Raw genomic sequence first — 144,179 nt, 5'->3', positions numbered from 1 at the left:
AAGAAGACAATAAAGTCCCTGAAAACAGAAGAAGAAGTATGGAGATAATTATATAAACAAGGAACGGAGAAGGAAGACTGAAGTCAGTAGGAAAATCAAAATACATGAATGGAAAAGACACTTTTTGGAATTATTGGGAGGTTGTGAGGAAAAATGCTGCAAAATAAATAAAGGAACCACAACGGCGGAAGAAATGTGGAGAGGTTCGGAAATAACAGAAGATGAAATAGGATGACAGATTGAAAGACTGAAAAGAGAAAAAGCACCTGGAGGGGATGGATAAGGGATTTTCCAGAATTAAAATTAGAAAACAACAAAATATTCTGCAGAGCTTGTGTGAAAACCGTAAGCCCACTATTTTTTTTTTATCTATTTTCCTTTGTTAATCCTGTATATGTACGTTGTTTTAGATTCAAAGTGATAAAAAATATAACGTGACGCAACATGTCAGAACGACTCTTCATGTAGAAAGGAAGAAAATGTTTCAAGTTTCTAAAATTAAACAGCAGACCATACATGAATCTGTTGCATCTACTTCCACAAAAGATGAGCAGTTTCAGTTTAATTTCGATTTATGTAAAATGATGATCCAGTCCGATGTACCTTTAAAAAAATTGGAGAAAGGCCCTCTTCAAGAATTCCTTGAAAAACACTGCAATCGACATATTCCGGTTGAAAGTACTCTCAGAAAAAATTATGTAGGCCCAGTGTTTCAGCAAGTTTACAACAAAATTAAACATCGCATTGGAGATAATTATTTATGGTTCGCTGTCGATGAAACAACCGATAGTTGTGGAAGATACGTGGCAAGTTTAATTGTTGGAATCTTAAATGAAAATTTCCCTAGTCGAGGGTATGTAGTAAGTTTGAAAATGTTAGATAAAACAAATGGCAATACGATTACCAAATTTGTAAATGACAGTCTTACGTCACTATTTTTGCCAAATAAAATTTTATTGATAATCTCGGATGCAGCTCGTTATATGTTGAAAGCAGGGAATAATCTAAAAATATTGTACCAAAATTTAATTCACTCTACTTGCATTGTCCACGGTTTAAACAGAGTGGCTGAAGGAATACGTTTGCAGTTTCCTACTGTTAATAAATTAGTGGCAAATGGTAAAAAGATTTTTGTTAAAGCCCCACTAAGAGTGCAACATTTTAAGGAAAAATTTCCAAACATACCATTGCCCCCAGAGCCGATTATAACGAAGGAGGGAACATGGTTACAGGCCACATTTTATTATGACAAATATATCGAAGAATTTGAGGAAGTAGTTACGGAGTTTAACGAAGATTCTTCTCAATCGATTAAAGATTGCATAAATATTTTGGAAAACAAAGATTTGCGACAAGATCTAGCTTTTCTAAGAAGCAATTATCAATTCGTATGTGAGGTAATAGAAAAGTTAGGAAAACCCAACATGTTGTTGGTAGATGCCATAAACTTAGTGAAAGAATTTAAACAAGAAGGAAACGCAGTAAGGGGTGATATTGGTACTAGAATATCTCAAAAACTTGACGAAGTGTTAAATAAAAATGCAGGTTTCGGTGTTCTTTCCGACGTTGCTCGTGTTTTACAAGGCCAGAAGGTGGAAAATTTGGAGTTAGATTCAACATTCGTTGCAAAATTCAAATTTGCGCCAACAACGAGTGTGGATGTTGAACGCACATTCTCCAATTTTAAACACATTTTAAATGATCGGCGAAAAAATTTTACAGTGGAGAACTTGGAACATATTACAATCATAAATTGTTTTAAAGAAAACTGAAGTACGTGTGTAAAATATAAAGTCTAGGATTATTGTAATAATATTTTATCCAAAGTTCTAAGAAGTGTTCTTTGATTTGTAATATGATTATGTTTTTAATGCTTTTTTGCTTAAAATAAAACTTTTTTACTGAAAATGTTGTGCTTATTTAAGCGCTTATTCTTAATTTTTGTGCTTATAAATCCGCTCTCTAGGAATGAGACAGGGATGCCCACTCAGCCCAGCATTGTTTGCAGTTTATGGATGAAATGTTCAGAAAAGCACAGACAGGAGGGGTGGTAGTGGGCAAAGAGAAAGTGTGGTCGTTGGCGTACGCAGATGATTTGGTGAATGTGGCAAATAAAAGAAAAGAAATGAAAACAATGATTAAAAGTTTCGAGAAGTAGGTACGTACAAAAAAAGGAACTGGAAGTGAATGTGGAAAAAACAAAAATGGTAGTGTTTGGGAAGAAAGTAAGAAAGGAGAAGGAAAACTGGGAATGGAGAGGGAAGAATATTGAACAAATTCCAGTATCCAAGTACATCAAAGAGCAATAACTCAGATAGAGCACATATTCAAGAAATGGTCCGAAAAGCGGACAAAGTGATAGGAATAGTATGGGGAATAGGAGAGAGAAAATTTGGATATGATTATAAGAGAAGAATGATGATGTTTGATAGTTTGATCAAAAGTGTATTTATGTAAGGAGCTGAGATTTGGGGATGGAGGGAATATGACGAAATAGAGAGAGTGCAAGAAAAATACTTAAAAAAATGGACATGGGATTGGAAAAGTATACGCCGGGGTGTATAGTGAGAGAAGAAACAAAAAGGGAGAAAATGAGAGTGGAAGCGGGTAAAAGGCCGGTTGGATTTGAAGAGAAGTTTAGTGAGAGAGGTGATTGTAAAATAATGCAAGAATGTTGGAAAGAAATAAGAAAGGAAGGGAGAAAACATGTTTGGAACGAAAGAGACAAGTATTATGAAGGAAAGGAATATGCATGTGAAAAAATAGAGAGAATGAGAGAAATGGGAAGGATGAGTATGAAAAAGAACTGAGTGTAAGAGATAAGGATATAGATAAGCAAGAACGCAGATCGAGAATATCGTAGTCTAGATATAATGCAGAGGATAGAAAAATAGTAAAGGATGAAGTACCAAAGTACACAGAGAGAGAAGAATTGCTAAACGAGGATGGAAGTGGACTGGACTGGACGAAAGAAGTACGGAAGATAAGGGAACTAAGGCAAGGGGTGGGCAAGCAGAAAGAATAGAACGATTATTAAGACCCACCACTAACCCGAAAATGACCGGCATTCAGGCAAGACTTCTATCATTACGGGTACTAAGACCAAGTAATGATATGCATTGATTAGATTAACAAAGCAACTTTCGAGATTCTAGAATTACAGCATACAAATTAGTGTGCTATTATTCTCTAATCTCACCCCATCCCCAAAAGTCTAGCGTACCTACCGATCATTTATCCGCGCATCACTTGGAAAGTGACCTACACTACTCTGACCTACTGGTGCTAATCTAATCTGACTGACTGTTCGAGAAACTTACGAACAATATGACATGTTCCTAACAAAACAGCTTTTTGAATTTTGACAATTACACTGGTCAACAAAATTCAATTTTTTCTCTCTAACTTTGACATAATTGTAATGTTTTCGTTTAATTTGTCTCTGTGTTTGTAACAAAGGGCATAAACCTTAAAACTTAGCTCAATTAAAAAGAAAAATGCATATTTGATGTTAAAAACAAAAAATCAGGTAAAACAATTTAATTTTTGTATCTTTAATGGCAAAAAGTTATGTATTAACAAAACCACAACTATAATTAAGAAAAAACAACGATTGTAGTTTAAAAAACGAAAAAAACAAAAGAAACAGCTAAGACCGACGTTTTTTCGGTTGCCTCCTATAGATTTCATTGGTGATCTCTTGCTTGATGGTTCCGCAGTATTCTGCGAGCATTTAGGTGTTCCATCGATTTTGGTAACGTTTTTCTATCGACAAAATGCCCAGATGGAAGCGTTCTCCATGTCCATCACTCACGTCGTCATAATTTTTGGGAAAAAAAATCAAGATCCGAATACATAAAATGCACTTTTAAGAATATGTTAATTTTAAATTTTTTATATGATGATAACATGTTTTCTACTTACTAAACGTAGTTTTCTTATTGTTTTCCAAGAAGTTTGTAGCAATTTGATCACAAAAAAATACACCTTATAGAAAGTTTCCTATTACTTAATAGTACGATTTTTGTATTTTTCAAAGGATAATATTTTAAGATTACTTTTAAATAAGAGCTAAGTTTTGGTTTAGCCGTTTATAATATCATTTAAAATTGTTAATTAAATTATAATTGGCTGCTATAATAAAAGTTAGAGCTTCATCATTCAAATGCAAAGACTTTAAATTCTCAACTAACGAATTTGGGACTACACCTACATTAGAGATAACTAAGGGTAGAATTGAATTTTTTTTAAGATTCAACATGGATTTCATTTTTGTCGATAATTGTAGATATTTTGAAATCTTGGTGTGATATGTTTGAATAATGTTGTTTGTGTTAGGAATAACAATGTCAATGAGAATGGCTTCGTTCGTGTGTTTTTTGATAAGTATGATGTCTGGTCTGTTAGCTGTAATGTTTAAGTTTCTAAGTATTGTGCTATCCCAGTATAATTTGTTTTTGTTATTTTCAAGGAACGGAGATGGAGTGTAAGTGTAATAGGGTGTCGTATCTTCGATTAAGTTCATAAGTGTTGCTAATTCTTTGTGAATGATTTTGGCGGCGTTGTCGTGTCTAGCTTTGTAGTCAGTTTGTGCCAGGATGCTGCAGGAGGAGATTATGTGCTGGATCGTTTCAGGTTTTGCTTTGCAGAGGCGACAGCAGTCGTTTCTTATATTCGGATCTTTGATGATGTATTTTCTGTAATTCTTGGTATTGATTACTTGGCCTTGAATAGCAAACACAAATCCTTCTGTTTCGGCATACAAACTTGATTTTTTTAACCAAATCAATGACATCTTCTTATTGACATGAGTTTCTTCTAAGTCTTTGTAGAATTTTCCATGTAGTTGTTTTTGTTTTAGCCCACTTATTATTTTCTCTATTGTGTGGGGGGTGTGGATTTCTTCGGTTTTCGACAGATTTAAGGGTGTGTGGTTCAAATCTGCTCTTGTGATGTTTTTTTTTTTTTTTCAAGAAATACTTCTTCAGATCTGAGATTTTTCTCTGATATAAGTTTTCTAGGTTCTGGAAACCCCTTCTTCCATTCTGTCTTGGTAATGAGAATCTTTCAATGGACGATTTTGGATGATGCCTTCTATACTGTGTGAAGATTTTCCTTGTTGCGATGTTTAAATTTTCAAGATCAGTTTTGGACCATTTAATGACTCCAAAAGAATATGTTAGCAATGAAACGCAGAATGTATTTACTGCTTTCATCAAATTTTTTCCATTTAACTGTGTCTTCAATATTAATTTTAATCTCGCTAGGTATTGATCTTTCAACTGTGTTTTCGTTTTGGTATGATTGATGTGGGAGGATTGACAGAAACCCAGATATTTGTATGTATCATTTCGTTCTTGGGCTTCGATTATTTCGTTATTCTGGGTTATATGTGGTATTTGGTGTTGCACGCCTTTTCTGATTGCTTGGGTCTTATATTTCTCAATACCAAAACACATACCAATATCACCGGAAAACTGTTCACTCAGATTTAATAGGTTTGTTAACTGATTTTGCGTACTTGCATATATTTTTATGTTATCCATATACAGCAAGTGACTTATTCTGTATTTTCTTTGTTTGTTAATTCTTATATTGAACCCATAATTGCAGCTGTTCAGGATATCGGAGAGGGGATTTATTGCTCTGGCTAAGAGAATCGCCTTGAAAAATTCCTCTTCGGATCATTATTGGATCTGACTGAATTGTTTGTTCATTTAAGGTTATTTGGAGGGTGGTCTTCCAAAATTCCATGGAACATTTGAGAAAAGTGCAGATTTTAGTATCAACTTTGTATAATTCCAGAATTTTGCATAGCCAGGAATGAGGGACAGAATCGTAAGCTTTCTTATAATCAATAAAAGCAGTATATATGTTTCGGTTTTCTTTTCTAGCTTGTTCACAGATGATGGAATCTATGATTAATTGCTCTTTGCAACCAAAGGATCCTTTAATACATCCTTTCTGTTCTTCATTAATGATGTCAGAGTTAAAACAGTGTTGATAGATTTTTTGTGTAATGCATGAGGTTAATATTTTATAGATTGTCGGTAAACATGTGATAGGTCTGTATTTTGATGGATTTTTTGTGTCGTTATCTTTAGGTTTTAGGTATGTTACACCATGACATAAGAATGTTGGAATTTAATTTTTTTTATCCAAAAATTATGGATTTTGTCTGGTCCTGGTGATTTCCAGTTGTGTGTCTTATTGATGGTATTTATTAATTCGGCAAGTGTTATCTGATGATCATTCATTGGTGTAACTGTGGATAGTTTATGGGATATATGAGTAATCCATTTGGCAGATTGGTTAAATTCAAATTCTTGAGACCAAAGTTTTCACCAAAATATTGTTACATCCTGTGAACTTGGAAGTTCACCGGATAATTGAGTTTTGCTTGAATTAGTTAAATGTTGATAGAGTAGTTTTTCGTTGTTTTAAAATTTATTGTTATGAATTTTTCTGAGATGTGATTGTTTGTATCTTGTAAGTCTTTTGCTATATAAGGAAAGCTTTTGTAATAGGGTATCTTTAATTTGGGATAGTGTGTTGTACTCATCGGAATCAGTTTGATGAAAATTATTGTTGGTCAGTATCGAATGCATACATGTCATGATATGTGGTGTTTTAACTCCTCTAAGGTACTGTGTTATTTGACCTAGTTGTTTTCTAGTGTTATTAATTTTATAATTGAACCGTGTTTCCCAATGAGGGGTGGAAGGTATACGATTGGTGTTTGTATTTATTATGTTATCTTTACATGTGTTAATTTGAATACAAGTTAAAGCTGCACAGTAGATAATTGTATGAAGTTTTTCAAAAGAAATACAGTTTGTGAGATATTTTGGTAAAATGAATTATTTCATTTTACCAAATGATTTTATCATTATTTCTACAATTGCCAGAAACTTTTTAGAATAACACTGGCGGGGAAGTGAATGTCTATCATTTGGTTTTAATTTAGAGCATGTTTCGAAAGTTAATTTAAATTGGTCTTCAATTTCATTTTGGAAATTAATGTGAAATTTAAAATTGTTGTTTACAGTTTTGATTAATGTGTCTTCGGTGTTGTAGTACGTGTTTTGTAGATTATCTGGGATGTTAATTTGGTTTTGGATTGTTCTTGATAAATTGTTATTAATATTATTATTATTATATAAAACTGGAATAATTATTTTATTTATTTTATGACTTATTTGCATTATGTAGATTAAGTTAATTTGTACCCGTACTAGGAATCTTGTTAAGCCTCTAAGGCAAATAATAAATTAATGCTACTACTACTACATACTACTACGACTATATTGATCTCTGTAACTGCGTAACCTGTAGAATAATCAATAGAGAGCGGATTTATAAGCACAAAAAAATTAAAAATAAGCGCTTAAATAAGCACAACATTTTCAATAAAAAAGTTTTATTTTAAGCAAAAAACCATCAAATAAGCGTAACACTTTCATTAAAAAAGTTTTATTTTAAGCAAAAAAGCATTAAAAACATAATCATATTACAAATCAAAGAGCACTTCTTAGAACTTTGGATAAAATACTATTACAATAATCCTAGACTTTATATTTTACACACGTATTTCAGTTTTCTTTAAAACAATTTATGATTGTAATATGTTCCAAGTTGTCCACTGTAAAATTTTTTCGCCGATCATTTAAAATGTGTTTAAAATTGGAGAATGTGCGTTCAACATCCACACTCGTTGTTGGCGCAAATTTGAATTTTACAACTAATGTTGAATCTAACTCCAAATTTTCCACCTTCTGGCCTTGTAAAACACGAGCAACGTCGGAAAGAACACCGAAACCTGCATTTTTATTTAACACTTCGTCAAGTTTTTGAAACACTCTAGTACCAATATCACCCCTTCCTGCGTTTGCTTGTTGTTTAAATTCTTTCACTAAGTTTATGGCATCTACCAACAACATGTTGGGTTTTTCTAACTTTTCTATTACCTCACATACGAATTGATAATTGCTTCTTAGAAAAGCTAAATCTTGTCGCAAATCTATGTTTTCCAAAATATTTATGCAATCTTTAATCGATTGAGAAGAATCTTCGCTAAACTCCGTAACTACTTCCTCAAATTCTTTGATATATTTGTCATAATAAAATGTGGCCTGTAACCATGTTCCCCACCTCGTTATAATCGGCTCCGGGGGCAGTGGTATGTTTGGAAATTTTTCCTTGAAATGTTGCACTCTTAGTGGGGCTTTAACAAAAATCTTTTTACCATTTGCCACTAATTTATTAACAGTAGGAAACTGCAAGCGTATTCCTTCAGCCACTCTGTTTAAACCGTGGGCAATGCAAGTAGAGTGAATTAAATTGGGGTACAATATTTTTATATTATTCCCTGCTTTCAACATATAACGAGCTGCATCCGAGATCATCAATAAAATTTTATTGGCAAAAATAGTGACGTAAGACTGTCATTTACAAATCTGGTAATCGTATTGCCATTTGTTTTATCTAACATTTTCAAACTTACTACATACCCTCGACTAGGGAAATTTCATTTAAGATTTCAACAATTAAACTTGCCACGTATCTTCCACAACTATCGGTTGTTTCATCGACAGCGAACCATAAATAATTATCTCCAATGCGATGTTTAATTTCGTTGTAAACTTGCTGAAACACTGGGCCTATATAATTTTTTCGGAGACTACTTTCAACCGGAATATGTCGATTGCAGTGTTTTTCAAGGAATTCTTGAAGAGGGCCTTTCTCCAATTTTTTTAAAGGTACATTGGACTGGATCATCATTTTACATAAATTGAAATTAAACTGAAACTGCTCATCTTTTGTGGAAGTAGATGCAACAGATTCATGTATGGTCTGCTGTTTAATTTTAGAAACTTCAAACAGTTTCTTCCTTTCTACACGAAGAGTCGTTCTGACATGTTGCGTCACGTTATATTTTTTATCACTTTGAATCTAAAACAACGTACATATACGGGATTAACAAAGGAAAATAGATAAAAAAAAAAATAGTGGGCTTACGGTTTTCACACAAGCTCTGCAGAATATTTTGTTGTTTTCTAATTTTAATTCTAGAAAATCCCTTATCCACTCATCCGGCGTCGATTTTACTTTCGGTATTCTTTTAAAATATTAGTAATATAACCAAAAAGAACTCAACATGTAACAAGGGAGAACCACGTATAACACTGTACTATGACAGATGCGATAGACTGATGGTTGTGAAATAAACGGTTCATTTACTTAAAAGTTTCCATTAGAAAAATTTTAAGGTAGGTAGTTGGGTACAATAATCCTTTTTTCTAGAAAATCTTCAACGGTCTTGCCGCAAAATGCCGAAAAAGAACATCTGGTTAAAAGCTTTAATTCATTATCAACGGAAGTAAGGTTTTAAAGTCATAAAATCTATGGAGTATTTTTCCAATCCTATAATAAAATTTTATTACCCAAACGACCGGAACCTATTCACAGAAAGGGTCTTGAGTAAGTGTACTTCAATGGTCAAGTCCAGGTAAAATGCATACGATACGATACGGCTAACTAACAAGTATTTGTCATCCCGACAAGGCCGACATTTGAACAAAATATGCATTAAAACTCATTTAATAATCAATTGGTAGACCTGTACTTTAACAAATCTCGATTAAAATTTCTATTTTTTTTTTATATCTCAAATGCATAAAAAATCCGCAAACCTTGATCTTCTACGTAATGAAGTAACTGGGCACTCTGCGACCACAAGGTAATTGCACCCAAAATTTCCACTTTTCGGCCAAATTACCCGACATCTCCAGTAGAATTTCCCCACATCCGTTTTCCTTTACCACAATCATGTGGGTGCGAATGGACTCATTTGTATTAAAAATACAGATAAATCCATCGTATAAAAGTGAATGAATCAAACTTCTCTACATTCATGACCATCACAATATGTTTTAACACAGCTTCATAAACGGAAGTGTCAAAACTTCGACGAATTAAAACTGCCGCAAATTTCCTTGAAACAATCACTTGCCGGAACTGCAAAGAAAAATGAACAATAAAATAATATTTATTTCAGAAAAAGTTGAAAGGCCCTTGATTTAAAGCGTTTATAGAAAAATATTTTAAAAATGTTATACCGGATGAACGTACGCTGAGAAAAAACAATATGTACTTAAACTTTTATATTTTAATTTGATTAACATTACACATTTGGCACACCGATTAAATAGAGTTATTGAGGAAATTAGGCAACAATTTGCGACTGCTAATTTAATGAGTAATGTTAAAAAAATGTTTGTAAAGTCACCTTTGTGAATGCAAATATATATAGAAAAGTTGCCAAATACTGCACTGCCACCTGACCCCGTTATTACCCAATCAAGTAGTGGATTAAACGCGGAACATTTCGAACAAATAAAAAATTTAGTGTGTGATTTATGAATCCGTGTTGAGTTTTAAAATCAAAATTCTATAACATTTTACAATTTAAGTTTGTAATTATTGCAGAAACCAAATGCTGTGAAAATATTTTGAAATTATTGGAAGTATGGTAAATCGTTAACCAAAATTTGTCCGTCTTGTTGCATTTTGCCAAATATTTAAGTGTTCTACAAATTTATACGTGTTTTTGGGGAAAAAAAAAGAAACGAAAAATTAAAAACATTTCAAAAGTGAACTTTAACTTGAAAACTCGAAAAAAGACAAAACTAAACCACCGAAAAATTGAAAAAGTAAAAAGAATTAATAAACGAAACATGAAAAAAATTCAAGCTCTGAAAAATAGAAAAAAATTAAATTGAAAACCAGAAAAATTACAATTGAGATGGGGTGGGTGGGCGGGGTTTATATTTTGGCTTTTTTTCTTAATTTACATAATATTCTTTGAACAACACGATACTCAAAAACATGTTCTTAATTTCTTGTAAAGAAATAAGTATTTTGCAGTTAAGCTCCGCCCCCTTGGTTCACGGCGAATAAAAAAAATCATCACATTCGAGACAGGGCGGGTGGGCGGGCTTACACTTTGCCTTTATGTTTAAATATGTGTAGACTTCGTTTCACAACATTAAACTTAAAATATGCTTAAAATGGAAAATGCGTATAAGGAAATATCGATTTTACAATTAGGCTCCGCCTCATAATTGCAAAATCGATATTTCCTTACACAAATTTAAACATGTTTTAAGTTACTTGTTGTGAAAAGATGACTACCACATTAAGAAAAAAAAAAAGGCAAAATAGAATAATGAAGCTGCTCTGATTGAGATTGTAGCAGAAAATCCCATTCCATTCATGTTTTTGGATTTGCACATACAGGTCACTCAAAAAAATTAATGAGTGCGTGAGTATATTTTATTTATTTAATCAGGAACTACAGGACCGAATGCTTTGAAATATTGGAGATGTTTTAAAGTTATCATAGGCATGTTAAATTTTTGATCAAAACATATTTTCCTATCCCCCCTTAAAAAATTGATCACGCAAAAATTTTTCCGAAAAAATACTATCGTAAATGTGCATTGTGCAAAGTATGGTGAGTCTATAATTGTGATTTAACACTGCATAAATATTTTTTAGATTTGCTTATACGGGGTGTGTGAAAATAATTAATGACTGAGTCACTTTATTTTACTGATTAAATCAAGAATTGCCAAACTGAATACTTTGAAATCTTGAGTAAACTGATTGATTAAAAATAATGATACGGTAAGAATTATAATAATAAGATTCAGAATATTTTGTTCAATGAATCTTATGAATCCTTTTAATCATCTGTTTTGGGGCGATAAACTCATTCAAATCAAACAAATGTTTACGTGACATTCTTCCGATGTAATGTATTCCCGTCGATAATGTGCTGTAAATAAATTTTTTGCACTCATAATTTTTTTTTTTTGATGACCTTGGCGCATTCAACAGCGTGCGGGACATCGAACATCACGCACAGATGTGTTTTGCTATCACGTCGTTGTTTATAAATAAAGCTGGGTGGTCTAAATTTATTCATCCTAGCCACCCTCATTGTTTTTTTAAGAATATGAAACATTTTCAGACGACCCATTGTTGTTTTTTTAAGAATGTGAACCCTTCTCGGGCCCCCAACTGTCTTTTTTTTAAGATTATGAAACCTTCTCGGGGGCTTCAAATGTCTTGTTTTTAAGAAAGTGAAACCTTCTCAGAGGCCCTATTGTTTTTATTAAGACTATAAAACCTTCTCAAGGGGCCCATTGCTGTTTTTTAAGAATGTGAAACCTTGTCGGGCCCCCAACTATCTTTGTTTTAAGATCGTAAAACCTTCTCGGGGGCTTCAAATGTCTTGTTTTTAAAAAAGTGAAACCTTCTCAAGTTCTCAGGGACCCTATTGTTTTTATTAAGAATATGAAACCTTCTCAGGGGACCCATTGTTGTTTTTTTAAGAATGTGAAACTTTCTCGGGCCCCAACTGTCTTTTTTTTAAGAATGTGAAACCTTCTCAGGGGCTCTATTGTTTTTATTAAGAATATGAAACCTTCTCAGGCGACCCATTGTTGCTTTTTTAAGAATGTGAAACCTTCTTGGGCCCCCAACTGTCTTTTTTTTAAGAAAGTGAAATCTTCTTCGGGGCCCCGTTGTTTTTTAACAATGTGAAACCTTCTCAGAGGCTCACTTGTTGTTTTTTTAAGAATGTGAAACCTTCTCAGGGGCTCCATTGTTTCTTTTTAAGAAAATGAAACCTTCTCAGGGGCTCCATTGTTTTTTTTTTAAGAATTTGAAATCTTCTCAGGGGCTCCATTGTTTCTTTTTTAAGAAAGTGAAACCTTCTCAGGGGACCCATTGTTATTTCTTTAAAAATGTGAAACCTTCTCGGGCCCCCAACTGTCTTTTTTTAAGAATATGAAACCTTCTCAGGGGCTCCATTGCTTTTTTTTATGAATGTGAAACCTTCTCAGGGGAGCCATTGTTTTTTTTTTAAGAATGTGAAACTTTCTCGGGGCCCAACTGTCTTTTTTTTAAGAATATGAAACCTTCTTGGGTCCCCAACTGTCTTTTTTTAAGAAAGTGAAACCTTCTCCGGGGCCCCGTTGTTTTTTTTAAGAATGTGAAACCTTCTCAGAGGCTCCATTGTTGTTTTTTTAAGAATGCGAAACCTTCTCGGGCCCCAACTGTCTTTTTTTTAAGTATATGAAACCTTCTCAGGGGCGCCATTGTTTTTTTTTTAAGAATGTGAAACCTTCTCAGGGGACCCATTGTTTTTTTTTTAAGAATGTGAAACCTTCTAAGGCGACCCATTGTTGCTTTTTTAAGAATGTGAAACCTTCTCAGTTGCTCCATTGTTATTTTTTAAGAATGTGAAACCTTCTCAGGGGCTCCATTGTTTCTTTTTTAAGAAAGTGAAACCTTCTCAGGGGACCCATTGTTGTTTTTTTAAGAATGTGAAACCTTCTCCGGGGCCCCGTTGTTTTTTTTTAAGAATGTGAAACCTTCTCAGAGGCTCCATTGTTGTTTTTTTAAGAATGTGAAACCTTCTCGGGCCCCCAACTGTCTTTTTTTTAAGTATATGAAACCTTCTCAGGGGCGCCATTGTTTTTTTTTTAAGAATGTGAAACCTTTTCGGGCCCCCAACTGTCTTTTTTTTAAGTATATGAAATCTTCTCAAGGGCGCCATTGTTTTTTTTTAAGAATGTGAAACCTTCTCAGGGAACCCATTGTTTTTTTTTTAAGAATGTGAAACCTTCTAAGGCGACCCATTGTTGCTTTTTTAAGAATGTGAAACCTTCTCAGTTGCTCCATTGTTATTTTTTAAGAATGTGAAACCTTCTTAGGGGCTCCATTGTTTCTTTTTTAAGAAAGTGAAACCTTCTCAGGGACTCCATTGTTTTTTTTAAGAAAGTGAAACCTTCTCAGGGGCTCCATTGTTTCTTTTTTAAGAAAGTGAAACCTTCTCAGGGGACCCATTGTTGTTTTTTTAAGAATGTGAAACCTTCTCGGGCCCCCAACTGTCTTTTTTTTAAGGTAGTGAAACCTTCTCAGGGGCTCCATTGTTTCTATTTTAAAAAAGTGAAACTTTCTCAGGGGCTCCATTGTTTTTTTTTTTGAGAACGTGAAATCTTCTCAGGGGCTCCATTGTTTTTTTTTTTAAATTTGAAACCTTCTCAGAGGTCCCATTATTTTTTTTTAATGTGAAACCTTCTCGGGGGCTTCAAATGTCTTGTTTTTAAGAAAGTGAAACCTTCTCAGGGGCCCTATTGTTTTTATTAAGAATGTGAAACCTTCTCGGGCCCCCAACTGTCGTTTTTTTAAGAATATGAAACCTTCCCAAGGGCTCCATTGTTTCTTTTTAAAAAAGTATAACCTTCTCAGGGGCTTCATTGTTTCTTTTTTTAAAAAGTAAAACCTTCTCAGGGGCTCCATTGTTTTTTTTTTGAGAACGTGAAACCTTCTCAGGGGCTCCATTGTTTCTTTTTTAAGAATTTGAAACCTTCTCAGGGGTCCCATTATTTTTTTTTAATGTGAAACCTTCTCGGGGTCTTCAAATGTCTTGTTTTTAAAAAGGTGGAATCTTCTCTGGGTCTCAAAAGTCTTTTTTTTAAGAAAGTAAAACCTTCTCAGAGGCTCCATTGTTTTTTTTTTTTTAAATGTGAAACTTTCTCAGGGGACCCATTGTTTTTTTTTAAGAATGTGAAACTTTCTCGGGTCCCCAAATATCATTTTTTTTAAATTGTGAAACCTTCTCGAGGGCTTCAAATGTCTTGTTTTTAAGAAAGTGAAACCTTCTCAGGGACCCTATTGTTTTTATTAAGAATATGAAACCTTCTCAGCCGACTCATTGTTGCTTTTTTAAAAATGTGAAACCTTCTCGGGCCGCCAACTATCTTTTTTTTAAGATTGTGAAACCTCCAGGGCTTCAAATGTCTTGTTTTTAAGAAAGTGAAACCTTCTCAGGGGTCCTATTGTTTTTATTAAGAATATGAAACCTTCTCAAGGGACCCATTGTTGTTTTTTTAAGAATGTGAAACCTTCTCGGGCCCCCAACTGTCTTTTTTCTAGGAATATGAAACCTTCCCAAGGACTCCATTGTTTCTTTTAAAAAAGTAAAACCTTCTCAGAGGCTCCATTGTTTCTTTTTTTAAGAAGTAAAACCTTCTCAGGGGCTCCATTGTTTTTTTTGAGAACGTGAAACCTTCTCAGGGGCTCCATTGTTTCTTTTTTGAGAATTTGAAACCTTCTCAGGGGCCCCATTATTTTTTTTTAATGTGAAACCTTCTCGGGGATTTCAAATGTCTTGTTTTTAAAAAGGTGAAATCTTTTCTGGGTCCCAACTATCTTTTTTTTAAGAAAGTAAAACCTTCTCAGAGGCTCCATTGTTTTTTTTTTAAGAATGTGAAACCTTCTCGGGGGTCCCAACTGCCTTTTTTTAAAGAAGGTGCCACCTTATTAGGGGCTTCACGGGGCGTCAAGTGTTTTTTTAAGAGGGTAAAACCTTTTTTTTCTTACACTGTGACTAGTACTTTCTATATTATTTTTACTGCATTGAGTTTACCAGAAAAAAGTAAAATTTCGCTAAATTAAATTTTCTAATTTTTGAAAAAGCAAGATTTGTGGGACTGTACTTCAGGAAAATTGTGTCGAAATAACTTTCAACCATTTTTTTCCCGGGTTGCCGAAGCACATCTGCATAAAACTGCGAAAATTTTCCCGGAAACAGTAAAAACCCAGAAAATGAAGGAAAATCATAGACCCTACCATATCTAGCAGGGTTATCAAAGGTTAGATATTTTTGTATACGTAAATGTTACACCAGACTTAGATCATCAACCACTGTAAACAAAAAGTAAACAAAAATTAAAGGCAATTGCGAAAATAAACCCACCAGGAAAATAACGTGTTTCACATTTAAGCCATTGAGCCAAAAATTTTGGCAGCTTCGACGCTCTCCACAGAAGGCGGCCACGGAGGAACGGTATTAAAAAAAAATAAGAAATAATTAAGAAAAAAGAATTGTTCGCAGTCATAACAAAAAATTCACAAAAAAAGAAAATTTAAACTGGTAAAAAAACTCCATACAAAGGGAGCACAAAATCGATTTATTCTTCGCTCTGACTACCTTGATCGTCACACTAAAATATCGATTCGCCTGGAATCTGCAACCTTAGTCGGATAGCTGCCACATTCCTTGCTTGAATGTAATGCGAACGATATGCGACATTGTTTGCTTGTGTAATGAAGCAAATTTTTATGTTTAGTCTTGATCTAATCTTTTTCCAAATTAAATAACAATTTGTAAGTAAAACAAGGAACACAAATCATTTTGAAAACTTAGCCCCACCAGGGGAATTCCTTGTTGCTTTTTTGTAACACTGACGTTTAAACGCTTACTAATTTAGTAAACAAACTTCACAGGAAGTGTGGTTAAATTATGTATAAATTGTAAGACAAGTCCCCGAGTTTCCTAATTGTAATTCCGCGTTCTTCGCTGTGTGATTCCCTCACAAATTCAGACATCATGTACCATTCGTTGTTGATAGTGATATTAATCGCCATAACCTGTCCGGTGAGTAGCAAATGCGTCTCTAAGTACATATCCATCTAAGTCTCTTTCTCTTCAGTCACAGCTAGTTAGCGTAAAACACAGATGCAAGTATTTGTGCAACAACTACACCGGCAAATATCCAACAGAAACTATCAAAACCTTGCTGTCGGAAAAGAAACACGAATGGTTCAATATTAAGGGAAAACTGATCGAACCGGCGAAAAAAACCGTGCCTGCAAGACAAAATGAAGTTCTCATGAGGGCACACTATGTTGCTCCAAGTCGTGAAGAAAATTTGTGCCGTTCGAAAGTTATAACCAGGACTCCAACGCACCAACCAGAACACAACTTAACAATAGTAAATGTGCCAAAAGTCTTCGAACAACAGGTCGTCTTCGAAATTTGTGTGTAAGTAGTCGTGTTTATTTATTTCTGTGTCGGTAATTCAAAATAGCATACGGTGATTAATTTGGGTGCAATTTTCAGGAAGGAAAACGAGCAATGTTCCAAATCTGGAATTTTCGATTTTAACACGCATTGCAAACAGCTCTACCAACACTTACAATTTTTAGTTCTGGACAACGACGGAAAGCTCAAATATAAACCGCTTCTTGTGCCTAGTGCATGTGTTTGTGTTTACAACAGAAATCATTTTAGTAATAAAAAAAAAAATTGAAACGATAAAAAGCTTTTTATTTTTGTAGTCTTTGACATAAGAAGATTCTAACTCTTAAAAAAAACAATGGCCCAGGCGATTTAAAAAAAAAAAAAAGAAATATAGTCAAAGTAATTGCAGGCTGGTATGCGACGAATTTTCCATATACTAGAATTTTTATCTTTTGAGTATAGTACTTTTCAATTTTTTTTTTTGGAAGATTTTTGGGAATTGTGCCATTTTCCTCTGTAATTTAAAAATTTATAACAAACTACTTCTGGTTCGAAAGAAAGAATTTTCTATACGCTACCGCTTTTTTCAAACCAATTTTTGGAAATTTTTTGAAAATTTTAGCCCTTTAAATTATTTTTTTTGGAAAATTTTTGGAAATTATTTCCCCATTTTTCTTCGTTAATTAAAAGAATACATATAGCAAATATCACATTAGATTCATAATATACGAGGAATGCTTCCTATTATTGCAATTTTTTCTTTTGAATAGAATTTGTTTCCACATTTTTTGGAAATTTTTTGGAAATTATTTTTTCCTTTCGTCTGTTATTTTAAGAAATATAGCCAAAGTAATTACAGGCTAGTATGCCACGAATTTTCCATGTACGATAATTTTTATCTTTTGCGTATAGCGCTTTTCAATCTTTTTTTTGGAAGATTTTTGGAAATTGTGCCATTTTCCTCTGTAATTTAAAAATTTATAACAAACTACTTCTGGTTCGAAAGAAAGAATTTTCTATACACTACCGCTTTTTTCAAGCCAATTTTTGGAATTTTTTTGAAAATTTTAGCCCTTTCAACTTTTTTTTTTGGAAAATTTTTGGAAATAATGCAATCTTTCTTCTTTTAATTAAAGATACATATATAGCAAATATTACTTCTGGTACGAAAGGAAGACGTTGCTATACCTTAGCGCTTTTGTCTTTTGAATGGGATCTGTTCTAATATATTTTTGGAAACTTTTTGAATATTATTTTTCCATTTTCCTTTGTTAATTGAAGGAATATGCAAATGTCACCAGATTCGTAATTTACAATGAATTCTTTGTAAAATAGAGCTTTTTTCGTTTGAATAGGATCTGTTTTCACATTTTTTGGAAAATTTTTGGAAATTATTTCCCCATTTTTCTTCGTTAGTTAAAAGAATACATATAGCAAATATCACATTAAATTCATAATATACGAAGAATTCTTCCTATTATTGCAATTTTTTCTTTTGAATAGAATTTGTTTCCACATTTTTTTGGAAATTTTTTGGAAATTATTTTTTTCCTTTCGTCTGTTATTTTAAGGAATATAGCCAAACTAATTACAGGCTAGTATGCCACGAATTTTCCATGTACGATAATTTTTATCTTTTGCGTATAGCGCTTTTCAATCTTTTTTTTGGAATATTTTTGGAAATTGTGCCATTTTCCTCTGTAATTTAAAAATTTATAACAAACTACTTCTGGTTCGAAAGATAGAATTTTCTATACACTACCGCTTTTTTCAAGCCAATTTTTGGAAATTTTTTGAAAATTTTAGCCCTTTCAACTTTTTTTTTTGGAAAATTTTTGGAAATAATGCAATCTTTCTTCTTTTAATTAAAGATACATATATAGCAAATATTACTTCTGGTACGAAAGGAAGACGTTGCTATACCTTAGCGCTTTTGTCTTTTGAATGGGATCTGTTCTAATATATTTTTGGAAACTTTTTGAATATTATTTTTCCATTTTCCTTTGTTAATTGAAGGAATATGCAAATGTCACCAGATTCGTAATTTACAATGAATTCTTTGTAAAATAGAGCTTTTTTCGTTTGAATAGGATCTGTTTTCACATTTTTTGGAAAATTTTTGGAAATTATTTCCCCATTTTTCTTCGTTAATTAAAAGAATACATATAGCAAATATCACATTAAATTCATAATATACGAAGAATTCTTCCTATTATTGCAATTTTTTCTTTTGAATAGAATTTGTTTCCACATTTTTTGGAAATTTTTTGGAAATTATTTTTTTCCTTTCGTCTGTTATTTTAAGAAATATAGCCAAAGTAATTACAGGCTAATATGCCACGAATTTTCCATGTACGATAATTTTTATCTTTTGCGTATAGCGCTTTTCAATCTTTTTTTTGGAAGATTTTTGGAAATTGTGCCATTTTCCTCTGTAAGTTAAAAATTTATAACAAACTACTTCTGGTTCGAAAGAAAGAATTTTCTATACACTACCGCTTTTTTCAAGCCAATTTTTGGAAATTTTTTGAAAATTTTAGCCCTTTCAACTTTTTTTTTTGGAAAATTTTTGGAAATAATGCAATCTTTCTTCTTTTAAATAAAAAAAACATATATAGCAAATATTACTTCTGGTACGAAAGGAAGACGTTGCTATACCTTAGCGCTTTTGTCTTTTGAATGGGATCTGTTCTAATATATTTTTGGAAACTTTTTGAATATTATTTTTCCATTTTCCTTTGTTAATTGAAGGAATATGCAAATGTCACCAGATTCGTAATTTACAATGAATTCTTTGTAAAATAGAGCTTTTTCCGTTTGAATAGGATTTGTTTTCACATTTTTTGGAAAATTTTTGGAAATTATTTCCCCATTTTTCTTCGTTAATTAAAAGAATACATATAGCAAATATCACATTAAATTCATAATATACGAAGAATTCTTCCTATTATTGCAATTTTTTCTTTTGAATAGAATTTGTTTCCACATTTTTTGGAAATTTTTTGGAAATTATTTTTTTCCTTTCGTCTGTTATTTTAAGAAATATAGCCAAACTAATTACAGGCTAGTATGCCACGAATTTTCCATGTACGATAATTTTTATCTTTTGCGTATAGCGCTTTTCAATCTTTTTTTTGGAAGATTTTTGGAAATTGTGCCATTTTCCTCTGTAATTTAAAAATTTATAACAAACTACTTCTGGTTCGAAAGAAAGAATTTTCTATACACTACCGCTTTTTTCAAGCCAATTTTTGGAAATTTTTTGAAAATTTTAGCCCTTTCAACTTTTTTTTTTGGAAAATTTTTGGAAATAATGCAATCTTTCTTCTTTTAATTAAAGATACATATATAGCAAATATTACTTCTGGTACGAAAGGAAGACGTTGCTATACCTTAGCGCTTTTGTCTTTTGAATGGGATCTGTTCTAATATATTTTTGGAAACTTTTTAAATATTATTTTTCCATTTTCCTTTGTTAATTGAAGGAATATGCAAATGTCACAGATTCGTAATTTACAATGAATTCTTTGTAAAATAGAGCTTTTTCCGTTTGAATAGGATTTGTTTTCAAATTTTTTGGAAAATTTTTGGAAATTATTTCCCCATTTTTCTTCGTTAATTAAAAGAATACATATAGCAAATATCACATTAAATTCATAATATACGAAGAATTCTTCCTATTATTGCAATTTTTTCTTTTGAATAGAATTTGTTTCCACATTTTTTGGAAATTTTTTGGAAATTATTTTTTTCCTTTCGTCTGTTATTTTAAGAAATATAGCCAAAGTAATTACAGGCTAATATGCCACGAATTTTCCATGTACGATAATTTTTATCTTTTGCGTATAGCGCTTTTCAATCTTTTTTTTGGAAGATTTTTGGAAATTGTGCCATTTTCCTCTGTAATTTAAAAATTTATAACAAACTACTTCTGGTTCGAAAGATAGAATTTTCTATACACTACCGCTTTTTTCAAGCCAATTTTTGGAAATTTTTTGAAAATTTTAGCCCTTTCAACTTTTTTTTTTTGGAAAATTTTTGGAAATAATGCAATCTTTCTTCTTTTAATTAAAGATACATATATAGCAAATATTACTTCTGGTACGAAAGGAAGACGTTGCTATACCTTAGCGCTTTTGTCTTTTGAATGGGATCTGTTCTAATATATTTTTGGAAACTTTTTGAATATTATTTTTCCATTTTCCTTTGTTAATTGAAGGAATATGCAAATGTCACCAGATTCGTAATTTACAATGAATTCTTTGTAAAATAGAGCTTTTTTCGTTTGAATAGGATCTGTTTTCACATTTTTTGGAAAATTTTTGGAAATTATTTCCCCATTTTTCTTCGTTAATTAAAAGAATACATATAGCAAATATCACATTAGATACATAATCTACGAAGAATTCTTCCTATTATTGCTATTTTTCTTTTGAATAGAATTTGTTTCCACATTTTTTGGAAATTTTTTGGAAATTATTTTTTTCCTTTCGTCTGTTATTTTAAGAAATATAGGCAAACTAATTACAGGCTCCTAGTATGCGATGAATTTTTCATATACTAGAGTTTTTATCTCTTGCATATAGCCCTTTCCATTTTTTTTTGCAAGATTTTTGGAAATTGTGCCATTTCCTTCTATTATTTAAAGAGATATGGCAAACATTACTGCAAATCCGATATTTATACATTACGTAAAAAATTGTTTTCTTCATGTTTGTAATATACGACGAATTCTCCATATGCTAGCACTTTTTTGTGAAATTTTTGGAAAATAATTTTCCCATTTTTCTTCGTTAGTTAAAAGAATACATATAGCAAATATCACATTAGATTCATAATCTACGAAGAATTCTTCCTATTATTGCTATTTTTCTTTTGAATAGAATTTGTTTCCACATTTTTTGGAAAATTTTTGGAAATTATTTCTTTTCTTTCGTCTGTTATTTTAAGAAATATAGGCAAAGTGATTACAGACTCCTAGTATGCGACGAATTTTTCATATAATGGAACTTTTATCTTTTGAGTACAGCCCTTTTCAATTTTTTTTTTGCAAAATTTTTGGGAATTTTCCTCTAATATTATATAATATGCGCCGAATTCTCCATATGCTAGCACTTTTTTGTAAAATTTTTCGAAAATATTTTCCCATTTTATTTGGAGAAATATCACAAAAGTTGTTTCATTTTTCCGTAAGATAGCGCTTTAGTCTATTTTGATTATTTTTTTGAAAAATTTTGGAAATTATGCCATTTTCCTCGGTAATTTAAAAATTGGTAGCAAACATTACTTCTACTTCGAAGAAAGAATTTTCTTTACACTAGCGCTTTTTTCAAACAAATATTTGGAAACTTTTTGGAAATTATTTTTCCGCTTTCGTTTATTAGTTGAAGGGATATAGCAAATGTCACTCCAGATTTGTAATCTAGGTCGAATTCTCCATAATATAGCGCCTTTTCTGTTTAAATAGGGCTTGTTTTTACATTTTTCGGAAAATTTTTGGAAATTATTTTCTTTTATCTGTTACTTGAAGAAATACAGCCAAAGTAATTAGATCAATTATTGTTTAGGTTTTTTTTCTTTTCTTTGTACTATATTTCCGTTGGGTGAGTCGTGTTTATTTATTTCTGTGTCGGTAATTCAAAATAGCATACGGTGATTAATTTGGGTGCAATTTTCAGGAAGGAAAACGAGCAATGTTCCAAATCTGGAATTTTCGATTTTAACACGCATTGCAAACAGCTCTACCAACACTTACAATTTTTAGTTCTGGACAACGACGGAAAGCTCAAATATAAACCGCTTCTTGTGCCTAGTGCATGTGTTTGTGTTTACAACAGAAATCATTTTGGTAATAAAAAAAAAAATTGAAACGATAAAAAGCTTTTTATTTTTGTAGTCTTTGACATAAGAAGATTCTAACTCTTAAAAAAAACAATGGCCCAGGAGATTTAAAAAAAAAAACAAACACAAGGGACACCTAAGAATTTTTCGTGACTCTTTCAGTTAAAAAAAGATTTTTTAATGACCTCTTTTACAAGTGAAAACAACCTTACATAAAAAACGTCACTCTCGTATATCTGTTCCCTCTTATCACTGCTACAAGTTATGTCTTCAAATTCTTTCAAAAAGCGGAAGTCGATATTTATGAAGTACCGATGATAAGAATAAGAAAGCCATTTCAAGTTTCTCCGACGCTTTCGACTCCAACCCGTGATAGGTTTCTTAAACAGGTACTTAGTCATGTGATAATTCCATAAGTCACATAAGGTAATTACGAAAGCCATTATTTAATTGTATTGATTGTCTAAAAGTATTATGTAAGTCGGAAAAGGCTTGCGCCACTTTTCCAGGAAAATATATTCCAAACACAAATCGTGAAACTAATAATAATTAGTGCAATTAAAACCGCAAATGAAAGTACTCGATCTTTCAACGTTTGCGTAACAAGTGTCAAGTTCAATGCTATTATGAAGCTAGAACGAACTTTAAAAGACTATCTCGAAGAATACGAGTTTTAGAAAAGTATGCTACTTTCAGGTAATTAAAGAAGTGCTGATATTTACTGATGATAGCGAGGAATTAAAGCCCAATGTAAACCTGTTGCTTCCAACATCTCCGTGATCTGAATTTACATTTCGCGAAGGCGCGTGATAAAATCTCGGCGCGGCCTAAAAAGCTGAAATTAATTGTAAACTTAATAACGAGTAAATGAAATACAAGACTTAATAAAGTAGGAAAAAAAATTGCTAAATTACGTTTTCATTACAGTACAAACAGACGGAGTTTAATTTGAGGCGTTCTCTTCCAAAAATTCTTACGGCTTGAATTCTAAGTCCGAAATGCAGTCTTTTTCAATCATTGGAAAATAATTTCTAAATTGAAGAGCAGATTCTTTACCTGTTGTAGATTTGAGTGGATTAGAAAAATGGCTACAGTTTGTTTGACCACAAATTTTAAATATTCTGCCTCTGTTTACTCAATTGTGTTTTAAGATATTTTGTTTCTGTAAGCGCAATGGATTTTTTAATACAATTTCTACTAATGTACCTTTTTGAAAATTTAAAATTGATTCATAAATAGCGAAAATAGATAATCTCATACTCATCACAATTTTACAGCGTAGTAGATTTTTTTTGACAAGAAAATCTAAAAAAAGAGCTTTTTTAGTTTTTAATTTTTGTCATTTCAATTTTTCGTTTCCTCAATTTTTCAAGTTCTCGATTTTTATTTTTCATTTTTCATTTTCTCGGTTTTATGTCACAAATTTTCAGTTCGTCTATTTTTCAATTTTTAAATTTTTCACTTTGCAGTTTTTGGATTTCCAGTCTTCCGATTTTCCAATTTCTTTAATTTTCAATATTTCTATTTCATAATACATATGTATTTCTTTTTTTTTCACTTTTTCGATTCTAAAAATTTTTCAAGTTTTCATTTTGTAATTTTTCGTTTTTTATTTTTGATTTTTCAATTTTACAATTTTTCATTTGTTCAATTTTTCAAATTTTCAGGCTTTGAATTTTCAGTTCGTCCATTTTTCAATTTTTAAATTTTTCACTTTGCAGCTTTTGGATTTGCAGTCTTCCGATTTTCCAATTTCTTTAATTTTCAATATTTCTATTTCATAATACATATTTCTGTTTTTTTTGATTTTTCACGTTTTCGATTCTAAGATTTTTCAAGTTTTCATTTTGTAATTTTTCGTTTTTTATTTTTGATTTTTCAATTTTACAATTTGTCGACTTCAATTTTTCGGTTTGCATCAGTTTTTCAATTTGGCAATCTTTCAATATTACAATTTTTCATTTTTCGATTTTTCAGTTTCTCAATTTTTAATTTTTACCTTTTCCAATTTTTTGTTTCCGATTTTAATTTTTCATTTTCCCGATTTTTTAATTTTCACTTCTTCGATTTTATATCACAATTTTTTTTTTTTCATTTATTTTAATTTTTGTTGTTTCTTTCGATTTTACCATTTTTCGTTTAATCAGTTGGTCAAATTTTCAGGTTTTTTCAATTTTTCTTCAAATTTTCAAGTTTGATTTTCACTTTTTACATTTTTCAAGTTATTATTATACACTTTCTCGTTTTTTTTATTTTTGATTTTTCAATTTTACAATTTGTCGACTTCCAAATTTTCCAATTTTTCAATATTACAATTTCTCATTTTTCCATTTTTCACATTTTCGATTTTTAAATTTTCCCTTTTTCAATTTTTCGTCCCCTAAATTTTTCAACTCCCTGATTTTTATTTTGCATTTTCCAGTTTTTTTATTTTTCATTTTCTGGATTTTATATCACAATTTTTTGTTTTTTCATGTCCTTAATTTTTGTTGTTTCTTTAGATTTTCCAATTTTTCATTTATTCAATTTTCAAAAATTCAGGCCAATCGATCCCAATTCGTCGATTTTCCAATTTTTAAATTTTTCAGTTTGCAGTTTTTGGGTTTCCACCCGTTTTTACTTTTTGGATTTTCAATTTTTCGTTAAACTTTAGATTTTTCAAATTTTCGGCAGTTTTATACTTCGATTTCTCAATTTTTTTTTCAACTTTCCGATGTTTTTATTTTTCTATTTTAAAATTTTTCATTTTTTTTATTTCTCGATTTATCGAATTCAGATGTTTGGATGTTTTGATTGTTCAGTTTCTCAATTTCTCAATTTTTTTTCCATTTCTGGATGTTTCGATTTTTCAGTTATTCGATTTTTCAATTTTTTTAAATTCTGAAGTTTCGACTTATTGATTTTTCAGTTTTTCGATTTTTAAGTTTTAGATTTTTGAATTTTTCTTTTTTGTTTTTTGATGTTTGGATTTCTCCATTTTTCAGTTTTGCGATATTTCAATTGTTGAATGTTTTAAATTTTAGATTTTTCGATTTCTGGATTTTCCAATTTTTCAAATTTTGACGTTGCTAAATTTTCAATTTTCTAATTTTCTAAATTTTCAAGTTTTGACGTTTCTGAATTTTCAGTTTTCCGATTTCTCAATGAATCTATTTTTGATTTGGCCATTTTCGACTTGTCAAGGTTTCGATTTTTCAGTTTTTCAGTTCCTCAATTTTTTGATTTTTCAGGCTCCAGATTTTTCAATTTTTCGATTCTTTAGGTTTGCAATTTTTCGGTTTTTCGATTTCCCAATTTTTCAATTTTTTAGTTTTCCAATTTTTCGATATTTCGTTCAATTTTGTGAGTTTTCTCAGTTTTTCGATTCTTCAATTGTAAGGTTTTAACCTTCTCGGGGGCGCCAAATAATTGTTTTTTTTTTTTAGAATGTGAAACTTTCTCGAGGGTCCCTTTTCAATAATGTAAAACCTCATCTGTGGCTCTCCAAATGTATTTTTTTTTAATCTTAAACCTTCTCGGGGTTTTTTTCAATTTTTCTTCAAATTTTCAAGTTTGATTTTCACTTTTTACATTTTTCAAGTTTTTATTATACTTACACTTTTTCGTTTTTTATTTTTGATTTTTCAATTTTACAGTTTGTCGATTTCCAAATTTTCCAATTTTTCAATATTACAATTTCTCATTTCTCCATTTTTCACATTTTCGATTTTTAAAATTTCCCTTTTTCAATTTTTCGTCCCCTAAATTTTTCAACTCCCCGATTTTTATTTTTCATTTTCTCGATTTTATATCACAATTTTTTGTTTTTTCATTCCTTAATTTTTGTTGTTCCTTTCGATTTTCCAATTTTTCATTTATTCAGTTTTCAAATTTTCAGACCAATCGATTCCAATTCGTCGATGAAATTTTAAAATTTTTCAGTTTGCAGTTTTAGGGTTTCCATCCCTTTTTACTTTTTGGATTTTCAATTTCACGTTAAACTTTGGATTTTTCAAATTTTCGACAGTGTTATACTTCGATTTCTCAATTTTTTGTTTTAATTTTTCTTTTTTAAAATTTTTCATTTTTTTTTATTTCTGGATTTATCGAATTCAGGTGTTTGGATGTTTTGATTGTTCAGTTTCTCAATTTATCAATTTCTCAATTTCTTTCTATTTCGCGATGTTTCGATTTTTCAGTTATCCGATTTTTCAATTTTTTTAAATTCTGGAGTTTCGACTTGTCGATTTTTCAGTAATAGATTTTCGAATTTTTCTTTTTTGATTCTTTGATTTCTCCGTTTTTCAATTTTGCGATATTTCAGCTGTTCGATGTTTTAAATTTCAGATTTTCGATTTCTGGATTTTCTTGATTTTTCAATATTTCTATTTTCCAATTTTTCAAATTTTAACGTTGCTAAATTTTCAGTTTTCCGATTTTTCAATTAATATTTTTTTTTTTTGATTTTCCCGTTTCTCGAATTCGCAGTTCCAATTTTTCAGTTCTTCAATTCTTCGATTTTTGGATTTTTCAATTTTCCAATTTTTTAAATTTTCAAGTTTTGACGTTTCTGAATTTTCAGTTTTCCGATTTCTCAATTAATCTATTTTTTTATTTTCCCATTTCTCGACATCCCAAAGTTTCGATTTTTCAGTTTTTCAGTTCCTCAATTTTTCGATTTTTCAGGGTCCAGATTTTTCAATTTTTCGATTCTTTATTTTTGGAATTTTTCGGTTTTTGGATTTCCCAATTTTTCAATTTTTTAATTTCCCAGTTTTAAGAGGTTTCGTTCAATTTTGTGAGTTTCCTCAGTTTTTCGATTCTTCAATTTTAAGGTTTAACACTTTCTCGGGGGCGCCAAATAATTGTTTTTTTTTTAGAATGTGAAACCTCCTCGAAGGCCCAAACTTTCTTTTTCAATAAGGTAAAACCTCCTCTGAGGTTCTAAATGTATTTTTTTTTAATGTAAAACCTTCTCGGGTGTCCCAAATGTTAATTTTTTAATGTAAAACCGTCTCGGGGGTCCCAATTGTCTTTTTCAATAATGTTAAACCTTCTCGGGGGTCTCAAATGTTTTCTTTTTAATGTAAAATCTTCTCGGGGGCGCCAAATTAATCGTTTTGTTTAGAATGTGAAACCTTCTCGGGGGCCCCAACTGTTTTTTTTTTAATAATGTCAAAACCTTCTTGAGGGCCCCAAAATGTATTTTTTTAATAATGTATAACCTTTTTCTGAACTTTCTGGATTTTCTATATTTTCTGGATTTCCTGGATTTTTGAATTTTTTGAGTTTTTTTGGATTTTTTAATTATTTTGGATTCTTTGGATTCTTCGGATTCTTTGGATTCTTTGGATTCTTTGAATTCTTCGGATTCTTCAGATTCTTCAGTTTCTTCAGATTCTTCAGATTCTTCAGATTCTTCAGATTCTTCAGATTCTTCAGATTCTTCAGATTCTTCAGATTCTTCAGATTCTTCAGATTCTTCAGATTCTTCATATTCTTCAGATTCTTCAGATTCTCCAGATTCTCCAGATTCTCCAGATTCTCCAGATTCTCCAGATTCTTCAGATTCTTCAGATTCTTCAGATTCTTCAGATTCTTCAGATTCTTCAGATCCTTCAGATTCTTCAGATCCTTCAGATCCTTCAGATCCTTCAGATCCTTCAGATCCTTCAGATCCTTCAGATCCTTCAGATCCTTCAGATCCTTCAGATCCTTCAGATTCTTCATATTCTTCGGATCCTTAAGATCCTTCAGATCCTTCAGATTCTTCATATTCTTCGGATCCTTCGGATCCTTCGGATTCTTCAGATTCTTCGGATTCTTCGGATTCTTCGGATTCTTCGGATTCTTCGGATTCTTCGGATTCTTCGGATTCTTCGGATTCTTCGGATTCTTCGGATTCTTCGGATTCTTCGGATTCTTCGGATTCTTCGGATTCTTCGGATTCTTCGGATTCTTCGGATTTTCGGATTCTTAGGATTTTCGGATTCTTTAGATTCTTTAGATTCTTTAGATTTTTTAGATTCTTTAGATTCTTTAAATGATTCATTAGATTCTTTGGATTCTTTGGGCTTTTTCTAGTTTTCGAATTTTCTGGACTTTTCGGATTCTTCGAATTCTTCGAATTCTTCGAATTCTTCGGTTGCTTGGGATTCTTCGAATTCTTCGCACTTCTTGGAATTTTTGAACTGTGAATTTTTTGGATCATAGTTTATCATGAAAATTCCGATACGACATTGCCACGTTATTCCAATTTTCTTGACTTTTTTAGAAATAATATTATTAATATAAACTTTAATATGCAGGCTGTTTATTAGCAATTCTAAACGTTACAAATTTCAGATATTGATATTTCGGTTTTCAAATAGATTACCCTCTATTTTATTACTGCAATTTAGTCTATTTTTTTATTATTACTTATTACTTACTTTATTGACGGAAAAACATCCTTAAATAATACAAAGAAAAAATAATAAAATCACATGAGAATGTTACAATATTTTTAAAATAAGATTTGCCTTAACTTAGTTTGAAACTTTTGTTCCTTAGATTCCTTAGATTCTTTAGATTCTTTAGATTCTTTAGATTCCTTAAATTCTTTAGATTCTTTAGATTCTTTAGATTCTTTAGATTCTTTAGATTCTTTAGATTCTTTAGATTCTTTAGATTCTTTAGATTCTTTAGATTCTTTAGATTCTTTAGATTCTTTAGATTCTTTAGATTCTTTAGATTCTTTAGATTCTTTAGATTCTTTAGATTCTTTAGATTCTTTAGATTCTTTAGATTCTTTAGATTCTTTAGATTCTTTAGATTCTTTAGATTCTTTAGATTCTTTAGATTCTTTAGATTCTTTAGATTCTTTAGATTCTTTAGATTCTTTAGATTCTTTAGATTCTTTAGATTCTTTAGATTCTTTAGATTCTTTAGATTCTTTAGATTCTTTAGATTCTTTAGATTCTTTAGATTCTTTAGATTCTTTAGATTCTTTAGATTTTTTAGATTCTTTAGATTCTTTAGATTCTTTAGATTCTTTAGATTCTTTAGATTCTTTAGATTCTTTAGATTCTTTAGATTCTTTAGATTCTTTAGATTCTTTAGATTCTTTAGATTCTTTAGATTCTTTAGATTCTTTAGATTCTTTAGATTCTTTAGATTCTTTAGATTCTTTAGATTCTTTAGATTCTTTAGATTCTTTAGATTCTTTAGATTCTTTAGATTCTTTAGATTCTTTAGATTCTTTAGATTCTTTAGATTCTTTAGATTCTTTAGATTCTTTAGATTCTTTAGATTCTTTAGATTCTTTAGATTCTTTAGATTCTTTAGATTCTTTAGATTCTTTAGATTCTTTAGATTCTTTAGATTCTTTAGATTCTTTAGATTCTTTAGATTCTTTAGATTCTTTAGATTCTTTAGATTCTTTAGATTCTTTAGATTCTTTAGATTCTTTAGATTCTTTAGATTCTTTAGATTCTTTAGATTCTTTAGATTCTTTAGATTCTTTAGATTCTTTAGATTCTTTAGATTCTTTAGATTCTTTAGATTCTTTAGATTCTTTAGATTCTTTAGATTCTTTAGATCCTTTAGATACTTTAGATTCTTTAGATCCTTTAGGTACTTTAGATCCTTTAGATCCTTTAGATCCTTTAGATACTTTAGATCCTTTAGATCCTTTAGATCCTTTAGATCCTTTAGATCCTTTAGATCCTATAGATCCTTTAGATCCTTTAGATACTTTAGATCCTTTAGATCCTTTAGATCCTTTAGATCCTTTAGATCCTTTAGATCCTTTAGATCCTTTAGATCCTTTAGATCCTTTAGATCCTTTGGGCTTTTCCCAGTTTTCGAATTTTCCGGACTTTTCGGATTCTTCGGACTTTTTGGACTTTTTGAACTCTGAGATTTTTGGATCATAGTTTATTATGAAAATTCCGATACGACACTGCCACGTTATTCCAATTTTTTTGACTTTTTTAGAAATAATATTATTAATATAAACTTTAATATGCAGGGTGTTTATTAGCAATTCTAAACGTTACAAATTTCAGATATTGATATTTCGGTTTTCAAATAGATTACCCTCTATTTTATTACTGCAGTTTAGTCTATTTTTTGTTCCTTAGATTCCTTAGATTCTTTAGATTCTTTAGATTCTTTAGATTCTTTAGATGCCTTAAATTCTTTAGATTCTTTAAATCTTTTAGATCCTTTAGATCCTTTAGATACTTTAGATCCTTTAGATCCTTTAGATCCATTAGATCCTTTAGATCCTTTAGATCCTTTAGATCCTTTAGATCCTTTAGATCCTTTAGATCCTTTAGATCCTTTAGATCCTTTAGATCCTTTAGATCCTTTAGATCCTTTAGATCCTTTAGATCCTTTAGATCCTTTAGATCCTTTAGATCCTTTAGATACTTTAGATACTTTAGATACTTTAGATCCTTTAGATCCTTTAGATCCTTTAGATCCTTTAGATCCTTTAGATCCTTTAGATCCTTTAGATCCTATAGATCCTTTAGATCCTTTAGATCCTTTAGATCCTTTAGATCCTTTAGATCCTTTAGATCCTTTAGATCCTTTAGATCCTTTAGATCCTTTATATCCTTTAGATCCTTTAGATTCTTTAGATTCTTTGGGCTTTTGCCAGTTTTCGAATTTTCCGGACTTTTCGGATTCTTCGGACTTTTTGGACTTTTTGAACTCTGAGATTTTTGGATCATAGTTTATTATGAAAATTCCGATACGACACTGCCACGTTATTCCAATTTTCTTGACTTTTTTAGAAATAATATTATTAATATAAACTTTAATATGCGGAGTGTTTATGAACAATTCTAAACGTTACAATTTTCAGATATTGATTTTCAGTTTTTCAAATAGATTACCCTCTATTTTATTACTGCAGTTTAGTCTATTTTTCGTTCTTTCTTTCAAAAATCTGTAAAAATATGTATATAGGATGTGAAACCTTCTCGGGAGTCCCAACAATTTTTTTTTTAATAATGTCAAACCTTCTCGGGGGTCCCAAATGTATTTTTTTTAATAATGTATAACTTTTTCGGGGTCTCCAAATGTATGTTTCTAAGAATGTGAAACCTTCCCGGAGGTCCCAAGTGTCTTTTTTAATAATGTAAAACCTTCTCTGGGGCGCCAAATAAATGTTTTTTTAGTATTTTGGATTTTTTGTATTATTATTTGGCTTTTTTTGTGTTGGATCTTTTGAATTTTTTGCGCTTTTTAGACAATTTGGAGTAAAATAGGATTTCTTTGACTTTTTATTTTTTTGGTTTTTTAAATTCTTTGGGTTTTTTTTTGGATTTTCTTAATTTTTTTTTTGACAGTTTCATTGTTGACTTTTTGCGTTACGTGGATTGCGTGGGATTGTTTGTATTTTTTAATTTTTTTGGATCATTTGATGTTTTTTTTCTTGTTTTTTTGGGATTTTCTGGATTTTCTGAATTTTATGAACTTTCTGGATTTCCTGAATTTTTGAATTTTTTGAGTTTTTTGGATTTTTTTAATTCTTTGGATTCTTTGGATTCATTTTCCTAGTTTTCGAATTTTCCAGACTTTTCGGATTCTGCGAATTCTTCGAATTCTTCGGATTCTGCGAATTCTTTGAATTCTTCGGATTCTTCGAATTCTTCGGATTCTGCGAATTCTTCGAATTCTTCGGATTCTTCGGATTCTTCGGACTTTTTGGACTTTTTGAACTCTGGATTTTTTGGATCATAGTTTATTACGAAAATTCCGATACGACATTTCAGTTTTTCAAATAGATTACCCTCTATTTTATTACTGCAGTTTCGTCTATTTTATGTTCTTTCTTTCAAAAATCTGTAAAAATATGTACATATATAGGATGTGAAACCTGTCCGAACAGTTTTTTTTTTTTAATAATGTCAAACCATCTTGGGGGTCCCAAATGTATTTTTTTAATAATGTATAATCTTCTCGGGGGCGCCAACTAAATGTTTTTAGAATGTGAAACCTCATCGAGAGTCCCAATTGTCTTTTTCAATAATGTAGAACCTTCTCAGGGGCCCCAAATGTATTTTTTTAACAATGTGAAACCTTGTCGGAGGTCCCAATTGTCTTTTTTAAAAATGTAAAACCTTCTCGGGGGCTCCCAATGTATTTTTTTAAGAATGTAGAACCTTCTCGAGGGTACCAACTTATTTCTTGGAAATGTAAAACCTTCTCGGGGGGCTCAAGTATATTTTTTAAGAATGTGAAACCTTCTCGGGGGTCCCATCCGTCTTTTTTAAAAATGTAAAACCTTCTCGGGTGCCCCAAATGTATTTTTTCAAGAATGTGAAACCTTCTCGAGGTCCCTAATTTGTCAATTTTTCATTCAATTTTCCATTTTTCAGTTTCTTGTTTTTTTTTCTCAAATTTTGAATTTTTCTACTTGAAGATGTTTCGATTTTCCGCTTTTTTATTTTTTCCTTTATCGATTTTCCGATCTTTCAATTTTTTAATTTTTCGATTTCTAGAAATTCTGAGCTTTCATTTTTTTAATTTTTGCATTTTTCGATTTTATGTATTTTGATTTTGGATTTAACAGATTCAAAAATTGTTTTGAAAGTACGTAGAACCTCCCTCGCCACGGAAGCACAATGTGTTTAACAAGTGTAATTTCTTATATAAATTATACGAGTTGATTCTGCATTTTTTTTTTTATTTCGGTTTATCCATTTTCGATTTTTCGATTTTTCTTTTCTTCAGTTTTTCGATTTCAAATTTTTCTTCTTAGTTTTTCAATTTTTTTGCGTTTTTAAATTTTGAATTTTTCCCTTTTATGATTTTTCACTGTTTAGATTTCACGAGTTTTCATTTCTAATTTTTTAATTTTCACTGTGTGGATTTTTAAATTATAAGATTTTTCAAATCTTCGATTTTATAGAATTTCGAATAATCAATTTTTCAATTTTTTCAGTTTTTAGATTTTTCCATTGGAAGGTTTCTGATTTTTAATTTTCCAATTTATCAATTTTCTGACCTTTCAATGTTTTATTTTTTCGATCTGTAGATATTCTGATTTTTAATTTATTTAATGTTTCAATTTTTCGATATTTCAGATTTTGACTTTTGAAAAACCAGATTTAAAAATTGCCGAATTTCTATGGAACTTCCTTGTGGTAGGCATGGAGAGACAAATTTTGGTTAACGATGGATGAGGCTAATTTTTGAGTTTTCTACTTTAAATTTAATTCACGTGTCTGGTTTTTCAACTTTCGAATTTTTCAATTTTTTTTTTAATCGTAGTTTTTGTTTTTTCAGTTTTATTGGATTTACCGTTTCTCGACTTTTAATTTTTTGACTATTCAAGTATTCGATTTCCAATTTTTTGAGTTTTTTATTTTAAATTTTTCAATTTTTCGATTTGCAAATTTTCAATTTGGAGAAATTTAAATTTTTTGTTTCCTCAGTTTTATGATATTTCAATTCCTCGATTTTTGTTTTCTTCAATGTTTTTTTTTAATAATGTATAATAACCTTCTCGGGGGCCCCAAATAAATAGTTTTGTCTAAACAAAACACATTCTAAAATGTGAAACCGTCTCGGGGGTCCCAACTGGTTTTTTTTAATAATGTCAAATCTTCTCGAGGGCCCTAAATATATTTTTTTTAATAATGTATAACCTTATCGGGGTCGCCAAATGTATGTTTCTAGGAATGTGAAACCTTCTCAGGTGCGCCAAAAAATGTTTTTTTAATATTTTGGATTTTTTGTATTATTGTTTTTTTTATGTGTTGGATCTTTTGAATTTTTTGCACTTTTTGGACAGTTTGAAGTAAAATAGGATTTCTTTGACTTTTCAATTTTTTGGTTTTTTAATTCTTTGATTTTTTTGGATTTCCTTAATTTTTTTTGACAGTTTCGATTTTTTTCATTGTTGACTTTTTGAGTTACGAGGATTTCGTGGGATTTTTTGTATTTTTTAATTTTTCTGGATCTTTCGATGTTTTTTTTTCTTGTTTTTTCGGGATTTTCTGGATTTTCTGGACTTTCTGCATTTTCTAGATTTTCTGGATTTTCTGCACTTTCTGGATTATCTATATTTTCTGGATTTCCTGGATTTTTGGATTTTTTGAGATTTTGGATTTTTTTAATACTCTGGATTCTTTGGATTCTTTGGTTTCTGTGGATTATTTAGATTCTTTGGATTCTTTGGATTCTTTGGGATTTTCTTTCTTTCAAAAACCTGTAAAAATATGTATATACGATGTGAAACCTTCTCGGGGGCGCCAAATAAATCGTTTTGTTTAGAATGTGAAACCTCCTCGAGAGTCCCAACTGTCTTTTTCAATAATGTTGAACCTTCTCAGGCGCCCCAAATATATTTTTCTACGAATATGAAACCTTGTCGGAGGTCCCAATTGTCTTTTTTAAAAATGTAAAACCTTCTCGGGGGCTCCCAATGTATTTTTTTAAGAATGTGGAACCTTACTTACTTACTTACTTACTTACTTTATTGACGGAAAAACATCCTTAAACAATACAAAGAAAAAATAATAAAATCACATGAGAATGTTACAATATTTTTAAAATAAGATTTGCCTTAACTTGGTTTGAAATTTAGGAAATGTATCTGAATAAAAATCAATTCTGCTATAAATAGAATTACAAGTAAATAATATATTATTAAGTGGTGAAAACAACAAATAATTCGTAAAATTAAATTTAATGTAGAACAAGGGAGCTTGTCTAACATTGAACTGAGGAACATAGAAGTTAATAGAATTCAGAATGTCAGAATCGCACATATTGTTTAGAAGTTTATACATAAAACAAATTTTGTGAAAATCACGACGTACACTTAATAAAGACAAACCCAAATAAGATTTACTAAGACTAATAGAATGAGAGACCTTAAGTGGTAATTTGAACAAAATAGATTTGACAAACTTATTTTGAATGCGTTCAATTCTATTCTTATGTATCTGATATATAGGATCCCACAGTATGCACCCATATTCCAAGACTGAACGGACCAATGATGAATATAATACTAGAGAAGTACGAATATCATTAAAATCATGACAGTATCTCTTTATACACCCTAATACTTTATTAGCTTTTGAAACAATATATTCACAATGCAGGACAAAGGATAATTTGCTGTCTAAAATGATACCAAGGTCTTTTACGGAAGAAACAACTTTTAAGGAATTATTGTCAATAGCATAACACGGAATTGATGCCAGAATTTTACGACTAAAACATATTACTTGACATTTGCTATAATTTAATTTCATTAAGTTATCCTTACACCACAATGAGAGAGAATCTAAGTCGCTTTGCAGTAAAAACATATCGTTACTATCCCTAATAGTTTTAAATATTTTTAAGTCATCAGCGAACAGGCTAAAATTACATTTGAGTATATTAGACACATCATTTATATAAATTGAAAAGAGCAAAGGCCCGAGAATTGACCCTTGTGGGACCCCAGAGGTAATAATCTGTGAAGACGAGAAGCAATTTTTGAATTTCACAATCTGGGATCGATTATCAAGGTAACTAGTAAACCATAGAAGTAGATGACCAGAGACACCATAAGCGCTAAGTTTATTTATTAATATTTTATGACTAATTTTGTCAAAGGCCTTGCTGAGGTCAGTATACACCTTCTCGAGGGTACCAACTTATTTTTTGGAAATGTAAAACCTTCTCGGGAGGAATATTTTTCTAAGAATGTGAAACCTTTTCTGGGGTGACAAATGTTTTTTTTGTATAATATGAAACCTTCTCGGGGGTTCCAATTTTTTTTGGCAGTTTCGATTTTTTTCATTGTTGACTTTTTGAGTTACGTGGATTTCGTGGAATTTTTTTGTATTTTTTAATTTTTTTTTATTTTCATGTTTTTTTTCTTGTTTTTTTTTTTGGGGGTTTTCTTAATTTTCTGGATTTTCTGAACTTTCTGGATTTTCTGAACTTTCTGGATTTTCTATATTTTATTTTGGATTCTTTAGATTCTTTAGATTCTTTAGATTCTTTAGATTCTTTAGATTCTTTAGATTCTTTAGATTCTTTAGATTCTTTAGATTCTTTAGATTCTTTAGATTCTTTAGATTCTTTAGATTCTTTAGATTCTTTAGATTCTTTAGATTCTTTAGATTCTTTAGATTCTTTAGATTCTTTAGATTCTTTAGATTCTTTAGATTCTTTAGATTCTTTAGATTCTTTAGATTCTTTAGATTCTTTAGATTCTTTAGATTCTTTAGATTCTTTAGATTCTTTAGATTCTTTAGATTCCTTAGATTCCTTAGATTCCTTAGATTCCTTAGATTCCTTAGATTCCTTAGATTGCTTAGATTCCTTAGATTCCTTAGATTCCTTAGATTCCTTAGATTCCTTAGATTCCTTAGATTCCTTAGATTCCTTAGATTCCTTAGATTCCTTAGATTCTTTAGATTCCTTAGATTCTTTAGATTCCTTAGATTCTTTAGATTCTTTAGATTCTTTAGATTCTTTAGATTCTTTAGATTCTTTAGATTCTTTAGATTCTTTAGATTCTTTAGATTCTTTAGATTCTTTAGATTCTTTAGATTCTTTAGATTCTTTAGATTCTTTAGATTCTTTAGATTCTTTAGATTCTTTAGATTCTTTAGATTCTTTAGATTCTTTAGATTCTTTAGATTCTTTAGATTCTTTAGATTCTTTAGATTCTTTAGATTCTTTAGATTCTTTAGATTCTTTAGATTCTTTAGATTCTTTAGATTCTTTAGATTCTTTAGATTCTTTAGATTCTTTAGATTCTTTAGATTCTTTAGATTCTTTAGATTCTTTAGATTCTTTAGATTCTTTAGATTCTTTAGATTCTTTAGATTCTTTAGATTCTTTAGATTCTTTAGATTCTTTAGATTCTTTAGATTCTTTAGATTCTTTAGATTCTTTAGATTCTTTAGATTCTTTAGATTCTTTAGATTCTTTAGATTCTTTAGATTCTTTAGATTCTTTAGATTCTTTAGATTCTTTAGATTCTTTAGATTCTTTAGATTCTTTGGATTGTTTGGGCTTTTTCCAGTTTTCGAATTTTCCGGACTTTTCGGATTCTTCGAATTCTTCGAATTTTTCGAATTCTTCGGATGCTTCGTTTTCTTCGGATTCTTCGGACTTTTTGGACTTTTTGAACTCTGGACTTTTTGGATCATAATTTATTATGAAAATTCCGATACGACATTGCCGCGTTATTCCAATTTTCTTGAATTTTTTAGAAATAATATTAGTAATATAAACTTTGATATGCAGAGTGTTTATGAACAATAATTTTAAACGTTACAATATTCAGATTTTGATATTTCAGTTTTTCAAATAGATTACCCTCTATTTTATTACTGCAGTTTCGTCTATTTTTTGTTCTTTCTTTCAAAAATCTGTAAAAATATGTATATAGGATGTGAAATCTTCTCAGATGTTCCAACAGTTTTTTTTTTTTAGTAATGTCAAACCTTCTCGGGGGTCCCAAATGTACTTTTTTAATAATGTATAATCTTCTCGGAAGCGCCAAAAAAATGTTTTTTTTTAGAATGTGAAACCTCCTCGGGAATCCCAACTGTCTTTTTCAATAATGTAAAAATTTCTCGGGGGCCCCAAATGTATTTTTCTATGAAAGTCAAACCATCTCGGAGGTCGCAGCTGTCTTTTTTAGTAATATAAAACCTTCTCTAGGGCCCCAAATATATTTCTTTTTTAATGTAAAACCGTCTTGGGGGTCCCAACTGTCTTTTTTAATAACGTAAAACCTTCTCGGGCCGCCAAATAAATCGTTTTGTTTAGAATGTGAAACCTTCTCGGGGGTCACAACTTTTTTTTTAATATTGTCAAACCTTCTCCAGGGCCCCAAATGTATTTTTTCAATAATGTATAACCCTCTCGGGGGCGCCAAATAGATGTTTTTTTTTAGAATGTAAAATTTCTCGGGAGTCCCAACTGTCTTTTTGAATAATGTAAAACCTTCTCTGGGGCCCCAAATAAATCGTTTTGTCTAAACAAAACACGTTCTAAAATGTGAAACCTTCTCGGGGGTCCCAACTGGTTTTTTTTAATAATGTCAAACCTTCTCGAGGGCCCCAAATGTATTTTTTTTAATAATGTATAACCTTCTCGGGGGCCCCAAATGTATGTTTCTAAGAATATGAAACTTTCTCGAAGGACCCAAGTGTCTTTTTTAATAATGTAAAACCTTCTCTGGCGCGCCAAAAAATGTTTTTTTAATATTTTGGATTTTTTGTATTATTTGGCTTTTTTTTATGTGTTGGATATTTTGAATTTTTTGCACTTTTTGGACAATTTGGAGTAAAATAGGATTTCTTTGACCTTTTAATTTTTTGGTTTTTTAAATTCTTTGATTTTTTTGGATTTCCTTAATTTTTTTTGACAGTTTCGATTTTTTTCATTGTTGACTTTTTCAGTTACGTGGATTTCGTGGGATTTTTTGTATTCTTTAATTTTTCTGGATCTTTCGATGTTTTTTTTTTGTTTTTTCGGGATTTTCTGGATTTTCTGGACTTTCTGCATTTTCTAGGTTTTCTGGATTTTCTGAACTTTCTGGATTTTCTATATTTTCTGGATTTCCTGGATTTTTGGATTTTTTGAGATTTTGGATTTTTTTAATACTCTGGATTCTTTGGATTCTTTGGATTCTGTGGATTATTTAGATTCTTTGGATTCTTCGGATTCTTCGGACCTTTTGGACTTTTTGAACTCTGAATTTTTTGGATCATAGTTTATTATGAAAATTCCGATACGACACTGCCACGTTATTCCAATTTTTTTGACTTTTTTAGAAATAATATTATTAATATAAACTTTAATATGCGGAGTGTTTATGAACAATAATTCTAAACGTTACAATTTTTAGATTTTTTATTTCAGTTTTTCAAAAAGATTACCCTCTATTTTATTACTGCAGTTCCGTATATTTTTTGTTCTTTCTTTCAAAAATCTGCAAAAATATGTATATAGGATGTGAAACCTTCTCGGGGGTCCCAAATGTATTTTTTTAACAATGTATAATTTTCTCGGGAGCGCCAAATAAATGGTTTTTTTATAATGTGAAACCTCCTCGAGAGTCCCAACTGTCTTTTTCAATAATGTAGAACCTTCTCAGGGGCCCCAAATGTATTTTTCTAACAATGTGAAACCTTTTCGGAGGTCTCAATTGTCTTTTTTAAAAATGTAAAACCTTCCCGGGGGCTCCCAATGTATTTTTTTATTAATGTGGAACCTTCTCGAAGATACCAACTTATTTTTTGGAAATGTAAAACCTTCTCGGGGGGCTCAAGTATATTTTTTAAGAATGTGAAACCTTCTCGAGGTCCCTAGGTTGTCTTTTTTAAAATGTAAAACCTTCTAGGGGGCTCTAAATGTATTTTTTTTTAAGAATGTGACCTCTTCTCAGATCTCCCAATTATCTTTTATAATTATATATTACATTTTTAATTATAATTTCTATTTTTATAATTAAAATCATAACTTTCTGTTACTTTTTTCGATATTTTAAAACATATGCCCTTTTGCTTATAAAATAATTGTTTATTTTTTTTAATTAAAAAGTAGAACCTGGAATTAAAAATTTGCATCAAAAAGTCGTAAACAACTCATCTGTCCCTTTATGCCGCAAAATTCTTCGAACAAATTTCTTACTTTTACCGTCCACTGTTGCCCCACATACGGAAATGGCATGCAACAGAGCTTGTTCAAATTATTGTCCGTCCTGCCTTTATAATAACAACTTTGCTAAAAGTATGCAAATAACACAAATACGTGTCCAGAAAATTACAGCTTTTGCATCCGCAGGTTGTCACTTTGCACTTTCTACGGCTCATCCAAACAAAATTTTACTTTTTACTTAAAGAGCGTCTGGAGCACTGCTATTAAAACGAGATTTAAACCAGATTACGTTTGCGATTATTACATATTTTCGACGTTGCGTGTTTTCTAAGCGAATTACTCTTGTGTCCTGCGGAAACTTCCTAGTGCTTAAGGCACAACTCACTTTTGGGAAAGTCCGGACGGAAGGAAGAGTGAAAGAAAATAAGAATCGGACGAAAATACAAAAAATGTAAATGTTGTTCTGAACGAATTTTAGGGGTGCTGGTGCTAAGTGGGGATCTTAATATATCTATAAAAGAAGTGGGTCATCAACAGTGCAATTGCTTGAAGTGAGAGTGAAGAGTTGACTTTACGGTGAACGGCTGCGGTGTCTTCAGTAAACAAGAGTGTGTGTGTGTGTGACCTGGACCTAGACTTTGCCATTATGAAGGTAAGCGGAACTGTCGGATGGTGCTAGAGTGCTAGACATTTTGGCAAAAATTTTTCGATAGTACTTAAGGTGTTGAGAAATTTTCTACGCAAGAATTTACAAAAATGGGCACGGAACCGGCTTCTGAGAGAAATTGGAGTCAGCGCTACCTCGTGTGTTGGGTCAATTATTCTTCCTTTGTCTCCATTTTAAACAATTTTTGAAATAGCAAAATTCGGCGTTAAATTTTAACCGAAAATACGAAAGTGAAAGACCATAATTTGACACAAATAAAAATCAGATGCTGTCGAATTAAGCTAGATGTTCCGTTATGATTTCAACGCTCACCGGAAATCTCTCCTGAGGATTCTTTTATTTTGGTAATTGAGTTGTCAGTGTCGGTGTTAATTAATGTTTTGGAGTAATAAGCGAGTGGCTGCGAACTTTGGACAGAATGTAATCAATTAACTGAAAGTTTGTGTTTTTTTTAAATATTATTGTTTAAGAAACTTTTAGACTGTGAGTCTGAATGAAGGTTTCGGTTTTATGTTCACGATTTATGAACAGGTATGTTGTGTTTTTGCCAATATGAAAAGCGAATTTGTGGGTTTCTCTAAAAAATTTCTGGCAATGTTGGAGAAATTAATCTTGGTGCGTTTTCTTAAAACTTTAGATATTTTATTTCGTTCGTTTTTTGTTCGGTTCGTACAGTTGGTATTAATTACAAATGAAAATAATATTTCAACGCTTCTCATTTTTTAAAATCGCTAATTTTTATTGGACTTATTACTACATCTTCCAATGAAGTTACGTATTTTGATTGTTTAATAAGAGTTTTTTTCATGATTTTATTTTTTTAAGACTTTTAAACCTTGTCATTCTTGTTCTTGAAAAATAACCTCAAAACTAATAGAAAGGAGTCATTTTGCCTTAATTTTTACACAAAAATAAAAAGAATAATTTAAATTTCATTTTCTCAAATTAAACACTAAATTTTTGGATTTCTATACCTTTATTTATTTATTTATTTTTTAAATATAATTTGTGTTCGTCCTACTACATACTTTTGGTATATTTGCTCAAACTTTTTAAAAATGAAATTTTTTTTGGTCTTTTTTTAATAAAAAATTTTCAGGAGATATAAATACATTTTTTTTAACTCGTGATCTCAACAAGGGAACTTAATATCTTCAAAAAATGTTAATATTTTGAGAAAATTTGACACAATAATCGAGAACTAGAAGATAAATGAAAAGTTGCATCTGAAGTTTTGTGTTTAATTGTGATGAACATTTTCTCTAGATATTGAAGAAAAAAATTCAAGATCTTTAGAAGAATGTCGTGCAACAAGTCGATTTGATTTGAAGGTCATCTCAAAAAATTGAAGATTAAAATATATTCTCATAATCCTCAAAACATCATAATTTTTTTAATTTTTTTAATTTTTTTGATTTGCAACTTTCCAATTTTATAGAATTTCGAATCATCAATTTTTCAATTTTTAATTCAGTTTTCCATATTTCAGTTTCTCGTTTTTTTATTTTCTCAAATTTAGGATTTTTCTACTTGAAAGTGTTTCCATTTTCCGCTTTTTTATTTTTTCCTTGATCGTTTTTCCGATGTTTCAATTTTTTAATTTTTCGATTTCTAGAAATTCCGAGGTTTAATTTTTTTTATTTTTCCATTTTTCGATTTTACGGATTTTGATTTTTGATTTAACAGATTCAAAAATTGTTTTGAAAGTACGTAGAACCTCCCTCGCCACGGAAGCACAATATGTGTAATAATTGCAATTTCTTATATAAATTATAAGAGTTGATTCAGCATTTTTTTTAGATATTTCAGTTTATCGATTTTCGATTTTTCGATTTCAAATTTTTCTTCTTAGTTTTTCAATTTTTTTGAGTTTTTAAAATTTTGAATTTTTCCCTTTTATGATTTTTCAGTGTGTAGATTTCACGAGTTTTCATTTCCAATTTTTTTATTTTCACTTTGTGGATTTTTAAATTATAAGACTTTTCAAATCGTCGATTTTATAGAATTTCGAATAATCAATTTTTCAATTTTTAATTCAGTTTTCCATTTTTCAGTTTCTCGTTTTTTTTTATTTTCTCAAATTTAGGATTTTTCTACTTGAAAGTGTTTCCATTTTCCGCTTTTTTAATTTTTTCTATTTTTTAATCTGTGGTTTTTTAAATTTTAAATTTTCCAATTACCCCATTTTTCAATTTTTCGTCGTTTTATCCTAGATATTTTAATTTTTCGATTTTTCAGCTTCTGGGATTTTGATTTTTCGGCTTTTCGTTTCTTCAGTGTTCTGATTTGCAATTCTATTGCATTTTCAATTTTAAATTTAAATTTTTCAAGTTTTCGATTTTTGGTTTTTCGATTTTTGTCATTTTTTTCGGTTTGCACCTTTTAGAGTTCTCAATTTTTCGATTTGCAATTTTTCACTTTGTAGAAATTTTAATTTTTTGTTTTTTCACTTTTACGATATTTCAATTTCTCGATTTTTGTTTTCTTCAATTTTTCGACATAAAATTTTTCGAGCTTTAAATTTTAATTTTTGAAATTTTTCAATTTTTAATTTCTCAAATTTGGGGTTTAAAATTTCGTATTTTTCAATTTTTAATGTTTTGCTGTTAGAATTGTAAAATTCTACTTTTTCAATTTTTTAAATTTTCGATATTTTAATTTCTCGATTTTTAGTTTTTCATTTGTTGGTTTCTTCAGTTTTTCGGTTTCTGATATTTTTAGGTTTAAAATTTAATTTATACAATTTTTCCAGTTGATCAACTTTTCGGTTTCAAAATTTTGAATTTTTCAATGTCTCGATTTTTCACTGTTTGGATTTGCTGACTTTTTTCCAGTTTTTTTACTTTTACGATATTTCAATTTCTCGAATTTAGCTTTCTTCAATTATTCCATATGAGATTTTTCGAGCTTTAAATTTTAATTTTTTAAATTTTTCAGTTTTTTAATTGCTCAAATTTGGGGATTAAAATTTCGTATTTTTCAAGTTTTAATTTTTTGCTGTTAGAATCGTAAAATTCTTCTTTTTCACTTTTTTAATTTTTCGATATTTTAATTTCTCGATTTTTGGTTTTTCAATTGTTAGTTTCTTCAGTTTTTTGATTTCCGATTTTTTGAGTTTTCAATTTTAATTTATTCGATTTTTCCAGTTGCTCAACTTTTGGGTTTCAAAATTTTTAATTTTTCAATGTTTCAATTTTTCACTGTTTGGATTTGCTGACTTTTTTCCAGTTTTCCAATTTTCACATTCTCTCTTTTTTATTTTTTCAATTTTTCGATTTTTTTATTTGGGGATATTTCCCTTTTCCGCTTTTTTAAATTTTTCCATTTTTTAATCTGTGGTTTTTTAAATTTTATATTTTCCGATTATCCCATTTTTCAATTTTTCGATCGTTTTATTCCTAGATATTTTAATTTTTCGATTTTTCGATATTTTAATTTCTCGATTTTTAGTTTTTCATTTTTTGGTTTCTTCAGTTTTTCGATTTCTGATTTTTTAAGTTTTCAATTTTAATTTATTCAATTTTTTTAGTTGCTCGACTTTTGGGTTTCAAAATTTTGAATTTTTCAATGTTTCGATTTTTCACTGTTTGGATTTGCTGACTTTTTCCAGTTTTTCAATTTTCACATTCTCTCTTTTTTTCTTTTTTCAATTTTTCGATTTTTTTATTTGGGGATATTTCCCTTTTCCGCTTTTTTAAATTTTTTCATTTTTCAATCTGTGGTTTTTTAAATTTTAAATTTTCCAATTATCAAATTTTTCAATTTTACGATTCTTCAGTTTTTATTCCTAGATATTTTAATTTTTCGATTTTTCAGCTTCTGGGATTTTGATTTTTCGGCTTTTCGTTTCTTCAGTGTTCTGATTTGCAATTCTATACATTTTCAATTTTAAATTTAAATTTTTCAAGTTTTCGATTTTTGATTTTTCGATTTTTGTCAATTTTTTTCGGTTTGCACCTTTTTGAGTTCTCAATTTTTCGATTTGCAATTTTTCACTTTGTAGAAATTTTAATTTTTTGTCTTTTCACTTTTGCAATATTTCAATTTCTCGATTTTTGCTTTCTTCAATTTTTCGATATAAAATTTTTCGAGCTTTAACTTTTAAGTTTTTAAATTTTTCAGTTTTTTAATTGCTCAAATTTGGGGTTTAAAATTTCGTATTTTTCAATTTTTAATTTTTTGCTGTTAGAAATGTAAAACTCTTCTTTTTCAACTTTTTAATTTTTCGATTTTTAGTTTTTCATTTTTTGGTTTCTTCAGTTTTTCGATTTCTGGTTTTTTGAGTTTTCAATGGGTTTCAAAATATTGAATTTTTCAATGTTTCGATTTTTCACTGTTTGGATTTGCTGACTTTTTCCAATTTTACAATTTTCACATTCTCTCTTTTTTTCTTTTTTCAATTTTTCGATTTTTTATTTGGCGATATTTCCATTTTCCGGTTTTTTAATTTTTTCCATTTTTCAATCTGTATTCTGATTTGCAATTCTATGCATTTCCAATTTTAAATTTAAATTTTTCAAGTTTTCGATTTTTGATTTTTCGATTTGTCATTTTTTCGGTTTCAGCCTTTTAGAGTTCTCAATTTTTCGATTTGCAATTTTTCAGTTTGTAGAAATTTTAATTTTTTGTTTTTTCACTTTTACGATATTTCAATTTTTCGATTTTTGCTTCCTTCAATCTTTCGATATAAAGTTTTTCGAAATTTAAATTTTAAGTTTTTACATTTTTCAGTTTTTTAATTGCTCAAATTTGGGGTTTAAAATTTTGTATTTTTCAATTTTTAATTTTTTGCTGTTAGAATTGTAAAAGTCTTCTTTTTCAACTTTTTAATTTTTCGATATTTTAAGTTCTCGATTTTTGGTTTTTCATTTTTTGGTTTCTTCAGTTTTTCGATTTCCGATTTTTTGAGTTTTCAGTTTTAATTTATTCGATTTTTCCAGTTGCTCAACTTTTGGGTTTCAAAATTTTGAATTTTTCAATGTTTCGATTTGCTGACTTTTTTCTAGTTTTTCAAGTTTTACATTCTCTCTTTTTTTTCTTTTTAAATTTTTCGATCGTTTTATTCCTAGATATTTTAATTTCTCGATTTTTCACCTTCTGGGATTTTGATTTTTCGGCTTTTCGTTTCTTCAGTGTTCTGATTTGCATTTCTATGCATTTTCAATTTTAAATTTAAATTTTTCAAGTTTTCGATTTTTGATTTTTCGATTTGTCATTTTTTTCGGTTTCCACCTTTTAGGGTTCTCAGTTTTTCGATTTGCAATTCTTCACTTTGTAGAAATTTTAATTTTTTGTTTTTTCACTTTTACAATATTTCAATTTCTTGATTTTTGCTTTCTTCAATTTTTCGATATAAAATTTTTCGAGCTTTAAATTTAATTTTTTTTAATTTTTCAGTTTTTTAATTGCTCAAATTTGGGGTTTAAAATTTCGTATTTTTCAATTTTTTATTTTTTGCTGTTAGAATTGTAAAATTCTACTTTTTCAATTTCTTAATTTTTCGATATTTTAATTTCTCGATTTTTAGTTTTCCATGTTTTGGTTTCTTCAGTTTTTCGATTTCCGATTTTTTGAGTTTTCAATTTTAATTTATTCAATTTTTCCAGTTGCTTAACTTTTGGGTTTCAAAATTTTGAATTTTTCAATATTTCGATATTTCACTGTTTGGATTTGCTGACTTTTTTCCAGTTTTTCAATTTTCACATTCTTTCTTTTTTTCTTTTTTCAATTTTTCGATTTTTTTATTTGAGGATATTTCCATTTTCCGCTTTTTTAATATTTTCCATTTTTCAATCTGTGGTTTTTTAAATTTTAATTTTTCCGATTATCCCATTTTTCAATTTTTCGGTTTTTTAGTTTTTATTCCTAGATATTTTAATTTTTCGATTTTTCAGCTTCTGGGATTTTGATTTTTCGGCTTTGCGTTTCTTCAGTGTTCTGATTTGCATTTCTATGCATTTTCAATTTTAAATTTAAATTTTTCAAGTTTTCGATTTTTGATTTTTCGTTTTGTCATTTTTTTCGGTTTCCACTTGTTAGAGTTCTCAATTTTTCGATTTGCAATTCTTCACTTTGTAGAAATTTTAATTTCTTGTTTTTTCACTTTTACAATATTTCAATTTCTCGATTTTTCTTTCTTCGATGTAAAATTTTTCGAGCTTCAAATTTAATTTTTTTAAATTTTTCAGTTTTTTAATTGCTCAAATTTCGGGTTTAAAATTTCGTATTTTTCAATTTTTTATTTTTTACTGTTAGAATTGTAAAATTCATCTTTCTCATTTTTCAATTTTTCCATTATTCAGATTTTGATTTTTGAATTATCAGATTTAAAAATTGACCCAAAATTCTATAACTGATAAAATGAAATATCGATTTTTCAATTTTTCGATTTGCAATTTTTCAACTTTTTTGTTTCTTTCACTTTTACGATATTTTGATATAAAATCCTCAATCTTCTGCAGCACCAAAATCCTCAAATCATCAGAACACCATAATCCTCTAAACCTCAAAAAAGACGCTAGATGCCAATAATTAGTATTAATAATAGGTTGAAAAACCATGAGAACTAAAAAAATTTCAAAAATAAGATCATCTTGTAGTATTCCGTTTGCCTAGTTTTTTTAATCAAACCTTTAACTCTCTAACTCTCCGGAAAATTCCAAAACTTTTTCATAACACTAACACAATTTGCACTCTCCCATCTTGTTTTTTTCTTGTTTTTAAAATTTAGCTACATTAAATACAAAACGACTTCATTAAAAAATTGACAGCTGACATAAATATTTCGAATTCTTTCTTATCTCTATTAGTTTTTTTTTACAACACTCGTAGAGTAAATAGACAAACCTATAAACTTCTAAATTCCTTACTTGCTATTTTTAAATTTTTATTTAAAATAATAGTCTGTCTTACGTTCCACACCTGGTCCTAAAAACCCCAAAAACCCCCAAAACCACCCTCATTGTACAAATTTACACACAAAACACTCTCCAAACCCAGATCCATTAAGCAGCTCGCGCCGAAATGTAGACCAGAAGTGTTTGCAGAACATCATAATTCCGAATTTAAATGAATTATGAAACTATTCCCGCAGATATAAATACAAACGCAAACGGAATTTCTTGCGCGAGCTTTATTCAACTGATGAATAATTATCAAACAAATTATTTGCCGAGCGAATACCACTCATCCCGGGAATCTGAATCATTTAAATAGTTAATAAATTAGAGCTAACGAGGTAAATCCGGAATAAAGTTCATTCATTTAGCAAATAAACTAAGATCCAGGTCGACCGAACGCGATTATTCAAAGTTGGCACTGCCGAATTGCCGCGATTCGGACTAAGATAAATCAGTGCTGCCAATTGTGGCCACTTCTGACTCCGAACGTTTTCGATCGATGAGGAAAACTTGCGGGACAACAGCTCTATTAATTAAACTTGTCTCCGCAACTGTTACCGTATTTTTCAATTTCCTTGACATGCGAAAACGAGGGTCAAAGTTGATGTGGGACCCTTGAATCGAGGGTCTCGCCCTATTCATCTTTCATCACGCTGTAATGTATGCGACGAAACGAAATTCCTCCGAATTTTGGTTACTTTAACGGAATAATAATGGATTTTATGAGGGAGAGAAATCAAAACATGCGCCACTTCGAAATTCAGATACATCGGTAGAAAGTAAAAGGGCGCAGCTTAACATTGACATTGCGCTTAATGTAAACAGTGCAGAATCGCTGGAAAAGGTTCATGGTCAGTGATCTTTCTTCCGTATGGTGAAAGTTGACGTATAAAAAACAAAACTTAACATGACATATAAACCTGAAAAGTAATTTCTTGGATCAATTTTATGGTTGGCGGTTTCGACGATGCGCTGTTTGAAGACGGGGGGCGATATTGCTGGTAATTTTGACGGTAAATGAGCGTGTTTTGAAATTTTCAGAATTGGATATAAATATGAGGATAAAGACTTTGTGCATTAACACATTTCTCTTTATTGCCTGGTTAATTTGAGGGCTATTTGTTTTAAGACCACTAAAACTTTCCTTTTACAAGTAAAATTTTATGGCTGTCGTAAATTTGTCCAGTTTTGAAAGTATTATTATTCTTAATTAAGGTATCAGAAAAATATTGTTGAAAAATGTACAACAGTGAAAATACTTATTGTGCCTATCCTTTTTACCCGCTTGAAGTAGAAGCTGCCAAAAAGTGAAGATTAAATTCTTGTTAATTGAAAGCCACCAACAACCTCTTAGGACTATGGTAATGACTAATGAGAATTACAGTCCAAGTGCTTGCCTGCAAGGTACAAAGGTTGCATGAATCAGATATGCAACAACACGCTACATTTTCGGAATTAGCATGACGAACTCTAAACCCCAGAATTTTTTGAGATATTTTTGGCAACTTTTTCAATTTCAAAATTTTTCAGCAATGAAAATTTCGTCCAATTTTCGACAATTTCAAAATTTAACTAAAGACTTTTTCTTATAGATTTCGACCTCCAGAACTTACTTTCAGCCTCAGTTCTTATATGGTTCCTTACCATTTTCACAAACAAAAAACCAGGCAAATCGTAATTTTTTAAAACTTTATTTTGTTTTTAAATATTTAAGTACGAAAGAATCTCGGGTGTCGCACACACACATAGTGTTCTGAATTCCCATCGTTTTGTTTTTGAAAGAGTTTTAAAAAATCTTCTTGGCATCTAGGGTCTTTTTTAAGAATAATTTTCGAGGACCCGCTGATGTTTTGATTTTGAAACAGTTTGAAAGATTTTGATTTAGTGTCTTTTTTAATAATATAAAAAAATATTAGGCACTCTTTGTGTCTTTTTATTTTTGAAAATATTTGAAAAACCTCTAAGACCCCTGTTATCTTTTTTAAGACTTTGAAAGAATTCAGGGCGCTTTTTTTTAGTGTCCGAAAATCTTAGGAGTCCTTGTATTTTGTTTTTGAAAAATTTGAAAAATTTGTTAAATTCCTGTTGTTTTGTTTTTGAAAGAGTTTCAAAGCTAGCAATTTAGTGTCGCTTTATTGTACAATTAAAATTTATTAAATGCAAGTCTATGCATTTTTTTAAAGACTATAAAATTATCTTTGCTGACCCTTTTGTTATTAAATTTAAAAGAATTGAGAACTCTAGTTTTTTTCAAAGTTTGAAATAATGTTAGAACACCCTAGTTTTATCAGACATGCAAAACATTCTTAGGGGTTTCTAGTGCCTTTTTTTTAAGAAGTGAAAGAACCTTTGAAGTTGACGGTTAGAGAATTATGGTGTTCTGATGACTTGAGGATTATGGTGTTCTGAAGATTTGAGGATCATTGTGTTTTGAGGATTTAAGGATCATGGTGTTTTGAGGATTTAAGGATCATGGTGTTTTGAGGACCATGGTGTTCTTAGGTTTTGAGTATCATGGTGTTCTTATAGATTTGAGGATTATGGTGTTCTGAGGATCTGGAGATTATGGTGTTTTGAGGGTATAAGAATTACGGTGTTTTGAGGATGATTTGAGGATTAGGCTGTTTTGAAGATTTGAAGATTTTAATGTTCTGATGATTTGAGGATTATGATGCTCTGAGATTTTAAGGATTATAGTGTTCTGAGGATCTTAGGATCATGGTGTGCTGGGATTTGAGCAATTGATGATTATGGTGATCTGAGGATTTGAGGATCCTGTTGTTCTGAGGATTTGAGGATTTTGTTGTTCTGAAAAATTGAGGATTATGATGTTCTGGGATTTTGAGGATTATAGTGTTCTGAAGATTAGAGGATTATGATATGTTCTGAGGATCATGGTATTTTGAGGGTTTGAGGATCATGATGTTCTTAGGTTTTAAATATAATGATGTTCTGTGGATTTGAAGATTATGATGTTTTGAAGATTTGAGGATTTTAATGTTCTGAGGATTGGAGGACTATGGTGTTCTGAGGATTTGAGGATCATGGTGTTTTGAGAATTTGAGGATCATGGTGTTTTGAGGGTTTGAGGATCATGGTGTTCTAAGGTTTTGAGTATTATGGTGTTCTTGTGGATTTGAGCATTATGGTGTTCTGAAGACCTGAGGATTATGGTGTTCTGAGGATCTGAGGATTATGGTGTTTTGAGGACAGGTGAATTACGGTGTTTTGAGGATTTGAGGATTAGGATGTTTTGAAGATTTGAGGATTTTAATGTACTGATGATTTGGGGATAATGATGTTCTGAGGATATGAGGATTAGGGTCTTCTGAGGTTTTCAGGATTATAGTGTTCTGAGGATCTTAGAATCATGGTGTGCTGAGGATTTGAGGAATTGTTGATCATGGTGTTCTGAGGATTTGAGGACTCTGTACTGAGAATTTGAGGATTATGATGTTCTGAAGATTTGAGGATTATGGTGTTCTGAGGATCTGGGGATTATGGTGTTTTGAGGGTATAAGAATTACGGTGTTTTGAGGATTATCTGAGGATTAGGCTGTTTTGAAGATTTGAAGATTTTAAAGTTCTGATGATTTGAGGATTATGATGCTCTGAGGTTTTAAGGATTATAGTGTTCTGAGGATCTTAGGATCATGGTGTGCTGGGGATTTGAGCAATTGATGATTATGGTGATCTGAGGATTTGTGGATCCTGTTGTTCTGAGGATTTGGGGATTCTGTTGTTCTGAGAAATTGAGGATTATGATGTTCTGTGATTTTGAGGATTATAGTGTTCTGAAGATCAGAGGATTATGATGTTCTGAGGATCATGGTGTTTTGAGGGTTTGAGGACCATGGTGTTCTTAGGTTTTGAGTATCATGGTGTTCTTGTAGATTTGAGGATTATGGTGTTCTGAGGATCTGAGGATTATGGTGTTCTGAGGATCTGGGGATTATGGTGTTTTGAAGGTATAAGAATTACGGTGTTTTGAGGATGATTTGAGGATTAGGCTGTTTTGAAGATTTGAAGATTTCAATGTTCTGATGATTTGAGGATTATGATGCTCTGAGGTTTTAAGGATTATAGTGTTCTGAGGATCTTAGGATCATGGTGTGCTGGGGATTTGAGCAATTGATGATTATGGTGATCTGAGGATTTGAGGATCCTGTTGTTCTGAGGATTTGAGGATTCTGTTGTACTGAGAAATTGAGGATTATGATGTTCTGGGATTTTGAGGATTATAGTGGTCTGAAGATCATAGGATTATGATGTTCTGAGGATCATAGTATTTTGAGGGTTTGAGGATCATGATGTTCTTAGGTTTTAAATATTATGGTGTTCTGTGGATTTGAAGATTATGATGTTTTGAAGATTTGAGGATGTTAATGTTTTGAGGATTTGAGGATCATGGTGTTTTGAGGATCTGAGGATCATGGTGTTCTGAGGATTTGAGGATCATGGTGTTTTGAGAGTATAAGGATCATGGTGTTCTAAGGTTTTGAGTATTATGATGTTCTGGTGGATTTGAGGATTATGGTGTTCTGAGGAGCTGAGGATTATGGTGTTCTGAGAATCTGAGGATTATGGTGTTTTGAGGACATGTGAATTACGGTGTTTTGAGAATTTGAGGATTAGGGTGTTTTGAAGATTTGGGGATTATGGTGTTCTGAGGATATGAGGATTAGGGTCTTCTGAGGTTTTGAGGATTATAGTGTTCTGAGAATCTTAGAATCATGGTGTGCTGAGGATTTGAGGAATGGGTGATTATGGTTTTCTGAGGATTTGAGGACTCTGTTCTGAGAATTTGAGGATTATGATGTCTTGAGATTTTGAGGATTATGGTGTTTTGAGAATCTGAGTATTATATGATACTCTGAGGATATGAGGATTATGATGTTCTGAGGTTTTAAGTATTATGGTGTTCTTGTGAATTTGAGGATTATGGTGTTTTGAGGACATATGAATTACGGTGTTTTGAGGATTTGAGGATTAGAGTGTTCTGATGATTTGGGTATTATGGTGGTCTGAGAATATGAGGATTATGGTCTTCTGAGGTTTTGAAGATTATAGTGTTCGGAGGATCTTAGAATCATGGTGTGCTGAGGATTTGAGGAGTTGATAATTATGATGTGCTGAGGATTTGAGGATTCTGTTGTTCTGAAAACTTGAGGATTATGATGTTCTGAGGATCATGGTGTTTTGAGGGTTTGAGGATCATGGTGTTCTAAGGTTTTAAGTATTATGGTATTCTGTGGATTTAAGGATTATAGTGTTGTGAGGATCTGAGGATGATGTTGTTTTGAGGGTATGATAATTACGGTGTTTTGAGGATTTTAATGTTCTAAGGATTTGAGGATTATGGTGTTCTGAGGATTTGAGGATTATGGTGTTCTGAGGTTTTGAGGATTATAGTGTTCTGAGGATCTTAGGATCATGGTGTGCTGAGGATTTGAGGAGTAATGATCATGGTGTTCTGAAGATTTGAGGATTATGATGTTCTGAGATTTTGAAGATTATAATGTTTTGAGAATAATAGTGTTTTGAGCATATGTGAATTATGGTGTCTTGAGGATTTAAGGATTCTGTTGTTCTGAGAATTTGAGGATTATGGTATTCTGAGAGTTTGAGAATATGAGGATTATGATGTTTTTAGGTTTTGAGGATCTGAGGATCATAGTCAATTGAGGCTCTGACGATTTGAAAATCATGGTGTTTTGAAGATTTAAGATTCATGGTGTTCTGAGGATTTGAGGATTTTGTTGTTCTGAGGATTTAAGAATTATGGTATTCTGAGATTTTGACGATTATAGTGTTCTGAGGATCTGAGGATTGTGGTGCTCTGAGGATATGAGGATTACGATGTTCTGTGAATTTGATGATCATGGTGTTCTGAGGTTTTGAGGATGATGGTGTTCTGAAGATTTATGAATTGTCTTTTTTTTAACTATAAAAGAACATTGGGAACCTGTTAAGTTTTATTTTTACAAGAATTGGAAAATAATCTAGGGGGTTCTGTTTTTAAATGGTTTGAAAGAATTTTAGGGCACTTTAGTCTTTCTTAGCTTACACAGGGCGATTAAAAATGACTCTCAAGAATTATAAAAAAAAATGTTAGAAAATTGCTCAACTAAATTTTTGAAAATGTTAAACTTCAAAGTTGAAGAGTTAACTTCGTAATTTTGATATATGTTTTAATGTGAATTTAATCAATAGTCTAAAATGTCGATAAAAATTGTAAAAAAAATCTGGCAACAGTAAAATTAATTCGTAAATCGAAATGAATGAAATTATGATCAAATTATAATAACTAATTATTATTTAATTGTCTATTAGAATAGAACTACAAAGTTAAATCTTCAACTTTGAAGTTTAACATTTTCAAAAGTTTGATCAACGGATTTTTTAACCATTTTTTTTTCGAATTTTTCGGAGCCTTAGCAAGGTACCATCGAACTTATTGGTCATTTTTTGATCACCCTGTATAAATTTGTAGAAAATCTTGTTCTCAATTGAATAATAATTTTTCTTTGAGTTTTCGTTTATTATGTTAAAATTTCTCAAAATATTAATGTTTTTGAAGCGATTAAGTTTTTTGTTTCAAAGAGTTGTATTACGTAGTGTGAAAATTCTATTTCAAAAAACCACCAAAAATTTTCGGGTGTTTTCTTTTTGTAATATCCCAGTAAGTAAAATTTTTATTTTATCGAGCAGACATTTTTTTTTCTACATTTTAAGCTTCGTATTTTTAAGACAACAAATTCTGAGAAATAAACCCAGAAGTATCATTGAATATGAACACAAAATTAACTTAAAAAAAATAATTTAAAAGTACAGAAATGCAGAAATGTATGTTTTATTTGTAATTTATTAAGTTTAAGGTATTGAGATTTTTGTATGAAAATTACGAACAAAATAATCTGCTCACAGTTTTGAGGTTATTATTTCTCAAGAACGGAAATGTTTAAATTTAAAAAACCATGTTTTGAGTGAAATTGAACAACTAAACAAAATAAAAAAGTCTCCATGAACATTAGTAGGAGTGGGTGCTAAAATTATAGTTTTATATTGATATTAAGGACATTTAGAAGAAGAAACCGACATTTTGGGAAGAAAGCAGAAATTAAAGAGAAAACATTAAAAAAATTTTTCAGTTTCAAACTAAACTAGAAGACAAAGTACCAAGATGTTTTAACATTGATCTTCACATTTTTGAATGACTTTCAAACCAAAAAGTCAAAACCAAAAATATTTTGACCTTTCTTCCAAAGATCTTTTTTTAACTTTAATATAACTTCTACAAAAATTTATTGTCAATTTCGCAAAATACTCTTATTAATCTTTTTTGAGGGTATGAAGTTTCTTTGTTTAAAAAGCTTTTAAAATTAGCACGACGAAATCTAAATTCCAGAATTTTTTGGCAACTTTTCAAAAGCAAAATTTTAAAAATTTCGTCCAGTTTTCGACAATTTCAACTAAATGAACAAAATTGAACTAAACATTTTTTCTTATAGATTCCAATCTCCAGAAGTCATTTCTTCGAAAGCTCCTTACCATTTTTCTAGAATGGCAACTGAAATATTGCAAATTTTAGGATTTAAAAAAAAAAATTACAAACCGAATATTTTGTAGTCTTGAAACAGTAGCATAATCACGCTATGTTTTTGGAATTGGCATGTCGAAGTTCCTAAAAAGTTCTGTAATTTTTTAGGAATTTTTTAGTAAATTTTTCAAAAGTTAACTTTTTCAAAATGAAAATTTTGGACAATTTTCCAAATTTAACTAAGGCCGGGAGTACAAAAAGTACGCTTTTAGAATCAACAGGACGAAATCTAAATCCTAGAATTTTTTGGGAATTTTTCGGCTACTTTTCAAAAATAAAAGTTATTCTATTCACCTAAAAATTTCGGCCAATTTTTTGAAAATTTTATTCTTATAAATTTTGACCTCTTCAAGTTAGTTTCTGCTTCATTCCTTCCATAATTCCGTACATTTATCCAGAACCGCCCACTGAAATATTGCAATTTTTTGGATTAAAAAAATAAATGTTTTTGGGAACCAATTTTTTTTAATATTGCACCGGGAGAGTAAACAGACCATTTTTGTGCAATCAGCACGACGAAATCATTGGGAATTTTTTGGCAACTTATTCCAAATTTTAATTTTTCAATACTCACCATTATAAAGATTTTTTTTATATTTTTGAAATTCAAATCTTGTAGATTTCGACTTCCAGAAGTTGCTTTCGATCCTAGTTCTTCGATGAACTCCTACCATTACTTCAAAATCGCTAAATTAAAAATATGAAAAAAACTAGAATTTTTTGAAAAATTAAATTTCAAACCGAATATTTTTTAAATCAGCCCGTCCAAATGAACCTATATGTATACCAGAATTTTTGGGATTTTTTCGGTAACCTTTTCAAAATTAAAGTTTTTCATCTATGAAAAGTTTGGCGAATTTTCTACAATTTTCGAAATTTAGCCAAAAACTTTTTCTTATAGATTTTGACCTAAAAAATTGGTTTCGGAATCATGTCTTCCATAGCTCCTACGATTTTTCCAAATCGCCCTCTTGCAAATTTTTGGATTTAAAAAAAATATATTTTCAAACTGAATAATTTTAAATCTTCCACCGGAAGCATAATTAGACTGTTTTTAGAATCAGCACGACAAAATCTAAATCCTAGAATTTTTTGGAATTTTTCGGCAACTTTCCAAAATAAAAAGTTTTTTGGCCTATAAAAATTTCGGCCAATTTTCGACAATTTTTTAAATTCAACCAAAGACTTATTCTCATAAATTTCTTATATTTTTGGAATCAGCCATCGAAATCGGTTTACCAGAATTTTTGAAAATTTTTCGGCCACTTTTTTAAAATCAAAATTTTTCTCCTATGAAAATAATAATAATATATAGTAATAAAATCTTATTATATAATTTGGACTTTTTATGGAACAATATTTATGACAATAACTCAAATCGGATTCATAGATCACAAGTATTACAAAATTTAAATGGTTGCTAGAGAAATTCTGGTTATTGTTCTATCAGCTACACGAAACGGGGGACCTATTTTTATAATCTAGATGTCAAGAAACATCTAAAAAACATGAAAGTATTTGAATCTCCAGAACACTTTTTTTTCATCTATATATAGCTTAGTAGACTTTACATCATTAAAATCATAAAACACATTGACCTGACCTGACCTGACTCGATTTAACCTGACCTGACATGACTTTTTCAAATAATATAACTGAAGAACGCCTAGAATAGTGACCTGTATGTAGATTCTAACTATAGCCAAAATCTTTACAATAAAAGTGGTGTTATTACTAATCAGTTAATCACAGAGATACTTTGTACTTGTTTATTTCTGTTGTTTTACCCAAAACTTTATCCTCTTTGGTCCCAAATCTCTCCCTATGTTCCAATTACTTAAAAAGTTTTGATAGTTTCGCTCATTTCCTGTCCCTTTTTTCAACTTTCCCTTGTACAGCAAGCCATTGTTCCTTCCTTTGCCTCTTCATCTACTTTAAACACTTACGTATACCTCGCACTCAACCCCTCGAACACGAAAAATGACACACATCCCAGAGATCCGATATTTGTCCCCGGCCCGAAATATCGCATTTCCGAGTAGGTTTTACTGCAGAAAATAGCTTCGTCAAGCAAAAAAAACGCGCATAATAAAGACATCTCATAAATTATTCCCATTCTTTTTTCAGGTAGCAGTTCTGCTGGCCTACGCAGTTCTCACAACAAGAAGAGTCACATGTGCCGCGATCCACGCTCCCTTAGACGTAATTTCATTAGAAGATATTACGGAAACTGACAGAAGACATTTAGAATACTTAAACAGCTATTACAACTACCCCTCAAGGTCTAAGAGATCGGGGGATGACGCGCTCAATCATTTAAAAGCATCGATAGGTCAAGGCATTAAATCTAAATTAGGGTTGCTAGCTAAGGGTTCGGCTTCAGCAAGCGGCAGCTTCAGCAAAGGAAGCAAAAGTTACCACCACCATGACGTGCATCCAGACGTAAGTACACAAAGTGCGGTTTTCTTTAAAGTGTTTTCATAAACAGAGAAATGTTCGAGCTCTTGTCGGATAGCGTAATCGATTCGAGTCGGTTTTATTATTTCCAAGTTTATTGTATTAGTTCTGCTGCAATTGACGATATATGAGGGTGTAACTCTTGAGAACTGTTTGAGTTTCTTAAGCTCGTTTCAAACTTATGTTCTATTGGTTTTTAAGCGACGTGGCTGCAGAGTTCTTGGTTATATTTTTCAGTTTCAATTTTTCAGGCGCTCGATTGTTGTAGACTCACTTGGGAAACAATCTGTTATTTGTTGGTGGACATGATCTCGTTTTGTCTAGACTAGATTTTCAAGTAAAATTCAGAAAAAAAATTCTCAAGTAATATATAGAAATAAAATTTCGTTCCTGAGTTTTATCGATCTCACAAATGTTTTTATGTAAATATTTAATCTTTTAACCAAAAATATGAAGTAGATTACAATCTGCGGTTGCGGTAATTCGTTTCATGTTCTTAAAACCGCTAAAATTAACACTTAAGTTAATTAGGTGAAGGAAATTTCCTTACAAGACAATACTAAAGAGTGAGAATTAGACGCTTTATCGTTGCAAATAGAGTTAAAAATTACCATCATTGTTCTAAATCGCATTAAAACGATCTCTGCATTTACGATTTGAACAACAATGCACTCGACAATTTTACTATAATTTTTACTTCCGGAGCATAAGCGGGCGACTGACTACTTTTATGTTTTCTCCAGGTTTCATGACCCCTACCCTCCAAAATTTATATTAGTAAATGTTATTTAAGTTGACTTATGAATGCGTGCTGAATTTTTATCCAAGATACCGAGATTCTTGGAAAAAAATTAAATTGTACAATTTTTCGAATCTTCAATTTTTTGAGTTTTCGATCTTTGGAATTCTCGATTTTTCAAGTTTAGATTTCTCGATATTTCAGTTCTGAGATTTTTCAGTTTTACGGTTTTTCAATTCTTCAATTTTTCGATTTTTTTAATATATCAATTTTTGGCGTTTCCATATTTTCGATTTTTTGATTTTTCGACTTTTCGATTTCTCGTTTTCTCGACTTTTCGAATTTTCGATATTCAGATTTTGAATTCTTCAATATTTCTTTTTTTCAATCTTTCTATTTTTCAGGTAATTGATTTTTCAACTTTAAGAGATTTTTCCGTTCCGAGATTTTTCAGTTTTTCCATGTTTCCGTTTTGAGATTTTTGAGTCTTTTGATTTTTAAATTTTTAAATTTTTTAATTCCTCGATTTTCAAACCTTTTCAATATTTCGATTACTCAGTTTTTAGATATTTCATTTTTGGGATTTTTCCATTTTTCAATTTCTCGATTTTTGTATTTTTCTATATTTTCAATTTTTCGACTTCTCGACTTTTAGACTTTTAGATTTTTCGAATTTTCGATATTTTGATTTTCCCATTTATCAGTTTTTCAATTTTTCAATGTTGCGGTTCCTCGATTTTTCGATTTTCAGACTTTCGATTCTTAAATTTTTCGATTTTTTAATTATTGCTCCATTTTCAATTTTTCATTTACTCAATTTTTCGATGTTTCATTTTTAGGATTTTTCAATTTTTTGTTTCTTTAATTTCTCGATTTTTTGAATTTTCGATTTCTCGATTTCTCTATTTTCCAATATTTCAGTTTTAGGATTTTTCAATTTTCCGATTCCTCAATTTTTTCACTTTGAAATTTTTCGATTTCTCAATATTTCAAATTTTTTGCATTATTATATTTTCGATTTTTCGATTAAATTATTTTTAGACTTTTTAATTCCTCCATTTTTCGACTTCTCGGCTTTTCGACTTTTTTCGATATATATTTTGATTTTCCCATTTTTCGATTTATCACGATCTTTTGATTTTTCGATGTCTCAGTTTTTGAAATTTTCGATGCTTCGATTTTTCGATTTTCCAGGTTTTTGATGTTTCTATTGTTCAATTTTTCGAATTCCCAATGTTTATACAATCCAATTTTTCAATTTCTCGATTTTTCAATTTTTTGTTTTTAAATGTTACGTTTTTCGATTTTTCAATTCTTTGATTTGATTTGATTTTGCGCTTTCTCGATTTCTCAATTTTTTAATTTTTAATTTTTTAATTTTTTGAGTTTTCGATTTTTCGATTTCTCATTTTTGCTTTTTAAAATTATTTACTTTTCAATGTTTTTATTTTTCACTGTCTCGATTTTACTTTTTTTCATTTCTCAGTTTTTGGATTTTTAATTTTTCGTTTTTTCGGCTTTTCAGTTTTTTTTTTTACTAAATGTTTGATGCTTTTTTTCAGTTTTTCTATGTTTCTATGGTTTTCAATTTTGAATTTGCAAATTTTTTAACTTTCATATTTTTCAATTTTTAGAAATATCAATATTTCGATTTTTAATTTTTCGCTTTTTAGTTTCTCGATTTTTACTTTTTTCAATTTTTTTTCGACTTTTCGACTTTTTTCGATATATATTTTGATTTTTCCATTTTTCGATTTATCACGATCTTTTGATTTTTCGATGTCTCAGTTTTTGAAATTTTCGATGCTTCGATTTTTCGATTTTCCAGGTTTTTGATGTTTCTGTTGTTCAATTTTTGGAATTCCCAATTTTTGTACAATCCAATTTTTCAATTTCTCGATTTAAATGTTACATTTTTCGATTTTTCAAATTCTCGAACTTACGATTTTTAATTTTTTAATACATATTTCAATTTTCCGATTTTTCGGTTTTTCAATGTTTAAAGTTCTTCCATTTTTCAAGTTTTCAAGTTTTCGATTTCTCAGCCTTTCAAAACCCCAATTTTGGAAATTTTTTCGATTCATGGATTTTTCATTTTTTAAAATTTTAATTCTAGATTTTTCAATTTCTCGATTTTCTGTTTTTCAGTGTTTCAGTTTATCCATGTTTCAGTCTCGGGATTTTGCAGTTTTTTCAATTTTAAACTTTTGGATTTTTCCATTCCTCGACTTTCCAATTTTCTATTTCTTTGTTATCTATAATTGGATTACTCAAGTCGATATTTCATTTTTGGGATTTTTCAATATTTTGTATCTTCAATTTCTCGATTTTTGTATTTTTCGATTTCCCCATTTTTCGATATTTCAGTTTTACGATTTTTAAATTTTTCGATTTTTTAATTGTCTCTATTTTCAATTTTATTCAATTACTCAATTTGTCGCTATTTCATTTTTGGGATTTTTCAATTTTTTGTTTCTTCAATTTCTCGATTTATTAAATTTTATGACAAAGTTTCAGTTTTAGAATTTTTCAATTTTTCGATTCTTCAATATTTTGGATTTTAAAATTTTTCGATTTTTCAATATTTCAGTTTTTGGCATTTCTATATATTCGATTTTTTTCAATTCAATTTCAATTTCGCGATTTTTCGACTTCTCGACTTTTCGACTTTTTTCGATATTTTGATTTTCCCTTTTCTAATTTTGAATTCTTCCATATTTCCTTTTTTCAATTTTTCGATTTTTCAATTTTAAGAGATTTTCAATTTCTCGATTTTCAAATTTTTCAATATTTCAGTTTTTTCATGGTTCAGTTTTGGGATTTTTGTGTTTTTTTATTTTAAAATTTTTCGATTTTTCAATATTTCAATTTTTGGCATTTCTATATGAATTTTCGATTTTTCGATTAAATGATTTTTCGACTTTTAGCTCTCTCGAGTTTTTGACTTCTCGACTTTTTTCGATATTTTGATTTTCCCATTTCTTGATTTTTCGATTATTTCATTTTTCATTTTTAAAAGATTTTTTAATTTCTCGATTTTTCAATATTTCAGTTTACCATGTTTTAATTTTGGAATTTTTCGGTTTTTTAAATTTTACATTTTTCAATTTTTCAGTTTTAAAATTTTCCAATTCTTCAGTTTCACCAATTTTTTCGATTCCTCGATTTATCGAAATTTCGAAGTTTTTTAAATAAAAATGTTTAAATTTTTCAAATATTAATTGTTCGATTATCAGTTATCAGTTTTTTCACTTCTCGATTTCTCGATGTTTTCATTTTTTGAATAAAAATATTTTCGATTTTTCGATTTTCCACTTTTTTGATGTTTCGATTTTTGAGTTTTTCGAATTCCCAATTTTTCTTCAATCTAGTTTTCCATTACTCGATTTTTCAATTTCTCAGTTCTAAAATTTTTAGATTTTTCAATTTTTGGATTTTTTAAATTTTAGATTTTTCTGTTCCCCGATTTCTCATTCTTTAGATTTTTCAGTTCTTCGATTTTTTCATTTTTTTCGTTTTTTAAATGTTACATTTTTCGTTATTTTAAATTTTCGATCTTACGATTTTTTAACTTTCTAATATTTCAATTTTTCGATTTTTCCATTTTTCTTTTTTTCTGCTTCTCGGTTTTTGAATATTTAAATTTTTTTCATTTCTCGATTTGTCAAGTTTTCGATTTCTCAACTTTTCAACATTTCAAAAAATTTTTTCGATTCATGGATTTTTCAATTTTCCAATATTTTAATTCTAGATTTTTCAATTTCTCGATTTTTCTATTTTTCAATGTTTCAGTCTCGGGATTTTGCAGTTTTTTCAGTTTTAAACTTTTGGATTTTTTAATTCCTCGACTTTCCAATTTTCTATTTCTTTGTTATTTATAACTGGATTACTCAAGTTTTCGATATTTCATTTTGGGGTATTTCAACTTTTCGATTCTTCAGTTTCTCGATTTTTGTATCTTTCGATTTCCCCATTTTCCGATATTTCAGTTTTATGATTTTTAAATTTTTCGATTTTTTAATTGTTTCTCTATTATTAATTTTATTCAATTACTCAATTTTTCGCTATTTCATTTTTGGGATTTTTCAATTTTTTGTTTCTTCAATTTCTCGATTTTTTAAATTTTCGATTTCTCGATTTCTCTATTTTCTGATATTTCAGTTTTAGGATTTTTAAATTTTTCGATTCTTCAATTTTTGGATTTTTAAATTTTTCGATTTTTCAATCTTTCAGTTTTTCCATTTTTCAGTTTTGGGATTTTTGTGTTTTTAGATTTTCAAATTTTTCGATTTTTCAATTCCTCGATTTTCAAATCTTTCAGATTTTCTATTTTCAATATTCTTCAATTTTTTTATTTTAAAATTTTTTGATTTTTCAATATTTCAGTTTTTGGCATTTCTGTATGTATTTTCAATTTTTCGATTAAAGATTTTTCGACTTTTAGCTTTCTCGATTTTTTGATTTCTCGACTTTTCGACTTTTTTCGATATTTTGATTCTCCCATTTATTGATTCTTCGATTATTTCATTTTCATTTTAAAAAAATTTTTCGATTTCTCGATTTTTCAATATTTCAATAATTCAGTTTTTCCATGTTTCAATTTTGGAATTTTTCAGTTTTTTGAATTTTGCATTTTTCAATTTTTCAGTTTTCAGTTTTTAAATTTTTCAACTCTTCAGTTTTATTAATTTTTTCGATTCCTCGATTTATCGAAATTTCGATATTTTTTAAATTAAAATGTTTCAATTTTTCAAATATTAATTAAATTTTTCGATTGTCAGTTATCAGTTTTTTGACTTTTCGATTTCTCGATGTTTTCATTTTTTCGGTTTCTCAATTTTTGTTTTCCAGTTTTTTGATGTTTCGATTTTTCAGTTTTTCGAATTCCCAATTTTTCTTCAATCTAGTTTTGGAATTTTTCAATTACTCGATTTTTCAATTTCTCGGTTCTAAAATTTTAAGATAAGATAAGATAAGATAAGATAAATTTTATATTTTTAGATTTTTTGTTCCCCGATTTGTCATTCTTTAGATTTTTCAGTTCTTCGATTTTTTAATTTTTTTCGTTTTTTAAATGTTACATTTTTCGATTTTTCAAATTTTCGATCTTTTTTTTTAATAATTCAATTTTCGATTTTTCTGTTTCTCTGATTCTCGGTTTTTGAATGTTTAAATTTTTTCCATTTCTCGATTTTTCAAGTTTTCGATTTCTCAGCTTTTCAACACTTCAATTTTGGAAATTTTTTTGATTTCTAGATTTTCCAATTTTTCAATATTTTAATTTTAGATTTTTCGGTTTGTCGATTTCTTAGTTTTTCGGTTTTTCGATTTTTCGACTTTTCGACTTTTTGATTTTTTTTCGATTTCAATTACTAAAATTTCGATTTTTCGATACTCGATTCGATTATTATTATTATTATCATTATATTTCAAATTTTCGGGTTTCCGATTTCTCAGATCTTCGTTTTTTCGATTACCTGATTCATCGAATTTTCGATTTTTCAATTTTTCGGTTCTTTGGCTTCTCGGTTTTTCAATGTTTAAAATTTTTCGATTTCTCGATTTTTCAAGTTTTCGATTTTTCAGCTTGTCAACACCCCAATTTTGAGAATTCTTTTCAATTTCTGGATTTTACAATTTTTCAATATTTTAATTTTAGATATTTTTGGATTTTTCGATTTTTCGACTTTTCAGATTTTTGATTTTTCAAATTTTCAATTGCCGAAACTTCGATTTTTCGATATTCAATTTGTTTTAATTTCGATTTTTCATTTTCAAATTTCGATTTTTTTATTTTTCGTTTTTTCGGTTGAAATGTTCGGTTTTGCGATTTCTCGGATTTTCGTTTTGCCGATTACTTGATACGTCGAATTTTCGATTTTTCGATATTCGAATTTTCCTCTTCGATCACTCGTTTTTTCAATTTTTCCGTTCTTCGATTATTCAAAATTTCGATTTTTCGACCTTTTACTTTTTGATATTTTGAATTTTCAATTTTTAAATTTTTCATGTTTCAGTTTTTCGATTTCCACATTATTTTACGTCGAAATCTTGAAAAATGAAAAAGAGTAAAAACGAATCATCGAAAAATTAAAACACTAAAAAATAAAAAAATTAAAATAGGAAACTTAAGAAATCGAAAAGCCGAAAAAATGAAAAAGTAAAAATTGAAAAATTTAAAATGAAGAAATTGAGAATTCGAAAAAGAGCTGAATCAAAACATCGAAAAATGGAAAAACTGAGAAATCTAAATACAAAAAAATCTAAAAATCGAAAAACGAAATATTAAAAAAGCAAAAATCGAGAAACTGAAAACTCGGAAAATCCAGAAATCGAAAAAGTGCAGAACTGTAGAATTGAAAAATCTAAGTCATGAAATTTAAGAATTAAAAATTGAGAAATCAAAAAATGGAATATTAAAAAAAAACGAAAAATCAGAATACATATTTAGAAATCGAAAAACCAAGATATTAAAACATTGAAAAACGGATAAACAGAAAAATTTTAAATTTAATAACCAGCTAATTGAAAAATGGAAAAATTAAAAAAGTGGAAAATTCAAACACATTTCATATCTATAAATAGAGAAATCTAAAAATAGAAAAAAATTAAAAATCGAAACATTGAAAATTGAAATATTTCTAAAACTGAAAAATATGAAAGTTAAAAAATTTACAAACTGAAAATTGAAAAGCATAAACACCTAAAGAAACTGAAAAAAGCATTAAACATTTAGTAAAAAAAAACTGAAAAGCTAAGAAAATGAAAAATTGAAATTCCAAAAATTGAAAAATGAAAAAAAGTAAAATCAAGACAGTGAAAAATAAAAATATTGAAAAGTAAATAATTTTAAAATGGCCAAAATGAGAAATCGAAAAACCGAAAAGTCGAAAAATTTTAAAATTGAAAAATATAGAAATTAAAATATCTAGGAACTGAAAAATTAAAAAAGAAACGTTGTAAAATCTAAGTAATGAAACACTGAAAAAATTTAATACAGAAAAATTGGTCAACTGAAAAATCAAAGAATTAGGGAAACCAAAAATTGAAAAATCGAAAAATTGAAAATTGAGAACCTGAAAAAACTAAAAATTAAAAAATTAGAAAAATTGCAAAATCGAAATATGAAAAACCAAGAAACTGGAAAATGGAAAAATTTTCCAATTTTTTAATTTCCCCAGTTTTCAATTTTTGATTCGAAGTTTCACTTTTTCTACGTTTCTATTTACTTTCCGATTTTTCATTTTTCGAATATTCAATTTTTCAGTTTTTACATTCATCGGTTTTTAGACTTTTCAATTTTTATGTTTTTCCACCTCTTAGTTTTACGATTCCATTCTTCAGTTTTTCTATTTTTTCCATTACCGAACTTTCAGTTTTTCGATATTCCAATTTTTGATTTATCAGAGCTGTTATTTTTTGGGTTTCACGCTTTATAAAGTTAAAAAACAAAAATTACAAAATCGAATTTTTAATTTTTGAAAGTAACAGTATTTATTGGGCTTTACTTTTATTTTCTATTTTTGTATTTTTTGTTAATTAAAATTGCACTTTACTTTGTTCAATTTCTCGAAATCGCCTCTCTATACCTCCACACTACCCCTAAATTGAAAAAATGTGTGTGCATTACCGATAAAGCCACTCCACGCCAGGATTTTCCTGGCAAAACCCTCCAATAATCTCCCCATTGTTCATCTAGTTTCCACTCCGCCTCCGTTCAATGTACTCTAACATTTTACACAAAATCGAATTTACTTCAATCATTTCTACATGATTTCGAGCACGCATTCTTCGCATTAACGAGACAAGAATACCAGCAGAATTTAATTTTGTCAAGATGGAAAAAAAATTATGGCCGCTGCTGAACCGTAAAAAAACACCCATTAAAATTTCTGATTAGCCCAATATCTATAAAAGGAAATTATAACGTCCTAAATTGAGAGACTTTTTCAGCCGCAGTAAAGTTTAACGATAGACATCGGCAACTGGAAGGTGGGAAAATTGTATTTTCGCGGTTAATGATACGAAAACGTCGACTTGGTGTGGATTTGATGTGTGTTTGACAAACAGGGAAACTGAGTGGGAGGCGACAAATTGATAGACAAGATAAACACGAAGAGATAATAGATGGTTGGATGGATGTGTAATAATCTTGTATCTAGAAAAAATAGAGAAATAGGTAAATTTTGGTCTTCAAATCACTTCCAAAGGCAGTTCAATAACGATTTAAAGAAGAGGGAAAAAATATGATGCAGATAACCTCGATGATTTTTTGGAATTAAAAAAGTTGTACAAAGAGCTTCAGTTTAAACCCAATACTGGGTCGCTCGATTTTTTTCATTCAGATTTTTTTTAACTGTGTCTTAGACGATTATTATCATTAAAAGCAGTATTCATATGACGAGTATAAACACATTCTTAGTTTTCGACGAGAAATATATACAGGGTGTTTAAAAAATGTGGGCCCAAACTTGTTTAACACCGAAGAAAAAAGATCAAACTTTTTTTCTAATCTAGTTCTTTCTCATTCTGCAGATTTTGGAATTAATTATTTACCCGTATTTTTAAGATGATTTGTGATTTTTTCATTCAATACCTTTCCAGTGTTTGACTTTGATGCGAAAATAAGTGAGTCATTGGAAAATTTACTTAAATATTTACTAACCGAAAAGGCTTTTTTTCTTCTTGTTTAATATTCCAATTCCAGACATTTGAACAAAGAACCAAAAAAAAAGAATCTTATGCTGAATTTTTCCAAAATTTTGCCTCGGAACCTATTTTTTGGGAATTTTTAGGAAACTTTTTCAAAATTTTTCTATATTCGCCTTTATGAAAATTTCGACAGTCGTTCAATCATCTTAGAAATTTAGTTACAGACATCTTCTTGTAGATTTCGATCTTCAAAAGGCTTCATTTTTTCGATAACACCTACCATTTTCCAAAATCGACAACTGAAATGTGCCAATTTTTAAGATTTTTTGAAATTTTTGACGATTTTCAAAATTTAGTTAAAGACATTTTCTTGTAAATTTTGACCTCTAGAAGTCACTTCCGGCCTCATTTCTTCGATAAATCCTACCATTTTTCCAAAATCGCCAATTCAAATGTGTCAGTTTTTTGTATTTTTTGAAAAAAATTTATTTCAAGGCGTATATTTCTAAAATCGTGCTCTGGGACCGTAAAGACGCTATATTTTTCAAATCAGAACGTCGAAATCTATATCCTAGAATTTTTTTGGTATTTTCAGTTCAACTTTTCTAAACGTTTCATTTTTCAATACTCTATTTTGAAATTTTCGACTGTCATTGAATTTTTGTCCTAGACACCGAAATCTTCGGAAAAAATCAAAACTGCAATTTTTCGTTCCTGTACTTTTCGAGTTTTCAACTTTTTGGCTTTTCGATGTCCAGGTTTTAGATTTTTCATTTTTCGGATTTCTCAGTTTCTCGATTTTCAATTTTTCAATTTTTTGTTTTTAGATTCTCTATTTTCCGATGTCACTTTTATGATTTTTCAATTTATCGATTCTTCAATTTTTCGAATTCTCAATATTTCAGAGTTTGGCGTTTCTATATTTCCGATTTTTCGATTAATTTATTTTTCGATTTTTTGATTATTCCACCGATTTCTCGATTTTTCGACTTCTGAACTTTTAGACCTTTAGATTTTTCGATTCCTCTATATTATGATTTTCTCATTGCTCCATTTTTCAATGATTCCGTTTCTCGACTTCTCGATTTTTCGATTTTCAGATTTACAATTTGTCAATTTGGTTTATTCAATTTTCCGTTTTTGCACGTTTTTGATTTTTTTGTTTTTAGAGATTTTTCGACTTTTCGATTTCTCGAAAAATGTTTCAATTGTTCGATATCTCAGTTTTTCCATGTTCGGGATTTTTCTGTTTTTCGATTCTTCAATTTTTCTCCAATTTATTAATTTTTCAATTTCTCAACCTTACGATCTCACAATTTTCCAATTTTTCAATTTTACGATTTATCGATTAATCATTTTTCGATATTTAATTTTTGGGGTGTTTCAATTTTTTCCTTTTCTTTAAATTTGTGATATTTTAGTTTTTTGATTTGTTAAATTTTGGATTTTTCAATTTACCTCGATTTTTTCTTTGTATAGTTTTTCGATTTTTCTTGAAGATTCTTGATAAATTTTATCATTTTTCGAGAATCGTCCATTCAAATGTGCCAGTCTTTAGGATTTTTTGAAAAATTTGAATTCCTAACCAGAAATTTCTGAAATCGTCCTCTGGAGCATAAACAAGCTATATTTTTCCGAATCATTTTTTGGGAATTTTTAGTTCAACTTTTCCAAACGCTGCATTTTGATATATTGGATTTTTGATGTTAAGGTTTTTCGATTTTTCAAGTTTAGATTTCTCAATTTTTGGATATTTCATTCTATAATTTTTAAATTTTTGGGATTTTCAGTTCCTCGATTTTCCAGTTTTTCAAATTCTCTATTTTCATTTCTTCGATTACTCAATTTTTAGATTTTTCATTTTTAGGATTTCTCAGTTTTTCAATTCCTCAATTTTTGGTTTTTTTATTTTTAGATTCTCTATTTTCCGATGTCAGTTTTGCGATTTTTCAATTTATCGGTTCTTCAATTTTTCGAATTCTCGATATTTCAGTTTCGACTTTTCACGTTTTTGATTTTTCAATTTTTAAAGATTTTCGACTTTTCGATTAATTGATTTTTCGATTATCTGATTATTCTGCCGATTTCTCGATTTTTCGACTTCTGCACTTTCCGAAGTTTAGATTTTTCGACTTTTTGATATTTTGATATTATCATTTCTCGATTTCTCGATTTTTGGATTTTCAAATTTTCAATTCGTCAATTTTTCGATTTTTCGGGTTTTTGATTTTTCAATTTTTAGAGATTTTTCGACTTTCTAATTTCTCCATTTTTCAATGTTTCGGTTTCTCGACTTCTAGATTTTTCGATTTTTCAATTTTCAGATTTACAATTTTTCAATTCAACGTTTTTGACTTTTCAATTTTTAAAGATTTTCAACTTTTCAATTTGTCGATTTTTCAATTTTTCGATATCTCAGTTTTTGCAAGTTTGGGACTTTTCTGTTCTCCGATTCTTCAATTTTTCTCCACTTTATTAATTTTTCGATTTTTCAATTTTACGATTTATCGATTAATTATTTTTTATTTAATTTTTTCCTTTTCTTTAAATTTGTGATATTTTCATTTTTTGATTTGTTAAACTTTGGATTTTTCAATTTCTCGATTTTTTCTTTCTATAGTTTTCCAGTTTTCTGATTTTTCAGTTTTGTGAAATTTGCGACTTTTTTCGAAACTTAGTTAAAGACCTTTTCTCGTATATTTCGACCTCTACAAGTTATTTTGGGCCTCATTTCTTCGATAAATCTTTCCATATTTCCAAAATCGTCAATTGAAACATGCCAATCTTTAGGATTGTTTGAAAAATTTTAATTCCTAACCAGAATTTTTTGGGAATTTTCAGTTGGACTTTATCAAACGCTCCATTCTGAAATTTTCGACTGAAAATCAAAATTGTGCAGTTTTTAGTTTTCTCAATTTTTCGAATTTTCAATTTTTTGACTTTTCGATGATTTTCAATTTCACTATTTTCAATTTTTCGATATTTTATTTTTGGGATTTTCCGGTTCTGGATTCTTCAGTTGCTCGATTTTTTGTTTATAGATTCTCTATTTTCCGATATTTCAGTTTTACAATTTTTCAACTTATCAATTTGTGTATTTTCGATTTTTTGAATAATTGATTTTTCGATTTACGACTTCTGCACTTTCCAACGTTTAAAATTTTCGATTTTTCGATATTCTGATTTTCTCATTTCTCGATTTCTCGATTTTTGGATTTTCAGATTTTTAAATCTTCAAATTTTCGAGGTCTCACATTTTTCAATTTTTAGAGATTTTACGACTTTCTCGATTTTTCAGATTTACAATTTTTCAATTTTGTTTATCCAATTTTTCGATTTTTCACGTTTTTGATTTTTTAATTTTTAGAGATTTTTCGACTTTTCGATTTATCGATTTTTCAATTTTTCGATATCTCAATTTTTCCATGTTTCAGTTTTGGAATTTTTCTGTTTTTCGATTTTTCAATTTTTCTCCTATTTGTAAATTTTTCGATTCTGCTACTTTACGATTTCCCAATTTTTCAATTTTTCGATTTATTGATCAATTATTTTTCGATCTTTAAACTTTGAGATTTTTCAATTTTCCTTTTGATATTTCAATTTTTTGATTTGTTAAATTTTGGATTTTTCAAATTCTCGATTTTTTCTTTCTTTAATTTCTCAGTTTTTCGATTTTTCAGTTTTATCAATTTTTCGACCATTTTCGAAATTTAGTTAAACACATTTTCTTGAAGTTGCTTTAGGCCGTATGTCTTCCATTAATCTTTCCATTTTTCCAGAATCGTCAATTGAAATGATCCAATTTTGAGGATTTTTTGAAAAATTTAGAATTCAAACCGGAAATTTATAAAATTTTGCCTTGAGACCACAAACACGTTATATTTTTAACACGTTATATTTTTCAAATCAGCACATCGAGATCTATATCCCAGAATTTTTTGGGAATTTTCAGTTCAACTTTTCCAAACTTTCCATTTTTTTATAGTTTCCCATCTTGAAATTTTGATTTTTTGCATTTTTGACGTTTAGATTTTTCTATTTTTCGATATTTTGATTTTTCTAAATCTCTGTTTTTCCATGTTTAAGTTTTGGGTTTTTCTGTTTTTCGATTCTTCAATTTTTCTCCGATCTATCAATTTTTCGATTTTGCAAATTTACGATTTCCGAATTTTTCAATTTTTCGATTTATTGATTAATCATTTTTCGATCTTTAATTTTTGGGATTTTTCAATTTTCTTTCTGATATTTTAATTTTTTGATTCGTTAAATTTTAGATTTTCTAATTTCTCGATTTTTTCTTTCTTTGATTTTTGCGTTTTTCGATTTTTCAGTTTTATTAATTTTACGACTTTTTTCAAAATTTAGTTAAAGACATTTTCTTGAAGATTTCGACCTCCAGAAGTTACTTTGGGTCGTATGTCTTCCATAAATCTTTCCATTTTTCCAGAATCGTCAATTGAAATGATCCAATTTTTATGATTTTTTGAAAAATTTAGATTCCAAACCGGAAATTCTAAAATCTTTTTCCATATTTCTTCAGTTTTGGGATTTTTCAGTTTCTCGATTCTTCAATTTTTCAATTTTTCAGTTTATTACTTTTTCAATTTTTAGAGATTTTTCGACTTTCTAATTTCTCGATCCTTCAATATTTCGGCTTCTCGACTTCTAGATTTTTCGAATTTTCGATTTTCAGATTTATATTTCTTCAATTTTGCTTTTTCAATTTTCCGATTTTTCACGTTTTTTATTTTTCAATTTTTAGAGATTTTTCGATATCCCTATTCTTCCACATTTCTTCAGTTTTGGGATTTTTCAGTTTCTCGATTCTTCAATTTTTCGACTTTTCAGTTTATTACTTTTTGAATTTTTAAAGATTTTTCTACTTTCTGATTTCTAGAGTTTTCAATATTTCGGCTTCTCGAATTCTACATATTTAGAATTTTCGATTTTCAAATATATAATTCTTCAATTTTGTTTTTTCAATTTTCCGATTTTTCACGTTTTTTATTTTTCAATTTTTAGAAAATTTTCGATATCCCAGTTTTTTCATGTTTCTTCAGTTTTGGGATTTATCAGTTTTTCGATTTTTCAATTAATTATTATTTGTTAAATTTTTGATTTTTTTATTTCTCGACTTTTTCTTTCTTTAATTTTTCAGTTAATCCATTTTTCAGTTTTATCAATTTTTCGACAATTTTCGAAATTTTCTGATAGATTTAGACCCCTAGAACTTACCTTCAGTCTCATTTCTTCGATAAATTTTTCCATTTTTCCGAAATCGTCAATTGAAATGAACCAATTTATAGGATTTTTTGAAAAATTTGAATTCCAACCCGGAAATTTGTAAAACCTTGCTCTGGACCATAAGACCATAAACACTAGGGTGATTAAAAAAAAAATAATAATTTTTTTTTTCGTGCAAAGAGGTTCAAAAGTTTCTTTTCAACGTAAAAAAATACCAGTTAAAATTTGAGCTCTTAATATTAATATTAAGACCGTCCGCATCGCGTTTTTCTATTTCCCATAAGAATAACATGGGAAAATTTTTGTTTGCACCTTCTGATTTTTATTGCTAGCCCGTCGTGTGTCGTGAAAAAAATTCAATCACATATTTTTACAGAGAATTGAACGCTCTACAAAAAGTGTCTCCTATGATTGTGCGAGAAACCTGATAGTTGAAGAGTTATTTTAGGCTAAAGTTAAATTTATCCAAATTTTGACGTTTTTGATGCATTACAATAAATTTGATGGTCTTATTGGAATAAATCACCACAAAAATTTATACACATTTTAAATTTAGTTTTTTAAACAGTAATTGTTTATAATTTTATGCTATAATAAGGCCAGTAAAACTCTTTCCGAACATTTTCAGCATCAGTGGGTTAAAAAATCATAGTCAGGTTTCTCGCAAAATCATAGGAGACACTTTTTGTAGAGCGTTCAGTTCTCTATAAAAATATGTGATTGAATTTTTTTCATGACACACGACGGGCTAGCAATAAAAATCAGAAGGTGCAAACAAAAATTTTCCCATGTTATTCTTATGGGAAATAGAAAAACGCGATGCGGACGGTCTTAATATTAATATTAAGAGCTCAACTTTTAACTGGTATTTTTTTACGTTGAAAAGAAACTTTTGAACCTCTTTGACACGAAAAAAAAAAATTTTTTTTTTTTTTTGAATCACCCTAATAAACACCCTATATTTTTCGAATCAGCACGTCGAGATCTATATCCTATAATTTTTTGGGAATTTTCAGCTCAACTTTTCCAAACCATTTCATTTTTCAATTTCTCAATTTTTTTGAAATTTTCGACTATTTTTCGAAATTTAGTTAATGACATTTTCTTGTATAGTCAGACCTCCAGAAATTATTTTAAGCCTCATTTCTTCGATAAATCCTACCATTGCTCCAGAATCGTCAATTGAATTGTCCCAATTTTCAGAGTTTTTTGAAAAAATTTAATTTCAACACGGTTTAAATTCTTACAATCATGATTAAATTAAGGTTAATTCTAATGTGATCAAGGAAGCTCTGAATGAATATAAAATTTATTTATTTATTTAATATTATTTTTAACCACAGCTGCTACTAATCTACTTATCCTTGAAAATTTCTACGAATTCTACTTAAAAAAAATTATAAATTCGCCGCCGGCGCCGTCTAAATCGTCTCCATTTGTTTATTCCAGTACGACCACCACCACAAATTCGACCTCTGGTCCCTGAAGAAATCGATCCTCAACACTCTCCTGCAGGCGGTGAAGGCCATCAAAGGCGGAGTGATAGCCATAAAAGGGCAGCTGATAAAAGGAAGCGGTTACCTCATATCTGCAAAGGGCAAGTTAATAAGTTCCAAGGGAGAAGCCATAACCAAACTGGGCAAGAACATCGCCACTTCCGCCGTCTTGAGTCCGACCCACGGACATTCTGAAGGTATTATTTCTTCCGGTTTTAATTTAAAACTACGTGCAACAGTCCGTCTCTTATCACCAGTGACGCAACACTGTGGTGGTGGAATTCAACTAGTGATAATGTATCTGGTGCAGCGGTCGGATTTACATAAACCTCCAGGAACAACGAAACGCAACCGCGAGGAAATTGGCATTTTGCTCTAATCATAATCATTTAATGCAATGTGTCGAAACTGGCGCTTTAAATAAGCAAATGGTGATAGTTGGAGGAAGTTGCTGCATTGTTTACATATTTCACACTAGAGTGGAGTTCCTTTTATATATGGTTATATAAAATTTAAACTTTTTCCTGAATTTAAAATCAATTTGAATAGAATTGTATGAAGTCAATTTGTTTCGAAAAACATAGACAATAGCTGGTCCAGGTACCAAAGTCCCCCATAACAGATTCATGCGAATACAATAACGTACGAAATGACTTAATTCGCAACGTAAATGATCCTCCGAAGTTAATTCGAATGGGTTTTAACGAGAAAACCGTGTTAAACCGGGATAAGTGCGTTTATTTTAGAGAAGTCTCCTGGGAAAGGCCCACGCGGTTAAAATCACAAAGATGTGCGACAATAAAACAGCAATATTCACTCCCAATCGATACAGGAATGGAATACCCAACAGCTGATGTTCAATTCAAACGTGTTCAAAACACTTTACTAACTTGACAGTCAGGAGATAAAATCCATTGGAAAAGTTGTAATCCACGCTTGCGTTTTGTCGGGGTTTTCGTGAAATGAACAAATCGTGTTTAAAGATTCACTTCTTCGTTCTGTTTCAGGTTGTAACGTCTTTGACTTATTGAAGTTGTCATTTTCTTTTCATTTTTTGTTTCATTATTTCACCGAAGTTTCTGTTTCTATTTAAAAATCGTTTCTTGTTTATCTTTGCATTTTTTTATTTTCACTGTTATACTTTTCAGTTTCTTCTTTTCAAAAAAACATTCAGCCAAAAGATTCTAACTCCGCGATCCTCTAATCAAATCCCTGAAATTTCTTCAGTTAGACTCAACATTTTGTTCGAATCTTTTTCGTTTTCTTTTCTACATTCGTAGTTTTTTCTTACCACTGATCCTTTCTTTTTTCTTCTTTTTTCTTCCCATTTCTAGATCTTTTCTGTATGCCCACTCTTCTTCTAACATTATCATTTTTTATCTCATTATTTCATCGAAGTTTGAAACTTCCAGAAATTATTCCCTACCAACAATCTCCTTAATAATATTCCACCATCTAAATTGTGGTACTTTTGGTATCGCTACTAACTCTGAAATCTTATAAAATATTTTTGAACGACCTTCGTTTTTCATTTTTTTTCACCTGACAAATTTCTCTTCACTCACTCTTTTATTCAAAATTGTTTCTTCTTCTCCTTTATGTCTTTTTTTTATTTTCACAGTTATACTTTTCAGTTTCTTCTTTTCAAAAAAACATTCAGCCAAAAGATTCTAACTCCTCGATCCCCTACTCAAACCCCTGAAATTTCTTCATCTAGACTCAACATTTTGTTCGAATCTTCTTTATTTTCTTTTCTACAATCTTAGTTTTTTCTTACCACTGATCTTCTTTTTCTTCTCTAGTCTTCCCCTTTCTAGATTCTCCTTTTACGCCCACTGTTCTTCTATCATTATTAATTTTTATCTCATTAATACACCGAAGTTTCTATTCTAAATTATTCCAGAAATTTCCAGAAATTGTTGCCTACTAACAATCTTTTTAACAACATTTTTTCGTATCATTTCTAATTTTAAAATTTTTTAAAATATTTTTGATCTTCCTTATCTCTCGATTTTTTTTCAACTGACTGGTCTCCCTTCAATCTCTCTTCTATTTAAAAATCATTTCTTCATTATCTTTATGTCTTTTTTTTTATTTTCACAAATATACTTTTTAGTTTCTTTTTTTCAAAGATACATTTAGCCAAAAAATTCTAAATCCTCGACCCTCTACTCAAACCATTGAAATTTCTTCATCTAGACTCAACATTTTGTTCGAATCTTCTTTATTTTTTTTTTCTACATTCTTAGTTTTTTCTTACCACCGATCCTCTCCTTTTTCTTCTTTCTTCTTACCCTTTCTAGATTCTCCTTTTATGCCCACTGTTCTTCTATCATTATCAATTTTTATCTCATTATTTCACTGTAGTTTCTATTCTAAATTATTCCAGAAACTTCCAGAAATTGTTCCCTACTAACAATCTTTTTAACAACATTTTTTCGTATCATTTCTAATTTTAAAATTTTTAAAAATATTTTTGATCTTCCTTACCTCTCGATTTTTTTTTCAACTGACCGGTCTCCCTCCAATCTCTCTTCTATTTAAAAATCATTTCTTCATTATCTTTGTCTTTTTTTTATTTTCACAAATATACTTTTTAGTTTCTTTTTTTCAAAGATACATTTAGCCAAAAAATTCTAAATCCTCGACCCTCTACTCAAACCTCTGAAATTTCTTCATCTAGACTCAACATTTTGTTCGAATCTTCTTTATTTTCTTTTCTACATTCTTAGTTTTTTCTTACCACTGATCCTCTCCATTTTCTTCTTTCTTCTTCCCCTTTCTAAATTTTCCTTTTATGCCCTCTGTTCTTCTATCATTATCAATTTTTATCTCATTATTTCACTGAAATTTCTGTTCTAAATTCCTCCAGGAACTGTCAGAAATTCTTCTGTACCAACAATCTCTTTAATAACATTCCACCATCTAAATTGTGATACTTTTCACATTATAACCATTTCTGAAAAATCTTTTGAAATGTTTTTGATCTTCCTTCTTTCTCGATTTTTTTTCTCTCAATTGACTGGTCTCCCTTCACTCTCTATTCTATTAAAAAATCGTTTCTTCTTTATCTTTGTATTTTTTATTTTCCAGTTATACTTTTCAGTTTCTTCTTTTCAAAAACATACAACCAAAAAATTCTAAATCTTCGACCCTCTAATCAAACCCCTGAAACTTTTTCAAATAGACCCAACATTTTGTTCGAATTTTCTGTGTTTTCTTTTCTGCATTCGTAGATTTTTCTTTCCACTGATCATTCCCTTTTTCTTCCTTCTTCTTCCCCTTTCTAGATGTTTCCATTGTGTCCACTGTTCTTCTATCATTATCATTTTTTCTCTAATTATTTCACTGAAATTTCTGTTCTAAATTCTTCCAGAAACTGTCAGAACTTATTCCCTACTAACAGTCTTTTTAATAACATCCCAACATCTAAATTGTGATACTTTTCGCATTATTGCTAATTCTGGAATCGTTTAAAATATTTTTGATCTACACTCTTTCTTGATTTTTTCTCAATTGACTAATCTCCCTTGACTTCTATTTAAAAATCGTTTCTTCTTTTTTTCATGTCTTTTTATTTTATTTTCGCAGTTATACTTTTCAGTTTCTTCTCTTCAAAAAAAAAAAAACATTCAGACAAAAAATTCTAAATCCTCGACCTCTGTCAAACCCCCGAAATTTTTTCAGTTAGACTCAACATTTTTTTCGAATCTTCTTTGTTTTCTTTTGTATGTACCTTCGTAGTTTTTTCTTTCCACCGATCCTTTCATTTTTCATCATTCTTCTTCCCATTTCTAGATCTTTCCTGTATGCCCACCCTTCTTGTATCATTATCGTTTTTTATATCATTATTTCACTGAAGTCTCATCTAAATTCTTCCAGAAACTTCCAGAAATTGTTCCCTAAACAGTCTTTTTAATAACATCCCAAGATCTAAATTGTAATACTTTTCGCATCATTACTAATTCTGGAATCGTTTAAAATATTTTTGATCTTCCCTCTTTCTAGATTTTTTCTCAATTGACTAATCTCCCTTCATTTCTATTTAAAAATCGTTTGTTCTTTTTCTTTATGTCATTTTATTTTATTTTCGCAGTTACACTTTTCAGTTTCTTCTTTTCAAAAAAAAAACATTCAGACAAAAAATTCTAAATCCTCGACCTCTAATCAAACCCCCGAAATTTTTTCAGTTAGACTCAACATATTTTTCGAATCTTCTTTGTTTTCTTTTCTACATTCGTAGTTTTTTCTTTCCGCCGATCCTTTCATTTTTCTTCTTTCTTCTTCCCATTTCTAGACGTTTCCTGTATGCCCACCTTTCTTCTATCATTATCATTTCTTATCTCATTATTTCACTGGAGTCTCTTCTAAATTCTTCCAGAAACTTCCAGAAATTGTTCCCTACTGACAGTCTTTTTAATAACATCCCAGCATCTAAATTGTGATACTTTTCGCATTATTACTAATTCTGGAATCGTTTAAAATATTTTTGATCTTCCCTCTTTCTTGATTTTTTCTCAATTGACTAATCTCCCTTCACTTCTATTTAAAAATCGTTTCTTCTTTTTCTTTATGTCTTTTTATTTTATTTTCGCAGTTGCACTTTTCAGTTTCTTCTTTTCAAAAAAAAACATTCAGAAAAAAAATTTTAAATCCTCGACCTATAATCAAACCCCCGAAATTTTTTCAGTTAGACTCAACAATTTTTTCGAATCTTTATTGTTTTCTTTTCTACGTTCATAGTTTTTTCTTTCCATTGATCCTTTCATTTTTCTTCTTTCTCCTTCCCATTTCTAGATCTTTCCTGTATGCCCACCTTTCTTCTATCATTATCATTTTTTATCTCATTATTTCACTGGAGTCTCTTCTAAATTCTTCCAGAAACTTCCAGAAATTGTTCCCTACTAACAGTCTTTTAATAACATCCCAACATCTAAATTGTGATACTTTTCGCATCATTACTAATTCTGGAATCGTTTAAAATATTTTTGATCTTCCCTCTTTCTTGTTTTTTTTTCTCAATTGACTAATCTCCGGTCACTTCTATTTAAAAATCGTTTGTTCTTTTTCTTTATGTCATTTTATTTTATTTTCGCAGTTACACTTTTCAGTTTCTTCTTTTCAAAAAAAAAAACATTCAGACAAAAAATTCTAAATCCTCGGCCTCTAATCAAACCCCCGAAATTTTTTCAGTTAGACTCAACATTTTTTTCGAATCTTCTTTGTTTTCTTTTCTACATTCGTAGTTTTTTCTTTCCACTGATCCTTTCATTTTTCTTCTTTCTTCTTCCCATTTCTAGATATTTCCTGTATGCCCACTTTTCTTCTGTCATTATCATTTTTTATCTCATTATTTCACTGGAGTCTCTTCTAAATTCTTCCAGAAACTTCCAGAAATTATTCCCTACTAACAGTCTTTTTAATAACATCCCAACATCTAAATTGTGATACTTTTCGCATTACTACTAATTCTGGAATCGTTTAAAATATTTTTGATCTTCCCTCTTTCTTGATTTTTTCTCAGTTGACTAATCTCCCGTCACTTCTATTTAAAAATCGTTTCTGATTTTTCTTCATGTCTTTTTATTTTATTTTCGCAGTTACACTTTCCAGTTTCTTCTTTTAAAAAAAAAACATTCAGACAAAAAATTCTAAATGCTCGACCTCGAATCAAACCCCCGAAATTTTTTCAGTTAAACTCAACATTTTTTTCCAATATTCTTTGTGTTCTTTTCTAGATTCGTAGTTTTCTTCTTTCTTCATCCCATTTCTAGATCTTTTCTGTTTCTCTTCTTCTATCATTATCATTTTTCATCTTATTATTTCACTGAAGTTTCTCTTCTAAATTCTTCCAGAAACTTCCAGAAATTCGTCCCTACTAATAATCTTTTGATTGACATTCCACAATCTAAATTGTGGTACTTTTCGAATCATTACTAACTCTGAAAGCTTTTTAAAATATTTTAGATTTCCCTTCTTTCTCGATTTTTTCTCAACTGACTACTCTCGCTTATATCTAAGAAATTGTTTCTTCTTTACCTTCATGATTTTTTTTATTTTCGTAGCAGTTTCTTCTTTTCAGAAAACATTTGGCCAAAAAATATTAAATCCTTGACCCTCTAATCAAACTTCGGAAATTTCTTCTGTTCGAATGTTCTTTCTTTCCTTTTTCTTCATTCTTCTTCTTCTTTCCTAGATTTTTCCTTTATGCCCACTGTTCTTTTATCATTATTTGTAAATTTGAATTGAATCGTTCCATACACGTCTTCAGTCAAAATTTGGGCCCTGGTCTTCTAAAACTAATCTTCTTCCTGTTCTCACATGAACATCTTCTCAATTTTCTTAGAAGAATGATTTTTTTCTTGTCTAAATTCTAGTTGATATCTAAACTACAGAATGTTATTTCCAATTTTAGAATCTTGTAGTATTTACTGGAAAAATTCTCTAATTCTCTTTCTGTATAGTAGATCTCTTCTATAGTGCCGAAATTTCCAGGAACATTTCTTTTTGAACACGACCTTGTAGAACCTTCAAACGCATTTCCGTTGTATCTTCTATGATTCTAGTCATTCTGAAATCTAAATATAAAGCTTCAGTTTCAGATCTTTTATCATTTATCCTTGTTCATCAGGATACAATGTCTTCATAATACTCTAGAACTTTTTTAGAACTTTTCAAGAACTTTTTTCCTGAATTTTCCAGAAGACCACAAAACCTCAAATAAAAACATATTAGTTCATTTCTCCCAAAATATGATCATGTCATCTAAAAACCTATTGAAAACTAGACATACTTATTTATTTAACAAAAAAGAAAAAGTGTCTCATAAAATTAGTATATTTTTTTAATTAATGTGTTCCAGAACACGACCACGCCCACTACCACCACAGCGCCCCGGAGGAATACGGTTCCCCCTCGGCCCCCGGACCCGAGTACGAGGTGCCCGAGCACCACTACCACCATCACCACCATGAAGGTACGCAATTTGTTATCCAAACAGCTCCATCCATCATGCCTCGGAACAATACGTGTCGGGGCAACCGCCAGAACTAAGAAAAGTTTCATCCATTGTGTGTCAAATTTTGACGTTTGCGTGCAGTTTCACTTAGAGAACGCACCGAAATTTACATTCAATTAAATGTTTTAATGGTCGCGCTGTTGCGAGCGGCTGACGCGGAACGACGCGACATTTTTTCATCATTTCAATTAAATAAATACAGAAATGGGGCTTTTGGCTAGGGCAAACTCCAAGCGGGTTAGATCCGGGAGCACAGTTGTTGCGAAATGAAATAATTTCCGTCTAGAGGGTCGTAAAGTCTCGTTATGGGCTGTAACTCTTTTGCTATAACACGGATTGAAATTATTACAATTTTATTTTTTTCCGCATATGTCAGTAATTGACTGGCATGTTCTAGAATTTTTGACATCACAGGAAGAATAGAAATTTTCTAATGAGATATGTCAAAAGATAGGATTCTGACAAGTTTTACAAATGACGCCGTCGGATCGGGTTATTACGACTTTTGATAAAACAAGTGTGACTTAAATGTCGAAAATGACACAAAAAGGCACAAAAAAACTAAACAATCGACTAAAAAAGCAATGGAAAAAGGTACATAAAACGCAAAAAAGGTGACAAAAAGAGCACATTAAAACATAAAAGAAAAAAGTGACAAACATAAAAAAAGCAACAAAAACCGACAACAAGGCTATTAAAAAACGACAAGAAAAGAGAAAAAAGGCGGTAAAAGGAGTCCTTAAAAACGAAAAATAAGTTAAACAAAAAATCAACAAAAAAAGAGCGCAAAGAAAAGGGGCGACCTATAAAAGGCGATAAAAAGGAGAAGAAAAATCATGATAATAAAAAACAAGACAAAAAATGCGCTAAAAAGGACTCAAAAAGAGACGAAAAAGGGACTGACAAAAAAAGGATAAAAAAGCGACGAAAAAAGATCAGAAAACAACAAAACAAAAGATAGCATAGGGTGTCAAAAAACAACAAAAAATGAGACAAAAAACGAGTAAAAAAAGAACACAGAAAAAAACAAAAAAAGAGGCGATAAAAAAATGAAAAGGAGGCTATGGAAAAGGCGACCAAAAGAAGACAATCAGAAACAACCATGAAATTGCACATAAAAATGTAAAAAGGGACACAAAAATTGACTCAATAAGGGCAGAAAAAGCTAGGGAAAAACAATAAATTTGGACCTAAAAAGCCACAGAAAGGGGCGAACCCCAAAGACCAAAAACAGAAGATCTAAAAAATCATCAAAGGGAACGAAAAACAAGATGTAAAAAAGAAAACAAAAAAATCCTTAAAAAAAAAAGGTAAGAAAAAAGGACCCCAGAAAACAACAAAAAAACGATAAATATGGACATAAAAAGTCACACAAAGGGGGCCAAAGAAGACGAAAAAAAAGACACAAAAAACTATAAAAAAGGCGCATTAAAATGCAAAAAGGGACACAAACAATTGACTCAAAAAGAGCACAAAAACCTTGAACAAAAAATGGCTACAAAAAAAGGGAGGAAAATAGGCGAAAAAATAAAATACACCACGGTAAAAAAGAGACGAAAAAGGACATTAAAAAACAAGTAAAAAAGTACCCAAAAAATAGAGTAAAAAGGACAAAAAAGCCCATAAAAAAGGGGTACAAAAAATCGTAAAACGACAAAAAGGACAAGTGAAAAAGCGATAAAAACCCAATAAAAAAGAAACGACAAAAAATCCGATAAAAAAGACACAAAGGACGTGTAAAAAGCCACAAAAAGCTATCAAAAAAGGCAAAAAAGGACTCAAAAAGGGCACAAAAAGCAAGGAAAAAATAGCGACAAAAAAGAGAACAATTGGGGATTTGAAAAAAAAGGCGACAAAAAAATGAGAAACAAAAACGACACAGAAAGCCACAAAAAAGGGGGCGACAAAATAAAGACAAAACAAAACGAACAAAAAAACGACAACAAAAGGCTAACGAAAAAACGACGATAAAAAAAGGATAAAAAGGCACATGAAGATGCAAAAAAGGCCACAAAAAATGGACTTAAAAAAAGCACAAAAAGCGAGAAAAGAGGAAAAATAGGCGAAATACAGCGACCTTTTCAAAAAAGGCTACAAAACACACAAAAAGCTACAAAAAAACAATCGACTAAAAAAGCAATGAAAAAAGGTGCATAAAACGCAAAAAAGGGACAAAAAAGCAGATTAGAATACAAAAGAAAAAGATGACAAACATAAAAAAGGCAACAAACACCGACAAAGAGCCTATTAAAAAATGACAAGAAATAAGAAAAAAGGCAGTAAAAGGAGTCCTTAAAAACGAAAAATAAGGTGACCAAAAAATCGACTTAAAAAGAGCGCAGACGAGAGAAAAGAGGCGACTTATAAAAGGCGAGAAAAAGAAGAAAAATCATGATAATAAAAAACAAGACAAAAAATGGGCTAAAAAAGACTCCAAAAGAGGCGAAAAGGGGACTGAAAAAAAGGATAAAAAAGCGACGAAAAAATCAGAAAACAATAAAATAAAAGACAGGGTAAAAAGGGAGTCAAAAAACGACAAAAAATGAGACAAAAAAATGGGTAAAAAAAAAAAGGCACAAAAGGCCACAAAAAATGGGCCTAGCGAAAGGACGACTAAAAAAGACGATCAAAAACGGCCATAAATTTGCAAATAAAAATGTAAAAAGGGCAACAAAAATCGACTCAATAAGGGTACAAAAAGCTAGGAAAAAAATGGCAACCCCAAAGACCAAAAACAGAAGACCTAAAAAATCGTCAAAGGGAACGAAAAACAAGATGTAAAAAAGAAAACAAAAAAATCCTAAAAAAAAGGTAAGAAAAAAGGACGCCAAAAAAACAACAAAAAAACGACAAATATGGACATAAGAAGCCACACAAAGGGGCCAAAAAGGAAAAAAACACAAAAAACGATAAAAAAGGCGCATTAGAATGCAAAAAGGGACACAAACACTCGACTCAAAAAGGCACGAAAAGCTTGAACAAAAAAAAAGCGACAAAAAAAGGGAGGAAAATAGGCCAAAAAATAGGCTACCTAAAAAAACACCTGAAAAGGGAAGAAAAAACACCAGGGTAAAAACGAGACGAAAAGGGGCATTAAAAAACAAGTGAAAAAGGACACAAAAAATAGAGTAAAAAGGGCAAAAAAAGCCCATAAAAAAAGGGGTACAAAAAAAACGTAAAACGACAAAAAGGACTGGCCAAAGAGCGATAAAAAAAGCTATAAAAAGGTACGACAAAAAAGCCGATAAAAAGGCACAAAAGACGTGTAAAAAGCCATAAAAAGCGACACAAAAAGGCCACAAAAACGACTCAAAAAGGTACAAAAAGGACTCAAAATTGGCACAAAAAGCAAGGAAAAAATAGCGACAAAAAAGGAGAATAAGTGGCGATTTAAAAAAAAAAGGCGATTGAAAAAGGGACATGAAACAACAAAACAGAACGAACAAAAAAACGACAACAAAAGGCCAACGAAAAAACGACGATAAAAAGGCACATGAAGATGCAAAAATGGCCACAAAAAATTGACTGAAAAAGAGCACAAAGAGCAAGAAAAGAGGAAAAATAGGCGAAATACACCGACCTTTTAAAAAAAAAGGCAAAAATTTACACAAAAAGCTACAAAAAAACTAAACAATCGACTAAAAAAGCAATGAAAAAAGGTACATAAAATGCAAAAAAAGGTGACAAAAAAGCACATTAGAATACAAAAGAAAAAGGTGACAAACATAAAAAAGGCAACAAAAACCGACAAAGAGACTATTAAAAAACGACAAGAAATGAGAAATAAGGCGGCAAAAGGAGTTCTTAAAAACCAAAAACTAAGTGAACAAAAAATCGACTAAAAAAGAGCGCAGATAAGAGAAAAGAGGCGACTTATAAAAGGCGACAAAAAGAAGAAAAATCATGATAAAAAAATAAGACAAAAAATAGGCTAAAATAGACTCCAATAGGGGACTGAACAAAAGGATAAACAGCGTAAAAAGGGAGACAAAAAACGAGTAAAAAAAGGACACAAGAGCCACAAAAAGGAGGCAATAAAAAAAGATGAAAAGCAGGCTATCAAAAGAACGAGTTAAAAATACGATCAAAAACGACCATGAAATTGTACATAAAAATGTAAAAAAAGGCCACAAAAATTGACTCAATAAGGGCAGAAAAAGCTAGGGAAAAAGGGTGGACCGAAAAGGCCAAAAACAGAAGACCTAAAAAAACGTCAAAGGGAACGAAAAAACGAAAAACAGGATGTAAAAAAGAAAACAAAAAAATCCAAAAAAAAAAGGTAAGAAAAAAAGGGACCCCAAAAAACAACAAAAAAACAATAAATGTGGACATAAAAAAGGCGCATTAAAATGCAAAAGGGGACATAAACAATCGACTCAAAAGGGCACAAAAAGCTTGAACAAAATCCCATAAAAAAGGGGTACAAAAAAAAAACGAAAAACGACAAAAAGGGCTGGCGAAAAGGCTATAAAAAACTCAATAAAAAAGAAACGACAAAAAAGCCGATAAAAAAGGCACAAAAGACGTGTAAAAAGCCATTAAAATCGACTCAAAAAGACCACAAAAAGGACTCAAAAATGTCACAAAAAGCAATGAAAACAATTGGCGATTTAAAAAAAAAAAACGATTGAAAAAGGGACATGAAACGACAAAAAAATGAGTAACAAAAACGACACAAAAGGTCACAAAAAGGGGGCGACAAAATAAAAAGCGAGAAAAGAAGAAAAAAAGGCGAAATACAGCGACCTTTTTGAAAAAAGTCTACAAAACAGAAATCGAAAAAAGAATTGACACAATAAACAACAACAGAACAAAACAGCGACAAAAAACTGCAGAAAAGACAACAAAAAACGACATAAAAACGACAAAAAGGAAAATCGACAAAGAAGGGCCTCATAAAAAATGCAAGAAAAAGGTGAGAAAAGAATAAAAAGCTTGATATGTTTCTGCATTTCTTTCAAAAACAAATGCTGCACTTTTTATGAATTTTGTGCATTACTTTATCATAATCCTGTATATACTCTTGGAGTCTTTTAATTCCTGTTGAACAATCATTCAGAATTTCTATGTACTAAGGAAAATATAAAATACCGTAAATAGTTTAAACCAACCAGAACAGTTGGTCAATAATTTTTAAATTCTCCAAATTTAAAGTGTTAATTTTTTCTTTTAATCAATAAATTTCTTATTCTTCCTGTTGCAATAAATTCTGGTAGTACTATTTTTTTATCAAATTAATCACGAAAGTGGAGTCGGGTGGGTGGGCGGGGTTTATTATATGCTCTTCTATAGAGTGGGACTGGTAGCTGATATAAAAACAAAAAAAAAAACGCTAATCGTAATTTTTTTGTTGTATTTCTTATAAGATTTACTTCTTATTTCAGAAGAAAAAAAATACGTAACAGTCCATATAATTTTGTCTTTGTTATCATGTTCCTTATTGACACCATTTTCAAGTAACCCAACACTTAGTTTACCAGTTTAACTTTTTCCTACAATCTTTTATAACCAAGCAGTAGCCCCACCCACCCTCCCTCATTTCCTTCCGATTACTCTCTTAATATTGTTCACTTTTATCGTCACGAGTACTAACCCCACCCACCCGCCCTCTATTTTCTTGGAAAGTATATTTCTTTCCAAAATCAATCTTATCTCAACAAGCACCTGCTGCCATAAAGTTTGGTAGTAATATTTTTTTATCAAATTAATCACGAAAATGGAGTCGGGTGGGTGGGCGGGGTTTATTATATGTTCTTATGTGAAGTGAGAGTGGTAGCTCATAAAAACAAAACAAAAAACGCTAATCGTAATTTTTTTTGTTCTCTTTCTTATAAGATTTATTTCTTATTTCAGAAGAAAAAAAATTCGTAACAGTCCATATAATTTTGTCTTTGTTATCATGTTCCTTATTGACACCATTTTCAAGTAACCCAACACTTAGTTTACCAGTTTAACTTTTTCCTACAATCTTTTATAACCAAGCAGTAGCCCCACCCACCCTCCCTCATTTCCTTCCGATTACTCTCTTAATATTGTTCACTTTTATCGTCACGAGTACTAACCCCACCCACCCGCCCTCTATTTTCTTGGAAAGTATATTTCTTTCCAAAATCAATCTTATCTCAACAAGCACCTGCTGCCATAAAGTTTGGTAGTAATATTTTTTTATCAAATTAATCACGAAAATGGAGTCGGGTGGGTGGGCGGGGTTTATTATATGTTCTTATGTGAAGTGAGAGTGGTAGCTCATAAAAACAAAACAAAAAACGCTAATCGTAATTTTTTTTGTTCTCTTTCTTATAAGATTTATTTCTTATTTCAGAAGAAAAAAAATTCGTAACAGTCCATATAATTTTGTCTTTGTTATCATGTTCCTTATTGACACCATTTTCAAGTAACCCAACACTTAGTTTACCAGTTTAACTTTTTCCTACAATCTTTTATAACCAAGCAGTAGCCCCACCCACCCTCCCTCATTTCCTTCCGATTACTCTCTTAATATTGTTCACTTTTATCGTCACGAGTACTAACCCCACCCACCCGCCCTCTATTTTCTTGGAAAGTATATTTCTTTCCAAAATCAATCTTATCTCAACAAGCACCTGCTGCCATAAAGTTTGGTAGTAATATTTTTTTATCAAATTAATCACGAAAATGGAGTCGGGTGGGTGGGCGGGGTTTATTATATGTTTTTCTATAGAGTAGGACTGGTAGCTGATAGAAATAAAAACAAAACGCTGATCGTAACCTTTTTTTTTGTACTATTTGTTATAAGATTTATTTCTTATTTCAGAAGAAAAAAAAATACGTAACAGTCCGCATCCGCCTTCTATTTTCTTCGAAAGTATATTTCTTTCCAAAATCAGTCTTATCTGAACCAGCACTTGCTGCAATAAATTTTGGTAGTACTATTTTTTTTTATCAAATTAATCACGAAAATGGAGGCGGGTGGGTGGGCGGGGTTTATTATATATTCTTCTATAGAGTGGGACTGGTAGCTGATAGAAACAAGACTGTGTAAAAGCGCTAATCGTGACTTTTTTGTTGTTAAAAATTGGCATATTTAATTGGGTGATTTTGCAAAAGTGTTTTAGCTTGCATAAACTTTTTGTTGTAATTTTTTGCTTTTATTATCAATTGTTGGATGTTGTCTATAATAGGCTGAATATAGAAACATTAACAAATTATTAAAATTTCCAGTAACAAATATACAGGGTCGCTAGAATGTATGGAAACGGTTCGCATCTTGAGAACCAGTTGTACAAGAAGTTGCACCCTAATTATTATTAACAAAAAAAAAATGACGAATAATTAGAGCACAACTTCTTTCACCCCTCCAGATATTTAACTGCTTCCATACATTCTAGCGACCTGTATATAAAATATTACTTTAGGTTTAATAAATACTCAAAGTTATTGTATTTTTTTCTGAAGATAACGATTTCAGGGGCCAAAATAGGCTCTTTTTCAAAGTTACATAGTGCTATAGAAAAAAGTTACAGCCCATAATAAGACAGTTTGAAAACTTCAGAATTCTAGAGGTGTCAATCGGAAGTGATGGATCCATTTAGTGTTCTCATCTGGATAACATAGTCATAATATTTATTGTTAACGTGAAAATCAGAACTAAAAAATCTGTCAAGGTTATGACCATGGACGAAGCACGCACGATTTTTTCCAGTTTCAGCCGAAAGAGAAGTTTATTTGCAACTTGTGCTTTAAATTAAGACAATTATAAACATATTCGAGATTCTAAAAACATTCTAAAAATAAATAATGCAACATGTGTTGCTCAGATCGCTCCTAACTTCGACCGTTTGGACTTTCTCGACCTTTCCCGCAAAACAGGTATAGGATTGTTTTAAAAATGAAAGTGCGCCTCTTCCAATGCGATCATAAATAATCACTTTCGCTCGAGTGGAAAAAACACAGAAAAATACGTTCATCGATAAACATCGGGTATTACTAGGACTGAATTTCTTTTTCGATAATAACTCTCATTAGTTTTTGAGTGAAGAAAGCAGTTGTGTGCAAACGACGCTAATTCTCGTACTGTGCCCACACACCGAAACAATGTGGCACACTTGTCATCTTGTACACCTTACGTGAAGCAAATTACCGAGTGTTTTTTAATAACAGTGATTGTATATGTATCGAGTTTACGTAACTTTTCCTCGGGACAAGTCTACTACTAGCTAAAAGCGGAGAAAATTTTTCGAATAGAAAAAAATGTAGGATGCGAACTTTCACCGACTTAATTAGCTGCATCAAGTGCAGTTCAGACGAATTAAATTAATTCCCAAATTGGACGTCTATTTATGAGAAAGTTGACCCTGGTGCTTTTTCACTGACTTGACTGGTGGTCTGGATTTCCAACCATTTTTTAATTGTTTGAAATCCAGACTCGTCCAACCCCCTTGAACTTACTGACTCGACTTTGACTTTTAAAGACAAACACGGCGCCGACCACTCTGGTATCCTAATACTGAAGAAAATCCCCACCCACGAGCACTCCGAGCACCCCCCCGCCGAGCACAAAGTCCCCGACTTCAAGCACATCGACCACAAAGGGCCCGGTTGGGGCGAAATCATCGGGAAATTCTTCTCCGCCTCCACTTCTCTTAAACCCGGACATCCCGCCCCTTTCGGTGACGACCACCACCACCATTACACGCACGATGATGACCATCATCCCTCTAGTCACGAAGACTACCACCATCCCTCTAGTCACGAAGACTACCACGACTCTAGTCACGTAGATAGTCACGAATACTCCTCCTCGTCCAACGACAGCCCCAAAACCAGCCTTTTCGAGGAAGCCCCGCCTTTTCTGAACGGGGCGGAGTATGCGTCCGAGTCCAAAGGGGCTGCCGCCACGCAAGCTCCGCAAACCACGCCCGCGTCCGAGCCTCCAAAGCCCGCCCCTATCAAATACGACGAAGTCAGGCCGCTTTCGTCGTTCTCGAACGTGGGTTTTGACGGGACGTCGTTCTTGGCCAATTCTGATAGGTTCAATTATTTCGGAGGGGCGTTGTCTGAGCAACCCAATGCGAATTTCCCGGCGCTTTCGGTGTCGCTGCCGGCGATGAAACCCGTGGACGGGATGCAGTACGGGGCGTTTCAGAACCCGGGGGCGGGGACTGATTTGAAGTACTTGGCGGAGCTTGGACCCCAGGTTTTTCCCAGGCAGAACGGTTTTGGTAATGTTGATTCGTCGCCTCCGTATCCGCAATCTGTGCAGTATCACGCTTACCTGGATAAAGCCCAGGCATCGTCACTTAAAGGGTCCTTGAGACGACCTCCACGTAGTAAATATAGTAGTAGACCTAGAAGACCTTTGTATCCATCTCCTGCTTTCTTGCAATCTGTTATGTATCGGGCGGGACCAAACGGACCAAAGAGATCATAGACTGACGAAATGACAGGTAGGAACACTGACCTATGACAACCTACTAATGGTGACTGTAACAACAAAATCAGTATATCTATGAAATTGACTCAAATTTTTTTCCAGGTTACTACAACTACTACGAGCACTTTGACCCCTACTTCTTCCGGAGATAGACCTCTGTAAATACCGCTAACAACACCCAGAATAGCCGTAGCATCATCCAGTCCCTATTTATTGTTAATTTCTGTAAAAACCTGCTTTTGTATTGTATAAGACGTTATCGATAATAAATGTTTAACACTTCCCCAGAAATTTATTTCCCCGTAACGCAGCACCCAATTCCGTGTCAGTTGCGCACAGCGGTCACACAATCGCTTCATCAATTTTAACAATATATAACCTTAAAACGTAGTAGCTGACACAGTTTTATTCCAGTACAATTCCGCCAGGAATTTTAATGTTTATAAATTAAATTCCCGCCGTAATACTCGGAAGCCCGCAGTCCACGACGATTTCGAAAATTGTGTAAGGTGGTAATTCCGTCACGTTGAAGTACAAAGAATAAAATTTTGTCGCCGTTTATCCCACATCGTACGAGTTAAATCTGATTAATGCGAGACTCGATGGGAATATTTTCGTCTACTGTTTGCTATTCCGGCAGCTTTGCGACGCTATGTTTTCGTTATCGAGGAAAATATTGTACTTTAATTGGTAGCGACGCTCGAAATGTAAATTTGAATTTAGGAGCGGACACTACTTGTTTGTGGAGATGTTTAAATCGTTTGAATAAATCCTTAGGAAGTTTACGAGAAATATTAAACCGGTGGAAAAGTGGAAAACTTGGAAATTTTATTTTCTTTGATTTTTGTTAAGCACGGAAAAATAAGTAACACTGAATAAATCGGCGGCTGAGAACTAGTTTGATCCACAGACCCGAGCGCGCTCAAGCCAATGTCGACTCTAATACTAAAAAACTCCCAAAACTGAAATACAGAAAAATTAAAAAATAGAGGAGAAATTGAAGAATCGAAAAACTGAATAATCACAAAATTGAACAAAATTTCAAAAAATTGCGAAAGTAAAAAATTCAAAATTGAAAAATCAAAAACGAAAAAACGAAGAATTGAAGAACTGAAGAACTGAAAGATCGAAACTTCGGAAAGTCGAGAAATAGGAAAATCAAAAAAACTGAAAATTCAGAAACGTCAAAATTTTAAAAATTAAAAAATATTGAAGAACTGAAAAATCGGAAAATCTAAAATTTAAAATATTGAAAAATTAAAATATGCTAAAACTAAAAAAATGGGGAAATTCGAAACATCAAAAAATTAAAAAAATAAAAATTCGAAAATCTAACATTTAAAAATCGAAAAACAGAAAAATGAACAAATCGAGAAACCGAAACTCGAAAATATAAAAAATGGGAAAACTGAAAAAATCGGATAATTCAAAAATCGAAACATCGAAAAATCGAAAAGCCGAAAAATAAAAAATCGAAAAACCGACAAATCGAAAAAACAAAAAAAAATCGAAAAATTCAAAAACTGAGACATCGAAAAATCGAAAGATCCTGAAATCGAGGAGTCGAAAAGTCGAGAAGTCGAAAAATAGAAAAACTGAGAAACCAAGATCTCAAAAAATAGAAAAATCGAAATTTTAAAAATTCGGAAAATGAAAAATTTAACTATAGAAGAACCGGAATTCGAGAAATTGAAAAATCTAGAATTTTAAAAGTTGAAAAATTAAAATATCGAAAAGTTGAAAAATTGAGAAATCGAAATATAAAACAGTCTAGAAACTGAAAAATTTATAATTTAAAAAACGAAAAACTGAAAGATCACAAAATTGAACACGAAATTTCCAAAAAATAAAAACTCGAGAAATCGAAAAATCCAGAACACGAAAAATCGAAAAGTCGAAATATTAAAAAATCCCAAAACTGAAATGTCGAAAAATTTAAAAATTGAAAAATCGAAAAACTGAAAGAACACAAAATTGAACACGAAATTTCCAAAAATTGGGAAATAAAAACATTGAAAAATTGAGGAATCGAAAAGTCGAAAAATCGCAAACTCAAAAAATTGAAAAATTGAAGAACTGAAGAACTGAAGATCAAAACTTTGGGAAGTCGAGAAATGGAAAAATCAAGAAACAGAAACGTGAAAATTTTAAAAATTAAAAAATATTGAAGAACTGAAAAATCAACAAACCAAAGTTGAAAAATCTAAAGTTTAAAAAACGAAAAACTGAAAATCCAAAATAAAAAGTCAAGAAATCGAAAAATTCAGAACTTGAAAAATCGAAAATTCAAAAAATGAAATATCGAAAAATTGAAAAATAGAAGAAAAATTGAAGAATCAAAAAAAAGTCACAAAATTGAACGAAACATCCAAAAATTGGGCAATTAAAAAATTGAAAAATTGGGAAATTGAAAAATCAAAACACAAAGTTGAAAAATCACGAAATTAAAAAATCGAAAAATTGAAAAATCAAAAACCTGAAACATCGAAAAATTGAAGAACTGAAGAAAAGAAAAATCGAAACTTTGGAAAGTTGAGAAATGGTAAAATCAAAAAATAGATTCATTGAAAATGGGAAAACTGAAAAATCAAAAGATTGAGAAATCGAGGAGTCGAAAAATAGAAAAATCGAAAAATTGAGAAACCGAAATGATCCAAAATCGAAAAATTAAAAATGGAAAATTTGATAAATCGAGACATTGAACAATTAAAACATTTAAATATTCGAATTTCGATAAATCGAAGTTTCAAAAAATTGAAAAATCTAAAATTTAAAAACTCGGAAAATTGAAAATTTAAAATATACAAAAGTTGAAAAATTGAGAAATCGAAGTCTAAAACAGCCGAAAAATTGACAAACCTAAAGTTTAAAAAACAAAAAATTGAAAATCCATAAAGTAAAAGAAAATTCAGAAACATCAAAATTTGAAAAATAAAAGAATATTGAAGAGCAGAAAACTTGAAAAATCTAAAAATCCAAAATTTGAAACATTGAAAAATTAAAATATTGTAAAATTGGAAAATGGAGAAATCCAAACATTAAAAAATCAAAAAAATAAAAATTTGAAAATCTAAAATTTAAAAATCGAATAACTGAAAAATCAACAACTCAAGAAAACGAAACTCGAAAATTTAAAAAATTGAAAAATTGAAAAATCGGATAATTCAAAAACGAAACATCGAAAACCCGAAAAGTAAAAAATCGAAAAACCGACAAATAGAAGAATTGAAAGATTCAAAAACTGATACATTGAAAAATCACAAGATCGAGAAGTTGAAAAATAGAAAAATTGCGAAAATCGAAATAAACCAAAATCGAAAAATCGAAAAGTTAAAAACAGAAAAATTGATAAATCGAGAGATTGAATAATCAAAACAACGAGATCTCAAAAAATTGAAAAATCTGAAAAGTCGAAAAATAGAAAAACTAAGAAACTGAAATAGGCCAAAATCGAAAAATCGAATATTCAAAAATGGAAAAATTGATATATGAAAAGATAGAACAATCAAAACATCGAAACATTCGAATCTCGATAAATCGAGACTTCAAAAAGTTGAAAAATCGAAAAACTGAAAAATCACAAAATTGAACGAAATATCCAAAAATTGGGAAATTAAAAAATTGAAAAATTGGAAAATTGAAAAATCAAAAAAGCAAAGTCGAAAAACTGCGAAGTTAAAAAATCGAAGAATTGAAAGTTCAAAAACCTAAAAAATCGAATAATTGAAGAACTGAAGAACTGAAAAATCGAAACTTTGAAAAGTCGAAAAATGACAAAATCAAAAAATAGATTAACTGAATAATCGGAAGACTGAAAATTCAGAAAAATTAAAAATTATTGAAAATTGAAAAATACAAAAATCGAAAATTTAAAACATTGAAAAATTAAAATATCGTAAAATTGAATAATGGAGAAATCGAAACATCAAAAAATCAGAAACATAAGAATTCGAAAATCTAAACTTTAAAAATCGAAAAACTGAAATATCAACAAATTAAGGAAATGAAACTCAAAAATTTTAAAATCGGATAATTCAAAAATCGAAACATCGGAAAATCGAAAATTTAAAACATCGAAAATTAAAATATCGTAACATTGAATAATGGAGAAATCAAAACATCAAAAAATCAAAAAAATAAAAATTCTAAAATCAGAAATTTAAAAATCGAAAAACTGATAAATCAACGAATCAAGAAAACGAAACTCAAAAATTTAAAAATCGGATAATTAAAAAATCGAAAAACCGAAAAGTAAGAAATCGAAAAATCAAAAGATCGAGAAATCCAGGAGTCGAAAAGTCGAAAAATTGAGAAACCGAAATGAACCAAAATCGAAAAATTAAAATGGGAAAAATTGATAAATAGAGAGATTGAAAAATTAAAACATATAAACATTCGAATTTCGACAAATCGAGATTTCAAAAAAATTGAAAAATCGAAAATTTAAAAATTCGGAAAATTTAAAAATTAAAATATAGAAGAATTGAAAACTCGACAAATCAAAAAACCTAAAATTGTAAAAATTGAACAGTTAATATATAGAAAAGTTGAAAAATTGAGAAATCGAAGTATAAAACAGCCGAAAAATTGAAAAACCTAAAGTTTAAAAAACAAAAAATTGAAAATCCATAAAGTAAAAGAAAATTCAGAAACATCAAAATTTGAAAAATAAAAGAATATTGAAGAGCAGAAAACTTGAAAAATCTAAAAATCCAAAATTTGAAACATTGAAAAATTAAAATATTGTAAAATTGGAAAATGGAGAAATCCAAACATTAAAAAATCAAAAAAATAAAAATTTGAAAATCTAAAATTTAAAAATCGAATAACTGAAAAATCAACAACTCAAGAAAACGAAACTCGAAAATTTAAAAAATTGAAAAATTGAAAAATCGGATAATTCAAAAAACGAAACATCGAAAACCCGAAAAGTAAAAAATCGAAAAACCGACAAATAGAAGAATTGAAAGATTCAAAAACTGATACATCGAAAAATCACAAGATCGAGAAGTTGAAAAATAGAAAAATTGCGAAAATCGAAATAGACCAAAATCGAAAAATCGAAAAGTTAAAAATAGAAAAATTGATAAATCGAGAGATTGAATAATCAAAACAACGAGATCTCAAAAAATTGAAAAATCTGAAAAGTCGAAAAATAGAAAAACTACGAAACTGAAATAGGCCAAAATCGAAAAATCGAATATTCAAAAATGGAAAAATTGATAAATGAAAAGATAGAAAAATCAAAACATCGAAACATTCGAAATCGAAAAACTGAAAAATCACAAAATTGAACGAAATATCCAAAAATTGGGAAATTAAAAAATTGAAAAATTGGGAAATTGAAAAATCAAAAAAGCAAAGTCGAAAAACTGCAAAGTTAAAAAATCGAAGAATTGAAAGTTCAAAAACCTAAAAAATCGAATAATTGAAGAACTGAAGAACTGAAAAATCGAAACTTTGAAAAGTCGAAAAACGGCAAAATCAAAAAATAGATTAACTGAATAATCGGAAGACTGAAAATTCAGAAAAATTAAAAATTATTGAAAATTGAAAAATCCAAAAATCGAAAATTTAAAACATTGAAAAATTAAAATATCGTAAAATTGAATAATGGAGAAATCGAAACATCAAAAAATCAGAAACATAAGAATTCGAAAATTTAAAATTTAAAAATCGAAAAACTGAAATATCAACAAATTAAGGAAACGAAACTCAAAAATTTTAAAATCGGATAATTCAAAAATCGAAAATTTAAACATTGAAAAATTAAAATATCGTAACATTGAAAAAAAATGGAAAAATCCAAACATGAAAAAATCAAAAAAATAAAAATTCGAAAATCTAAAATTTAAAAATCGAAAAACTGATAAATCAACAAATCAAGGAAACGAAACTCAAAAATTTAAAGATCGGATAATTAAAAAATCGAAAAACCGAAAAGTAAAAAATCGAAAAATCAAAAGGTCCAGAAATCGAGGAGTCGAAAAGTCGAAAAATAGAAAAATAGGAAAATTGAGAAACCGAAATGGGCCAAAATCGAAAAATCATTAATGGAAAAATTGATAAATCGAGAGATTGAACAATTAAAACACCTAAACAATCGAGTTTCGATAAACCGAGATTTCAAAAAATTGAAAAATCGAAAATTTAAAAATTCGGAAAATTGAAAAATTAAAATATAGAAGAATTGAAAACTCGACAAATCAAAAAACCTAAAATTTTAGAAACCAAAAAGTAAAAATCGAGTAATGGAAAAATCTAGAACTCGAAAAATCGAAAAGTCGAAATACTAAAAATTCCCAAAATAGAAATCTCGAAAAATTGAAAAATAGAAGAAAAATTGAGGATTCGAAAAACTGAAAGCTCACAAAATTGAACGAAATATCCAAAAATTAGGAAATCGAAAAAGCAAATTCGAAAAATTGCAAACTTAAAAAATCGAAACATTGAAGAACTGAAGAACTAAAAAATCGAAACTTTGGGAAGTTGAGAAATGGAAAAATCAAAAAATAGATTAATTGAAAAATGGGAAAACTGAAAATTTAGAAACGTCAAAATTTGAAAAATTTAAAAATATTGAAAACTGAAAAATCGAAAAATCAAATTTTAAAACATTGAAAAATTAAAACATCGTAAAATTGAAAAAACAAAAATTCGAAAATCTAAAATTTAAAAATCGAAAACTGAAAAATCAGCAAATCAAGAAAACGAAACTCAAAAATGTATTAATTTAAACAATGAAAAATTCAAAAATTGAGACATCGAAAAATCTAAAAATCACAAGATCGAAAAATCGAGGAGTCGAAAAGTCGAGAAGTCGAAAAATCGCAAAATTGCGAAAACCGAAATAGGCGAAAATCGAAAATTTGAAAAGTTAAAAATGGAAAATTTGATCAAATTCGAGAGATTGAACAATCAAAACATCGAAACATCCGAATCTCGATAAATCAAGATCTCAAAAATTGAAAAATTGAGAAATCAAAATACAAAACAGTCGTATAAAAAACAAAAAACTGAAAATCCCAAAAATAAAAAATCGAAAAATCAGAAAATCCGGAAATCGAAAAACCAAAATATTGGAAAACACCACAACTGAAAGAAATATCCAAAAGTTGAGAAATTAAAAAATTGCAAAATTGAGAAATCGAAAAACCAAAAAAGCAAAGTCAAAAAATCGAAAAATCCAAGAATGGAAGAACTGCAAATCAAAAGTAGATTAATTGAGAAATCGGAAAACTGAAAATTTGGCAACGTCAAAATTTGAAAAATTGAAAAATCAAAAAAACGAGAAATCGAAAATTCTCACAATTAAAACATCGCAAAATTGAAAAATCGCGAAATCCAAACATCAAAAAATCAAAAAATAAAAATTCGAAAATCTAGAAATTAAAAATCGAAAAACTGAAAAATCGACAAATCGATAAATCGAACTCCAGAATTTAAAAAATTGAGAAATTGAAAAACCGGATAATTGAAAAATTGAAACATCAAAAAATTGAAAAGCCCAAAAGTAAAAAATCGAAAAACTGAGAAATCCAAAACTCGAAACATCGAAAAATGCAAAAACCGAGACATCGAGAAATCGAAAAATAAGAGAAGTCGAAAAGTTGAGAAGTTCAAAAATCGAAAAACTGAGAAACCGAAATACTTTAGGCCAAAATCAAAAGCCGATATAATCGAAATTTGAAAAATCCCAAAACTGAAAGAAATATCAAAAAAATTGAGAATTTAAAAAATTGGAAAAGTGAGAAATCGAAAAACTAAAAAAGCAAAGTTGAAAAATCCTAAGCTTAAAAAATCGAAAAATTGAAAAATCAAAGAACTTGAAAAATCGAAAAATTGAAGAACTGAAAAAAATCGAAACCCTGAGAAGTCGAGAAATGGGAAAATAAAAAAATATTAGGTCAGAAATCTGAAAACAAAAAATGATAAATGTCAAAATTTGAAAAATTCTAAAATCGAAACATTTCAAAATCGTAAAATTGAAGCGGACAAAAATTGAAAAATCGAGAAATCGAAAATTTGAAGAGTGAAAAAATTGAAATATTGAAAAATTGAGATATCTACAGTTTGATAATACAATTTGAAATATAAATTTTGTCAGTTTTGTTCCTATATTCGTTGTAAAGTCCGACCAAATGGTCGAAATGGGTTAGTTCTTCGTAGTAGATGTGCATCAGAAGTAGTAAAACTGGTAGAGCAAATCAGGAAAAAACAAAATTAGAGAAAAAGAAAAATGAAAAAATAAATTACAAAAACGCAAAATGAATCTATTCTCCACTTATTATTCAATTTACATTATGTAAATAAATCAGATTTAAAAATTACTTCTACATGGTTTACACATAAATCATCCTTCACACAAATAAGTAAACACTTCTAAACCTCCCTTCTAAATTTGTCTTTACAAAATTCCTTCCGTATGATCAATATCAAATTCTTAAAAAAATACATTTTCCAGTTCCAAATATTATATTTTAGAATCTTCCTCTGAATATTCGACATCCAAATCATAAAAGTCAAAAACTCCAAAATGTGTACAAATTTATGAAGACTAGATTAATAACCAGTGGGAGAAGTAGCTAAAAGTAAAATCCCCACCCACGAGCACTCCGAGCACCTCCCCGCCGAGCACAAAGTCCCCGACTTCAAGCACATCGACCACAAAGGGCCAGGTTGGGGCGAAATCATCGGGAAATTCTTCTCCGCCTCCACTTCTCTTAAACCCGGACATCCCGCCCCTTTCGGTGACGACCACCACCACCATTACACCCACGATGATGACCATCATCCCTCTAGTCACGAAGACTACCACCATCCCTCTAGTCACGAAGACTACCACGACTCTAGTCACGTAGATAGTCACGAATACTCCTCCTCGTCCAACGACAGCCCTAAAACCAGCCTTTTCGAGGAAGCCCCGCCTTTTCTGAACGGGGCGGAGTATGCGTCCGAGTCCAAAGGGGCTGCCGCCACGCAAGCTCCGCAAACCACGCCCGCGTCCGAGCCTCCAAAGCCCGCCCCTATCAAATACGACGAAGTCAGGCCGCTTTCGTCGTTCTCGAACGTGGGTTTTGACGGCACGTCGTTCTTGGCCAATTCTGATAGGTTCAATTATTTCGGAGGGGCGTTGTCTGAGCAACCCAATGCGAATTTCCCGGCGCTTTCGGTGTCGCTGCCGGCGATGAAACCCGTGGACGGAGTGCAGTACGGGGCGTTTCAGAACCCGGGGGCGGGGACTGATTTGAAGTACTTGGCGGAGCTTGGACCCCAGGTTTTTCCCAGGCAGAACGGTTTTGGTAATGTTGATTCGTCGCCTCCGTATCCGCAATCTGTGCAGTATCACGCTTACCTGGATAAAGCCCAGGCGTCGTCACTTAAAGGGTCCTTGAGACGACCTCCACGTAGTAAATATAGTAGTAGACCTAGAAGACCTTTGTATCCATCTCCTGCTTTCTTGCAATCTGTTATGTATCGGGCGGGACCAGACGGACCAAAGAGATTATAGACTGACGAAATGACAGGTAGGAACACTGACACTTTGACAATCTACTAATGGTGACTGGAACAACAAAATCAATATATCTATGAAATTGACTCAAATTTTTTTCCAGGTTACTACAACTACTACGAGCACTTTGACCCCTACTTCTTCCGGAGATAGACCTCTGTAAATACCGCTAACAACACCCAGAATAGCCGTAGCATCATCCAGTCCCTATTTATTGTTAATTTCTGTAAAAACTTGCTTTTGTATTGTATAAGACGTTATCGATAATAAATGTTTAACACTTCCTCAGAAATTTATTTCCCCGTAACGCAGCACCCAATTTAGTGTCAGTTGCGCACAGCGGTCACACAATCGCGTCATCAATTTTAAAAAATATATAACCTTAAAACGTAGTAGCTGACACAGTTTTATTCCAGTACAATTCCGCCAGGAATTTTAATGTTTATAAATTAAATTCCCGCCGTAATACTCGGAATATGCAAATGACACTTGAATCGGGAGTTACGGCATTCTGGGGTAATCAGGTAAACGAAATTATCGGAAGCCCGCAGTCCACGACGATTTCGAAAATTGTGTAAGGTGGTAATTCCGTCACGTTGAAGTACAAAGAATAAAATTTTGTCGCCGTTTATCCCACATCGTACGAGTTAAATCTGATTAATGCGAGACTCGATGGGAATATTTTCGTCTACTGTTTGCTATTCCGGCAGCTTTGCGATGCTATGTTTTCGTTATCGAGGAAAATATTGTACTTTAATTGCTAGCGACGCTCGAAATGTAAATTTGAATTTAGGAGCGGACATTTCTTGTTTGTGGAGATGTTTAAATCGTTTGAATAAATCCTTAGGGAGTTTACGAGAAATATTAAACCGGTGGAAAAGTGGAAAACTTGGAAATTTTCTTTTCTTTGATTTTTGTTAAGCACGGAAAAATAGGTAACGCTATGAATAAATTGGCGGCTGAACTAGTTTGATCCACAGACCCGAGCGCGCTCAAGCCAATGTCGACTCTAATACTAAAAAATCCCAAACTGGAATACCGAAAAATTAAAAAATAAAGGAGAAATTGAAGAATCGAAAAACTGAATAATCACAAAATTGAATAAAATCTCCAAAAATGGGGAAATTAAAAAATCGAAAAATTGAAAAATAAAAAATCTAAACAATTGAAAAATTGAAGAACTGAAGAACTGAAAAATCGAAACTGAAATCAAGAAACAGAAAAAGCAAAAAATTGATTTAATGAGAAATTGGAAAACTGGAAATTCAGAAACGTCAAAATTTTAAAAATTAAAAAATATTGAAGAACTGAAAAATCGAAAAATCTAAAATTTAAAACATTGAAAAATTAAAATATCAAATTCAAATAGATAATAATTCGAAAATCTAGAATTTAAAAATCGAAAAACTGAAAAATCAACAAATCGACCAAACGAAATTCGAAAATTTAAAAAATTAGAAATTTGAAAAATCGGGAAAGCCGAAAAGAAAAAGAATCGAAAAACCGACAAATCCAAAAAATTCAAAAACTGAAATATCGAAAAATCAAAAGATCGTGAAATCGAGGAGTCGAAAAGTCGAAAAATAGAAAAACTAAGAAAATGAAGTAGGCCAAAATCGAAAAATCGAATAGCCAAAAATGGAAAAATTGATAAATCAAAAGACTGAACAATCAAAACATCGAAACATTCGAATCTCGATAAATCGAGGCTTCAAAAATTGAAAAATCGAAAAACTGAAAAATCACAAAATTGAACGAAATATCCAAAAATTGGGAAATTAAAAATTTGAAAAATTGGGAAATTGAAAAATCAAAAAGCAAAATCGAAAAATTGCAAATTTAAAAACTCGAAGAATTGAAGAACTGAAGAACTGAAAAATCGAAACTTTGGAAAGTCGAAAAATGGCAAAATCAAAAAATAGATTAACTGAATAATCGGAAGACTGAAAATTCAGAAAAATTAAAAATTATTGAAAATTGAAAAATCCAAAAATCGAAAATTTAAAACATTGAAAAATTAAAATCTCGTAAAATTGAATAATGGAGAAATGGAAACATCAAAAAATCAAAAACATAAAAATTCGAAAATCTAAAATTTAAAAATCGAAAAACTGAAATATCAACAAATTAAGGAAACGAAACTCAAAAATTTTAAAATCGGATAATTAAAAAATTGAATAACCGAAAAGTAAAAAATCGAAAAATCAAAAGATCGAGAAATCGAGGTGTCGAAAAGTAGAAAAATCGAAAAATTGAGAAACCGAAATGGGCCAAAATCGAAAAAGTATCAATGGAAAAATTGATAAATCGAGAGATTGAACAATTAAAACATCTAAACAATCGAATTTCGATAAACCGAGATTTCAAAAAATTGAAAAATCGAAAATTTAAAAATTCGGAAAACTGAAAAATTAAAATGTAGAAGAATTGAAAACTCGACAAAACAAAAAACCTAAAATTTTAATATAGACAAGTTGAAAAATTGAGAAATCGAAGTATAAATCAGTCGAAAAATTGAAAAACCCAAAGTTTAAAAAACGAAAAATCCAAAAGGTAAAAATCGAGAAATCGAAAAATCTAGAACTCGAAAAATCGAAAAGTCGAAATACTAAAAATTCCCAAAATAGAAATATCGAAAAATTGAAAAATAGGAGAAAATTTGAGGATTCGAAAAACTGAAAAATCACAAAATTGAACGAAATATCCAAAAATTGGGAAATTAAAAAATTAAAAATTGGGAAATCGAAAAAGCAAATTCGAAAAATCAAAAACCTTAAAAATCGAAACATTGAAGAACTGAAGAACTAAAAAATCGAAACTTTCGTAAGTTGAGAAATGGAAAAATCAAAAAACAGATTCATTGAAAAATGGGAAAACTGAAAATTCAGAAACGTCAAAATTTGAAAAATTTTAAAATATTGAAAACTGAAAAATAGAAAAATCAAATTTTAAAACATTGAAAAATTAAAACATCGTAAAATTGAAAAAACAAAAATTCGAAAATCTAAAATTTAAAAATCGAAAACTGAAAAATCAGCAAATCAAGAAAACGAAACTCAAAAATTTACATCGAAAAATCTAAAAATCACAAGATCGAAAAATCGAGGAGTCGAAAAGTCGAAAAATTGCGAAAACCAAAATAGGCCAAAATCGAAAATTCGAACAGTTAAAAATGGAAAAATTGATCGAATTCGAGAGATTGAACAATCAAAACATCGAAACATCCGAATCTCGATAAATCAAGATCTCAAAAAATTGAAATATCGGAAATAAAAAATCGAAAAATCAGAAAATCCGGAAGTCAAAAAATGAAAATATTGGAAAATACCAAAACTGAAAAAAATATCCAAAAATTCAGAAATTAAAAAATTGGTATATTGAGAAATCGAAAAACCAAAAAAGCAAAGTCAAACAAACGAAAAATCCAAGAATGGAAGAACTGAAAATCAAAAGTAGATAAATTGAGAAATCGGAAAATTGAAAATTTAGCAACGTCAAAATTTGAAAATTTGAAAAATAGAAATACTGAAGAACTGAAAAATCAAAAAAAAAGGAGAAATCGAAAAAACTAACAGATGGTCGAAACGGGTTACTTCTTCGTAGTAGATGAGCATCAGAAGTAGTAAAATTGGTGGAGCAAATCAGGGAAAATAGGATTAGAGAAAAAGAAAAATTAATCTATTCTCCATTTATTACTCAATTTACATTATGTAAATGAATCAAATTTAAAAATTACTTCCACATGGTTTACACATAAATCCTCCCTCATACAAATAAGTAAACATTTCTAAATCTTCCTTCTAAATTTGTCTTTACAAAATTCCTTCTATATGATCAGTCCCAAATTCTTAAAATAAATATATTTTCCAGTGCCAAATATTATATTTTAAAATCTTCCTCTGAATATTCGATATCTAAATCATAAAAGTCAAAAACTCCAAAATGTGTACAAATTTATGAAGACTATTTACATTAAGAACCAGTGGGAGAAGTAGCTAAAAGTAAAATCAGTTTTAAGAGAAACAGAAAATTAAAAACATTAATAATGGTTGGCAGATTTTCACACAATAGTAAAATACTACTATTACCTTGACGCCCTTTTACTTGCACTTGAAAACCAAAATTTATCTTAATACAACGTAACAAAGCCATGTTTTCAAACTGTGCTTTACATTCTTCGTAAGAAATGATATCCAAAATAACAAATAAAAGCTAAAACAATCAGTTCACCTGGACTAACATACATATCTGCGTTTATTAGCTATGACGCTAAATGGCTAAATTCAAAGAAACTGAAAAATTAAATTGTCAAAATTTGACAGCAGTCTGTTTACTGAACAATTATCTTTGGTAACTAGCGCTCTGTCAATAATATACAGAGTTATGATAAAGAAATGCACAAAATTCATAAAAGTGCAAAAACATGTCAAGCTTTTTATTTTACTGTCCATCTTTTGACATTTATCAAAAAAATTTGAAGCCAAATTTGTAAAGTTATGATGTCATCAATGCTTTTTTAATTAGGAAGGTATAATTTTCATTGCATTATTTGATAAAGCTTATTTTTCTAAATTTCTTATACAGGGTGACTCATAAAAATTAATGAATGGGTCAATTTATTTTATTGCCTAAATCGGCAACGGCTCACTCCATTTTCCCGAAAATTGACGTTTCATGACGTCGTTTGTGTCAATTTTTGTAATTACATTAGGAATATCGTGTAGATAGTAAAATTCTAATCAAAATTTGTCTGATAAAAATCGATGACGGCATCTTACAATAATTTTGCCGAATAAATGTAAAATATGCACAATGTTAATTCTAGAAATTACAGAAATTCTAAAATTTTGACCGAATTTGTGTAAAGATTCCAAATGTTGTGAAAGTCACAAATATTCTAACACTTTCAAGGGTTTTAAGGCTTTCAAGAATGCCAAAAAGAACTGCACGGATTGCAGGAATTTCAAAGAAATTAAAAAAAAAGGTAGAGAATCCGGCAATTCTCAAGACATTTCAAAGATCTAGAAACATTTATAATTCTAAAAATATTGAAATATCTAAAAATAATGAAAATCTAAAAGCTCTAAATGTTATAGATTCTAGAGATTCTAAAGATTCCAAAGTTTCCAGTGGTTTGAAAGATTCAAAAAGTATAAAAGCTTCTAAATATAAAAAAAATCCAACAAAATCTTAAAAATTTTAAAGAACCTGGGGTACTAGTGATCCTAGAAATTGCAGAAATTTTAGACTTTATAAATCTCCTAGTAATTCCCAAAGTGTTCAAAATTTCCATAGATTGAGAGAGCTCTAAAGAGTGTAAAGACTCTAAAGACTCTAAGGGGTCAAAAGATAAAATTCTGTTTCGAATACTAAGGTTCTAGGGAAATTCCAAAAAGCCAAAGATTCTAAAACTTGTGAAAACGCGTGAACTCTTAAAATGCCAAAAATTTTAACAATTCCGAAGAGTTTAAAGAAAACAAAAATCTCAAAGACCTAAAAATCGTAAAAGCACTGAAGGCATTGAACACCCTAATTATCATCTTGTAAATCTTGGAGACTGTAAAGATTCCAGAGATTCCAAGAACACTAAATTTTTGAGACCTATAAGTTTTAGAAAATCTGAAAAAAATTAGAAAGTGTGGGAAAAAGGTGGTAGACCTAGAAATCTTGAAAATATTGGAAAAGGTTGAATTTCAAAATTCTGGTATAACTGGAGCGTGATAATTTTAGAGATTTTGGAAAATATATGTGGAAATTCTGTCATTTTGTGTACTTCAGAAAATCTGAAAAATTTTGCAAATTACGAAAATTCCCAAAAATTAAAAGAAAAGAAAAATTAAATCCCAAAATTTCAAAAGTTTACACAATCTTAAGATTGTAGATATTCAAAAAATTCCAAAGTTTCCAAATGTTTGAAATATGTATTTAAAAGGTTTAAAGCTTTCAAAAATTCTAAAGACTCAACACATTCTAAAAATCTTAAAGTTTTCATACACTAGAATTTGCGAACTGTAAAGACACCAAAAATACTAAATAAACTAAAGTTTTAGGTTCTAAATAGAAGGAACATCCAACAAAATCTTAAAAACTGTAAAGATCTTGGAAGTATTAATGTTCCTAGAAATTATAAAAACTCCAAACTTTATAAAACTTCTAGTCATTCTGAAGTATCCAAAATTTCCAAAGATTGTTAAGGACTCTGAAAACTCTAAAGATTCTAAATACTCTAAGGACTCAAAAAGGTTGTTAAAATTCTGTTCCAGATATTTCCAAGATACTATAATTTGTAAAAAACGCACGAACTCTTAACAAAACAAAAATTCTAAAGATTTCAAAGAGTCTGAACAAAACAAAAATCCTAAAAATCTAAAAATTGTAAAAATCTGCAGAATGTTTTCTTTAATTTTTATAAATCCTACAAGTATTAGGGGTCTCGAACACCCTCATTATTATCTTATATATCTCAGAGATTCTAAAAATTCCAGAGATTCCAAACATTTTAAAGATTTAAATATTGGTTTTAGAAAATCTGGAAATATCTAGAAAGTGTGAAAAATCTGAAAGTCCTAGACATCTTAAAAACTGCGGAAAATGTTGAATTTTGGCATATCCGAAGACTGCTATTTTTACAAATATAACATTTAGAAAACCTGGAACTTCCAGAAATTTCAAAAATTTATTCAATTTTTCTATTTTTCAGATCTTCAATTTTTGAAGTTTTCGATTTTTCTAAATTGGCTTTTTGCTTTTTCGATTTCTAAATTTTTCACATTTTTAATTTCTCAATTTTTGGATTTCTTTCAATTCTGGGATCTTTTAATATTTCGATTCTTCAGTTTTTCAGTATTTCGATTTTTCGACTTCTGGATTTTTGTTTTTCGTTTTTTAAATTTTAGATTTTTCAGTTTTTCGACTGTTTAATATTTCGATTTCTCAATTTCTCAATTTTTCAATATTTCAATTTAGGACTTTTTCAGTTTTTTCTTTCCCCAAATTTTCGATTTCTCGATTTTTTTTATTTTTCGATTTCTCAATTTTTCTCTGGTTCAATTTTACGACTTTGAAATATTTTGATTCTTCAATTTTTCACAATTTTGACGTTTCTAAATTTTCAATTCCTCAATTTTTCGACTTTTCAGTTTTTCAGTTTTTGAAGTTTTCGATTTTTCGAAATTGCTTTTTTGCTTTTTTGATTTCCAAATTTTTCACATTTTTAATTTCTCAATTTTTGGAATTCGATTTCTCGATTGCTCAGTTTTTGAAATTTTCGGGTTTTCGATTTTTCGAATTTTCAGTTATGCGATTTTTCAGTTTTAAAATTTTGGAGTTTCGATTTCTCGATTTTTCAAGTTTTCAATATTTCAAGTTTGGGCTTTTTCAGTTTTTTCATTCCTCAAATTTTTGATTTCTTGATTTTTTTTTATCTTCGATTTCTCAGTTTGCCGATGTTTTAGTTTTACGGTTTCTCAATATTTCTTCTCTTCACTTTTACTATTTTGACATATTTTTATTGTTCAATTTTTCTCAATTTTGACGTTTCTATACTTTCAATTCTTCAATTTTTCGACTTTTCAGTTCTTCAGTTTTTGAAGTTTTCACTTTTTCGAAATTGCTTTTTTGCTTTTTTGATTTCCAAATTTTTCACATTTTTAATTTCTCAATTTTTGGAATTCTTTCAATTCTGGGATTTTTGAATTTTTCAATTCTTCAGTTTTTCAGTATTTCGGTTCTTGGATTTTTAGATTTTTCGACTTCTGGTTTTATTAATTTTTGGATTTTCTGTTTAATATTTCGATTTTTCAATTTTTCAGCTTTTCGATACTTTAATTTTTCAATTTTTATAAATCTAGATTTTTTGATTTTTCGACTTTTCAATTTTTCAATTTTCCGAATTTTTAAATTTTTCATTTTTAAAACATTTCAATTTTTCCATTTGTTACTTTCTCAATTTTTGGATATTTCTTCCAGTTTTGGAATTTTTCAATTTTTCGATTTTTCAATTTTTCTTATATTTTTTAATTTTTCGATATTTCAGTGTTTTGATTCTTCGACTTTTCGATTTCTTGACTTCTGGATTTTTTGATTCCTCGATTTTGTATCTTTTGAATTTTCAGTTTTTCGTTTTAACTTTAGATTTTTCAATTTTTCGACTGTTTTCTTAGATTTCTCAATTTTTCAACTTTTCGATACTTTAATTTTTCAATTTTTATAAATATAGATTTTTTTATTTCTCGACTTTTCAGTTCCTCTATATTTCAATTTTTCAATTTTCCGAATTTTCAAATTTTCAATTTTCGAATTTATCATTTTTAAAATAGTTCAATTTTTCGATTTTTTACTTTCTCAATTTTTGGATACTTCTTCCAGTTCTGGAATTTTTCAATTTTTCAATCGTTCAATTTTTCTTAAATTTTTGAATTTTTCGATATTTCAGTTTTGAGATATTTCAGTATTTTGACTTCGACTTTTGAATTTTTTGATTCCTCGATTTTGTACATTTTGAATTTTCAATTTTTCGTTTTTAACTTAAGATTTTCCAATTTTTCGACTGTTTTATACTTAGATTTCTCAATTTTTCCACTTTTCGATATTTTAATTTTTCAACTTTTAAAATTTTGGATTTTTCGTTTTCTCGAGCTTTCAATTCTTCTTCTTCTTGTATTGTTCAATTTCTCGATTTATCAATTTTTTAATTTTTCGATTTTGGCCTATTTCGGTTTCTTAATTTTTCGACTTTTCGACTCCTCTATTTCTCGATTTCTCAGTTTTTGAATTTTTCGACGTTTCGATTTTTCGATTTCTCGGTTTTTTGATTTTTTACTTTTCGGCTTTTCGATTTTTCAGTTATGCGATTTTTCAATTTTGGGCTTTTTCAGTTTTTTCATTGCTCAATTTTCGATTTCTTGATTTTTTTTTATTTTTCGATTTCTCAATGTTTCAGTTTTACGGTTTCTCAATATTTCTCCTCTTCACTTTTACGATTTTGAAATATTTTTATTGCTCAATTTTTCTCAATTTTGACGTTTGTAAACTTTCAGTTCTTCAATTTTTCGACTTTTCAGTTCTTCAGTTTTTGAAGTTTTCGATTTTTCGAAATTGCTTTTTTTGCTTTTTCGATTTCCAAATTTTTCACACTTTTAATTTCTCAATTTTTGGAATTCTTTCAATTCTGAGATTTTTGAATTTTTTGGTTCTTCAGTTTATCAGTATTTCGATTCTTGGATTTTTCGACTTTTCGACTTCTGGATTTTTTACTTTTTGGATTTTTAGTTTTTCGATTTTTAGATCTTAGATTTTACAGTTTTTCGACTAATTTTTCAACTTTGATAAATCTAGATTTTTTGATTTCTCGACTTTTCAGTTCTTCTATGTTTCTATTTTTCAATTTTCCGAATTTTTAAATTTTCGATTTTCCAATTTTTCATTTTTAAAATACATATTGCAATTTTTCAACTTTTTACTTTCTGAATTTTTGGATATTCCTTCCAATTTTGGAATTTTTTAATTTTTTGATTCTTCAAATTTTCTTATATTTTTGAATTTTTCGAAATTTCAATTTTGAGATATTTCAGTATTTTGATTCTTCGACTTTTCGATTGCTTGACTTCTGGATTTTCTGATTTCTCGATTTTGTACATTTTGAATTCTCAATTTTTCGTGTTTAACTTTAGATTTTTCAATTTTTCGACTGTTTTATACTTAGATTTCTTAATTTTTCAACTTTTCGATATTTTATTTTTTCAACTTTTAAAATTCTGGATTTTTCGTTTTCTCGAATTCTTCTCCTTTTCCGAATTTTTAAATGTTTGATTTTCAAATTTTGGATGTCTCGATTTATGGCGATTCGGGCATTTCGACTTTCTTATTATTCAATTTCTCAATTTTTCAACTTTTCGATTCTTTAATATTTCAATTTTTATAAAACTAGATATTTTTATTTCTCAACTTTTCAGTTCTATATTTCAATTTTTCAATTTTCCGAATTTTTAAATTTTCGATTTTCCAATTTTTCATTTTTAAAGTACATATTTCAATTTTTCAATTTTTTACTTTCTCAATTTATTTGGATATTTCTTCCAGTTTTCGAATTTTTCAGTTTTCCGAGTCTTCAATATTTCTTATATTTTTGAATTTTTCAATATTTCATTATTTTGACTTCGACTTTTCGAGTTCTTGACATCTGGATTTTTTAATTTCTCGATTTTGTACATTTTGAATTTTCAGTTTTTCGTTTTTAACTTTTGATGTTTCAATTACTTTTCGATATTTTAATTTTTCAACGGATATTTCGTTTTCTCGAGCTTTCAATTCTTCTTCTTTTCCGAATTTTTATTTCTCGATTTATCAATTTTTCCATTATAACTTTTCCATTTTTCGATTTTGGCCTACTTCGGTTTCTTAATTTTTCGACTCTCCGACTTTTCGACTCCTCTATTTCTCGATCCTTTGATTTTTCGATTTCTCGATTTCTCAGCTTTTGCATTTTGCGTCGTTTCGATTTTTTGATTTTTCGTTTTTTTTGATATTTTACTTTGCAGTTTTTCGATTTTTCGATTTTTCAGTTATGTGATTTCTCAGTTTTAAAATTTTGGAGTTTCAATTTCTCGATTTTTCGATTTTCAGTTCTCTATATTTCTATTTTTCTATTCTTCGATTTTTGGAGTATTCAATTTTGCGGTTTTACGATTTTTTTTATGTTTCGATTTCCTGCCATCTTGGTTTTTCGCTTTAAAAAATGTTTCGACTTTCCGATTTTTGCACTTTCCGAAAAAAATCTATTGCATGATTACTATTCCACTAGTATTGCTAATTTAGGACGTTTTGCTAGTATAAAACGCAATTAAAGAAGTAATTCGTAGTTAAACAAAAAAATAGTTCCCGCAGAAATTGTGAACGCTTAGAGTCGAGATTGGTTTGAACGCCTTCTGGTCTGTACATCAAACCAGTTCTCAGGCGACAATTATCAAATAATCCGATCAAAATTATACCGTCTCATTTATAACAATCACTGATGACGTCATACTTTTACAAATTTGAGGTAAAATTTGCTTGACAGATGTCAAAAGATGAAGAGTAAAAATGCCAGTGGAACAACAACACGAAGCGGAATGTAGAGCTCCAGATGTATAACTGGTTGCCTATACATAACTACACAAAATAAACCTTCCCACATAATAAGTACCGTAACGACCTTGAACTCCTTTCACATTGTATACTATCTTGTCTTCAACAACATTTCTAGTTCTGCTCGAATCGTTCTTGTGTTTATTCGTCGCACAATAATACATATATGTGAGTATTCATAGAAACTTTCACGTTATTTTAAACAACACTTCAATTTGAAAATTAATTACCCCGCTACCAACAAAATCAAGACTTCAATAGATTTTTTTGTGGCTAGTCCAGACATAATTATTATCATTAATAATTTCATATTTCGCTTTCTACAATAATTAGAGTCTACATTAAAACCCAAATCATTCTATTTTTATCTAGTTTTAGTCTCACAATGCCGCTCACTTTATATTCCGTATCTGACGGCCCCCCGTCGCTGGCAGTCCGACAGTGCCTCAAAGCCCTCAATGTGGACTACAAACTGATAAATGTTGACTTTGGATTAGGGGAACACATGACCGAGGACTACGCGAAAGTAAATACCACTTAATATAAGCCACTAGTACAATTTTTCCGTTGTAGAAAAACCCCCAAAAAGAAATTCCAGTGCTAGATGACGACGGATTTTTTCTCGGAGAAAGGTATGCTAATTCAGGGACCTACATCTGACCTTGCGTGTGCATTCAACAAGTGCGCAAAAAACAATAACATTGGGTTCACACGTATCAAATTTTATGTTCCAGCAACGCCATTCTTCAATATTTGGCAGACAAATATGGTCAAGACGATAAACTCTACCCCAAAGACTTGAAAACCCGAGCTGTCGTCAACCACAGACTCTGCTTCAACCTCTCCACGTACTACCGCTACATTTCCGAGCACGTCGTACGTACTTCCCCCAAAAGTACCCAAACTTGATCCTTTTGTTCCAGATGGCCCCCATTTTTTTCGACTACGCTCGAACCCCCCTATCTTTGAAAAAAGTCCACATCGCTTTGGACAACTTCAACACGTACTTGCAACGACTGGGAAAAAAATACGCAGCTTCAGGTACCACCAGTACCAATTTTTCAAAAAACAAAAAAAACATTATTTGAGTTGTTTAGATAACGTAACCATCGCCGACTTCCAACTAGTCACCGCTACCATGTGCCTCCAAGCCATAAATTTCGACTTCTCGTCGTACCCTCTGGTCGCCAAATGGTACGCCACCTACAAGTCCGAAAACCCGGACTTGTGGTCCATCGTGGAAGGCGGCATGAAGGAAATCAGCGACTTTGAGAAGAACCCGCCGGACTTGAGCCACATGACCCACCCCATCCACCCCGTTCGAAGACAGTAATTCGTTTTGTATTTTCTTGGTTTAGGAAAATAAACATTACATCACGTTTACTTTTTGTTGCAAGATAATCAATATCAAACTAAACAACACCCAACTTGTTATCACTCGAGATAAGGTTATTGCACGACATTTTATTTCCCTCATGTGGTAGACGCGCGTGCTAAAAAGTGTTAAAATGTCTTTGGTGAAAGTTTCGGTGGAAAATGTGGCTTCGAACGACAAAATTTTGCACGAGATCGACACGGGGAAAAGTCTGGAGGAGAACATCGACGATATTCGCCGGATTTTCCAGCTTGTGTGTATTTTTTTACTGTGACGGATATAGGTGACGAGGTGATTTTAGCCAGCAAGTATGTACGGATTGAAACTCGTGAGTACCAACGACGGGAAAACTCTGCACACTTACATTTCGGCCGACAATTTCGGCGAGATCAAAGACGGCTACTTTTTGAAACTGGTATATTCGTTGGGGTTACTCTCCAACCGAATTTTTGACCACATAGATGACGATTTCAAGGAAAAAAGCTTCCAAGACTTGTACGAACTGAGCGTGGACCCAGAATTTATCAAAGAAATCGGTAACTAAACCAAACACCACAAAAAAAAATATCAACAACGTCCTCGTTTATTCTAGTAAAAACTGAAAAACACCACGTCGTGATGGACGTCTTCACAAACAGAGATTTATCAGAAAAAGAAGCCACGGCTTGTTTGATCGCAATAGTACACTTATTCCAAAAACTATACATCACGGACATCAACCAAAAATTTTTGGACAAAATTATAGCGATAACAAAAACTGCCAAGAACCACGAACTAACAAAATTTGCTTTGTCTGTCATTCACAAAATTTTGTGTCATCGAGACCCCACTTTTGCTAAATGGAAAGAAGAAGTAACGACCGAACTTAAGCTAGAGTCAATAAATAAGTTTTCGCTTTTAGACGATCCACCAGATTACGATCTCCGATTTTATGGTTTTTATTAAAAATAAGGGGGCTGCGGAGCTCCAGTATGGCGCTATATTGGTAATAAATGCACTGATTAGGTGCTGCAAGGGCGAAAAGCGGCACCAGTTTATTAAAGAAATAGATAAACGATCTTTTAGGGAAACAGTTTACGAAAATATTATAGCACGAGGCAATGTCGACAAGAATATGGCTCATGAGCTGTACTTGTATCAGACTCATCTACTAAGGTAAGTGCTTTCTTATAATTAATTCGTTATTGTGATGATGCTGACCTTTTAATTTTAACGTAATTCTAAAAATAGATCTGATATATTATTATTATTATTATATTATTCTAGAAGCCGGGTGCAACAAATCAAAATTTGCCGTGATTTTTACTTATTATCAGTATTATCGCAAACAGGAAGAACTTATTTGGGTAATCCCAACTAAATCGGGACTAAAAATTCCGACGTATTTTCCTTTAAACTGCTCCAGATTAGGTTTAACGGGCTTCCTGTGGTTCAAGGTCTAAAGTTTTTATCAGCACGGGAGAATTCCTGAGTAATTACGTTATTCTCGGTGTTTAACATAGCAATGATTTAAATATGAAAAGGATGTGACATCGACAATTTCGCAAGACGCGAGCCATATAAGTTTTTTGTCACAAAAATAAACTGTCTGGACAGACGTAATTTATTTTTGGATAAGTTGGATAAGTTTCCTGGTTGCATAAAATATTATTTATATAAATAGAAGAAACATTTTGACATTCATTTTTATTTTTAGTAATTTTCAAATTTAAAATAGTACAATGACTGGCAAGTTTTTCTAAAATTTTTCACGTACTAAATAATTAAATATAATACAAGTTAAAAGAATATGTTACACAAGAGAAAGAGATATTTCCGTATTTTACTTTCGTTAATGAAAATTTATTGTTTATCTACTCCAAGAACTCCTTGACGTCATCTCAATTTTTTTCTAGATAAATCCTACCGAAAATATTCAAAATATGTATTATGGATTTATATTTGTGGTTTATTATGTTTATTATCGCATTTTTGACACTATTTTTTAGTAGCCTTTTTATCCCGTTTTTGTAAATTTCTTTGCCGCTTTTTTGAGTAATTTTTTAATCGCAGTTATTTTGTCATCCTTTTTTGTTACTGTCCCGTTTTTGTCCCTGTTCCTATCACCTCTCTTTTTCTCTATCCTTTTTTGTTCGTATTCTTGTTGCTGCTTTTGTTAGTAATCTTTTTTTTTATAGTTTTTTTGACGTTTTTTTGACTCCCTTTTTTGCTTCTTTTTACTCTTTTTATCATATGTTTTTAGTCGCATTTTTGTGGTCTTTTCTTTCTGGCTATTATTATTTTTTTTTTATTTTTTTGTTGCTAATTTTTTATAATATTTTTTGTCACGTTTTTGTAGTTTTTGTGTTATTTTTTGACTCAGTTTTTTACTTCTTTCGTTTTTTTTTGCGGTTTTTGTGGCCATATTTGGAATCTTTTTTTTTCGCCTTTTTTCGCTACACGTTTTTCTCTTTTTTGTTTTTTTTTTAATTGAAAACCTTTTTTTTTTCGTATTTTTTGTCAACATTTTTTGTTTTTTTACCGTTTTTGTCACTATTTTAATCACCTCATATTTTCTAAGTTATATTTTGATCGACTTTTTGTTTCTTTTTTTTTAATAAACTTTTTTGTCCTATTTTTAGTTCTTTCTTGACTTTTTTTGGCTCCCTTTTTTTAAATGCATATATGTTCTCATCTTTTTGCTTTTTTGTCACCTCTGTCGCTGTTTTTATTACGTTTTTTTATTGTCCGTCGGAGTGTTGCCGTTATCTCCTTTTTTCGTTTTCGTTATCGTTACCTCTTTTTTATCCCTATTTTTGACGCCTTTTTTTATTATATTTTTGGTCTTATTTATCGCCTTTTTGTCATCTTTTTTCAATTTTGTTTGTTACCTCTGTCGCTCTTTTGTTGCATTTTTTAATGTCCCCAGAGTGTTACTTTTTTGTCCTTCTTTTTGTCTTTTTTTTTCCTCGTTATTTTGTCCTCTTTTTTGACAGTTTTTGTCGCTATTTTTATCGATTGTTTTTCTAGCGCATTTTTGTTGCTATTTTTTTTAGCAACATTTTTTCGTCTCATGTTTTTTTTTTCATTTTTGTCGATTCTTTTTGACGATATTATTTTGATCTCCAATTTTTTTTGTTACGTTTTTGCAATTTTGTTTATGTTTATTTGACTCCCTTTTTTTAATCGCACTTTTTTTTTTGTACTGTTTTTGTTACTATTTTTATCAACTCATTTTTTTTCGTCAGTAAACATTTTTGTCCTGTTTTTATATTTTTCTGGCGTTTTTTTGATCCCTTCTTTTTATAATTTTTTTTTTGTCATATTTTTTGTTTTTGTCACCTCTGACGCTTTTTGATTGCGTTTTTATTGTCCCCTCAGTGTGTTGATGTTTTCTTCCTTTTTTTCTCTTTTCATTTTCGTTAGCTTTATGATTTCTTCTTTTTCGCAATTATTTTGTCGTTATTTTTAGTATCTTTTTTCGTCTTTGTTTATTCCATTTTCGTAGTCTTTTTTTTTTGCTTTTTCTGCTCCCTATTTAACCCAGACTCTTTTTATTGCATTTTTGGGGTCTTTTCATCGTCTTTTAGTCACTTTTTTAACTTTTTTGTCCCGTTTTTGACACTTTTCTTTGTCGCTATTTTTATCAACTCTTTGTTTTTTCTTTTGTTTTTTGTTGCATCTTTGTCGTTATTTTTAGTAACATTTTTTTGGCTTTTTTGTCTCGTTTTTTGTGTTTTTTTTTTGTACCGTCTTAGACTCCCTTTTCTTTAAACACATATTTTTTTATTTTTTTGACGTCTTTTTTTATTTCTAGCACTTGTCCCTTTTTTATTCCTTTTTTTAGTGTATTGCTTATTTTCCCTTTTTTTTCATTTTTCGTGATCGTTATTTGTATCTCCTTTTTTCGCATTCGTTTTGTCCGTTTTTGTACTTTATTTTTGTTCTTTGCTCCCCCTTTTTTTTACACACAATTTTTTGTTTTTTCAAATTCGGGAAAATGGCGGGCGGTGCGAACGCATCGGAATCTACCTTGTCGTGCAAGAAATGTAAATCAAAGGTTGTAAACGCTATCAAATGTGCAAAATGTGGCAATGCATACCACCAAAGTTGTGCAAAACTAGTGACAAATATTCAATTCTTGGATAATTCATCTGCCCTTTGTTGCGGACCAGTGCCTATGGAAGAAGATGATACAGCGTTCTTTGAAGCTGTTGATCACCTTATTGGACCTGACAAGAAAATGGACTTCTCCATTTTCACCTACCTTATGAAGCAAAAGGATTAAACGATAAATGAGTTGCGTGAGCATGTTAGATTATTAAATGAACATATTGTACAATTAAAAGGCAACTCAAATGCAAAACCTGATACACCGTACATAAGAAATGATAAAATAAGTAGAGAACCTGATAAGAAGCTATCCCCAGAAAAAGCTATAAAGAAAAACATCTATGTGCAAAAAACACCAAGTAGTAATAGTGTCATTGACACCCACGATATAAATATAAACAATCAGAAGCCAAAAGAAGATCGAACAAATAAACGCAAACCGTTGATAATTGGAAATGGCACTGACCCGGGTGGTAACAACAATTGCCATTGCGAGGGTGGTAAAACGATCTTCCATTCACTTAACTAGGATCAACCCTAAAATAACGGATGAACAAATATCGAATTTCATTGAAAACAACTTAGTATCTTTATCTTTATTGAAAGAAAATATATCACCAGGCATTAAAGTTGCCAAGCTTCAATCTCGACATCCCGATACGTATAGTTCCTTCAAGATTACAATGGACTCATTCTATTTTAAGGACCTACTTGAACCGAACTTCTGGCCTAAGGGTGTAGCAGTTAGAAAATTTTTTAACGAATACACCAGAAGACTATCGAGTACTCAAAAGCTTCCAAAAAACTCAGAAGAGGATTCAAGAAACTAAAGTGGGGCCAGGATGGAAATCTTGAATCCTTCTTAGTTTATTATCAAAATGTCAGGGGTATTCGTACAAAATTAAATAGTCTTTATGACAGCATCCTTAGCGAAGATTATCCAGTGATAGTGCTTGCAGAAACCTGGCTTATAGAGGGTATTACGAATAAGGAATTCATTGACGATCGTTATACGATCTATAGAAGAGATAGATGCACTAAATCTACAAACAAAACTAGAGGCGGGGGAGTTTTGGTGGCTGTACTGAAGATATTCGGTTCTTTTCAGCTGGACGTAAACACTAATTGCCGCGAGGAAATTTGGATCAAAGTTAGTATTAATAATGTGAATTTTGTGATAGGTGCAGTCTACATTCCTCCTGACTCTTCACCCGAAATTTACACTGAACACTGCTCAACTATCGAATTAGTATCTAGTGAATATTCAGACTCGGTTATCTGCGTGGTAGGAGACTTTAATCTCCCAAATATCTCATGGTATCTGGACCCAGAAATCGGGATTTCTCCTATCTGCGGTAACAATGCTCTAGATCAATATGTCTGTGACAGTTACAATTTTTGTGGCTTAAATCAGTTTAATACAAACCCTAATTCAACGGGTTCTATTCTAAATCTTGTTTTTTGTAATGAAATGGATTTGTCGGTTGCAAGCTGTCATCCTCTTATAAATTGTGACATTTACCATCCTGCCTTAAGTATTGAATTTATGCATATTGACTTCTCACAGAAATCAAATGACAAATCTTGTAACTATTATCGTCATTTTAGTGCGGCCTCTTACGAAGATATTAACAACTTTCTTAATAATATTAATTGGTTATTTCTGTGTGATATAAGCTGTGTAGATGTCTGCGTTAGTGCATTTTACGACATAATATCTACTGCGATTGACTTGTACGTCCCGATGCATGTTGAGCGTTCCAATAAGTATCCCAAATGGTTTAATTCCAGAACTAGACTTCTGATAAATGAAAAGAAAAAAGCTCATAAACTGTACAAACTCACAAAGCAGGACGAGGTTTATAACGTTTTTAGTTCCTTAAGACGTGAATGTAAGGAAGCCATTTCCGAGTGTAAAAAAACTTACCTAAATAATGTCGAATCGAACATACATAATGATGTAAGGGCATTTTGGTCCTATGTTAACTCAAAAAAAACAAATGATGTTATACCTAAAATTATGTGTCTTGAAAATGTCAAAGCTGAAAAGTTACCTGACATATGTAACTTGTTTGCGGATTTTTTTGAAAGTATATATGCTAAACCAAATTCTGTTAACCAAACGGCGACGGCTTCCACTTGTAACGACTTAATAGATATTTTAAAGATAGAAATCAGTGTTGATGATATTACAAAAGCTCTCGACAATATTGACATGAACTGGAGTCCGGGGGCTGACGGTTTACCGCCAGCTTTTGTGAAAATGTGCTCATCCTCACTGGTCCTACCTTTGAAAATAATCTTTAACAAATCGTTAAGCGCAGGAATATTCCCATCTGCTTGGAAAATGTCAGACGTAGTGCCCATACATAAAAATGGGAATAAGAACCTGATAAACAACTATAGAGGTATTAGCTTACTGCCTGCTCTACCTAAAATATTTGATAAAATTGTAACAGCAAAGGTACTCCCGTTCATCAAAAATGTAATTATTGAAGAGCAACATGGTTTTATAGTAGGTAAATCTACAAACACCAATTTGACTGAGTTCTCCCATTATTTGTTTAATAATATCGAAAGTGGACATATCGTTGACTGTATCCATACGGATATTAAAAAAGCTTTTGATTGTGTAAATATTGATAAACTTATTGCTAAACTTAATTCTTTAGGATTTGGCAGTCCTTTCTTAGACTGGATAAACTCATATCTTACGAGTCGACTTCAAAGGGTCAAAATCGCAGATTGCCGATCGCGGCCGATTAAAGTCACATCAGGTGTTCCACAGGGGTCCCATATGGGACCATTACTATTTCTCTTATTTATAAATGACGTTAGCTCTGCTTTTTCGGGATGCAGATTTTTACTCTTCGCTGACGATTTAAAACTTTTTTATAGAATTCACGACCCCAAAGATTCTGTATTACTACAGAGCAATTTGACTAACTTTGTAAATTGGTGTAATTCCAACGACTTACAACTTAATGTATCTAAATGCAAGGTAATCAGATTTTCTATGAAACGTGTAAAAACCGTCCCTTCATATTATATTAACTCTGATGAGCTTAGTGTTGTAGAGTCAATTAATGACTTAGGGGTTACCTTTGCTGCAAACCTTGATTTCAAGATACATATAAATAATATTATAAATAAAGGAAATAAAACATTAGGTTTTGTCCTGAGACAGTGCAGTGATTTTAACAATCTCAGGACATTTGTCACACTATATTGCTCACTTGTAAGATCTATATTGGAATATTGCACTGTGATATGGTGTCCATATCGTGAAACAAATGCCCTGAGATTGGAAAAAATCCAAAAACGTTTTATTAGATTTCTATGTTTTAAATTAAATATCCATTATAAAGCCAGTAACTATACAGATCTTCTTCTATATCTAGGTTTACCTTCTTTACATACACGACGAAATTATTTTGATATCTGTTTTCTATTTAAAATACTAAATAATCTTTGCAATTGTCCGAATATTTTGTCCATGATTCATCTGCATGTGCCATCCCGTGATGTTCGTGATCCTATTCTTTTTAGCGTTCCGCACCATCGTACTGACTATGGTAAAAATACTGTGTCACCTCGACTTTGCAACCTAGCCAATAAGCACCGACACGACATTGAATTTTTTAATGTGTCTTGTAAACGTTTTAAATGTAATGTAAAAACTGTCCTCAACATGTAAATACAATTTTGTAATATTGGCTTAGCCGTAAATAAAGTATTATTATTATTATTTTGTCCAATTTTTGGGATCTTTTTATAGCATTTTTGTAACTTTTTTTTAGTTTTCTTTTGTCACCTCAGTCGGCTTTTTGTTCCCATTTTTTCTTCTAGCAACTTTTTCTTTTGGTCGAAAATTGGTCGTATTTTGCATAGATTTGTAATTTTCAAAGGACGATTCTGGAAAAACCATTGGAGTTATCGAAGAAATGAAAGCGGGAGTGACTTCTACGGCCCCAAATCTACAAGAAAATGTATATAGTGAAATTTCGAAAATTTTGTTGAAAATTGGTCGAAAATTGGTCGCATTTTGCATAGATTTGTAATTTTCAAAGGACGATTCTGGAAAAACCATTGGAGTTATCGAAGAAATGAAAGCGGGAGTGACTTCTACGTCCCGAAATCTACAAGAAAATGTATTTAGTGAAATTTCGAAAATTTCGTTGAAAATTGGTCGTATATTGCATAGATTTGTAATTTTCAAATGACGATTCTGGAAAAACCATGGGAGTTATCGAAGAAATGAAAGCGGGAGTGACTTCTACGGTTCGAAATCTACAAGAAAATGTATTTAGTGAAATTTCGAAAATTTCGTTGAAAATTGGTCGAAAATTGGTCGTTTTGTAATTAATTTTTTTTATGCTTTTTTGACGCCCTTTTTTTTAATCGCACTTTTTTTTGTACTGTTTTGTTATTATTTTTGTCCTCTCATTTTTTTTTGTTAGTATACATTTTTGTCCTGGCGTTTCTTTGATTCCTTCTTTTTATAATTTTTTTTTGTTTTTTGTCACCTCTGACGTTTTTTGATTGCGTTTTTATTGCCCCCTCAATGTGTTGATGTTTCCTTCCTTTTTTTCTCTTTTCATTTTCGTTAGCTTTATGATATCCTCTTTTTCGCATTTATTTTGTCGTTATTTTTAGTAGCCTTATTTCGTCTTTGTTTATCCCATTTTTGTAGTATTTTTTTGCTTTTTCTGCTCCCTATTTTACCTAGATTCTTTTTATTGCATTTTTGGGGTCTTTTCATCGTCTTTTAGTCACTTTTTAAATTTTTTGTCCCGTTTTTGACACTTGTTTTCTTTGTTGCTATTTTTATCAACTCTTCGTTTTTTCTCTTGTTTTTTGTTACATCTTTGTCGTTATTTTTAGTAACCTTTTTTTGGCTATTTTGTCTCGTTTTTTGTGTTTTTTTTGTGCCGTCTTTGACTCCGTTTCTTTAAACCCATATTTTTTAATTTTTTTGACGTCTTTATTTTGTTATTTCTAGCACTTGTCCCTTTTTTGTTTCTTTTTTAGTGTATTGCTTTTTTCTCCATTTTTTTTTCATTTTTCGTGATCGTTATTTTTATCTCCTTTTTTCGCATTCGTTTTGTCCGTTTTTGTATTTTTTTTTGTTTTTTTTTACACACAATTTTTTGTCCAATTTTCAGGATCTTTTTTATAGCATTTTTGTCACTTTTTTTTTTTAGTTTTTTTTTGTCACCTTCGTCGATTTTTTTTTAGTCCCATTTTTTCACTCTACGTTGTCGCAATTTTTATCACCTTTTTTTCTCCTAGCAACTTTTTCTTTGTCTCGCTTTTATAGTTTTTGTTCCGTTTTTTGACTCCCTTTTTTTAAATGCAATTTTTTTGTCATCTTTTTTGCTTTTTTTGGCGCTTTTTTGTCACATTTTTATTGTCCCCTCGGTGTATTGTTTCTTTTCTCTTTTTTGACACTTTTTTTTTGTTTTAATTTTTTCACATATTTTTTGACATTTTTTATTATAGCTGTTTTTAACATCCCCTTTTTTCGCCCTTTATTTCGTCCCATTTTTGTGTTTTTTTTTTTACTCTCTGTTTCTAATTGCATTTTTTAGCGTCGTATTTTGTCGCATGCTTTTTTACCGTTTTTCCTTGTTTTTTTGTCTCCTCTGTTCCATTTTTATTATTTTTTCACTTTTCTTTGGCATTACTATTTTGATTACCCGTTTTTTTCTCGCGTCTTTTTGTCACCTTTTTAGGAGTCTTTTTTTCGTTTTTTTTTTGTTCCGTTTTTTGTCATCCTTTTTTGTTTTTGTACTATTTTCATCAGCTCATTTTTTCTCGCCGCCCCTTTTTTTAAATGCATTTTTTGTCATCTTTTTACTTTTCTGTTTTTTATTGTCCCCTTAGTGTGCTCTTTTTTTTTGCTTTTCGTTTCCGTTGATTTTATTACCTCCACTTTTCCGCATTTATTTTGTCACTATTTTTATTAGCCTTTTTTCGCCTGTCTTTATCTTCTAGTATTTTTCTAGTTTTTTTTTCAGTTTTCCATTTCCTCTTTTTAATCGCATTCTTTTTGTCGCATTTTTAGAACCGTTTTGGTCACTTTTTCTATTTTTTTGGCCCTTTTTTGACACTTTTCTCTATCGGTATTTTTATCACTCTTTGTCTTTTCTCTTGTTTTTTGTCGTATTTTTGTCGCTATTTTTAGTAACCTTTTTTTGTCTCGTTTTTGTAGGTTTTTTATACCGTTTTTGACTCCCTTCTCTTATACGAGTACGTATATTTTTTTAACATCTTTGCTTTGTTATTTCTGGCACAGGTCCCTTTTTTTGTTTCTTTTTTTAGTGTCCCCTCACTGTGTTGCTTTTTCCCCTCTTTTTTTTGGTTTTTCGTAATCTGTATTTTAACCATCTCTTTTTTTTTTCTTATTCCATCCCATTTTTGTTTTTTTTGTTTGTTTTTTTGCTCCCTCTTTTTTAACAACAATTTTTTGTCCCATTTTTTGGGATCTCTTTTATAACATTTTTGTCACTTTTTTAGTTTTTTTGTCAGCTCAGTCCCTTTTTTGGTGCCACTTTTTCGCTCTACTTTATTGCTATTTTTTTCACCTTTTTTCTTCTCACGTTTTTTTGTCTCAATATCTGGCGTTTTTTGTTGCATTTTTATTGCCTCCTCGATGTATTGTTTCTTCTTTCTTTTTTGACACTTTTCTTTGTCTTTATTTTTGTGTTTTTTTTTCGTTTTTTTTACTCCCTGTTTCTAATTGCATTTTTTGCATCGTTTTTGTTGCACGTTTTTTTTTGACCGTTTTTTATTGCTTTTTTTGTCACCTCTGTTCCATTTTTGTTATTTTTTCATTGTCCCCTTAGTAGTTGCTTTTTTGTGTCCTTTTTGACACTTTTCTTTGTCTTCATTTTTATGACTTTTCTTTGGCATTATTATTTTGAATACCCGAATTTATTGTGTTTTTTATTGTCCCCTCAGTGTGTCGTTTTTTTTTTTTTCTCTTTTTTATTATGCTTTTCGTTTTCGTTGATTTTATCACCTCATCTTTTCCGCATATGTTTTGTTGCTGTTTTTAGTAGCCTTTTTTCGCCTTTACAATTATCCTTTTTTTGTGGTCTTTTTTTCTTTTTTCTAATTCCTCCTTTTAATCACATTTTTTTTGTCGCATTTTTAGGGTCTTTTTATCACTTGTTTTTGTCACTCTATTTTTAACTTTTTGTCCCTTTTTTGGCACTTTTCTTTGTCGCTATTTTTACTAACTTGTTTTGCCTTTTTTATCTCCATTTTTTAATACATATTTTTTTGCAATCTTTCTCTTGTTTTTTCTGGCACATGTCTCTTCTTTTGTTACTTTTTTATTGCCTCTTCAATCTGTCTGTTTCCTCCTTTTTTGGTTCGTTTTTCGTGATCGTTATTTTTATCATTTTTTTTCCGCATTCGTTTTGTCCCGTTATTGTAGTTTTTTTTTTGTGTATTTTACCCCCTCTTTTTATAACTAAATTTTTTTCGTCCTATTTTTGGGTCTTTTTTACAGTGTTTTGATTACTTTTTTCGCTTTTCTTGATCGCCATTTTTTCTCACATTATTTGTCGCCTTTTTTTTGCTTTTTTTGTTACCTTTGGCGTTTTTTTGTTGCATTTTTTATTGTCCCCTCAGTGTATTGTTTTTTCCTCTCTCTTTTTTTGTGACTATTTTCGTCTTTTTTGTCTCATATTTGTATTGTTTTTCGCTTTTTTTTTTACTCTTACTAATAATAATCAGTAATAATCACAGTTTTACCGTATTTTTTGCCGCGTTATTTCCTGTTTCTTCAGCTATTTTTGTTGCTTTTTGGCGTAACAGAGCACGCAGTTTATATAATTTTTAAGTCTGTGATTAAAAAAACCTTGCTTACCCTAACCGATGTTACGCTACTGGCAAATATGTTCCCTTATTTACATTATCTGTATCTGTTATCATTATTTATTGTTTAAAAAATTTTACAGCTTATGTTAACAACATGTTGATAACAATTATGAATGACAATTTCATAACGCTGTTATTGATATCAACATTCTCTCGGCACGTTATCTCTATCTGTTATCACTAATTATTATCTAGATATTTTTATAGCATTTATTTATTTAAAAAATGCAACAATTACAACAAATATTTACTCCTCACAATCTCGCAGTATGGACGCCACTGACCGCCAACCTATCCGTGCGTGGTCCCTACTTTATCGACCGAATTATGACTTCTTGTATTGACGTTGCTGTCAAGCTGTCAATTCGAACCAAAATCAAGAAATAATTCATCAATACGTTAATTATAGCCCGTTTTAAGTGTTTTAAACCCTCTTCGTACGTCTAATTCAATCACGGAAAAAATGTAAGTAACCAATGTGATACAAAATTCGCATTAATTTGGTTATCTGTGACCAGTGTTGTGGTCACTAGACTGGCTCTCCCCACAAGAGCGCACTCACGTGAGTTCGATTATTACCTTGCAGACTCGTGATTTTGGCCTCAAAGTTAAAACCACCAGCACCACCCAACCTGGACAAAATTTCATAAAACAGAAGAATTAAGGTAAGTACCATTAAATTTAACCCATTTCTGGTCTTAATAATTCGTGATAGCAGTGGGCGGCACCCAGATCCGAAGAATGAGGGCGATATTGGGTTACACCTTCGTCGGAACCGCAACCGCGGTCATAACAATCCTCTCCTTTTACCACGTCTTGACGGGAAAAGGCGAAAGGATCAGCTTTGGCTGGTTCCTCGAGAACACGTCCCCCTACATGTGGGCCACCATCGGAATAGGGCTGTCTGTGGCCCTCTCGGTCGTGGGGGCCGCGATCGGGATCCACACCACCGGCGTCAGCATCATCGGCGGCGGCGTGAAAGCCCCCAGAATCAAAACCAAGAACTTGATTTCGGTCATTTTCTGTGAAGCTGTGGCCATTTACGGTCTGATTACCGCTATCGTGCTGTCTGGGTACCTGGAGGAGTTCACTTATGCGAGAGTCGTGGGGAACGAGGAGCTGAAGGCTATCAATTGGCTCGCCGGGTATCTCATGTTCGGGGCTGGAGTGGGCGTCGGGTTCGTCAATTTGTTCTGCGGGATTGCAGTGGGCATCGTGGGGTCGGGGGCGGCGTTGGCCGACGCCGCCAACGCGGCGCTGTTTGTCAAGATTTTGATCGTGGAGATTTTCGGCAGTGCCATCGGGCTTTTTGGGCTGATTGTGGGGATTTATATGGTGTCGAAGGTGTCGATGGGTGATAAACAGGCCTAAGTATTCACTGTGTGATCTATGTACTCCTATGTAAACTTAATTATTGTGTATATATTACGTACAAGTTTATTTAAGGCGTCTCTAGTGTAGGTTTGATGGGGCTTTTAGAAATGTTGGAGACCATGAATCTCGATTAGGAATTAAATTCTCATCTTTTATTCTCTCATGGAAACTTGAGATCTGTGCAAAAGTTGAGTGAGAAGTTATTGTTATTTGTGTAATTATTTCTGATGATGTATATTTGTTATTGTTAAATATTCAGATTGTAGTAAACTTTAAATTAAATGATAGACGTAAATATTGTTTTTTAATTGGTTGAAGGCTATTTAGATAAAGCTTACCTTATCCTTGAAACACAAGCAAACAAGTCCGGACTTTACAATAAACTATTTATTTAATTTATTTAAACAAAAGGCACAAAATTATAATTTATAATAGTTGATTTTGGGACGTCAACATATTAAAAAAAAAAATACCACACAGACATGCAAATAATTTTACACATTTTAAACAGGATTTACTTAACCAACTTGAGGTGACGTCATGGAAACTTTGGTGGGGATAAACAAATAAATCGAGATTAAATAAAGGCCACAAAAATGCGAAAAAAAGGGAACAAAAAACTCGCATTTTCTGTTTTTTTTTCTTTTTTGTCGTTGCTCTTTTCTTTTTTTTTTTTTTTTTTGTACATTTTTTGTGGACTTCTTTTTGGGGTGTTTTTTCTCCATTTTTCCTTCTTTTTCACTTGTTTTTTGTCGATTTTTTTGTGTCTTTTTTTCATTTTTTTTCCCTTTTTTAACTTTCCTTTATTTAGATCACAAAAAATTTACAAAAAATGAGAACATAAAAAAGGTCAGAAAAAATTGTGACAAAAAAACAATTGATTTGATTTATTATGCAAAAAACAGTTACAAAAAAAGGTAAAAAATACAAAAAACTGGCAAAACAGATTTAAAAAAGTGCCCCATCAAAAAAGGCAATAAACAGTAACAAAAATGCGATGAAAACAAGGCAACATAAAAAACTATGGCTTGGCTTGTCGGAAAAAAAGAAGTCAAAAAAACAAAAACAAAAAAGTTACAAAAAATGTACCTTCAAAAAAAAACAAACAAAAATATTTTTTATTATAAAAATTCCTCAAAAGAGGGAAAGAAATTCTGAAATAAAACGACAAAAAAGTTACAAAAAATGTATCATGAAGAAGGCGACAAAAAAGTCACAAAAATGCGAAAAGTGTGCACAAAAACAAGATAATAAAAACGATTAAAAATATCAAGAAATGCGCCATAAAAAAAACGGCGACAAAAGAAGTTTATGGCTTTTTTGTTGCAAAAAAACGATATAAAGGTGACTAAAAGACGCCAAATAAAGGTCACAAAAAGCGATCAAAAAATGTCGCAAACGCCGACAAAACAGAATAAAACACAGATTTTATAAAAAAAATCCACAAAAAGAGAAAAAATTCACTTTTTCAATATTAGGAGTTGAGAAGTTTTTCATTCTTCAATTATTGGATTTTAAACCCTTTCATTTATTCGACTTTTCAATTTATCATTTCTTCAAATTATCGATTTGAAATTTTTTATTTACTTTATTTTTACACTTTTCGATTTTTCAGTGTTTCGATTTTAATGTTTGTTTTTTCAATTTTTTTATTTTTCGTTTCTTCATTTATTCGATTTACAGTTTTTGAATTTTTCTCCTCCGAGTTTGCATTTTCAAATTTTCAGTTTTTCGATTTTCCAACCTTAAATGCTTCAGCAATTAGATTTTGCAATTTTTGATTAGCAATTTCACGAATTTGAAACTTTTAATTTTTCAATTTTTGGATTTGCACTTTTTCGTTTCAGTTTTTTATTTTCTTTATTTTTTAAAATTTTTCAATGTCCTGATTTTACAATTTTTCTTTTTTTTTAATGTGAAAATTTTTCGATTTTAAATTACCCAGTTTTCAATTTTTCGATTTTTCGGTTTAAGAATTTTTAATTTTTAGTTTTTTCATTTTTACAATTATTATCAGTCTCCCGATTTTTCAGTTTTCGATTCTTCAATTTTTCTAGTTTTTATTTTAAATTTGTAATAATTTGCAATTTCAGTAGTTTTCAACTTCTAATTTTTCAGTTTTTCGATTTTTCAATTTTTGATTCTTCAATTTTTCTATTTGCACTTTTTCGTTTCAGTTTTTTATTTTCTTTATTTTTTTCAATTTTTCGAATTTCAATGTCCTGATTTTATAATTTTTCTTTTTTTTAGTGTGAAAATTTTTCTATTTTATAGTTTTTCATTTTTTCGATTTTTCACTTTTAGAATTTTTAATCTTTCGTTTTTTCAATTTTACATTTTATCAGTCTCCATTCTCAATTTGTCTAGATTTTTTTTTAATTTGTAAGAATTTTAATTTAAAAATAAAATCCACTTTTTCAATTTTTCGATTCTTCAATTTTTGATCCTCAATTTTTCTAGTTTTCATTTTAAATTTGTAATTATTTTAATTTAAAATTTTTTCACTTTTTCAATTTTACGATTTTAGAAATTTTCCATTCTTCAATTATTGGATTTTTAAACTTTTTCATTTATTCGACTTTTCAATTTTTCGGTTCTTCAATTTGTCATTTCTTCAAATTTTCGATTTGCAATATTTCGTTTCGGTTTTTTATTTTCTTTTTACAATTTTTCGATTTTTCAGTGTTCCGGTTTTATAATTTTTGTCTTTGCAATTTAAATTTTTCTACTTTTTCGTTTCTTCAATTTTTCAATTTATAGTTTTTGAATTTTCCTTCGTGCTTCAATTTTACGATATGCAACTCTTTGAATTTGCATTTTCAAATTTTCAATTTTAGGATTTTCCAACTTTTCAAAGTTTCAACATTTAAATTTTGCAATTTTTGATTTACAATTTTATGAGTTTCTAATTTTTTATTTTTCTATTTTCCAATTTATTATGTTTCAATTTTTCGTTTCGGTTTTTCAGTGTTTTGATTTCTCTTTTTTTTTTCAAAGTGAAATTTTTCAATTCTTGGATTTTTCATTTATTCACTTTTATTTATTCGATTTTTCAATTTTTTGATTATTTTTTTTTTAATTTGTAGATTTTTTTTCAATTTTTCGATGTTTAATTTTTTGGTTCGTCGCTACTTAATTTTTCAGTTTTTCGATCTTCCAATGCGACAATTTTTCGATTTTACAAATTTTCACGATTCTACAATTTTTGGATTCGAATCGTTTTTGTTTCTTTCAATTTTTTTAAGTTTCCCGATTTTTAGTTTTTCAATGTTTTAATTTTTCGTCTTTTCAGTTCTTCGAATTGCAATTTTTTAATTTTTCACTTTTTCGATTTTTAATTTTCAATTTTTCAGGTTTTCATTTTTTCAATTTTTCGATTCGGTTTATTTCTTTAATTTTTTTAAATTGTCAGTTTTAAAATGTGATGATTTTTTCTTTTTTCAACCTAAAATTGTTCAATTATTGGATTTTTCAATTTTACGGTTTCCAATTTTTCAATTTTAGATTTTTTAATTTTTTGTTTCTTCAATTTTCAATTTGCGATTTTTCTAGTTTTCACTTTAAATATGCAATAATAATTAATTTAAAAAAATCTCTCTTTCGTTTTACGATTTTAGAATTTTTCCGATTTTCAATTATTGGATTTTAAAACTTTTTCATTTATTCGATTTTTCAATTTTTTAATCTTTCAATGTCACAATTTTTCGACTTTCCAATGTTGACGATTCATTAATTTTTTTCGATTTTAAAGTTTCTCGATTTTCGGTTTTTCAATTTTCAATCTTTCGTTTCTTCAATGCTTTTGGGATTTTTCGATTTTTCCACTTTTTCTGTTTGCAATTTTTCGTTTATTCAGTTTTCAGATTTTTCAATTTTTTTCCGACTTTTTCGTTTTTTCGGTTTTTCAAATTTTCGATTTTTCAACTTTTTGAACCAAAAGTTATAATAAAACTTTGAAAAATCTAAAAATTGGAAATCAAGGACTGAAAAATTGAAGAAACGAAAAATAATAAATCGAAAGATTAAAAACTAAGAAACTTGAAAATCGAAGTCACAAAAACACTACAAAAGGGCACAAAATAAAAAATAGTCAAAAGTTATTTCGACAGAACTTCCCTCATCGAATAATCGAAAAACAGTGGAATATTGAGAAACCAAAAAAGTAAAAATCAAAAACTGGAAAAAACCGAAAATCGAAATCCGAAAAGATTGAGCAATGGAAACATCAAAAAATCGGGAAATTGCAATATCCAAAAATTGAAAAATCCAGAAATTGGACAAAAACTTGAAAACACGAGACATTTAAAAAATCGACTAAATTTCAAAAGAACGTAAACTCGAAAAAAGTGAAAAAATAAAAATTTAAAATTCGAAAAATGGGTAAATCGAAAAAACTAAAATTTAAGAAGTTGAAAATTAAAATATCGGAAAATTGAAAAATCTAAAATTTTAAATTCGAAAAATTGCAAAATCGAAAATCCCAGAAAACAAAAATTTAAAATCGCAAAAATCAAGAAACGAAAAACCGAAAAATCGAGAAATCGAGAAGTCGAAAATTCGAAATATCGAAAAATTCAAAAACTCAAACATCAAGAACTCGAAACACTAAAAGATCGAAAAATCGAAAGCCGAAAAGTTGAAAATACGAAATAGGCCAAAATCGAAAAATCGGATTAAAAACACAAAAATTGATGAATTTAAAATTGAAAAATTTAAAATTGAAAAAAGAAATCGATAAATCGAAAAATCTATAAATTGAAAAATCAAAAAATCGAAATTTCGAAAAATTGAAAAACTTAAAATTTGAAAAATTTTAAAACTGAAAAATTGAAAAACCCAGACACCGAAATACCAAAAAACTCAAAAATTTAAAATTAAAAAATTCCAAAACTAAAATTACGAAAAATTGGAAAATTGAATAACTGAAAAAGCGAAAAATTGGAAAATCGAGAAGTCGAAAATTCGAAACATCGAAAAATTCAAACACCCAAACATCAAGAAATCGAAACACCAAAAGATCGACAAATCGAAAGTCGAAAAGTTGAAAATACGAAATAGGCCACAATCGAAAAATTACAAGTTACAAAAAAAGCGACCAAAAATAAGATTGTGACTTTTTTGTCAACAGAAAAAAGTGACTTTTTGTTCAAAAAACAAAACAAAAACAAGTCACAAAAATGCGACAGAAAAACAAGAAAGACGTCCATACAAAAAATGTGTTATATTTATATTGCAAAAAGCCAGTAAAAGATTTAAAAAAAATGCACCATAAAAAAAGATCAAAAAGGAACAAAAATTGCGATTAAAAAAAGTTATAAAAAAGCAACAAAACAAAAAGAAAAATAGATTATAAGAATTCCATAAAAGAGGGACCAAATTCTAAAAAAAGAACTACAAAAAAATGCGATAAAAAAGACGGACAAAAAAAAGGTTGTAGCTTGCTTTGTCACAAAAAAAGATAACAAAAAGTCACAAAAAAAATCGTAAAAAATGTATTAAAAAACGCCAAAAAACAAAATAACAAAAAAGCGATAAAAAAGCGACAAAAGACGATTGAAAAATGTCAAAAAGAGGCGACAAAATAAGAATTTTAAAAAATACATAAAAAATGTGACAAAAATGGTTAAAAATTGGACAGATGAGAAAAAAGCTTTTTTTCTCGCAAAAAAACGATTAAAATTACGTTACAGGTGACAAAAAGACGCCAAATACAAAAAATGCGACAAAAAAGCGATAAAAAATGTCGCAAAAGGGGGCAAAACAGACTAAAACGCAGATTATAAAAAAAGAGATGGTAAAAAATTTGACGAAACGACAACATTTGTGAACATTTTTCAATTATTCGATTTTTTAGTATTAAATTTTTTAGTTTTTCGTTTTTTCAATTTTGATTCTTAATTTTAATTTGTAATAACAATTTTTCACTTTTTCAGTTTTAGAAATTTTCCATTCTTCAATTATTGCACTTTTAAACTTTTTCATTTGTTCGACTTTCAATTTTTGGTTCTTCAAATTTTCGAAATTCCGAAAATCGAAATCCGAAAAGATTGAGCAATCGAATCATCAAAAAATCGGGAAATTGCAAAATCCCAAATTGAAATGTTGAAAAACTGAGAAATCGAAACCTTGAAAAAAACAAGACATTTTAAAAATCGACTAACCCAAAAATCAAAAACCTGAAGAATTAAAAATTTAAAAATTCGAAAAATGAGTAAATCGAAAAATCTAAAATTTAACAAATTGAAAAATTAAAATATCGGAAAATTGAAAAATCCAAAATCTAAAATTTAAAAATCGAAAAGCCGAGAGTCGGAAATTCGAAACATCGAAAAATTCCAGAACTGAAATTACGAAAAATCAGAAAATCGAATAACTGAAAAATCGAAAAATTGGAAAATCAAAAAGCCGAGAAGTCGAAAATTCGAAACATCGAAAAATTCAAAAACTGAAAAATCGGAAAATTTAAAAACGGAAAAACTGAAAAACCGAGAAGGCGAAAAATTGAAAGATCAAGAAACCGAAACTCCATAAAACTCAAAAATTTAAAAATCCAAAAATTGAAGTATCAAAGAAGTGAAAAATCGAAATATCGACAAACTGAAAAATCTAAAGCTTTAAAAATTGAAAAATTAAATACCAAAAAACTGAATAATCGAAATAATGAAATATCCCAAAACTGAAACATCGAAAAATCTAAAATTTAAAACATTGAAAAATTGAAATATCGAAAAATCGAAAAGCCGAGACATCAAAAATCCAAAATCGCGAAAACTGAACAATCAAGAAATTGAAAAATTGGAAAATCCAATGATTAAAAAAAATTGGAAAAAAGAAAAGCTAAAAAATCGGAAAAATCGAAACATTGAAAAATCGAAAAAGTATAAAATGAAAACTTTGAAAAAGGCTTTTTTAGGTGACCATTGCAAATATAATCGTTTTAGATCTCCAATCACGTCCCTGAAATGTCACTTTTTCGTATTGAAATGTCAAAATTACTTTTTTTTGGACTCATATGTCACTTTTTTGTACTCAAATGTCAAAAATAACTTACTTTTGCGTCCTTGGCCTTGTGTTTTTGTCCAACATTCCAACATTTTTTAAATAAAGAAGCCAAGTGTCGTTGCCAAACAAAATCTTTCTGATGGTGAACTCCAAATTAATGAATATTATTATGAAACAGTACGGTACCAATTTTTATAACCTCAAAACCACTTACATAACCAATTATTATTTATTATTATATTGTGATTGTGTGAACTCTCGGCCGAAAAAGTTCTTCTTTATGGCCTTGATACACAAGTAACTAATTTGTTTTTGTCATCTTTTTAGATTATAAAAACACCAAAAAATAGGCAAAGAGTCACAACTGTAAAATATAAAGCATACGTTTAAAGTCGGTTTTTTATTTACTTTATTTTTATTTTTTTTGCAATTCCATTAGTTTTCGACTTTTAATTTTTCAATTTTTTATTCCGCAATTTTTCGTTTCGGTTTTTCAATATTTTCATTTTATAATTTTTGGATTTTCCAATTTTTCGATTCGTACATTTTTCCTTCTGGCATTTTTTTAAGTTTCCTGACTTCTAGTTTGTCAATGTTTCAATTTTTCGTTTTTTCAGTTCTTCGAATAAAAAAATCGAAAAATTGCAGAATTGTAAAATCGAAAAATTAAAAATGAAAAATCGAAAAAGTAAGAACGAAAAATCGAAAAATTGGAAATGAAGGACTTGAAAAATTGAAGAAAAGAAAAATTAAAAATCGAAAAGTGACATTTACCAAACAGAATCCTTTTTTGAAGCTCTTTTTGTCACCTTTTTTGTTTATTAATTTTTTTAAAGTATTCATATTGTTTATTTATCTTCTCGTAGTCTCCTTGCAGAACCCCTCACCAGCGTCGTCCCAGAATCGGACCTATTTTTCCGCGACGAATTCGAACCCCTCGACTGCGAAATGAAAAAAATGACCCTGTTAATGGACTTCGACGAGCCTTCCACCAGACACAAAACGGCTTCTTTCGACAACTTACTAGAGTACGACGACGTTCGGTAACAAAACCAAAAATTAAAAAAAAAACATAAAACGAACAAAATTCCAGTATCTCTCTAGCGTCCATGTCCTCCAGATACAGCGAAGACTCGCGATACTCCGCCAGAGTCCAGAGCACCGCCACCAACGAAAGCATCGAGTACGAACACTTGAAGCCCTGCCTCTTAACCATCGAAGCCCTCAGTACGTACAAAAAAATCGAGAATGTATTTAATAATGATTTCTAGGACACTACAAGAAGCACCACAACAAGAACTTCTACCAATCGCAAGTCGAGGAAAAAATCTACGAGCCCGGCATCATCGCGTCCAGCGAGAGGTGAATCAAACCAAAATAAACCAACTCCGTCTAATATTATTATTCATTCAAGAGTTGTGCGAATGTTGGCAAAAATTCTGCATGTTGGAATGGACCCAGACAGGAGTAGTGCTTGCTATCAACCAACTATTTTTACGTGCTCGTCCAAAACCCCGTTCTTTTTCGAGCTCTTCTCGAGGACCATGTGGCTTCTTTCGAAAACGCGACGCGAAATGAAAGCTTCCACCATTCACGACTACGATAAAGTTTGTACAAGTTGATTCCGACCAGTTTGACCTGGCTTAACCCATCGTTGTTTGACGCACTAACATGCATACCCTTCCAGGTCGTCTACGTCTTATCAAAGCAAGTAAAGCTTGTCTTAGACGAGAAACCCATGGACTTGAAAAAATTAACTGAAAAGTTCGCGCAAATTAGCTATCAGACGGTCATGGAGATATGGCAGGTATTTCAGGCGCGACGCCACTGACTATATTGCTATTGTTTGTGTTAAATATGCAGTTAAGGGGACTCGCTAGACGAGGTATAACATTTTTTTGGTTTTTTGTATGAAAAATTGATATTAACATAGATGTATCATACATCAAACTGCAGCTTTTTTCGTATTCTAGAGCGCAGAGACCAGTTCAATCAATTAAAAAAATATGGCTGAGAAATATCGTAAAAAAGCACCATTGTATGTTTGCTTATTTTCAGTTTTCCGATTTCTAAAGTATTTTTTTTTATTTGTCCGTTTCTGGACTTCCTAAAGTTTCGATTTTTCACATCTTCAATTCTTCAATTTTTCGATTTTTTAAGATCACGATTTTTCAATTTTGCTTTTTTAGATTTTCGATTTCTCAATTTTCCAATTTTTTAATTTATCAATTTTTTTAATATTTCTTTCAGTTATGAAATTTTTCAATATTTCAATTTTTCGACTTTTCGATTTTTGAATTGATGGATTTTTTTTCATTTCTCAATTTTTCAATTTTTAACTTTCCTCAATTTCTCGATCCTCCGATTTTTCGTTTTCTCGAAGTCTTGGTTTTTGAATTTTTCGATGTTTCGATTTTTGGATTTCTCGGTTTTTAGATTTTTTTCTTTTGAGCTTTTCAATTTTTGGATTTTCCAATTTTTCAATGTCCCGATTTTTCAATTTTTCAAATTGAATTGGATTTCTCGATTTTTCAATTTTGCGATATTTTAATTATTCAATGTTTTAAATTTTAGAATTTTCGATTTCTCGATTTTTGACTTTTCAGTTCTTCAGTATTTAAATTTTTCAATTTTTCAAATTTTTGCGTTAAATTTTCAGTTTTCTGATTTCTCAATTAATTTATTTTTGATTTTCCCACTTCTCAAAGTTTCGATTTTTCAGTTCTTCAATTCTTCGATTTTTCGACTTCGCTTTATTGGTTTTTCGATTTCTCAATTTTTGGATATTTCTTTCAGTTTTGATATTTTTCAATACTTCGATTCTTTGATTTTTCGACTTCTAGATTTTCTATTTTTTATTTTTGGATGTTCAGTTTTTTGTTTTTTATACCTTAGATTTTTCAATGTTTCGGTTGTTTTATATTTCAATTTCTCAATTTTTCAAATTTTCCATATTTTAATTTTTAAATTTCTAGATTTTTCGGTTTCTCGAGTTTCCAGTTCTATATTTTAATTCTTCAAATTTCCGAATTTTTAAATTTTTTGAGATTTCAATTTATTGAGATTCGGATGTTTCGATGTTTTGATTATTCAATCTCTCGCTTTATCAATTTTTCCATATTTAAGTTTTCAATTTTTCGATTTTGGCCTATTTCGGTTTCTCATTTTTTTTATTTTTCGCCTTCTCTATTTTTCGACTCCTCGATTTTTTTGTCTTTTGATTTTTCGGTTTCTCGACTTCTAGATTTTCTATTTTTAATTTTTGGATTTTCAGTTTTTTGTTTTTTATACTTTAGATTTTTCAATGTTTCGATTGTTTTATATTTCAATTTCTCAATTTTTCAAATTTTCCATGTTTTAATTTTTAAATTTCTAGATTTTTCGGTTTCTCGAGTTTCCAGTTCTATATTTTAATTCTTCAAATTTCCGAATTTTTAAATTTTTTGAGATTTCAATTTATTGAGATTCGGATGTTTCGATGTTTTGATTATTCAATCTCTCGCTTTATCAATTTTTCCATATTTAAGTTTTCAATTTTTCGATTTTGGCCTATTTCGGTTTCTCACTTTTTTTATTTTTCGCCTTCTCTATTTTTCGACTCCTCGATTTTTTTGTCTTTTGATTTTTCGGTTTCTCGATCTCTCAATTTTTGAATTTTACAATGTTTCGATTTTTCGATTTGTTGGTTTTTCGATTTTTGCTTTTCGGTTTCTCGATTTTTCGATGTTTAGATTTTTGATTTATCCGATTTTTCAATTTTCCTATTTTTTTAATTTTCCCCTTTTCGATTCGTTGATTTTTCAGTTTTTCGATTTTTAAATTTTCGAATTTTTATTTTTTTGAATTTTTGATGTTTGGATTTCTCCATTTTTTTTTAATTTTCAGTTTTTCAATTTATTAACTTTACGATATTTCAGTTTTGCTCGATTTCGATTTCTCAATTTTTCGATATATTACTGTTGGGATTTTTCAATTTATCGATTCTTCGATTTCTCGATTCTTCAAATTTTCGGTTTCTCGAATTTCTTCATTTTTCGATTTCTCAATTTTCCGATGTTTCAGTTTTACGATTTTTAATTTTTTTTATTTTCCAGTTTTCAATTTTTGACGTTTCTAAATTTTTCGATTTCTCAATTTTTCGATCAACTGATTTTTTTATTTTCCCATTTCTCTATTTCTCGATTTTTCAATTCTTCCTTCAATTGTGATTTTTCAATTTTTCGATTTCTGAATTTTTCAATGTTTCAGTTTGGGATTTTTTCACAGTTTCGATTCTTTAATTTTCCTTCCAATTTTAGGTTTTTCAATGTTTCAGCTTTGAAATTTTGCAATATTTCGTTTCTTCAATTTTTCAAATTTTTGATGTGTTTTTTCGGTTTTTAAATTTTTCGAAATTTTAATTTGTCAGTTTTTAAAGTTTTAGGTTTTTAGATTTCTCATTATCTCGACTTTTCGGTTTTTCTGTTCCGTGATTTTTCAATTTGTCGAATTTTTAAATTTTAGATTTTTTGTTTCCTTTGATGTTTTGAGTTCTCGATCATTCGATTTTCTGAGTTTTCAGGCTTGGATTTTTTTTTGTTGTTCAATTCCTGGATTTTTAAAATTTTTGCTTTTTAAATTTTCCTATTTATCAACTTACTGGGATTCAATGTTCTGATTTTTTGATTGTTCAATTTCTCGATTTTTTGAATTTTTAGTTTTTGATGCGATTTTTTTTTTCAAAAATTTTCAGTTTTTCAATTTATTAACTTCACGATACTTCAGTTTTGCTCGATTTCGATTTCTCAATTTTTCGACATATTACTGTTGGGATTGTTCAATTTATCGATTCCTCGATTTCTCGATTCTTCATATTTTCGGTTTCTCGAATTTCTTCATTTTTCGATTTCTCAATTTTCCGATGTTTCAGTTTTACGATTTTTAAATTTTTTTATTTTTCAGTTTTGAATTTTTGACGTTTCTAAATTTTTCGATTTCTCAATTTTTCGATCAACTGATTTTTTTATTTTCCCATTTCTCTATTTCTCGATTTTTCAATTCTTCCTTCAATTGTGATTTTTCAATTTTTCGATTTCTGAATTTTTCAATGTTTCAGTTTGGGATTTTTTCACAGTTTCGATTCTTTAATTTTCCTTCCAATTTTAGGTTTTTCAATGTTTCAACTTTGAAATTTTGCAATATTTCGTTTCTTCAATTTTTCAAATTTTTGATGTGTTTTTTCGGTTTTTAAATTTTTCGATATTTTAATTTTTCAGTTTTTAAAGTTTTAGGTTTTTAGATTTCTCACTATCTCGACTTTTCGGTTTTTCAGTTCCATGATTTTTCAATCTGTCGAATTTTTAAATTTTAGATTTTTTGTTTCCTTTGATGTTTTGAGTTCTCGATCATTCGATTTTCTGAGTTTTCAGGCTTGCATTTTTTTTGTTGTTCAATTCCTGGATTTTTAAAATTTTTGCTTTTTAAATTTTCCTATTTATCAACTTACTGGGATTCAATGTTCTGATTTTTTGATTGTTCAATTTCTCGATTTTTTTAATTTTCAGTTTTTGATGCGATTTTTTTTTTCAAAAACTTTCAGTTTTTCAATTTATTAACTTTACGATACTTCAGTTTTGTTCGATTTCGATTTCTCAATTTTTCGATATATTACTGTGGGATTTTTCAATTTATCGATTCTTCGATTTCTCGATTCTTTATATTTTCGATTTCTCGAATTTCTTCATTTTTCGATTTCTCAATTTTCCGATGTTTCAGTTTTACGATTTTTAATTTTTTTTATTTTCCAGTTTTCAATTTTTGACGTTTCTAAATTTTTCGATTTCTCAATTTTTCGATCAACTGATTTTTTTATTTTCCCATTTCTCTATTTCTCGATTTTTCAATTCTTCCTTCAATTGTGATTTTTCAATTTTTCGATTTCTGAATTTTTTAATGTTTCAGTTTGGGATTTTTTCACAGTTTCGATTCTTTAATTTTCCTTCCAATTTTAGGTTTTTCAATGTTTCAGTTTTGAAATTTTGCAATATTTCGTTTCTTCAATTTTTCAAATTTTTGATATTGTGTTTTTTGGTTTTTAAATTTTTCGAAATTTTAATTTTTCAGTTTTTAAAGTTTTAGGTTTTTAGATTTCTCACTATCTCGACTTTTCGGTTTTTCAGTTCCATGATTTTTCAATTTGTCGAATTTTTAAATTTTAGATTTTTTGTTTTCTTTGATGTTTTGAGTTCTCGATCATTCGATTTTCTGAGTTTTCAGGTTTGCATTTTTTTTGTTGTTCAATTCCTGGATTTTTAAAATTTTTGCTTTTTAAATTTTCCTATTTATCAACTTACTGGGATTCAATGTTCTGATTTTTTGATTGTTCAATTTCTCGATTTTTTTAATTTTCAGTTTTTGATGCGATTTTTTTTTTCAAAAATTTTCAGTTTTTCAATTTATTAACTTTACGATACTTCAGTTTTGCTCGATTTCGATTTCTCAAATTTTTCGATATATTACTGTGGGATTTTTCAATTTATCGATTCTTCATATTTTCGGTTTCTCGAATTTCTTCATTTTTCGATTTCTCAATTTTCCGATGTTTCAGTTTTACGATTTTTAATTTTTTTTATTTTCCAGTTTTCAATTTTTGACGTTTCTAAATTTTTCGATTTCTCAATTTTTCGATCAACTGATTTTTTTATTTTCCCATTTCTCTATTTCTCGGTTTTTCAATTCTTCCTTCAATTGTGATTTTTCAATTTTTCGATTTCTGAATTTTTCAATGTTTCAGTTTGGGATTTTTTCACTGTTTCGATTCTTTAATTTTTCTTCCAATTTTAGGTTTTTCAATGTTTCAGCTTTGAAATTTTGCAATATTTCGTTTCTTCAATTTTTCAAATTTTTGATATTGTGTTTTTTCGGTTTTTAAATTTTTCGATATTTTAATTTTTCAGTTCTTAAAGTTTTAGGCTTTTAGATTTCTCACTATCTCGACTTTTCGGTTTTTCAGTTCCATGATTTTTCAATTTGTCGAATTTTTAAATTTTAGATTTTTTGTTTTCTTTGATGTTTTGAGTTCTCGATCATTCGATTTTCTGAGTTTTCAGGCTTGGATTTTTTTTGTTGTTCAATCTCTGGATTTAAAAAATTTTTGCTTTTTAAATCTTCCTATTTATCAACTTACTGGGATTCAATGTTCTGATTTTTTGATTGTTCAATTTCTCGATTTTTTTAATTTTCAGTTTTTGATGAGATTTTTTTTTTCAAAAATTTTCAGTTTTTCAATTTATTAACTTTACGATACTTCAGTTTTGCTCGATTTCGATTTCTCAATTTTTCGATATATTACTGTTGGGATTTTTCAATTTATCGATTCTTCAAATTTTCGGTTTCTCGAATTTCTTCATTTTTCGATTTCTCAATTTTCCGATGTTTCAGTTTTACGATTTTTAATTTTTTTTATTTTCCAGTTTTCAATTTTTGACGTTTCTAAATTTTTCGATTTCTCAATTTTTCGATCAACTGATTTTTTTATTTTCCCATTTCTCTATTTCTCGGTTTTTCAATTCTTCCTTCAATTGTGATTTTTCAATTTTTCGATTTCTGAATTTTTCAATGTTTCAGTTTGGGATTTTTTCACAGTTTCGATTCTTTAATTTTCCTTCCAATTTTAGGTTTTCCAATGTTTCAGCTTTGAAATTTTGCAATATTTCGTTTCTTCAATTTTTCAAATTTTTGATATTGTTTTTTGGTTTTTAAATTTTTCGATATTTTAATTTGTCAGTTTTTAAAGTTTTAGGTTTTTAGATTTCTCACTATCTCGACTTTTCGGTTTTTCAGTTCCATGATTTTTCAATTAGTCGAATTTTTAAATTTTAGATTTTTTGTTTTCTTTGATGTTTTGAGTTCTCGATCATTCGATTTTCTGAGTTTTCAGGCTTGGATTTTTTTTGTTGTTCAATTCCTGGATTTTTAAAATTTTTGCTTTTTAAATTCTCCTATTTATCAACTTACTGGGATTCAATGTTCTGATTTTTTGATTGTTCAATTTCTCGATTTTTTTAATTTTCAGTTTTTGATGCGATTTTTTTTTTCAAAAATTTTCAGTTTTTCAATTTATTAACTTTACGATACTTCAGTTTTGCTCGATTTCGATTTCTCAATTTTTCGATATATTACTGTGGGATTTTTCAATTTATCGATTCTTCGATTTCTCGATTCTTCATATTTTCGGTTTCTCGAATTTCTTCATTTTTCGATTTCTCAATTTTCCGATGTTTCAGTTTTACGATTTTTAATTTTTTTTATTTTCCAGTTTTCAATTTTTGACGTTTCTAAATTTTTCGATCAACTGATTTTTTTATTTTCGCATTTCTCTATTTCTCGATTTTTCAATTCTTCCTTCGTGATTTTTCAATTTTTCGATTTCTGAATTTTTCAATGTTTCAGTTTTGGATTTTTTCACTTTTCCGATTCTTCAATTTTCTTTCCATTTTTCAGTTTTTCAAAATGTCAGTTTTGAATTTTTTCACTTTTTCGATTTTTCAATTTTCCTTCCATTTTTCAGTTCTGGGATTTTGTAATGTTTCGGTTCTTCAATTTTTCCATTTTTTGATGTTTCGATTTCTCGGTTTTTCAATTTTTCGATAGGTATTTTAATTTTTCAAGTTCTACATTTTCCGTTAATTTTTTTGTTTTCCTTGATGTTTTGATTTGTCGATTATTCGATTTTTCAAGTTCTCGGTTTAGATTTTTTGGTTTTCCAATTCTTCGATTTTTAAATTGTTTAATTTTTAGATCGTTGAATTTCTCGATTTTTAGATTTTTCAATTTTTCGGTTTACCGATTTTTTTTTCATTTATAATGTTTCAATTTTTCAATTATTAAAATACAGAGCGTTTAAAAATAGAACTGTGCATTTAATTTGTCCCCTTAACCTTTACCTAAATAACAAAAAAACGGTATTAATAATACATTTAGGCGAATAAAGTAATAGACGGGATTGATAAGCCTTGTTTGCTCTACAGTGTCTAAATTGTGTTTTATCACTACTACTACTAATAAATAATAAACGAGTCGCTACTCGACGCAATAAACACGCTTTCCTTTCCAGAAAGAAAAAGAAGAAGAGTTGAAGAACGTTTTTGAACACAATCCAAGTGTCAAAGTTCTAAAAAAGCGCTTCCGGAAACAAAACGAACAAATAATTTACAAGCAGCGGATGAATTATATTAAAACGGGAACTATGTTTCCGAAAATTATCGAAAAGGTGGTTTTTCGCCCCCTTGTTAGTTTCATTACTATTATTATTTTTTTTGTTTTTGTTTTTAGAAAATCAACGGAAACTTTGTTGCTAAGTTGGCCCCAGACGAACGCAATTTGCTTGTCAACGATTACAACGTCATCACTAAAACTGCAGGCGACGTACAAGTGCATTCCCTCGCTGACGTCACACATATAGTGGAGGGGAAGGCTTGCCCTCACGTCATCAACAACACGTAAAGCATAATCACACATAAAAACATATACCTACCTACCTACACCTTGATTTTTTTTTCCAGCGTGAAGGACCCCCAACTCGCCTTTTCCATCCTTCTTAATAACAGCTTCTGGATTAACTTCAAAGGTGCCGATAAAAAAATGGCGAGTTATTGGTGTGACGCTCTAAATTTGCTGCTACGTGAGCGCGGCTGTCTCGGTTTGGCTTAAGTGTAAATTTGGGTTTTTAGACAAAGACAACCGGAGTTCTTATTATGAAAATGAATTGAAGGAATTGGTGGAAATGGATTTGGTTTTGCATTTGATTGAACTGCAGAATGTGACGATACCGAAAAAGGCGCCCCCTGTGCCAAGGCCACCGTTCGAAATGAAACCTGTGGTTCCGCCGAAGCCTAAGAATTATCCAGGCGGCGGGGTTAAGTGAAAATTTAGGAACGAGTTGGCTTAAATCTTATTATTTTACATATTTTTACATTTATGATAATAAATTTTTTATACTTTAGTTTAGTGATTCATCGACCAGTGGCGTACTTCGGTTTCCGGTTGGTGTTAACGCAGTTTTCTTCTCTCTTGTTTGTGTCGTTAAGTCGGTGTTTTTTCGCATTTTCTAACATTTTTTTACATTCACTTCAGTCAAATATCATAAAAGAATTATAAAGAAAGTAACTCATATAAAGGTATGTTTTAAATATTAAAATAAGAAACTTAATACTTAATTTAAAAAAAATAGTCGAAGGTTATTTCGACAGAACTTCCCTTATCGAACAATCGAAAAATTGAAACTGGAATATTGAGAAACAAAAAAGTAAAAATTGAAAAATTGAAAAACTGAAATTGCAGTATTCAAAAATTGAAATGTTGAAAAACTGAAAAATCGTTTAATCTAAAAATCGAAAAGTCGAATCATTTTAAAAATCGAATCACCGGTATGTCAAAAAATCGAAACATCAAAAAAACGCGAACGCAAACAATGTAAATTTTTACAAATCCAAAAATGAAAAATCAAAAACCCGAAAAATTAAAAATTTAAAAATTAGAAAAATGGGGAAATCGAAAAAATTTTAATTTAAGAAATTGAAAAATTAAAATAGCGGAAAATTGGAAAACCGAAAATCCAAAGTTAAAAAAAAAAATTGAAAAATTCCAAAACTGAAATTACGAAAACTTGGAAAAATCAATAACTGAAAAATCGAAATATCGAAAAATTGGAAAATCGAAGTCGAGAAATCGAAAATTCGAAAAATTCAAAAACTGAAACATCGAGAAATTGAAATATTAAAAGAGCGAGAAATCGAAATTCGAAAATACGAAATAGGTCAAAATCGAAAAATTGGATTAAAAACCGAAAAATAAAAAAAATATATATATTGAGAATCCAAAAATCAAAATCTAGAAAAATCGAAAAATTTACAAACCGAAAGATTGAAAAGCCGGTAATTCGAAAAATTGAAAAATTGAGAAATCGAAATACCAAAAACTCAAAAATTTAAAATTTAAAAATCCGAAAATTGAAGTATCAAAGAAGTGAAAAATCGAAAAATCTAAAATTTCAAAAATTGAAAAATTAAACATCAAAAAACTGAAGAATCGAAATATTGAAATATCGAAAAATTGAAAAATGGAATAAAAACTGAAGAATCGAAAAATTGAAAAATCAAAGTCGGAAAATTGAAAAATCAAAAAAACCTGAAAAATCGAAACTTAAAAAGTCGAGAAATCGAGAATTGGGAAAATCAAAGATCGATTTATCGAGAAATTTAAAAATCGTAAAACTGAAACTTCGGAAAATTGAGAAATTGAAAATTGATGAAATCGAGAAATCG

At 29.9% G+C, this 144,179-nt stretch overlaps 5 protein-coding genes and 1 long non-coding RNA gene across 10 annotated transcripts; all 6 read left to right on the top strand.

Moving 5' to 3' along the window:
* The first annotated feature begins 16,374 nt into the window (after positions 1 to 16,374).
* Positions 16,375 to 17,168, top strand: LOC135129056 (uncharacterized). The gene is made up of 3 exons (XM_064056137.1): positions 16,375 to 16,513; positions 16,569 to 16,900; positions 16,979 to 17,168. Exons 1-3 carry the CDS (start codon positions 16,466 to 16,468, stop codon positions 17,166 to 17,168), a joined length of 570 nt encoding a protein of 189 aa, XP_063912207.1. The 5' UTR covers positions 16,375 to 16,465.
* A 23,710-nt stretch (positions 17,169 to 40,878) lies between these two features.
* On the top strand, positions 40,879 to 90,354 carry LOC135128906 (uncharacterized). The gene is made up of 6 exons (XM_064055985.1): positions 40,879 to 40,973; positions 57,615 to 57,929; positions 74,029 to 74,272; positions 80,938 to 81,051; positions 89,544 to 90,293; positions 90,335 to 90,354. The coding sequence occupies exons 1-6, from the start codon at positions 40,968 to 40,970 to the stop codon at positions 90,352 to 90,354; spliced, it is 1,449 nt and encodes a 482-aa protein (XP_063912055.1). The 5' UTR covers positions 40,879 to 40,967.
* Positions 90,355 to 90,361: 7 nt separating this feature from the next.
* LOC135128694 (uncharacterized) lies at positions 90,362 to 90,788 on the top strand. The gene is made up of 2 exons (XR_010280454.1): positions 90,362 to 90,518; positions 90,608 to 90,788. It is a non-coding gene; the product is annotated as an uncharacterized LOC135128694 (long non-coding RNA).
* Positions 90,789 to 111,201: 20,413 nt separating this feature from the next.
* Gfzf (GST-containing FLYWCH zinc-finger protein) lies at positions 111,202 to 112,526 on the top strand. 2 transcript variants are annotated; one of them, XM_064055709.1, is made up of 6 exons: positions 111,202 to 111,311; positions 111,516 to 111,669; positions 111,717 to 111,775; positions 111,878 to 112,019; positions 112,067 to 112,184; positions 112,241 to 112,526. In XM_064055709.1, the coding sequence occupies exons 2-6, from the start codon at positions 111,529 to 111,531 to the stop codon at positions 112,474 to 112,476; spliced, it is 696 nt and encodes a 231-aa protein (XP_063911779.1). In that variant the 5' UTR covers positions 111,202 to 111,311; positions 111,516 to 111,528; the 3' UTR covers positions 112,477 to 112,526. The 2 variants fall into 2 exon arrangements, with proteins under 2 accessions (XP_063911779.1, XP_063911780.1); XM_064055710.1 differs by having other exon boundaries at positions 111,207 to 111,311; positions 111,522 to 111,669.
* A 59-nt stretch (positions 112,527 to 112,585) lies between these two features.
* On the top strand, positions 112,586 to 142,858 carry LOC135128691 (engulfment and cell motility protein 1-like). The gene is made up of 13 exons (XM_064055706.1): positions 112,586 to 112,771; positions 112,820 to 113,054; positions 113,111 to 113,370; positions 113,420 to 113,673; positions 133,743 to 133,919; positions 133,970 to 134,103; positions 134,148 to 134,238; positions 134,291 to 134,483; positions 134,564 to 134,683; positions 141,971 to 142,126; positions 142,189 to 142,355; positions 142,419 to 142,537; positions 142,587 to 142,858. Exons 1-13 carry the CDS (start codon positions 112,652 to 112,654, stop codon positions 142,778 to 142,780), a joined length of 2,220 nt encoding a protein of 739 aa, XP_063911776.1. The 5' UTR covers positions 112,586 to 112,651; the 3' UTR covers positions 142,781 to 142,858.
* LOC135129054 (V-type proton ATPase 21 kDa proteolipid subunit c''-like) lies at positions 124,760 to 126,169 on the top strand. 4 transcript variants are annotated; one of them, XM_064056136.1, is made up of 3 exons: positions 124,760 to 124,965; positions 125,087 to 125,165; positions 125,219 to 126,169. In XM_064056136.1, exon 3 carries the CDS (start codon positions 125,242 to 125,244, stop codon positions 125,869 to 125,871), a length of 630 nt encoding a protein of 209 aa, XP_063912206.1. In that variant the 5' UTR covers positions 124,760 to 124,965; positions 125,087 to 125,165; positions 125,219 to 125,241; the 3' UTR covers positions 125,872 to 126,169. The 4 variants fall into 4 exon arrangements, with proteins under 4 accessions (XP_063912206.1, XP_063912205.1, XP_063912204.1 ...); XM_064056135.1 differs by having other exon boundaries at positions 125,019 to 125,165; XM_064056134.1 differs by having other exon boundaries at positions 124,767 to 124,965; positions 125,216 to 126,169.
* Positions 142,859 to 144,179: the final 1,321 nt, after the last annotated feature.

This window comes from Zophobas morio, unplaced genomic scaffold (assembly GCF_036711695.1).
Source record: "Zophobas morio isolate AGI-343-1 ecotype UQ-CSIRO unplaced genomic scaffold, CSIRO_AGI_Zmor_V1 ptg000014l, whole genome shotgun sequence".
NCBI lineage: Eukaryota > Metazoa > Arthropoda > Insecta > Coleoptera > Tenebrionidae > Zophobas > Zophobas morio.
The sequence above is the reverse complement of the archived record's forward strand: the minus strand, read 5'-3'. Positions and strand labels throughout refer to the sequence as shown.

Bases quoted from the DNA above. Each gene is read 5' to 3' on its own strand.
- LOC135129056 (XM_064056137.1), top strand. From the start codon at position 16,466: ATGTACCATTCGTTGTTGATAGTGATATTAATCGCCATAACCTGTCCG. The intron at 16,514-16,568 runs GTGAGTAGCAAA...CTTTCTCTTCAG, and splicing joins TAATCGCCATAACCTGTCCG to TCACAGCTAGTTAGCGTAAA. The intron at 16,901-16,978 runs GTAAGTAGTCGT...TGCAATTTTCAG, and splicing joins GTCGTCTTCGAAATTTGTGT to GAAGGAAAACGAGCAATGTT.
- LOC135128906 (XM_064055985.1), top strand. The intron at 74,273-80,937 runs GTATTATTTCTT...AATGTGTTCCAG, and splicing joins GACCCACGGACATTCTGAAG to AACACGACCACGCCCACTAC. The intron at 90,294-90,334 runs GTAATGTTGATT...CAATCTGTGCAG, and splicing joins TCCCAGGCAGAACGGTTTTG to TATCACGCTTACCTGGATAA.
- Gfzf (XM_064055709.1), top strand. From the start codon at position 111,529: ATGCCGCTCACTTTATATTCCGTATCTGACGGCCCCCCGTCGCTGGCA. The intron at 111,670-111,716 runs GTAAATACCACT...TTTCCGTTGTAG, and splicing joins TGACCGAGGACTACGCGAAA to AAAAACCCCCAAAAAGAAAT. The intron at 111,776-111,877 runs GTATGCTAATTC...TTTATGTTCCAG, and splicing joins GGATTTTTTCTCGGAGAAAG to CAACGCCATTCTTCAATATT.
- LOC135128691 (XM_064055706.1), top strand. From the start codon at position 112,652: ATGTCTTTGGTGAAAGTTTCGGTGGAAAATGTGGCTTCGAACGACAAA. The intron at 112,772-112,819 runs GTGTGTATTTTT...AGGTGATTTTAG, and splicing joins TTCGCCGGATTTTCCAGCTT to CCAGCAAGTATGTACGGATT. The intron at 113,674-133,742 runs GTAAGTGCTTTC...ATCTTCTCGTAG, and splicing joins TATCAGACTCATCTACTAAG to TCTCCTTGCAGAACCCCTCA.
- LOC135129054 (XM_064056136.1), top strand. From the start codon at position 125,242: ATGAGGGCGATATTGGGTTACACCTTCGTCGGAACCGCAACCGCGGTC.